At 43.5% G+C, this 144,179-nt stretch overlaps 5 protein-coding genes and 1 pseudogene across 12 annotated transcripts; 3 read left to right on the top strand and 3 right to left on the bottom strand.

Annotated features, from left to right (window-relative positions):
• Positions 1-9,232: 9,232 nt before the first annotated feature.
• On the top strand, positions 9,233-18,874 carry LOC118393642 (oxidoreductase HTATIP2-like). The gene is made up of 6 exons (XM_035786516.2): positions 9,233-9,425; positions 9,939-10,128; positions 12,368-12,475; positions 16,957-17,094; positions 17,186-17,247; positions 17,542-18,874. Exons 1-6 carry the CDS (start codon positions 9,310-9,312, stop codon positions 17,756-17,758), a joined length of 831 nt encoding a protein of 276 aa, XP_035642409.1. The 5' UTR covers positions 9,233-9,309; the 3' UTR covers positions 17,759-18,874.
• A 6,457-nt stretch (positions 18,875-25,331) lies between these two features.
• LOC118394295 (transmembrane protein 208-like) lies at positions 25,332-28,810 on the top strand. Its single transcript, XM_035787496.2, has 6 exons — positions 25,332-25,499; positions 25,825-25,920; positions 26,005-26,064; positions 26,254-26,390; positions 26,595-26,679; positions 27,875-28,810. The coding sequence occupies exons 1-6, from the start codon at positions 25,494-25,496 to the stop codon at positions 28,013-28,015; spliced, it is 525 nt and encodes a 174-aa protein (XP_035643389.1). The 5' UTR covers positions 25,332-25,493; the 3' UTR covers positions 28,016-28,810.
• Positions 28,811-34,098: 5,288 nt separating this feature from the next.
• LOC118393641 (katanin p80 WD40 repeat-containing subunit B1-like) lies at positions 34,099-43,922 on the top strand. 2 transcript variants are annotated; one of them, XM_035786515.2, is made up of 20 exons: positions 34,099-34,372; positions 34,887-35,023; positions 35,142-35,272; positions 35,704-35,821; positions 36,037-36,137; positions 36,568-36,609; positions 36,966-37,049; positions 37,682-37,797; positions 37,943-38,014; positions 38,150-38,300; positions 38,749-38,933; positions 39,294-39,436; positions 39,587-39,634; positions 39,953-40,020; positions 40,169-40,417; positions 42,093-42,242; positions 42,422-42,498; positions 42,616-42,690; positions 42,774-42,890; positions 43,149-43,922. In XM_035786515.2, exons 2-20 carry the CDS (start codon positions 34,984-34,986, stop codon positions 43,282-43,284), a joined length of 2,103 nt encoding a protein of 700 aa, XP_035642408.2. In that variant the 5' UTR covers positions 34,099-34,372; positions 34,887-34,983; the 3' UTR covers positions 43,285-43,922. The 2 variants fall into 2 exon arrangements, with proteins under 2 accessions (XP_035642408.2, XP_052317903.1); XM_052461943.1 differs by having other exon boundaries at positions 34,100-35,023.
• A 907-nt stretch (positions 43,923-44,829) lies between these two features.
• LOC118393640 (kinesin-like protein KIFC3) lies at positions 44,830-109,176 on the bottom strand. 7 transcript variants are annotated; one of them, XM_052461942.1, is made up of 21 exons: positions 108,686-109,176; positions 70,231-70,323; positions 68,883-69,003; positions 66,983-67,134; positions 58,040-58,205; positions 57,521-57,690; positions 56,926-57,069; positions 56,465-56,746; positions 55,996-56,169; positions 54,801-54,948; positions 54,343-54,585; positions 51,757-51,932; positions 51,382-51,486; positions 51,122-51,252; positions 50,223-50,346; positions 49,574-49,703; positions 49,251-49,480; positions 48,963-49,109; positions 47,338-47,464; positions 47,021-47,067; positions 44,830-46,500 (listed from the first exon to the last, which is right to left on the bottom strand). In XM_052461942.1, the coding sequence occupies exons 3-21, from the start codon at positions 68,962-68,964 to the stop codon at positions 46,492-46,494; spliced, it is 2,787 nt and encodes a 928-aa protein (XP_052317902.1). In that variant the 5' UTR covers positions 68,965-69,003; positions 70,231-70,323; positions 108,686-109,176; the 3' UTR covers positions 44,830-46,491. The 7 variants fall into 7 exon arrangements, with proteins under 7 accessions (XP_052317902.1, XP_035642404.1, XP_035642401.2 ...); XM_035786511.2 differs by lacking the exon at positions 70,231-70,323; XM_035786508.2 differs by lacking the exons at positions 70,231-70,323; positions 108,686-109,176 and adding an exon at positions 88,578-88,982.
• A 2,939-nt stretch (positions 109,177-112,115) lies between these two features.
• LOC127906046 (cyclic nucleotide-gated cation channel beta-3-like) lies at positions 112,116-114,472 on the bottom strand. Its single transcript, XM_052461941.1, has 4 exons — positions 114,396-114,472; positions 114,110-114,228; positions 113,311-113,494; positions 112,116-113,072 (listed from the first exon to the last, which is right to left on the bottom strand). Exons 1-4 carry the CDS (start codon positions 114,462-114,464, stop codon positions 112,899-112,901), a joined length of 546 nt encoding a protein of 181 aa, XP_052317901.1. The 5' UTR covers positions 114,465-114,472; the 3' UTR covers positions 112,116-112,898.
• Positions 114,473-114,646: 174 nt separating this feature from the next.
• Positions 114,647-125,083, bottom strand: LOC118394123 (cyclic nucleotide-gated cation channel beta-1-like; annotated as a pseudogene).
• Between the last annotated feature and the right edge of the window lie 19,096 nt (positions 125,084-144,179).

Here is a 144,179-nt window from a genome sequence, read left to right as displayed (position 1 = left end):
TACCGTGGTTAACATCAAACCCTGTCAGCGATATAAATTCAAGAACCAATCAATTATTTGGCCCCTGAGACATGTTACAGGCATCGCTGTTGATTGACAGTCAAAAACATTTTATTTTATTTATATTCAAAATGTCAACCTATGCATTAGCCATACGACTTACCCAACGGAAATAATCCACAAAGTCCTCTTAGGCAACCTAGTCGATGGTCAAAATCACTGACCACTGGCATTGACCATCATGGGCACTTCCAGTTCCAATATCCATCCGCGGGCCTCTGAAAAGGAAATGGATCCACGCTGCTGCCATACATCCACTGTGGCATAAGCCACTGCTTCCTTCATTCGACTTCCTGTCTGATCAATGCAGGGGACAATGTCTCAACAGGTGTGACAGACAGGGGCCCAGCGGCAGCCCTCCACCCCACCGCTAGCTCCAATTAGCACCCACTGCTAAAGAACAAAGAGGAGATATTTCACTTTCATTTCATTTCAGCAGAGTGCCAGTTAAAGGCCTATTCTATCAACCTCTCTCTTTCTCTTTCTGTCACGTTCTGTCTCTTTCTGCTGGCATCTCTCAAAGATCATTTCTCTCTTCCATGTTTTGTATGGCTGTGGCCAGTGTGGAGTCGATGCCTTGTGTTTTAAGTGGTAGGGGTGTTGAAATCATGGGGTGTTGATTAATTCATAGTAGACTGACTTGCTTTTTGTGTTTTAGTGGGGTTGAGTTCATGAAAACTCCTGGAGGTCTGTGGAAAGGAACAGCGTGTCTTGAAAGGTTGCATATTGCTCACAGAGGAAGTGACCACACTCAATTGCCATGTTTTCAGTACTTTCACATACCGTATCTAAATATAGAGTGTCTAACACATTCATATTTTGCAACACTTTTATAACACTATAAAAGCATACCTTAATATTAGTAATTGTTGTCATACCATAACATATCGGGATTTCTGGTGCATTGCTGAGTGAATTCAAACTATTGATGGGTTCAATATGGAGCTCATTTGACATGATGTTCAGTTTATACATTAAAATCCTAAAATGTAAAATGTAAATGTAAATGTAAAATCCCATTCTAGAGGGCGAAAATGATTTCATTATAATGTGATGACATCACAAACAAATGTGTTGATTTGAAATAGTTAACATACATTTCTGTTTCACTTCCATGGTGATTGTAAATCATAAGAATACAATTACATTTGAATCTGACCACATCACAATTAAATGTAGAGCAGCTTCAGTAGAATGTTTGAATTTAGAATGTTTGGTTGATAGGCGGCAACTCAGTTTTGGTGGCAACAATCAACAAGACAACAAGTGCGACTAGAATCTGCTATCTAAGTTCACAAGAATGAGCTTCTGGCACCAAATGAAATCTATGAAAATGTATTTATATAGCTCTTTTTACGTCAGCAGATGTAAACCCAACCTAAAACCCCCAAACAGCAAACAATGCAGATGTAGAAGCACGGTGGCTAGGGAAAACTCCTTCGAAAGGCAGGAACCTAAAAATGACTTAAATGTAAAAAGAAACCTAGACAGGAACCAGGCTCTGAGGGGTGGCTAGTCTTCTTCTGTCTGTGCCAGGTAGAGATTATAAGAGTACATGGCCATCAAGGCCAGATTGTTCTTCAAGATGTTCAAAAGTTCATAGAAGACCAGCAGGGTCAAATAATAATCACAGTTTTTGTAGAGGGTGCAACAGGTCAGTACCTTAAGGAGTAAATGTCAGTTGGCTTTTCATAGCCGAGCATTCAAAGGTCGTGACAGCAGGTGCGGTAGAGAGAGAGAGAGAGAGAGAGAGAGAGAGAGAGAGAGAGAGAGAGAGAGAGAGAGAGAGAGAGAGAGAGAGTTGAAAACAGCAGGTCCGGGACTAGGTAGCACGTACGGTAAACTGGTCAGGTTTCGATAGCCGCAGGTAGAACAGTTGAAACTGGAGCAGCAGCACGGCCAGGTAGACTGGGAACAGCCAGGAGTCATCAGGTCAGGTAGTCCTAACATGCTGACTACACCACTCACGTCGCGTTGCAAAATATATTTAGACATACATGTTCTTCAATTATTGCACCCACACTGCTCGCGCGCGCCAACGAGCACCTGAATTGCCAAGAAAAGGCCTGGAAGGAGGAGAGATGACTAGAAACGATTCGGTTGACCATTTTATGTGTGGATTAATTGTCGGAGTAGAGGACCTTGTGCATTTCAGGTAAAATAACAACTCAACATTTATATCACAGGACAAATTAGCAAGCAACAGCAAGCTAGCTAAACAGGACAAATTAGCTAGCAACTGCAAGCTAGCTAGCTAAATTGCCATAAATGTTTAATGCTTTTCGACCTGTCCCCAAATTAATATAATTGGTTCAGAGTTTGTTTTGATATTGTAACCTGCGTGTCGTGATCACGTTTGATCAATTTGTGCACGACGGTGCACGATGGCGCATGCACACGGTCGGTTTGGGCACAGTGTAAGGCATGGTCCTGGGGCTCACGTCCTCCAGGTGGGGAGGGTGAAAGGGAGAGAAAGAGAATTAAAGGGAGCATACTTAAATTCACACAGGACAACGACACCCCGGACAGGCCCAACCAGGCAGGATATACCTCCACCCACTTTGCCAAAGCACAGCCCCCACACCACTAGAGGGATATCAACAGATCACAAACTTACTACCCTGAGACAAGACTGTGTATGGCCCACAAACATCTCCTCCCTGCACGAGCCCGAGGGGGAGAAAACCAGACAGGAAGATCATGTCAGTGACTCAACCAACTCAAGTGATGCACCCTCATGGGGACGGCGTGGAAGAGCACTAGTAAGCCAGTGACTCCTCCCCGTAATAGGGTCAGAGGCAGGGAATCCAGTGGAGAGAGGGGAGTCGGCCAGGCAGAGACAGCACGGGCGGTTCGTCGCTCCAGTGCCTTGCTGTTCACCTTTGCACCCCTGGGCCAGACTACACTCAATCATAGGACCTACGGAAGAGATGAGTCGTCAGTAAAGACTTAAAGGTCGAGACAGAGTCTGCGTCTTTCACAGGAATAGGCGGACCATTCCATAAACATTGAGCTCTGAAGAAGAAAGCCCTGCCTCCAACTGTTTGCTTAGAAATTCTAGGGACAATAAGGAGGCCTGCGTCTTGTGACCGTAGGATACATGTAGGTATGTACAACAGGACCAAATCAGAGAGATAGGTAGGAGCAAGCCCATCTAATGCTTTCTAGGTAAAAAATAAATAAATTTGCCCTAGCCTTAACAGGACACCAGTAATATGATCAAATTTTTTGGTTCTAGTCAACATTCTAGCAGCCTTGATTAGCACTAACTGAAGTTTATTGAATGCTTTATCCGGGTAGCCGGAGAGTAGAGTATTAAAGTAGTCTAATATAGAAGTGACAAAAGCATGGATAAGCTTTTCTGCATAATTTTGGGACAAAAAGTTTTAGATTTTTGCGATGTTACGAATATTCTTGATATGTTCGTCAAAAGAGAGATCAGTGGGCCTCCCAAGTGGTGCAACGGTCTAAGGCACTTGAGGCGTCACTATGCATGCATTCTGCACTCTGACTTTGGTCACCAGCAGTACAGTGTTTCCTCTAACACATTGGTGAGGCTGCCTGCACGGGTTAAGCGAGCAGTGTGTCAAGAAGCAGTGCGGGTCCAGAGTAACGCCAAGGTCCTTCACGGTTTTATTTGAGACGACTGTCAAGATTAATTGCCAGATCCAACAACAGAATTCTTTATTTATTGGGACCTAGAACTAGCATCTTTGTTTTCTCCAAGTTTAAAAGTAAGGGTTGGACATTTTGGGGATTCACCATGTTTCATCGAAATGTACAGCTGTGTGTCGTCCACATAGCAGTGAAAGTTGACATTGTGTTTCAGAATGACATTACTAAGAGGTAGAATATATAGTGAAAACAATCGTGGTCCTAAAACAGAACCTTGAGGCATACCGAAACTTACAATTGATTTGTCAGAGGACAAACTGTCCATAGAGACAAACGGATATCTTTCCAACAGATCAGATCTAAATCAGGCAAGAACTTATCCATATAGACCAATTCGGGTTTCAAATCTCTCCAAAAGAATGTGGTGATCAATGGTGTCAAAAGCCACAATAAGGTCTAAGAGCACGAGGACAGATACAGAGCCTTGGTCTAACACCATTAAAAGGTAATTTACCACCTTCACGGGTGCAGTCTCAGTGCTATGATGGGGTCTAAAACCACACTGAAGCGTTTTATATACATAATTTGTCATTTCTGTTAATTACTGACATTTTTTGTGAGTTTGGTGGATAGGGAGCCATTTATTATGTTCAACATAGGAAGGTCAAGTACAGGAAGTAGCTCTTTCAGTAGTTTAGTTGGAATAGGGTCCAGTATGCAAGCTTGAAGGTTTAGAGGCCATGACTATTTTCATTAATATTTATAATTAGCTTTTTAATGATCATCATCTTTTCGTCGAAGAAGTTAATGAATTTATAACTGCTAAAGTGAAAGCCATCCTTTCTTGGGGAATTATTATTTTTAGTTAGTTTTGCGACAGTATAAAACATTTACTTTGGATTGTTCTTATTTTCCTCAATTAGGTTTGAAAAATAGGATGATCGAGCAGCAGTGAGGGCTCTTCGATATTGCACGGTACTGTCTTTGCAAGCTAGTCAGAAGACTTCAAGTTTGGTGGAGTGTATACCAGAGAGCTACATCCTTGTGACAAATGTTTTTTATTTTAGGGGTGCGACTGCATCTAGGGTATTACGCAAGGTTGCATTTAAATCCTCAGTAAGGTAGTTAACCAATGTTTTTGTACTTCGATGTCCTTGGGTAGGTGGAGGGAGTCTAGAAGGGCATCTAGGAATGTTGGGTTGTCCGGGAATTTATAGCACGGCTTTTGATGATCCTTGGTTGGAGTCTGGGCAGATTATTTGGTGTGATTGCAAACATAATAAGATGGTGGTCTGATAGTCCAGGATTATGAGGAAAAACATTTAAATCCACAATATTTATTCCACTGGACAAAACTAGATTCAGGTTATGACTGTGGCAATGAGTAGGTCCGGAGACATGTTGGACAAAACCCACTGAGTCGATGATGGCCCCGAAAGCCTTTTGGAGTGGGTCTGTGGACATTTCCATGTGAATATTGAGTCACCAAAATGACTACAAAGTCCGATAGGAATTCAGGGAACAGTAGCTATAAAAAGTGATTGAGTAGGCTGCATAGGTTTCATGACTAGAAGCTCAAAAGATGAAAATGCAGTAATTGTTGTTTGTAAATTAACCCGTCTGTACCATGGATGACAGAGGAACATCAATATCTTCCTTGGTACACTTCTCACACAGTAAGTACCACTACCTACCATACTATCTACACTGGTTTTCTTTTTAAATCAATACATTTGTATTTCCAATGTACTTTTTCATGACTTTATTTACAGTTTACTCCACCCCAGCTTGTGCAGGCAGACAGCCCGAGTTTCTGGGAGCCAAGAAGTACTGGAGGTACGAGCTCAGAAACAAAGCCCATGATCCTCTGTCACAAACAGCACTTGCCTGAGCTGGACCAACTCTGCCTGGCCGACTGGCACATGGGAGGGAGGTGGAGCGCAGGGTTCACTTTTATAGTGTGGGAGTGAGAGAGACACTGGGCAGACTGATCCAAGACATCAGAGAGTGAGCAGGAGCAGAGGGGAAAGGCTTGGGTGTGGAAAGACTGAATGGACCGTGCCTGATGTGTTGAAAATATAGAAAAATATATATTTTGTAGTAGTTGTAGTAGTATGATAATGTAAGGTAAGATCCGTATATGATTAATAAATAAATAATCATTGAATAATTGTGTCTTTTTTTTGTTGAAATTTTACTCCATGGGAAATGGATGAAATGAATGAAAATGGAATTGAGCCGGATGGGATGGATGCCGTTTTATGGGCTCCTAATCAATTGTGCTATTTTGTGTGTTTGTTTTTACTTTAGTTGATTTAGTAAATATTTTCATAACTCTTATTTTCTTAAAACTGCATTGTTGGTTAAGGTCTTGTAAGTAAGCATTTCACGGTAAGGTCTACTACACCTGTTGTATCGGCGCATGAGACAAATAGCATTATATTTTATATTAATCAAACAAACTTGATTAAAGGTTGAAAAACCATTCTGTTTGTGTTTGTGTGTGTGTGTGCATGTACATGTGTGTGTGTGTGTGGCAATGGTTTATGTGACTACATTTGTTTTCTTCTGTTTCATCCTTTAATCAGTACAGGCCACTCTGATTTATCATTGAAGTCAATATAGTGTGAAAGCTACAGTGGGGAAAAAAAAGTATTTAGTCAGCCACCAATTGTGCAAGTTCTCCCACTTAAAAATATGAGAGAGGCCTGTAATTTTCATCATAGGTACACTTCTACTTTTACTATGACAGACAAAATGAGAAAAAAAAATCCAGAAAATCACATTGTAGGATTTTTAAATAATTCATTTGCTAATTATGGTGGAAAATAAGTATTTGGTCAATAACAAAAGTTTATCTCAATACTTTGTTATATACCATTTGTTGACAATGACAGAGGTCAAATGTTTTCTGTAAGTCTTCACAAGATTTTCACACACTGTTGCTGGTATTTTTGTCAGGATTTGGCCAGGGTTGTTCCGGTTTTTGGTCACTAGATGCCCCCATTGTGCCTTTTGACCTTTTGTTTTCCCTTGATCCCCATTATTATTTGCACCTGTGCCTCGTTTCCCCTGATTGTATTTAAACCCTTTGTTTTCCTCAGTCCTTTGCTCTGTGTTTGTATGTTAGCACCCAGCCCTAGTACTCTGTGAACTCTTGTTGATCCCGGTGGTCTCGCTTGTGGAATTCTGTTTTTTGTTCTTGTTTGTTTTTGAGTATTTTTTTAGGCTTTTTGTGCTATACCTTCCACCTTGTGGATTTACCTTTTTGTCTTGGAGGATTACCTTTGTTCTTGTGGAATTCCTTTTGAGGTTGTGGAGTTACATGTTTTCCTGAACTTCACTTTTTACTTCATTAAATACACCGTCTCAAGTACTGCTGTGTCTGCCTCATCTTCTGGGTTCTGCCAACTATTCGTGGCTCAGTTGGTTAAGTGACTGTTTCTCACTCCGGAGACCTGGGTTCGTAACCGGGTCCTGACAATTTTGGCCCATTCCTCCATGCAGCTCTCCTCTAGAGCAGTGATGTTTTGGGGCTGTTGCTGGGCAACACAGACTTTCAACTCCCCCCAAAGATTTTCTATGGGGTTGAGATCTGGAGACTGGCAAGGCCACTCCAGGACCTTGAAATGCTTCTTACGAAGCCACTCCTTCGTTGCCCGGGCGGTGTGTTTGGGATCATTGTCATGCTGAAAGACCCAGCAACGTTTCATCTTCAATGCTCTTGCTGATGGAAGGAGGTTTTCACTCAAAATATCACAATACATGGCCCCATTCATTCTTTCCTTAACACGGATCAGTCATCCTGGTCCCTTTGTAGAAAAACAGTCCCAAAGCATGATGTTTCCACCCCCATGCTTCACAGTAGGTATGGTCTTCTTTGGATGCAACTCAGCATTCCTTGTCCTCCAAACACAATGAGTTGAGTTTTTACCAAAAAGTTATATTTTGGTTTCATCTGACCATATGACAATATGACATTCTCCCAATCTTCTTCTGGATCATCCAAATTCTTTCTAGCAAACTTCAGACGGGCCTTGACATGTACTGGCTTAAGCAAGGGGATATGTCTGGCACTGCAGGATTTTGAGTCCCTGGCAGCGTAGTGTGTTACTGATGGTAAGCTTTGTTACTTTGGTCCCAGCTCTCTGCAGGTCATTCACGAGGTCCCCCCGTGTGGTTCTGGGATTTTTGCTCACCGTTCTTGTGATCATTTTGACCCCACGGGGTGAGATCTTGCGTGGAGCCCCAGATCGAGGAAGATTATCATTGTATGTCTTCCATTTCCTAATAATTGCTCCCACAGTTGATTTCTTCAAACCAAGCTGCTTACCTATTGCAGATTCAGTCTTCCCAGCCTGGTGCAGGTCTACAATTTTGTTTCTGGTGTCCTTTGACAGCTCTTTGGCCTTGGCCATAGTGGAGTTTGGAGTGTGACTGTTTGAGGTTGTGGACAGGTGTCTTTTATACCGATAACAAGTTCAAACAGGTGCCATCAATACAGGTAACGAGTGGAGGACAGAGGAGCCTCTTAGAGGTTACAGGTCTGTGAGAGCCAGAAATCTTGCTTGTTGGTGACCAAATACTTATTTTCCACCATAATTTGCAAATAAATTAATTAAAAATCCTACAATGTGTTTTTCTGGATTTTTTTCTCTAATTTTGTCTGTCATAGTTGCAGTGTACCTATGATAAATTACAGGCCTCTCATCTTTTTAAGTGGGAGAACTTGCACAATTGGTGGCTGACTAAATACGTTTTTGCCCCACTGTATGTTACCAAAACTATTATACAAATTCAACCAAAGCTGCAATTGACAAAATTGCAAATTAAACCAAAATAGTCACTAACACATTTAGCTTCATGACAAAACAATGAGTGGTTTGCTTGTGTGTTTGTGGTTCCATAGAAGGGTGAAATTAAAATGACTTGGTTGGTCTGCCATGAAACTTACCAACAGTGGCTTGAAGTCCTCAATGACACATGTTCTCTTGTGACCAGGAGGAGTCTGAACAGTTGGTCTGAACCACTGGCTGTAAATTAACTATGAAAGGATGATAACAGATGAATGGATTTAAGACAATGCATGTACAAAGATAAAGAAACTACAGATTACTTTTTATTTCATTTCTGAATGTACATTGTGTACATTTATTTGGACAATTAAAGACACTGACCACATTATTACAAAGACTGACAGAAATATAGTGTTACCAAATGCTCTTTGGTACTTCCTGACAAGTAGCCACTGTGACTGTGTGTTTCAATGCCCGTAACTTTACTGCCCTCTGTCTAGCCTATTGTTACGTGCAAAGTAATCATGCGATAACAATGATGATAATGACTTATTTAAAAAAAACTTAACAGCCATCAAATAAACCTGTCAAAGCCAGGCTTCTTATTGAATAGATGTATTTGTGTTTCAATAAAACAATAACTATTCAAAACATTTTTCTGAATGTATTGTCTTCACATAATATGTTTGACAGTGTATCAGGCAAGGTTTATCGATTGAAAATCCTCGATAGGTAATTTAATCTGTTCTACTGCGCATGCCTATAGCAAATGACTGCAGAAACCGGATGTGTGTTTCCATGGGCACATCCATTTGTTTAGCTACCTCGCTGATCTGTAATGAAACTACTGGAAATCAGTTGGGGTAAAGCTATTGGCTTCTTCGCTGTTCTGCTCGCTGTCATTGCAGCCGTTTTACAACATCTAGAAAACTGGGAACAGACGATATACACCAGGTGAGAGGCAGATGCTAGCTAGCTACTCGAACTAATTTACACCGACAGATTGGTGACAATTTACCATGTCAGTCTGCGATCAGGTTTGGGAATTCTAGCATGTACTACTAAACAGTATCTAGCTACTGGTATAAGCTACTGGTACAAGCTACTGGTACAAGCTACTGGTACAAGCTACTGGTACTAGCTACAACCTACTGGTCTGTTTTACAGCTAGTTGTAATGCTGTTTGACTGCCTTTGAGGAAGGCTTGCAAGAAAGTTGTTCCTAGGCCGTCATTGTAAATAAGAATGTGTTTTTAACTGACTTGCCTAGTACAATAAAGTTTAAATAAAAAAAGGTCAATTGCCTTATTTGGCTTGCTAGTTAGTTGTAGGGCGTTGACAGTTGTAGGGCGTGACACACACCTGTGTTGGAATAAAACTGCTGTATCATGCTGCTTCTGTCTAATATAGCGATCAAACCATTAGGTCTCTCCTCAGTGGTGAAGCACTGTCTTGTTTTGTCCTTCAGGATGACACACGACCTGAAAACACTGGCAGAGGACTTCAGACAGAAAAATAAAAGTTGTTTTATCCTGGGTGCCTCTGGCGAGACAGGCAAGGAGTTACTGAAAGAGATTGTGGAGAGGAAGCTTTTCTCGAAGATCACTCTCATCGGAAGGAGGCAGCTCACATTTGAAGACAAAGCGTTTGAGAACCTGGTAGGTGTGCGACATGTCTTATTGTCAACGTATTGTTGCCTTTTCAAGCAGGGCTGGTTTCCCAAAAGCATCTTAAGGGTAAGTTCATCGTTAGAACCATAGGATCCTATGGTTCTAAGATGAATTGAGCATTTAGATGCTTTTGGGACACCGGGCTCTGCTCTATTTGGCAAAGTAACACCTAGGGTGTTAAGGGAAAAAAAAAATAGCTTTGGTTCTGGTGTTATACTTTGTATTCTATGTCACAGAGAGGCTTGTCCGGAATACAGAACACTTTATTTAATGAGGAAAGGATTTACCATTGCTGAGAGATCAAATTTTCAAGTTAACGGGAAAGGTCAATAATGGCACCAAATCACCTGTTTTTATATTTAGCACATTTTTTAAGATGTTACTCCTTAGTCCGAGGACCTTATGTGTTCTGTGTAAAGGACGAATTGGCTCTGGAAACCAAAACAGCCCAAAACTCCATCTAAACGTGAATCGATTCTCAGTTGCGGTACAGTTCTAAAAATATAAATCCCTCTACTTTCATATCACATCAAAATAATTTCACAAATGCTAAATACACACCTACTGTACAGTTTTAACACAGTTGCAGCCGACAGTATTTGTCAGTGACAACACGTTTGTGTCGTCTGTCTTCCGTTTACACACGGGATCAGGGACGCAGATGGCTAATTAGCACTGTTTTCCGTAAACAGGCGCTGTCACTTGAAAATATGGCCGTGTGGGAACCTTAACCCTATAAAGGTGTGTATCAATTTAACTTTTTTATTTATTTTTGTATAATTTCTCACAGATATGAAAGATAGGGTCCTTATGCTTCCAAAACTGTACCACAAGCAATTAATGTTAATATTCAGGCCGAGCGTTGCAGCTCTTAACAATACTCCCCCCTAAAGGAGATGCCTTCGTCCAATGACACTTTTATCTAATGTAATGGAACTGAGAGTCATGATCAAGGGCTAGGGCTGATGTAGAACAGAGATTTTTTTTAAATAAATGTACAAATTCTTCAATTAAAGTGCTGTACATAATTACAGTAATTTAAGCCCAATAATGTTTTATTTATTTTATTTTACTAGGCAAGTCAGTTAAGAACAAATTCTTATTTTCAATGACTGCCTAGGAACAGTGGGTTAACTGCCTGTTCAGGGGCAGAACGACAGATTTTGTACCTTGTCAGCTCGGGGATTTGAACTTGCAACCTTTCGGTTACTGGTCCAATGCTCTAACCACTAGGCTACCCTGCCGCCCCTTGAAGGTGGTCATATCATTTACAAATATTAATGCTTTATGAAAAACTAAGATATTAACAATTTATGAAATTACAATACTACTTTATTTTTTAATTAAATACTTAAGAGCGACACCCACGGCCTAACGCAGACACAAACTTCTCAGCATCCCCATACAATCACACAACACACACACACAGCACATCAAGCACAGTCTAACACAGATACACACAGCCTAGCATAGATGCGCACTTCTCACTAAGTCTGAGCTATAACACAGAAGGCTACTGGTTAAATAAGATAGAACTAAGCTAAGGTACGCCTACCATTGAGTTGGGTTACATTGTAATGTTAGTTTTTGTGTTAATGAGTTGCTCTGGTGATGGGAGGATATACTGCAGTAAATAATTAGCCTAGGCACAGACCAATCCCTGACAACCCATACATCAAAACGTAGCTGTGAGGCTTTAGTGTCTTTGAAATCATCTGACAACAGAAGCGAAGGAAAAACGTTATATTTCAGTCAAAAGACGTCCCATGACCGTGAAACACCCTCAGGACTTTCCCATACTTATCGGCAATACAATGTCACATCGATCTTACTCTGATAGGTTGAGGAATACCCATCGCAAAGAGCAAGTAAAAACACACTGATTTCGCGGGTTTCACAAAAAGTTCTGTCCCACAGACTTGAACGTTCGTTGCATGGCACTTGCTTTACGTATGGACTCATATCGTGTAAATATCATAAACTACAGTACTGGGATCTTTAGACATGGGAAACAACTGCCTCATTTTATGTTTTCAAATCATTTTCACAAGTTCTCATATAGCGTCCGATGTTTGTCGCGTCACCGTACACCCTACCATGAGCTTTGAATAAAGTACATTCAATACCATTAAATGTGTGCACAGACTACAACAAAGCCAACAAGAAGCCTACATCCCATTTATTCCATTCTATGATTGGCCTCGTATTGTTCTCTGTCCTCTTTCAGGTGCAGGAGGTGGTGGACTTTGAGAAACTGGATGACTATGCTGCAGTGTTCCAAGGGCATGATGTTGGCTACTGCTGCCTGGGAACGACCAAAGCCAAAGCAGGGACTGTGAGTTCACGTCACTGATTATATAGAGATCCCTGTGTATACTGTATCTGGATGAGTACTCATATGAATATGATGGGGAATTCCTAACAACTATACAGAACTGAACATGTACCATGAGGGTCACTAGAAAAGAAAGAGGATGTCGACACCTGCCATTTTAGATTTTTCTGAAATAATTGTTGTTTTAAGAAAAAGACGAGATGAGCATTCGATTAGCAACGTTATTTTATTGAAATATAATTTATTGCATCCAAATTGGCCATTTTAATTTCTAGGAGTCATATAATATTCAATAAATATAGTACCTAACCTTTGGACCAAACTTTTTTTTCTCGCAATGATTTATCCAATGGTCAAAAGCTACACACGGGCACCCCACGCCAATCCCATCCCAACAAGTATAGAAACGTCCCTTTTTCAAAAGACCCCGTCTTTCAAATATAATTTTAAAAAATCCAAATAGGTTCACAGATCTTCATTGTAAAGGGTTTAAACACTGTTTCCCATGCTTGTTCAATGAGCCATGAACAATTAATGAACATGTACCTGTGGACTGGTTGTTAAGACACTAACAGCTTACAGACGGTTGGCAATTAAGGTCACAGTTATGAAAACTTAGGACCCTAAAGAGGCCTACCTACTGACTCTGGAAAAACACCAAAAGAAAGATGCCCAGGGTCCCTGATCATCTGCGTGAACGTGCCTTAGACGTGCTGCAAGGAGGCATGAGAACTGCAGATGTGGCCAGGGCAATAAATTGCAATGTCCGCACTGTGAGATGCCTAAAACAGAGCTACAGGGAGACAGGATGGACAGCTGATTGTCCTCACAGTGGCAGACCACGTGTAACAACACCTGCACAGGATTGGTACATCATAACATCACACCTGCGGGACGAGGTACAGGATGGCAACAACAGCTGCCAGAGTTACTCCAGGAATGCACAATCCCTCCATCAGTACTCAGACTGTTTGCAATAGGCTGAGAGAGGCTGGACTGAGGGCTTCTAGGCCTGTTGTAAGGCAGGTCCTCACCAGACATCACCGGCAACGACGTTGCCTATGGACACAAACCCACCGTCGCTGGACCAGACAGGACTGGCAAAAAGTGCTCTTCACTGACGAGTCACGGATTGTCTCACCGGGGGTGATGGTCGGATTCACGTTTATCGTCGAAGGAATGAGCGTTACACCGAGGCCTGGACTCTGGAGCGGGATCGATTTGGAGGTGGGAGGGTCCGTCATGGTCTTGGGCGGTGTGTCACAGCATCATCAGACTGAGCTTGTTGTCATTGCAGGCAATCTCAAAGCTGTGCGTTACAGGGAAGACATTCTCCTTCCTCATGTGGTACTCTTCCTGCAGGCTAGTCCTGACATGACCCTCCAGCGTGACAATGGCACCAAGCCATTCTGCTTGTTCTGAAATGTCCAGGAACTTGCAGGTGCCTTGCTGGAAGAGTGTGCTAACATCTCACAGCAAGAACTGGCAAATCTGGTGCAGTCCATGAGAAGGAGATGCACTGCAGTACTTAATGCAGCTAGTATCTGGTGTGGCCACTATTACTTTTGATGTTGACCCCCCCCCCCTGTGTTCAGGGACACATTATTTAATTTCTGTTAGTCACATGTCTGTGGAACTTGTTCAGTTTGTCTCAGTTGTTGAATCTTGTTACGTTCATACAGATATTTACTGATATTTTGTTTAGTATCAGTTCTCTGTGTCTGACAAGTAGTATGTTTATTGTTTCTTCATCCTATGCAGTGTATTCCCAGTGAATTTGGTGATGTTTTCCCCCCCCTATTCAGATACATTATTAATTGACGTTGTTAGTTTTAGTCCCATCCTACATCCTGATATTATCAGGTTCTGACCATGAGATGGTGCTGTTCCTGCTCCTGCTATTAGGTCAAAAAAGTTTGAACCCCCTTCAATGTTAAAGGAATAGTTCACCAATTACATTGGTTCCCTATCTGTCATACCTACTCCATAAAAAGCTTACAGGGTAAGGTGTTTCCTGTCCTCGGGACCCCAAGGGGTGTACGTTTTGGTTTTTGCCTTAACACTACACAGCTGTTTCAAATGATCAAAGTTGATTATTTGAATCAGCTGTGTAGTGCCAGGGCAAAAACCAAAACATGCAATACCTTGGGGTCCCGAAGGCCTATTTTAAGAAGCCCTGGGGTATGGAAACCAAAATCCAATTTTGTAATTTGGATAAACTATCTCTTTAACATTGAGGGGGGTTGGTGTGTGTGTGACTATTAATCACCTAATAGCAGGAACAGCACCATCCAGTGGTCAGCCTGGTAATATCCGGATGTAGGATGGGACATAAATCTAACCATTTCAATTACACATTTCTCAGAACAGGGAAAGAAAATCACCACTAAAATTCACTGAGAATACATTACATAGAATGGAGAAACAATACTCAGAGCCGCTCAATACTACTTCTCAGAACTGATACTTTATAGTCGTTATTGGGATTGGTGTAGGGCACATATGTCAGAGTCAAGGCCCGCGGGCCACATCCGGCCCGCGAGAAGGTTTTTTACGGCCCCTGGGATGATCTTGATTTATTATTAGAACCGGCCCGCAGACCGCAGCAAGCCGGCAGCCCGCAGATCTTTTACACGCACCAATACTACATTTCCCACAATGCAACGGTGACGCACCGAGCAGTAGGCTGCTTCATTTCAATATTTATTGGCACAGCAGTTGTCAGCATCACAGTAAAATTAACTTTCAGATACCCATCAAAAATGGCAAAACGGAAGGTGGACACTGAGAACCGGGGGTTTCAAACAAGGTGGGAGTCGGAGTATTTGTTCACGGAGGTAGCTGGAAAACCTGTGTGTCTTCTGTGTGGAGAAAGTGTGGCGGTACTGAAAGAGTATAATCTGAGACGACATTATGAAACGAAACACGCGGACAAAAACAAGAATATGGACATGGAACAAAGGCTACAAAAGGCAGAGGAATTAAAACGAGGCCTCAAATCTCGACAGGCTCTGTTCAAAAAGCCAAATCACAAGGCCAGGCTGCTGTCAAGGCCAGTTTTATTTTGGCAGAAGAGATCGCTAAATCAGCCCGGCCATTTACGGAGGGGATTTCATCAAAAACTGCATGATTAAAGTTTGTGACGAAGTTTGCCCAGAAAAAGGCAACTCTTTTTAAATGTGAGTCTGAGCAGAAACACCATTGCCGAGAGAGTAGACCAGTTGTCCATCAATCTAAAAGAGCAGCTTGTGAAAAAGGGAAAAGATTTCATTGCATATTCCTTGGCTGTGGATGAGAGCACCGACATTTCTGACATTGCCCAGTTGTCAATTTTCATCCGCGGAGTGGACTCCAGCCTAAGCGTGACAGAGGAGTTTTTGGCTTTACGTCCTATGCATGGCACAACTACGGGGCATGATTTGTATGAAGAGGTGTCAAGATGTGTAAATGAGATGGAGCTGCCTTGGGAAAAACTCGTGGGTTTGACAACCGACGGAGCACCTGCGATGTGTGGACACAGGAGCGGACTGGTGGCGAAGATACGGGAAAAGATGCAAGAGGAAAACGCGACAGGTGAGCTGACAGCTTATCATTGTATCATACACCAGGAAGCGTTGTGCGGTAAAGCCTTGAAAATGGAGCATGTAATGAGCATCATCACGCGCACAGTTAACTTTATCAGAGCCAAAGGTTTGAATCACCGCCAGTTCAAGGCATTTCTGACGGAGTTAGAAACGGAGCATGGTGATTTGCCTTATCACACAGAGGTGCGATGGCTAAGCCAGGGAAAGGTGCTTCAAAGATGTTTCGAGCTTCGAAATATAGGCTACTGATGGTGCCTTGAATACCGGTTTCTTTCATTTAATGTTCATGTTATGGGGATTTTTATATAAAGGAAATTTGTCTTTTGTGTCTGTTGAAAATTAAAGATTACTGACAGAGCCATAAGAAAATATTGCTTTATTTATCTGATCATATTGGAATATATTTGTTAGGTTTTCAGTAGGTTCAATTAGGTTCACTAGACTATATGCGTCATTTAAAATTTTTTCAATGAACATTCGAACAGTCCGGCCCTCGGCTTGTAGCTAAATTTTTTATTTGGCCCTCCGTCCATTTGACTTTGACACCCCTGGTGTAGGGGGTCCGTTGGTGGCTTTTGACTTTCTTTTGGTTCATCATGTCTTACTCATTGTGAGATACTATATTTATTGACTATTATATGAATCCCATAAATTCAAATGGCCAATTTGGGTGCAATCAATCAGCTTAATGTCTCAGAGATCAAAATAATGATGCAGAAATCCTTATCTTATGTTTCTATCTACACGAATGATTTCCGAACAATATGAGATGGTGGGTGTCATGGCTTGCTGAGATGACATTGAACGACCCACCAGACACAACCTGCTTGGATCATGTCGTGGTAAAAGGCAGATTCAATGCACACACATTTTCTCTTTATCTTTCTGTCATTGTAGGATGGATTCATCCGTGTTGACCATGACTATGTCCTGAAGTCAGCGGAGCTCGCCAAGGCAGGAGGCTGCTCACACTTCAACCTAGAGTCTTCTAAAGGGGCTGACAAAACCAGTGGTTTTCTCTATCTCAAAGTGAAGGTAATATACCAAATGTTCACCAGAGTAAAGTCACCTCAATTATAGCCTTTCATAATGAAGGCCTCATAAATGGAAATGTTTGCCTCTCCAGGGACAAGTGGAGGCAGACATTGAACCGTTGGGCTTCGAGAGGTTCTCCGTCTATCGCCCTGCGTAAGTCTCGTTTGCATTAGTTATGTGTAAAAAAGTTTTTTTTTTAAATGTTCCTATGGAGCAATGACTCACGTGTTCATTACCTTATCAGTCATGGCAAAACAAATAGTGACCATAGGTAAATATCTCACACCCATGTCACGATTAGCAATATACACATTTCTCCAGTGATCAGTGTTGTGTTTCATTGCATAAATACACAATGTTTTGATTCTGTGTTTATTGCAGTAACTTATTTCAATCGTAATAACTCACAACTGAATTCTTCCTCTTTTTTTTTGTTTTTCCTCCCAGGGTGCTGATGGTTGACAGGCAGGAGAGCCGGCCTACTGAGTGGTTTTTCAGGAAGGTCCTGGGCCTTTTTTCCTCCATGTTTCCCACGGCAATGTCCATCCCCATCCAATCAGTGACCAGGGCCATGGTGGTAAACACACTGATTCCTGCAGGGGAGAAAGTGGAGATCCTGGAGAATAAAGCCATCTATGACTTGGGGAAGGCCCCAGAGAAATGAGGGAGAGGGATGGTGTCTCTCAATAGCTTAATTTCATCATATCCTTTCCTCCCAATAAATCACTGATGTGGTTGTACCACCACTGGTCTGTCTGGACATGACACGTGAGAGCAATGTGAAGGGAAAACCTATCCAGTCCTTTCACCTGTCAGTGGTAATGAGGGAAAGGTGTTGAGGAAGTTTGAGTATTGGGAAGAGACTGGTGGTGAAGTGTGTTGTGCTACTGCCATTTAATGTGATGGTGCTTTTTCTTCGTGACAATCTATTTTCTACTAACACTTTCCTTTGAAAACACAAAGGAGGGTCAACAATAAGTGTAAAGGTGAATTTCTAGAGCAATGCAGACGCTCTCCGAGCACATGGTCAAGCGTTCAAAGCTTCATTGCCTTCAACTCGAGGTTCCTTGCAACCATGATGGAGTCAACACGGTAGCAAGCTCTCAAGTCCTCTAAATAAACATACTTTCTCTGCTTGAGCAGGTGTTGTTGAGTGTCTGGGTTTCTCTGGGAATGAGTCCAAAGGGGAATATTTCCTTATGAAAAGTGCCATTAAAGCGCTTCAAGGGTAATGCAAATGAGATATCATTGGGAAATTATGTAATTATGAATACTGAAATCTGCCTTCCCTGTAGTCTTTGTATCCCAAGTGCTTTTTCTGATTGCAGACTATTTTTGTGGTCAACAAGGTGTTTGCTGAAGAGAACCGACTGGCAGAAAGGCTAGAATCTGTTTAATATTTTAGGTGAAGAGGGAAATGTATTTGACTGGTTCTTCTGGGTCCATTACCTCAAAACGGTTTAGTTAGTAGAAGCTCTTCCATCCAGCCTACAACGTTCATGCTGTTTTATAAGACCACATCCTTACGCACTTTGAAAAATGATGCACTTACTTGAAGCAAGAGTTTATTTTCCACAATACTGAACCATTGTAGAGGGATTTTTAAGGCAATATATCTGACTTATTTTATTGTCTTTGATTTACTTTTTCCCCCCTTCTGAGCAATGTTTAAGATGTAATTGATTCAGGGGTTATGTTATTCATACTCTGACTTGGCTTTTTAATTGTGGTGTTATGTAAATCCTATTAACTGAATTAAATAGTAATATATGCAAGAACACTATAGTTGAGTTACAGTAATAGGCAATGAAGAAATGCCTGAGAATGGAATTCTAAATACAAGTGTATTGAATTACTTTGTAAATTGAATGGTAACATTTATTAAAGGCATTAAGTTACAAAGCATTAACAAGCATTACAAGGCATTATTTAAAACATGGTCAGAGAGAGAAAGAAATGGCCATGGCCCATATCTCATTGGAGAGCGAAAGAAAAGAGTGTAGGTATCTCACCAGTGCAGGTCAGGAACGTACGAGAAAGAGACCATCAAGGACCCTTTTATAAGTATCTGAGTTGTTGACCAATAGTATTACTGTACATCAGATATCAGACCTACAATTTCTAAAACAACAGAGGACATTCTTGTATACAGTCAATAAAGAAGAGTCACTTTGGGGGCTGCCCTACACAATCCTCTCTTGAACACATCCGATTCTGCATCAGACAGAAGTGTTCAAAACTGGATGGCCAGCACTATAGTCACTGTTGACAATCTTCAGACCAGCAGTTCATGGTCCATGCGTTATCACTTCAGGAGTGTCCTTTTGGTGGGTGGCATTGTCTTCTTTAGACAGGCAAGCTAGAAAGGAGTGCTCTGTTCTACTTTTGTAAGAGCAAACACATAACAGATTAATCCTGATAATCTGATTGGATTGGCCAATAGCAATTTACGATGTGCTTTTATCAAATCTGTCAGATGAATATAAAATATATAATAGATCACTATCATAGAGTATTTTTAAAATAAAACTCAAACTCCTCCCTTTGAGAGAAAATAGATTTGCCTTGAAAATGGCAACGGAAATAAACAAGAACAATTCTTGAAGTTAAAACAACTTTCAAGCAAATGAAAATATAAATCTAACACACGTTTTGTGAGTTTGGTTGTGAGTTTGAATCTCATCACGAACAACTTTAGCATTTTAGCTAACTATCAACTACTTACTACTTTTTAGATAATTTGCAACTACTTAGCATGTTTGCTAACCCTTCCCCTAACTTTAACCTAACTCCTAACCCTAACCCCTAGGCTAGCTAACGTTACCCAGCTAGCTAATGTTAGCATTAGACATCTAGCTAACAATAGCCACAAATAAATATAATTTAACAGCTAATGTTAGCATTAGACATCTAGCTAACATTAGCCACAAATACATAGAATTTATAACATAGTGTATGTTTTGCAAATTTGTAACATATTGTATATTTAGCAACTTTGTAACATATACAAATATCATACGACATGGATGATAGACATCCGCAAATTTATACACAATACGAAATGTAACATATCATACTAAATGGAGTGTCTCAGATTTACATAGAGAGTAATAAGACCAGGTTGTTGCTTTGTTCAGCACTTGTTACCCGTGTAAATTGTCGATGTCCAACAAGGTAAGAATTATGCTCCAAATTCATTACACTCATTCAACAGGTATGAGGCTAGTAGACCAGTCCAACAGAAATACTCAAGTACGCATCTCCCTGCCCAAAGTGATAGCACCGAGTAGTATTAACTTGAGCAATGAGACCAGATGGTGTGCCCAGGTTAGCCTCCTCAAGCATGGTGTAGACAGATCATAAAATGAGTGAGTCCAGTGGCTTCAATTCAAGGAAACCTGGACTAGGACTTAATTAAGAAATAAGGCCTGAGGGTGTGTGGTACCATGCATTGGGAAAGTATTCAGACCCCCTCACGTTTTCCACATTTTGTTACGTTACAGCTTTATTCTAAAATGGATTAACCCCCCCAAAAAATAACCCTCATCAATCCACACACAGTACTTCATAATGACAAACTAAAAACAGTTTTTTATACATTTTAGCAATTTTATTCAAAATAGAAAATGGAATTACGGTTCACGGTTGACAACTCCATTGTGTCCTCCTCCCAGAGCGCTAAGAACCTTGGCGTGATCCTGGACAACACCCTGTCGTTCTCAACTAACATCAAGGCGGTGGCCCGTTCCTGTAGGTTCATGCTCTACAACATCCGCAGAGTACGACCCTGCCTCACACAGGAAGCGGCGCAGGTCCTAATCCAGGCACTTGTCATCTCCCGTCTGGATTACTGCAACTCGCTGTTGGCTGGGCTCCCTGCCTGTGCCATTAAACCCCTACAACTCATCCAGAACGCCGCAGCCCGTCTGGTGTTCAACCTTCCCAAGTTCTCTCACGTCACCCCGCTCCTCCGCTCTCTCCACTGGCTTCCAGTTGAAGCTCGCATCCGCTACAAGACCATGGTGCTTGCTTACGGAGCTGTGAGGGGAACGGCACCTCAGTACCTCCAGGCTCTGATCAGGCCCTACACCCAAACAAGGGCACTGCGTTCATCCACCTCTGGCCTGCTCGCCTCCCTACCACTGAGGAAGTACAGTTCCCGCTCAGCCCAGTCAAAACTGTTCGCTGCTCTGGCTCCCCAATGGTGGGACACACTCCCTCACGACGCCAGGACAGCGGAGTCAATCACCACCTTCCGGAGACACCTGAAACCCCACCTCTTTAAGGAATACCTAGGATAGGATAAAGTAATCCTTCTCACCCCCCTTAAAAGATTTAGATGCACTATTGTAAAGTGGCTGTTCCACTGGATGTCATAAGGTGAATGCACCAATTTGTAAGTCGCTCTGGATAAGAGCGTCTGCTAAATGACTTAAATGTAATGTAAATGAATTATCACATTTACATAAGGATTCAGACCCTTTACTCAGTACTTTGTTGAAGCACCTTTGGCAGGGATTACAGCCTCGGGTTCTCTTGGGTATGATCCTACAAGTTTGTCACACCTGTATTTGGGCAGTTTCTCTCATTCCTCTCTGCAGATCATCTCAAGCTATATCAGGTTGGATGGGGAGCGTCGCTGCACAGCTATTTTCAGGTCTCTCCAGAGATGTTCGATCAGATTCAAGTCCGGGCTCTGGCTGGGCCATTCAAGGACATTCAGAGGCTTGTCCCAAAGCCACTCCTGCATTGTCTTGTCTGTGTACTTAGGGTCGTTGTCTTGTTGGAAGGTGAACCTTGGAAGGTGACACTTGGCATTCAGGCCAAAGAGTTCAATCTTGGTTTCATCAGATCAGAGAATCGTGTTTCTCATGGTCTGAAAGTCCTTTAGGTGCCTTTTTGGAAAACTCCAAGCGGGCTGTCGTGTTCCTTTTACCGAGGAGTGGCTTCCGTCTTGCCACTATACCATAAAGGCCTGATTGGTGGAGTGCTGCAGAGATGGTTGTCCTTCTGGAAGGTTTTCCCATCTCCACAGAGGAACTCTGGAGCTCTGTCAGAGTGACCACCGGGTTCTTGGCCAAGGCCATGACCAAGGCCCTTCTCCCCAGATTGCTCAGTTTGGCCGGACGTTTGGTGGTTCCAAACGTCTTCCATTTAAGAATGATGGGAGCCACGGTGTTCTTACAGACCTTCAATGCTACAGACATTTTTGGGTACCCTTCCCCAAATCTGTGCCTCGAGACAAGGAGAGCCCACAATCCTGTCTCTGGACTCTACAGACAATTCCTTCGACCTCATGGCTTGGTTTTTGCTCTCAGGTCCAATCACAATTGAATTTACCACAGGTGGCCTCCAATCAAGTTGTAGGAACATCTCAAGGATGGTCAATGGAAACAGGATGCACCTGAGCTCAATTTCGAGTTTCATAGCAAAGGGTCTGAATACTTGTGTAAATAAGGTATTTCTGTTTTTAATTCTGAATAAATGTGCACAAACTTCTAAAAACATGTTTTCGCTTTGTCATTATAGGGTATTGTGTGTAGATTGATGAGGTCAAACATGTATTTAATCCATTTTACAATAAGCCTTTAACATTACACAATTTGAAAAGGTGAAGGGGTCTGAATACTTTGAATGCACTGTATATGGCCAGGATATGATGGCTAAGGGCTGTTCTTATGCACAACGCAAAGGTGGAGTGCCTGGATACAGCCCTTAGACATGGTATATTGGCCATATACCACAACCCCCCAAGGTGCCTTATTGCTATTATAAACTGGATACCAACATAATTAGAGCAGTAAAAATACCTGTGGTATACAGTCTGATATACCATGGCTGTCAGCCAATCAGCATTCAGGGCTCGAACCACCCAGTTTATAATTTCAAATAATTTGTAGACTCCAAATTGACTGTAAGAAGCCCAAACAGATATGATGTTTGACTAAAACATAATAATTTCAAAGCTAGCTGACATTAGCATATGATCACTTGTCTCTATTATGCATGGGAATACTTTGGAACAGATTTCTTAAATTAAAATCACCTGGAGCTCATTTCCTGGTGTTTTTACACTTTTATGTTCAAAGAAAAAAAAGCCTGACCAATCTGAAGATGAGAAGTAAGGCCCACATGGTTTCAACCATGCCTTCAGAAGCACTAGTCCCCCAACAACCACATATCCCCCCAGTGGTAACACTTCTCAGAGTGCAACTGCCCGCACCAGAATGACATTTTCGTAATTTATCCAGAACTTACAGTTAGTGCTTTCATCTTAAGATAGCTAGGCGGGATCACCACACATCACAGGCATAGTAAGTAGCCTAGTGATTAGAGCGTTGGGCCAGTAACTGAAAGGTGGCTGGATAGAATTCCAGAGCTAACAAGGTAAAAATCTGTCGTTCTTCTCCTGAACAAGGCAGTTAATCCACCGAAGACGTGGATGTCGATTATGGCGTCGATTACGGAGTCACTTTAAACAGTGCCACTTTATATAATGTTTACATACCCTACATTACTCATCTCATATGTATATACTGTACTCTATACTATCTACTGCATCTTGCCTATGCCGCATCTTACCAATAAATATTTATGTGTACATATTCTTATTCTTTCCTTTACACTTGTGTATAAACTAGTTGTTGTGAAGTTGTTAGTTTACTTGTTAGATATTACTGCACGGTCGGAACGAGATGCACAAGCATTTCACTACATTTGCGTTAACATCTGCTAACCAGCTGTAGGTGACCAATACAATTTGATTTGATTTGATTTGGCAGCCCATCGCACCTTTCTATCAGCAAAGTCAGTGCTGGTATGGGGGGGAGGGGGAGTCAAGTGCAAGTGTTGGTTCAGGACAATTTATCTTCGAGGTGAAGAAGGGGATTATTTAAGATACTCCGAAGAGCTAGGGTTTAAGGTGTTTTCGGAAGATGGGCAGGGACTCTGCTGTCTGTCGTAGCTTCAGGGGGAAGCTGGTTCCATCATTGGGGTACCAGGACAGAGAAGAGCTTGGACTGGGCTGAGCGTTAGCTACCCTCCCTCCAGCCCCTCCTGAGACAGAGGTTACTCCAGCTGCGGTGCCTGTACCATGGGCACCAATGAACCCTGATGAAGGCCACCCTGGAAGGCATAGTGAGGGTGCTGCTATACCACTCCCAGAGCAATCAGACCTCACCCTGGTAACTAATTGCTGGGACTGACCTGGAAGGGAACCCTGAAGAAAATGATGAAAATAGTGATGAATAAATAGTGTGTTGTGATGACCATGAGCCCTTTGAAGCCAGACGTGACACAGGCATCTCAGGATTGGTCCACAGCAGATACGACCCAGTCTGACCAAACTACCGAGGACCCTGGCAAGAGGTACACTAACGGTTTACTGTGTTAAAAGTTCTACCTCACCCTGCATTTAATGTTTTATTGTGTTTTCAGGTCAAAATTTTCCATCAAAATGGATCCTCTATCAGTCCAAGTGATGCAGGTAATGGAGGTGATAAAATACCAGTGGTGAAATTAACTTAAAATTAAGTCGGTCAATTCCTAATGTTAGAGGAGGTTAGACTTTATTGCTCATTATGCATTGTTTTCCAGGTTTCAACCGCTCCTGATATGACTGGCGCCCTGCAATGGTCTGACTTTGACTACATGGTTCAATCCTGAGCCCTTGGGAAATCTTTGATTTCAGGGATTATAGAAATGCAAAAAAATAAATAATAAGTGATCTGAGTAAATACAACATTTATACACTAATTTTAGATGGTCCCATTTATTTTTCTCACTATAGTGACTTCATCAAAATGTGACAATTCAAAGATTGTCTTATGAGTTGGTGACCTCAAGTGGTGAATATATGGAAATACACTTTCGAACAGTAATTACTGAACTCTTCAGGAAAGGAGCCCAGTAAACTGCTCTTCCACTGCACACTGCTGGTATGGTTGGAGCTGATCTCATGATCACCATCTACATGGCCCCATATTTGAAGCAGGTTTATATGGTTGATTTGCTTATGTTTTATTTTTAATCTATATAGTCATCGTCAGGCATGACTGTCAAAATGGTTCTGGTTTAGTCGGCCTATTGTTATATTTGTAAATTACAAAAATTGTGCGACAACTACAACCACTGTAGTTGAATGCATTCACGTTCACGACGCAAGATAGCAACAAAGTCATTTTGCAAAGTTCAAAGACATTTAAATTAGTGACGTCTTACCTGCGCCGGAAGTATAATTCTTACACGCTGATGTGTTACCTTCATTGAGATCAGTTGAACTTCAAGCCGGTGTTTGGTATAACAGTCCATCCAAATTGCTCAATACTGTACAAGTCGATGTCAAAAAAGGACTTACTTCGCGTACGTGAAAAAAGCAGCAGCACAGGGTTGAGGAACTAATGGCGGTAGGTGGATCTTTGATCTGCTTATGTTTCAGGTTGGGCAGACAAGCTGACCGCAGAGGATAACGAGTCTCCTATGCTTTATAACACCACATTAACTAATTCACCTTCAGTTATGTGTACCTATCGATTAATTAATTTATTAGAATGGTAAACGAAAGTGTATCAAAGCCAATTAATTACTTTGAGCCAACGTTAGTTAACAAACCCTACACAGCCTGTCTCATGTCTATTGATGCCAGTAGGTTAATTGCTGGTAAGCTATCTTAATTCTGAAGTCCATGCAATGTTGACTACACTAACAGTCCACCTTTTATAATGCACACAGCCCAAAGGTAAGGTCGGGACTAAAGGCAAGAAGCAAATCTACGAGGAGAATGAGGCGACACTCAAGTTCTACACCAGAGTAATCTTGGGAGCCAACGTAAGACACAATCTTCCTTTTCAATGTTACTTTTTGAATGGAAATTGGGACTAGTACAACACCTGATACTTGTTTCTCTCCTAGGCGATATACACTGCGTTAAACCTCTTGGTCTTCTATAGCTCTTCAACGTTTTGGACATGGGTGAGTGAGTTCACTCTGTATGTTATTGACATTGATAGCTCCTCTACTGTTGAGCAGTAAAACTGAAACGGGGACGATTGGGGATTACTAACGCTCTACTTTATTCTTTCCTCTTCTTGGTTTCTCCCCCGCTCTCATTCCCCCTGTCTCTCTTCTTCCTTCCTCCATCTCCTTCTCCCACCCATGTAGTTTGCGCTGGTGTTTGCCCTGGCAGTGTGTGTGGGCAGTTACCGCGCCATGTCTGCCATGGCCCAAGCAGTGTTTGGTGAGGATGGGAGTCTGCTCGACGGTGGAATAGATCTGAACATGGAGCAGGGGATGGCAGAGTGAGTGCTCACACTGCAGGCGTCTGTTTGTTTCCGTGAACATGAGTGTGCGAACATGCAGTGTGTGTGTGAGAGCGAATTGGTGAGTATTACAGCATGTTCAACATGCATGTAACAATGGTGCCCTTATCTCCCTTCAGAGGTAGATCTCTCAAAGCTATAGTGGCAGTGTGGTGCATTATGATGGATTCTTTGTCATTATAGGCATCTGAAGGATGTTATCCTGCTAACTGCTATATTACAAGTTCTCAGCACCATCTCCTCCTGCTTCTGGTACCTTTGGCTGCTGGTAAGAGTTTGTCCTGTACTTGTTGTACGCTCTCTCTTTGGTTGTTTATTTTCCCTTTCTCATGGCCCTCGTTGATCTTTTAATCTCTGTCTGTCTGTCTGTCTGTCTGTCTGTCTGTCTGTCTGTCTGTCTGTCTGTCTGTCTGTCTGTCTGTCTGTCTGTCTGTCTGTCTGTCTGTCTGTCTGTCTGTCTGTCTGTCTGTCTGTCTGTCTGTCTGTCTGTCTGTCTGTCTGTCTGTCTGTCTGTCTGTCTGTCTGTCTGTCTGTCTGTCTGTCTGTCTGTCTGTCTGTCTGTCTGTCTGTCTGTCTGTCTGTCTGTCTGTCTGTCTGTCTGTCTGTCTGTCTGTCTGTCTGTCTGTCTGTCTGTCTGTCTGTCTGTCTGTCTGTCTGTCTGTCTGTCTGTCTGTCTGTCTGTCTGTCTGTCTGTCTGTCTGTCTGTCTGTCTGTCTGTCTGTCTGTCTGTCTGTCTGTCTGTCTGTCTGTCTGTCTGTCTGTCTGTCTGTCTGTCTGTCTGTCTGTCTGTCTGTCTGTCTGTCTGTCTGTCTGTCTGTCTGTCTGTCTGTCTGTCTGTCTGTCTGTCTGTCTGTCTGTCTGTCTGTCTGTCTGTCTGTCTGTCTGTCTGTCTGTCTGTCTGTCTGTCTGTCTGTCTGTCTGTCTGTCTGTCTGTCTGTCTGTCTGTCTGTCTGTCTGTCTGTCTGTCTGTCTGTCTGTCTGTCTGTCTGTCTGTCTGTCTGTCTGTCTGTCTGTCTGTCTGTCTGTCTGTCTGTCTGTCTGTCTGTCTGTCTGTCTGTCTGTCTGTCTGTCTGTCTGTCTGTCTGTCTGTCTGTCTGTCTGTCTGTCTGTCTGTCTGTCTGTCTGTCTGTCTGTCTGTCTGTCTGTCTGTCTGTCTGTCTGTCTGTCTGTCTGTCTGTCTGTCTGTCTGTCTGTCTGTCTGTCTGTCTGTCTGTCTGTCTGTCTGTCTGTCTGTCTGTCTGTCTGTCTGTCTGTCTGTCTGTCTGTCTGTCTGTCTGTCTGTCTGTCTGTCTGTCTGTCTGTCTGTCTGTCTGTCTGTCTGTCTGTCTGTCTGTCTGTCTGTCTGTCTGTCTGTCTGTCTGTCTGTCTGTCTGTCTGTCTGTCTGTCTGTCTGTCTGTCTGTCTGTCTGTCTGTCTGTCTGTCTGTCTGTCTGTCTGTCTGTCTGTCTGTCTGTCTGTGTCAGGCCCCGGCCCGAGCAATGTTCCTGCTGTGGGTGAACTTCCTAGGCCCCTGGTTTTCGGCCGAGACCCCTGGTGCAGCCCCAGAGGAGGTGAATGAGAAGAAGCAGAGACGACAGGAGCGCAGACAGATGAAGAGATTCTAACTTGGCAGACTGCCATAGTATTTCTATACGCATAATGAATCTAAGTACAGCCAGGAACTCTACAGTTAAGTTATTCAGGAGGAACTTTTGATGTGTACACAAAGACATCCAGGTATGGATAAAGAATTCAACTGAACCCTGTGGGTTATATGGTTTTCCTCTCCCTATCCCTCCATCCTTCCAATTCTTCCTCTCCCCTCTATCATTATCCTTTTTCTTCACATCTGGAGAGGAAATCGTCCTTGTTGGGCTGATGATCTTGTCACCAGTACATGTTGTCATATACCTTGGCCTGTAATTTGTTTACATCCAATTGTTCATAATCTAGGTCTATGTATCACACCAATTTCATCTGAACTAGTGAAAATTATGTGGTGATCTTACCCTATGGCAGACCTTTTATTTTAGACTATGCTCATCAGATCACACGCTCATGCCCAATTCCAAATAGACCACTAGCCACTACCATCTAGGTGCTAATCTAGACCAAGGGGGAACTATAACCTAAATTTCACAGATATTTATTTCAGATCTACATGCGGTGCATAGGGTTAGGTGCTAGGTGTTGGTTTGGAATTGGGCATATGTGACGAAGGTCAAAATTAAATCTGATTGTGCTTTGTCTGCAATGCACAGTTTAAAGGCAATGTTCTCGCGGAGACTACATTCACTGTTAATGCTGCATATGTTGGCTCAATCGGAAAGGACTTTTACACTGAACAAAAATAACAACGCAACATGTAAAGTGTTGGTCTCATGTTTCATGAGGTGAAATAAAAGATCATAGAAATGTTCCATATGCACAAAAAGCTTATTTCTCTCATGTTGTGCACAAATTTGTTTACATCCCTATCAGTCAACATTTGGTTACATAATCCATCCACCTGACAGGTGTGGCATATCAAGATGCTGATTGAACAGCAGGATCATTTCCCCGGTGCACCCTGTGCTGGGGACAATAAAAGGCCACTCTAAAATGTGTAGTTTTGTCACATATGTCTCAAGTTGAGGGAGCATGCCGATTGCAGGAATGTCCACCAGAATTGAATGTTAATTTCTCTACCATAAGAGGCCTCCATCATTTTAGAGAATTTGGCAGTACGTCCAACTGGCCTCACAACCGCAGACCACGTGTATGGCTTCATGTGGGCGAGTGATTTGCTGATGTCAACGTGAACAGAGTGCCCCATGGTGGGGTTATGGTATGGGCAGGCATAAGGTACGGACAACAAACACAATTGCATTTTATCAAGGGCAATTGGAATGCATAGAGATACTGTAACAAGATCCTGAGGCCCATTGTCATGCCATTCATCCACTGCCATCACCTCATGTTTCAGCATGATAATGCACGGCCCCATGTTGCAAGGATCTCTACACAATTTCTGGAAGCTGAAAATGTCCCCGTTCTCCCATGGCCTGCATACTCACCAGACATGTGACCCGTTGAGCATGTCTGGGATGCTCTGGATCGACGTGTACGATGGCGTGTTCCTGTTTCCACCAATATCCAGTAACTTCGCACAGCCATTACAGAGGAGTGGGACAACATTCCACAGGCCACAATCAACAGCCTGATCAACCCTATGCGAAGGAGATGTGCCGCGCTGCATGAGGCAAACGGTGGTCACACTAGATACTGACTGGTTTTCTGATCCACTCCCCTACATTTTTATTTTAAGGCATCTGGGGCCAATAGATGCATATCTGTATTCCCAGGTCATGTGAAATCCTAGGATTGGGGGCCTAATTTATATATTTCAGTTGACTGATTTCCTTATATGAACTGTAACTCAGTAAAATCTTTGAAATGGTTGCATGTTGCGTTTATATTTTTGTTCAGTATAAATGACACATTGTCTAAATCCGCTATCAGGTTGTATCTCGGCCCTAATTGTTATCGCTCCCATCCTTCACAATGCTTAAAAATGATTTAATTACAAACAATAACAATTGTGTACCTACATTTAACATTTCAAGTGCATTTCTTCACAGCATAAATAAGCAATAGGAAATGTAGTGCCTTCAGAAAGTATTCAGACCCTTTGACTTTTTCCACATTTTTGTTGATACAGCCTGAATTTAAAATAGATTTAAATAGAGATTTTGTCACTGGCCTACACATGATACCCCACAATGTCAACATGGAATTAAGTTAATTATTCAACCCCTTTTATGGCAAGCCCAAATATACACTGGAGTTGCTTAACAAGAAGACCGTGAATGTTCCCGAGTGGCCGAGTTAGTTTAGACTTAAATCTACTTGAACATCTATGGCAGTACCTGAAAATGGTTGTCGAATGTCTAGCAATTATCAACAAAAATTTGACAGAGCTTTAAGAATGAAAAAAAGAATAATGGTGGGCAAACGTTGCACGATCCAGGTGTGGAAAGCTCTTAGACTTACCCAGAAATACTCACAGCTGTAATCTCTCCCAAAGGTGCTTCTACGAAGTATTGACCCAGGGGTATGAATATTTAATATTTATATTCCGGCTGTAACACAACAAAATGTGGAATAAGTCAAGGGGTATGAATACTTTCTGAAGGCACTTTAGTATACCTTTTGATAGCCATCAAAGCGTAGCCATCAAAATGCAGATATAACTGTCGTCTCAGATCCTCAAAGGGGCGTGATGGAGGGTAGATTGTAGGAAACAGCTTCCTGTAGCTAATGCTTCCCCAGTGAGTGAGTTATTGCCTGAGTCATTGATGAGCATAAACAAGGTGCTAGGAATGGGACAATGACCTATGACTGCTGTCCTTGCTTTGCCAAAATCATGTTTGAATAATACACAAATGAAATGGAAGTATATATTGAGGCACTGGTAGTTAGTTGGCAGCAACTTGTGTGATTCAATATGCCTATACAATGGAAGCATGTCAAAGCAGGGGTAACATGGTGGCTGATTTCTTCAGAAATGTCTGCCGTATTATAATCAGCCAACACAGTACCAGTCAAAAATTTGGACACGCCTACTCATTCCAGGGTTTTTATTTTTACTGTTTTCTACATTGTAGAATAATAGTGAAGACAAACTATGAAATACACATGGAATCATGTAGTAACCCAAAAAGTGTTAAACGTATTTTATATTCTTCAAAGTAGCCACCCTCTGCCATGACAGCTTTGCACATGTTGGCATTCTCTCAACCAGCTTCATGAGGAAGGTTTTTCCAACAGTCTTGATGGAGTTCCTACATATGTTGAGCACTTTTTGGCTGGTACTGTATGTAAGCCTAGATACTATTGCTACAAAGTCTTAATGTACATATTATTAAATTGATTTCGGTATATAAACAATAACCTGTCATTTGTTTTTTCACAACGATTTAACAAGTCTATGGTTTGTGTTTTCAATAAATGTATATTAAAATAACCTTTTCATGATTTCAAGTCAAACTTATTGTAAAACTTTAACGTTCAAGTTTTAATATTCGGGGGACTTTTATGGTCACGTGATATTAAAGGCAGTTGCTACATCCATTTTCGGACTCTTAAATGAATGATGTGTACCTATTGATTTTTGAAGAATGTAACTTCTAAATGCCTCGAACTTAGTTCAACTGCTGTGTCACATTCGAACCCAAAATATAACTTTGTTTTATGCCAATGTTTGTAAACAAACACTATATAGCCTCAAAGCATGGTTAAAACTATACTTTTGATGTCATGAATGCTCAGTCCTTGCATCCATAGCTCTGTCTATGAATTTGAGAGTGGCTACATTTCTCCAGGCTCATCCCTCAGCTTTTTACCGAAGCAGGTGGGTTGCCCTTCTTATTGTTTCAATGGCAGATTGCCGCTTTAATAGAGCTTTCTTCACAATGCTTCCAATTCAAAAAGAGATTGTAAACATTTTTGAATAATCCCTGTATTTCTATTTCTATGGACCTCTTCCTCTGTTCAGAGTTTGAACAGGAATCTGGTCTGAACTTCGGGGAAACACACTTAACGCCACTTCGATACTGAAGTAGCAGGTTAGGAGGTTAGGGTTTGCGAAAAGGATATCCTAACCTGCTACGAAAATTACTTTGAAAACCATGTAGCGGGTGAAAATGTATTGGTTGCAGGTTTTTGGGCTACTTCTAAATCGCACCAGGGCCGCCATGGCATTTTTCTTAAAAAATGTATATTTCACTGTGACCTGCTGCTGCTGACTATCAGGTAGTGTGGCAGCCTGTTGCTTCTTGAGTGGTGGGGAGGGCCGGAGGGGTGTGTGTATGAGCCTGAGGCTGCAGCTGAGTCACTTGAGGGAGAGAAGACAGTCATGACAACTTTTTACCAGTTGTAGGTAGGCTATTTAGATTTGTCATTATGGAAAAATATATTTCCAACCCTCTTTCCATAAAACATATTAATGCGCTAGAACTGATGCGCATCAAGAAATAAGGTGACAATGGACAGGGAAAGGACTAGGCGTAGAGCGCCTTATACGAATCCTCACTTCTTGGGTCTGGAGTGCTGCGCGGGTGGAAATTGTAAATGGAAGTTATGGAACTCCCTCGTGTGCTTCTGATATGGGGAAAAGGCTACGATGAAACTGACATTATAATAATATATACATTGAATGTGGAGAGTGATACATCCAGGGGTGCAAATTTCACTAGGGATGGGGCCACATTCTGAAATGGCGTTTTTGTCCCTCCCAGTTTTATCATTGGAATGTGATACAAAACGAGGCAAAGGTGTGCTTTAGGGCCATTGCGAAGGCCTCCGAGCAGTCTGACGTGTTTATCCGACTGGATAAAATATGTCCCCCCCACTTCTAAAACCAAAGTTGCTCCCCTGGATACATCTGTTGGCCATTAAGTAACCTATTAATTTCTATGGAGGCTACTGTAGCCTACCATTTGATACAATACATTTGTTGTAGAGTTGTGTTACTATGCAATTATTAATGGCCATGTTTAGTTAATGAAATTGGAAGTTATCAATTGTGATCATGGTCACAGTTCTATCGCATTTGCATCAGCTGTTGTTAGAATGCATTAAATTGAAGGTAACAGTTAGTCAGATTAGGCTACAGGTAAAAAAAATAATAATAACCCTGACTGTTGATGATAAGCATAGGCCTATTCAGGTAATATCCATATAATTCATATATTATTTAAATGATTTGTGATTTAAATTACGACCCCATCCTCAGTGGTCTATTCCAGCAGGCTATTGGGCAACATACAGTGGGGCAAAAAAAGTATTTAGTCAGCCACCAATTGTGCAAGTTCTCCCACTTAATTAAAAAGATGAGAGAGGCCTGTAATTTTCATCATAGGTACACTTCAACTATGACAGACAAAATGAGAAAAAAAATCCAGAAAATCAAATTGTAGGATTTTTTATGAATTTATTGGCAAATTATGGTGGAAAATAAGTATTGGTGGGAAATGAGTCTGTACATTTGAATTGAGCAAACTGCTAAATTGTTCATTTCACATCGTGCCTAGGCTACTGTAGGCTATCAAGGGCTATATGCTTCCTGGATCTAGCAAACCAAACCATGGCAAAATTGAATTACACCCATAAACCCAGATTGTAGTAGGCCTAGCCTATGCCTATTGAAATGACAAATCAATCTAGCTAATTGGCCATTTATAATGGCTTGTAGTCTTAACATCAGCCATACAATAATGGCACAATGGCCAGAAAATAGCCTAACATCCTTTTTAAGGTTATCCGAGTGTTTCTTGCACAGAGAGCTCGAGATCCTTTGTCCAACTTTCATCCCTCAAACTCTCCTGATGGATTTAGCTATAGTTCTGCACATGCGCATAAGGGATTTATTTACAATGAAACGAGTTAAATCGACATCAATTGATGGAAAACGATGTGGCGAGTATAAAATAAGGGCGAATTATATTTTCTATTGCAACATATACAAATTATGTTATTAGTCACCTTAGTTGGCAATAATTATAATTTGGATGGAAAACCGAATTTGTCATCTGTCGTCGTTACAAATTGCGTCGATATTCTTTCTTAATTTGCACGATAACGTTATGGGAAAACTATTCTCTTGCTGGTTCTAGGATTCAGGCTTTGTGTGAGGGTTTTGAGTAGTCATTGGAATGTACATTTTAGTTCGACCTGGCAACCCTGTTCTCTGAACTTCAGACATCCGGAAGTGAATAAGTGATCTCATCGCAAAACCCAGTTGCTAAACTGCAAGTGTGGTTTGAGGTCGGCGTTCCATAGTAAACAGCCGCACAAACATGACATCAACAAGGACTGAAGGAGCCAGACAAAAAGCAATTTCGTAGTTGGCATCAACTAGCTAGTGATACCGGTCTTAAGCGTTCTCTTTTCACCAATCATAGCTAGAGATGTTCTACTAGCAATTAGCTAAAAAAATGCAGGTATGTTCTGTATTATATTTTGCACTGCCCAGGACGAGCAATCTAATTAGGTAGCTACTATACAGTAGTAATTGAGCCGTTAACGTTAGCAGGTTATGCTAATTTAGCTAACTGGCTAGTTAGTTGCTAGCTAATGTTAATCAAGTTCAACGTAACTGTTTAACCATCGAAAAGGCGTTTACTAGTTACGTTAACTAGCTAAAAGTTAGTAGAATTTGCACGACTTTGACATTTGCCCAAATTGCAGCCCGAAATAAATTGTTACTTTGTTTGTTTTGTTTAAGCTAACTAACAATACATAGCCCGCTAGCTAAGTTAACTAAGCCTGCTAACTAGCTAGCGAACCAGCTTGCTAACGCCAACCGCGTATATTCGACTATCTAGCTTGTAATAATCCTCCCTCCGCTTCAAGAGAAGCCGACAGGGGACATGAAGCGGATGAGTTGTGCCACCATCAACAATTTGTCATACAAAATATTTTCCCTTTGCCTCTTGTTCATTTATTGGAGAGAAGCTAAAGGTCTCATCATTACAGTCAACACACATGAACCAGCTAGGTCTGTGTGAATAATAACAACACTCCGTTGAGTGTTGGACGCTAAAGAATCACCATGGCTGTGGCCAACACCACCAAAACATCATGGCGATTACGTGAGTCGAGTCTCCATTTCACTCACCCTTTCAAGACCTTAATTCAGGCCCACAATTTTATTAGTTTCATTGACCCAGCGATTAATCATGGTGTGTTGTGCATCATTTTCTGTTCCAGAGGAGATTGTAGCCCACTCCAGTAATGTGGTGTGTCTGGCACTGGGGAAGAACTCAGGCCGTCTGCTAGCCACTGGGGGAGAGGACTGCCGAGTCAACATCTGGGCAGTCAGCAAACCCAACTGCATCATGGTACAGACTAGTGAGACCATTAGGGAATAAGTGTGTGTGTGTGTGTGTACAGTTTAATCTCTGCTTATTTCTGGTGCCTGTCACTAAAACTCTTATTTCCACCTCTCTTTCCCTCTCTCCCTGTCTCATTCCCTCTCTCCCTGTCTCTTTCCCTCTCCCTGTCTCCTTCCCTCTCCCTGTCTCCTTCCCTCTCTCCCTGTCTCTTTCCCTCTCTCCCTGTCTCTTTCCCTCTCTCCCTGTCTCTTTCCCTCTCTCCCTGTCTCTTTCCCTCTCTCCCTGTCTCTTTCCCTCTCTCCCTGTCTCTTTCCCTCTCTCCCTGTCTCTTTCCCTCTCTCCCTGTCTCTTTCCCTCTCTCCCTGTCTCTTTCCCTCTCTCCCTGTCTCTTTCCCTCTCTCCCTGTCTCTTTCCCTCTCTCCCTGTCTCTTTCTCAGAGTCTGACAGGACATAATAACCCAGTGGAGTGTGTAAAGTTTAATAACTCTGAGGAGCAGGTGGTGGCTGGCTCACAGTCCGGATCACTGCGCGTATGGGACCTGGAGGCTGCAAAGAGTGAGACTGCATTTCACCTATATATATATATTGTGTGTGTGTGTGTGTGTGTGTGTGTGTGTGTGTGTGTGTGTGTGTGTGTGTGTGTGTGTGTGGATGGATATGGAGAGGTTAGGCGTGTGGGATGTGGAGATGTTTCTACTAGAGTCAACTAGACCTAGGCTACCAGTTGTTCTGAGAATGTCATATCAATATTTTTGTTATTTTTATCACAGTCCTAAGAACTCTAATGGGACACAAGGCTAATATCTGCAGCTTGGACTTCCACCCATTTGGGGAATACCTGGCATCTGGTTCCATGGACACCAACATCAAGGTGTGTATGTGTGCTGCGTTAGTGAGTGTTGTTAAGAGCTCTACTATGTAGAGTACCGGTCAAAAGTTTGGACACACCTGCTCATTCCATGGTTTTTCTTTATTTTTACTATTTTCTACATTGAAGAATAATAGTGAAGACATAAACTATGAAATAACACACATGGTATCATGTAGTAACCAAAAAAAGTGTTAAACATATATATTTTATACAAAATACATTTTATATTTGAGATTCTTCAAAGTAGCCACCCTTTGCCTTGAAGACAGCTTTGCACACACATAATTAGTGCTGATTTAAATTCTACAATGTAGAAAATAGTGAAATTAAGTCAAATTTATTGAATGAGTAGTGTCCAAAGTTTTGGACTGGTACTGTATGTGGATTATTATGTGATACCTGTGCTTAAACAGAGTTTTTTTTCTTTCAGCTGTGGGATGTACGGAGAAAGGGCTGTGTGTTCAGGTACAAGGTAAGACTTGCACTTGTGTGTAATTCATGCCCAATTGAAGAGCACCAAGGTTAATTATCGACTAAAGATTTGTTGTTAGGAAGCCCCCCCTCCCCCTTCCTTCACGCTCTGTGAGCGGCCTGCTGGCTGGTCAGTGGCTGATTGTTTTGTTAGCCGTGGGAGTGGGTCTGCTAATCAGCACTAATACTGTGTGTCTATGTCTGGCAGCAGGACTAAGCCAGGGATTACAGTGAGACGGCGAACACTGTCTTGTCTGGCCTGGGGGGGAGGGGCTGGGGACTGACCGTCTGGATAGGAGTAGGGGGGCCCATGTGTGTTTATCAATTTCATATGGCATAATGTGTGTGTTTGTGCAGGGTCACACTCAGGCAGTGAGGTGCCTGGCCTTCAGTCCAGATGGGAAATGGTTGGCCTCTGCTAGTGATGACAGCACCATCAAGGCATGAACCCACCTACACATTGTCAGAAGCTTACTTTCACATGTTTCTCATCTCACATGACTGTGGTCAGTTTGTAAACCAGGGCTCTCCAACCCAGATCCTGGAGAGCTACCGTCCTGTAGGTTTTTGCTCCAACCCTAATCTAGCGCAACTGATTCTAATAATTAGCTGGTTGATAAGCTGAGTCAGGTTAGTTACAACTGGGTCTTGAGCAAAAACCTACAGGAGGGTAGCTCTCCAGGAACAGGGTTGCAGAGCCCTATTGTATACTCTCAACTGTATGTTCAGAGGATTAATGAGTTAGACAGCTAACTTGCCTAAGTATTCTGAAATAACTTTTTGGGAAAATAAGCTTGAAATGGGCATGGCCTAATTGACTCAAGAACCAAAAACACAAATCTAAGTGTAACTTTCTTAATGAACCAGAAAACCAATAGTTACTTCTGGTTGTTTATCAAAGTCAGCTGGCTAACTCATCGATCCTGTTTGGTAGTTATACACCTTAGCATATAAGTTCTCCTTCTATAGGCACAGATCTGATATCAGCTTACCTGATTCTTAAGGGCAACGTCACAATATCCCTAGCTATGCCAGTCAGGAACTCATATTGCCCTCTGACCTGTGTGTCCTAGCTGTGGGACCTGACTGCAGGGAAGATGATCACAGAGTTCACAGCACACACTGGAGCCATCAACATCATCCAGTTCCACCCCAACGAGTATCTGCTAGCGTCAGGCAGCTCTGACCGGTATGGTATCCACACACACACACACACACACGGGGGGGGGATGATATGGTAAATAAATACGAATGAGGTAACTGAACATTTGCTTACGATGGCTTCAACTCCATTACTAAAGCGGAATGCCTTTGTGTATGTCTGTTCCCTACAGGACCATCAAACTGTGGGATCTGGAAAAGTTCAAGATGATTGGCTCTTCAGAGGGAGAGATGGGACCAGTCAGGTGAGGGCTACCGTCACTATTAACAAGTGTGGTTGGCGGGACACCACGATATTAGAAGTTCAGATGCAACTAACACACTATACTGTATATAAACTATCCCTACACCAACCCCCCACCCCCCATTTCTTTCTCCAGGTGTCTGGCCTTTAACCTGGATGGCTGCTGTCTGTATAGTGGAGCTGTGGACTCTCTCCGTGTGTATGGCTGGGAGCCCAACCGCTGCTTTGATGTGGTGCCAGTGGGCTGGGGCAAGGTGGCAGACCTGGCTATCTGCAACCACCAGCTGGTGTGTGAGAATGGCATTGCTTTTTACATTTTTTTTTACATTTGAGTAATTTAGCGGACACTTACCCAGAACGACTTAGTCGGTGCATTCATCTTAAGATGGCTCGGCGAGACAACCACATTTCAGTCATTTGTAAGTACATTTTCCCTCCGCAAAGTCAGTGCTAGTAGGAAAAGACAAGTGCGAGAGTTGGTGTTTATTTACAATTAAAAAAAAAAATGGTGGGGGGTTACTCTTTTAATGTTACTATTACTATGTAACTACTGTGTTACTGCAACCGTGCGTGTGTGCCATAGGGATCTTATTAAATGACTATTAGAGATTCTTTATGTGAATCTGTGGTGTCAGCATGACGATTTTACATTTATTACTGTCACTCTACTGTTAGTTTTACCCAACCCCTTGTGTTTTTTGCTCTACTGTTCCCCCTCATCTCTCTCTCTCCAAGATTGGCGTGTCGTACAATCTGACTAATGTTTCGTCCTACGTGGTGGATTTGACGCGGGTGAAGAAGTCTGGCTCTGTGATCCAAGGCGTAATCCAGGACGACCAGCCACTCACAGAGCCCTCCCCGAAAGGATCCACGCTGCGACGCAACTACGACCGACCCCTGACCACCTGCAGCACACAGAGGTACTGCCCACTTCCAAACGCCGCTATTCTACTTTCTATGGAGCGAACTCTACCGTGAGATGGGCACACTAAACTCTGATTTAGTGTTTGTGCTCTATATGCTACGGAATCTGTTTTCATCAAAACCACTTATGAGTTGATTTAAAATCGTTGCGGTTCAAATCATGTGGTCGTCTGTAGCTTAGTTGGTAGGGCATGGTGCTTGCAATGCCAGGTGGCTTCCATGTCCAGGGACCACCCATATATAACATGTATGCACGTTGCTAAATGGCATATGCTATAGCAAATACTGCATCAAAACAGCATCCGTTAGTTTCCGTTGTGGCAATAAGCAGACTAATTGGGGGTGTGCTCTTCCAGGGTAAAGCAGAGTTCTGAGTCAGACCGCCGCAGCCCCGAGGGGGAGAGGAGGAGCCCCAGTAGCGAGGACGAGAAGGAGTCCTCCGCCGAGATCCGTAACCCTGAGGACTACAAAGAGATCTTCCAGCCAAAGAGCGCCATCTGTAGGCTGATAGTACACCTTACGTTTCATTGCTATCTAATTCAGTGTTCACACGAACAGCAGAATGCATGTATTACTACATTAACATCTAGCAGTGTCTTAATCATTCTTGAATTTCATACTAAAAGTCTTCCTTGTTTCCCCCTTCCAGCTCGCACCCCCCCAAAGAGTGAGCCCTTCCCTGCCCCCTTGGAAGATGGTGAGTCCCTTCTACCAAGCCGTTAGTATGAGCAGTATTACATTTGTGTTTGTGGTTAAACTATCACATTGATCTGTTGTGTATAAGATGTGTTGCTGTCCTGAGTTTCATATTCAAGTTGTTTTGTTGCATTTTAATATTTATATATTTATTTAGAAGTAAAGAATGGGAGATGGATAAAGAAGTGAAGGGCGCAGCCGGTCGAGCTGGAGCTGGGGCTCCAAACCCCATCGTCAAGGTGCATGTGGGGTCCGCTTCACCAGACTCCGGCACTCATATATTCAAGTTCTCTCTCTCCCTCTTTTCTCTTTTTGTCAGAGAGTTTTGTGGTGAGGGCTAACCAGGGGCTGGTGGAGTTCATGACTCCTATGACTGACAGACAGCAGGTTTGTACTCTACACCTGTACTGTTGTATGTGTGACTGATTTGTGTTTTTTTTTTTTGTCATGCTTGTGTGTATGTGGGATTGTCTGTCAGTGAGTTTCTCTGTAAATAAGTTAGATTTGTTTCTAGTATGTGTCTGTGTCACTGCAGCCCGGCCTGTTGTTAAACCTTCCTGTGGCATCGTCCACTCCGGTCCTGAGGGTGGAGCCTACCATGGTCGCCACGGCGCCCCGTCCCATCCCCGTGGTAACCACACGACCTCCGACCTCTAACCACCCCCCCGCACCCCACCCAGCCCCCCCACTGGTCATTGCTATGGCGAAGGCCAAACCCCAGCCCAGCGTCATCCTCTCCACCAGGAATGAACCGATAGGACTCAACGTGGGAGATTTCCTGCCTGTGAGTGTGTATACACATGCATAACACACACGTTTGTTTAATTTACCATGGAGAAATTTCACTCAAAGACACATCACAATTTGTATGGTTAAATTCTAATGTATTTATGAATAATTTAAAAATCTCATCACATCTTTTCTTATCTTAGTTCTAAGTCATTTATTATTTCAACAATCCATTCACAGTAGAGGCCCTCATTCTTCACTCACCCAAGTCTTTCTCCTCTGATCAGTGACATCAGAGAGCCAGCAGGAGCAGTCTGCCTTGCGTCTCTCTCACACTGTAAAAGTAAACCCTGCGCTCCACCTCTATGTGCCAGTTGGCCAGGCAGAGTTGCTCCACCTCTATGTGCCAGTTGGCCAGGCAGAGTTGCTCCACCTCTATGTGCCAGTTGGCCAGGCAGAGTTGCTCCAGCTCATGCAGTTGCTGGCTGTGTCAGCGGATAATCGCTATGTTTCTGAGCTCATACTGCTCGCGTTCCCAGAGATTCAGGCTTGCCACCTGCACAGTGCTCCTCACACTACTTACTGTGTGAGGTGTGTACCCAGGAAGATAGTGATGCTCCTGTCATCTGGTATAGACTGGTCAAATTGCTGGTGCCAGAAGCTGATTTTTGAGAAAAATCAACCAGTCTTACATAGCAGATGCTGGTTGCACGTGTTGTCTTTTGAATGTATTTATTTAACTATTACTACAAGTCAATTAGGAACAAATTGCCACCAAAACCAAAGATTGCTATACATTCAAATGTATTCTTATGGTTTAGAATCGCCACGGAACGATTTCAAAGCAGCAGATTTGTTTGTGAGGTCATGAAATTACAATATTGTTTGCCATCTAGAATTGTCATGTGATTGGAATTTGGTATACAAGTTAATGTTTTTATTACACTCGTATAGGCTTCAATACAAACCTGAAATTGATAAGCATGCAATGTATTAATACAATACACATACAAGTAGCCAGAATAATTACTGAAGCAAAGTCAGGAAGTCGGCATGGGAACTGAAGCAGCTACTTTTGGTAGCATCGAGTGGCGGGAGGCAGAATCACGGTCACAGGGATGGAGCAGCATGACGGTCACGGCCAGCGGGGGAATAGTGGGTCAGGAGACGGGTCGGGAATGATTCAGGAGAGCACCTTGCCGTCCTCACAGCTATCCTTTTGCTTAGCCACTTGACTTTGTAGGTAGAAAGACTGCGTGCTAGCTACTCCTTCACTGCCAACAAGTAGCACCCGCTTGGATGATGCTGCCGGTGCCAGTAGATTAGTGGAATAGTACAGTTCACCTATTATTAGCCTCTGACATCTCCACTGTCTTTAACTTCAGACTTCGTCTCTACCACAAGCCCCATAAGATAAACTGGGCATAGAATGAAATGGAACACAAATAGTAATTTAATGCATATCAGTCACGGATCAACATGTAAAATCAGCTCAACATTAAACCTACCATAGTGGTACAGTTTTCAAATTCACTCAAATGCTCCAATCGCCTAATTACATTGTGTACGCATAAAACAATTACAAAAACAAGATGTTCAGCTTCTTAAATATGTTTTAAACACATGCACATAGAAATGGAATTGACCCCTAAATGTATGTAGGTTTAGGGTGTGATCGAACAGGTGTGTGTATTTACCAGGTTATATATGTTTGCGTATCTCTGTCCTAGCCTGCTCGCAACAACCGGCCCAGTGCGCTGGGTGATGACGAGGCTCTGGCCCAGATCAGAAAGGGCCATGACACCATGTGTGTGATGCTCACCAGCCGACACAAGAACCTGGACACCATCAGAGCTGTGTGGGGCAGCGGGGACGTTAAGGTATGGCACTTAACAGACCGCACTGACATCACTTGAAATAAATGACTTGACTTTCAATGTTAAACTCTGACAACATCCTGGACTGATTAGCTGTTTGTGGCCATGAAGTATGGAGAGATGTTACTGGCTGCCTCTTAAGTGTTTTTTTTTGTTTTTGTGGTTGCTGCTCTTGTCTTCAGACCTCCTTGGACTCGGCCGTCTCGATGAAGGATCTCTCTATCGTCGTGGACATCCTCAACATCGTTAACCTCAAACCGTGAGTGGATGTTGAAACGCGTGCGCACAACAAGACTGCAGATCTTATTTAGCGAAGGAAGCCACACATACTGGTCACTCTTGGCTTTGGTGTGAGTAATTTGACCTGCCCCCCCAGGTCTCTATGGAAACTGGACTTGTGTACCTCTATCCTGCCCCAGATTGAAGAGCTGCTGCAAAGCAAGTATGAGAGGTGAGACAGCAGAGATGAAAGTGATAACAAATCCATGTTTGGGTATAAAGGTGTTGACCCATCGTCTCTCCCCGTGTGGTCAGTTACGTGCAGACGGGTTGCACCTCTCTGAAGCTGATCCTGAAGCGTTTCTGGCCTCTCATCTCAGACACGCTGACAGCGCCCCCCTCTGTTGGAGTGGATATAACACGGGAGGAACGGTGAGTTTAGGCCCCATTTTGGAAACCTAAACCGGCTTGAACTTTTAACCATCTATCTGAAGTGTGCATTAATGCAATGGTCAGTAATCCTGTTCCTGGAGAGTGACACTATGCAGCCCATCACTAAAGAACCATTGTTCTTAAGGGTTCTAGCTCTGTAATTCATCCAATATTGCTTGCAGAAAGACTCTGATACAGTGAGGCAGGCCATTTCCATTGCATACTGTGAGTTAATGTTTTTTTTTTGTTTGAGCCCAGCCACCAGAAGTGCAAGGCATGCTACAAGCAGCTGAAGAACCTCAGCAACGTGGTGAAGAACAAGGCCGACCAGGTGGGACGCCACGGCAGCGCCTTCAAAGAGCTGCAGCTGCTCCTGGCCCCACTGGACTACTGACAGTTGACTATGCAACTGGAGACGCACAGACCCCAAATGGCTGAGCACTGCTGTGAGGACTCAAGTCTGACTGACAGCTGCATTCTCTCATCCACCCGAGTGGTAAATCCGGGGACAATCACAGATTCACACTGCTTGTGGATGGACTGAAGCAGAGACAGGGTGGGATATGAGTCCTGTGTATCCAGAAGGAGTCCATGTTAGAGATCACTGTGTAGGTGTGTTTTCAGGGCGTAGCTCTATTTAAACACGGGGCACTTATGATTCCTTAATCTGTATTTGTCTGTGTATGAGTAATTATGTCCTCTGTAACCTTGACTGGCCGAGCACACACACTTTAATTCCACAGACCTGACTAGGGCCGGGTTTCAATCCGATCGTAGGTTATAGGCATTGCGGCTTTTAAAGGTAATGTTCAAGGAAATCCTATTCACAGTAAAAGCTGCACATTTTCGGCTCAGAAATCGCCTTTAAAAGCCGTAATGCCTATAACCTACGATCGGATTGAAACCCGGCCGAATTTACTGTGTGATTTAAATTTTCTACATTCTGTCCCTGAGATGTCAACCCTAGATGCACTCTTTGAAAGTAGTTAACACTAAAATAACATGTTTTTCAAATAAAGGAGTCTAGTTGTAGGCATGTTTCTGGAATTGAAAGGAACACTTGTTAAGATGTGTGTAATTCTGCTACAGAGAGCAGCACTGTTCTCTGGTTGGGAAGGTGCTACAGATGTCCAAAATTATAAGGACAAGGCCATGTAAGGTTTCTTGTAGAATCAGTTGCAATTTTGAGCACATGGCCATCTCAATTTTTTTCCAGAATGAGTTAAGATCAGATGCATGTGAATGGTTACCAGTCAGAACCAAAATGCCATTTAAGGTTAGCATTACGAGAAATGTCACGTGTCCTTATCAGTACACAACAACTATTTGATCAAACAAGTCGTTACATCTTTGTTAGCCAAATTGGACTCAAATACAAAGATTCTGCGAGAACTGTCCAGCTTTAAACATGTAATAGAATGCACAAGGTGCCATTTCAAAATTGAAAAGAGGAATGACGCACAGCGTTACCTGACATTTCTGAATAGCTCTAAAGTAACTTTATTTAGGTTAAGCCCAGAGATTGTTGTAATTTTGTCATGAATACACAGACAATACACTTTAAAACCAACATTTTTTTTGCACCCCATGACTATGTAGCAATGCACGAAAGAAGCTTTAAACCTGCAAAATTCTCAAAGCCAACAAGAGGGTTGTGAAGTGCTTGTGCCCATAGAAAGACATGGTGATTGCTTGGGATGTTCCCCAATGCTGGGAGGGGGAGGGGCCCTAGTGGAGAAGTTCAGGAACTCCTGCTATGGCTGCAACCATCCTGAACCAGTTGGTCAAAGAGCATTGTCTCCGAGTAGGTGTAGTACAACCTACCGTTTAGTAAATGGTGATGAGATATGCAGCTTTCTAGTGGTTATATATTTCAACAAACATCTGTTAGAGTCCTGTGCTCTCAGAGCTCTATAGAAACAGCATAAGAAGACTTGAGTTCCATTTGGTATCGAGTGTTTATTAAAAAGGGTGTACAAAAACAAGACTGTAGAAACCTACGGCAGCTACAACGAAGACAAAAGCAAGCAAAGATACCCATCAACAACCAACATGATGCAGCGTGTCCTCAATGTTCCTTGGAGACCCCTGGACATGAAGGGAACATTGGTTTAACATTGAAGAAGCACAGCTGATATGTATTGATCGATCAGCTGATCAAATGTACTAAGCATTCCTATTTACACTGGATGCATTTTGAAAAACAGTTCACAAGCTTAATCACTCCCGCAGGGGCAGCAATTTCTGTAGCTACATATGTGTCTGCTCCGTGAGGCGATCCGTTGTCATTTGCTGCTTGTGGTCAGCCATAGGGAGTAGGATAAAGCTGTCCTGGATGCAGATCTCGGGTCAGTTTTGTGTTGTGTCCCTATTGAATAATCTGATCCTAGAAATGTGCCTCTGGGCAACTCCAACCGGCAGCATCCAATAACAGGAATGGCGTTTGAGTCGGTCTCGCTTTATTCGCTCGGTACAAGAAACACGATAACATGAACATTTCCATGCAGTGCTGAGGCAGCTATGTATTGCCCTCTAAAACACAAACGGCTACACAGGAAGTTAACCTCTCTCTGCACTCACATCTCTATTGCTTGCGTCTTATTGGGTACTCAGGGTACTCCACAGTAACATATGTGGAGTACCCTGATTGGATGAGGGGGAGAAAGTGTAGAAGGAGACCAGGATGGAATCCTCGTCAAAAAAACAACCAAAGGAGATTTAAGGGATTAAAAACATCTCAAAACACACATATATACTGTATATGCATATTATCATAATCCGTAACTGGAGCATTGTTATAAAACACATCAAGAAGGTAACAGCCTTGTTTAAAGTGCATTTTTACCCAGAAATACTGTGATTAGAAGGGCTATACTGTTAGTGGATGATGGGACTAGTTAGCACTAGGGGTGTGGCATTATTTTGAGGAAGTCCATTGGCCAATGGGAGAATAGATCACAGGCTCAGTATAACGGTCAAAGGGGAAGGAGTGAAAGGTGGGGTGGAGTTGTTCTGGGCTGTGAGGGGTAAAGGGTTTCTTTATGAGAGAGTTGTTTTTTGGACACGGGCCTGTGTTACTCTCAGGTGCTCCTCCCATTTGGCCCCTAGTCAGGTGTGGAAGTCTGGTGTGTTGTGTTCCTTCAGGGGTATAGACGAGGGCACGTAGTTAAGATATGGGGGGGCTGTACAACAGTCCTGGCTAAAATGAACACCTATCGATTCCTTTCAGCTATCAGTGGAAATGAAGAAATTGAGAACTGGAGAGCATTGGGACTGAGTCTCGGTATGCAGCATGAGGCGGCCATCCATGAGGGTCAAAGTTCATATCCCCCTCTTTGTCCCTCTGCTCTTCAAATTAAAATGTCACCGTTCGATCGGTCAGATCTGATAATTTGCCTCGTCCAGTTGCTCTCACCCATTGGCTGAGTGAGATCAGCAGAAGGAGACAGGGCTGATAGTGGATAGGTTGTTCCCAAAGCAGAGACTTTCTATTGGTGGGTCAAGGTGCTGGTTAACACCCTCCTGTTCAGATGGCCCAATGGCTGACTGGATCAGGGTCCGGTTTCATTCTGAATCCATTGGAGCCTTCAGACAGACAGTTTCAGTCGTCCTGTAGGGGCAGAGTAATAGGTTTAGGAAACTGAATAGTGGGGAGTGGTGTCCCTGTGTTAATAATGGCTCACTACAACCCAGCCAGAGAGCAGCACAGATGGGGGAAAGGAAGAGGATGTATCCACAGATTCCACACACACTAAATTCATATAGACAAGACACGAAAACATATAAACACCCTCACATCATACAATATACAGATCACATAGATAAGAATTGCATTCAGACAGTCAGACAGACCGTCAGTCACAGACAGCCAGAAGTCAGAGTCACAGACGTGTACGGACACCTTCACCCACACACACATGGATCTGCAGATAGAGAAACAAAGCTTGCAGTCTCTCACATAGACAGAGGGGCAAGAGTCAAGATCCACACAAACAGTTTCCTGGGGTTAGAGGTGGGGTGTGTTAGATAGGTGGGCATTAACCAGGTGACATGGGTGGGCACTTGGCACCATGCCATGCTGAGCATTTACTTTTCATGCCAAGCGACCAATCAGCATAAACCCCACCTACCTGCCCACCGTCCCCCACCAATGGGATGGCTCTGCCTAACAGCCTGTCTGCAAACCAACCAATCAGACCAGAGGATCAGGACACAGGAGTGAACGGATTCACACCTCACTTTGTTTGTGTATATTTTGTATCATCCCAATAATGGTGGCATATGGTGGTGTGTGTGTACATGTTAGTGTTGTATATTGATGGGTCCCAGAGTTCTTGGTGACATAGGACATTTCAAGAGAGGCATGTGTACCTGTTGGGACTAAGGGAGGGATGTGTGTGTGTGTGTGTGTGTGTGTGTGTGTATATAGGTGTGTGTGTACATTTACCTGTAGAGAGCTGGGACTGAGACCTCCGTCGTGTGGTGGGGGTTTTGGAGGAGGCAGAGAGGGTGGAGCCGGCACTGCTGGCCCGAGAGATAGGGAGGGGCACGGGAGTCACCGGGGGAGAGTCCAGCTGCAGAAAGGGCAAAGTTCAATTATAGAAATATCAATATCAAAGTTCAAGATCCCCATTCAACCCCATTCCGCTAAGGATCCTGTCTGTCTAACTGGATTACGATTGTTTCTCTGCTTCGGTTTCGCTCTCATCAGACTGAAACTTAAGTCGATCTTAGATTGATTGTCTGGGGCCAAGTTAACCTCCCATTTCATGTAAGAAAGTCATGACTATGATGCTTTTAGGGAAAGAGGATCATTTACATGTGAGCTTGACCAGTTCCAGTCCCTTTGCTTAGTGGGTTCGGGGTACTCCCTGGGATAATTTGTATGTAGTAGGACTGAAGCTCAGTTCTGGTGACATTTTAATTAAAATAAAATTATGCCGACACCTGACATTACCATGTTTTGACCACTAGATGGTGTCAGAACAATCTGAGATGGTGGGTGTCATGGCTTGCTGAAATGAAAGGACCCTGCTGCAAGCTTGCGAGTTCCACTTTCTACTCAGGTGTAAACACCTCTCGAACCCAGACTGGATGCATCTATTATGCATTTGAGTGCAGGCTCTGTCTGGCATTAACTCGGGGAGTTTTCATCTGATGAAAGCAGTGTGTTTGAATGGTAATCTGTTGAAAGTGTCTCCTAAATTAACAAAGTGCATAACTAATCATAACTAAGTGGTCATCAGGAATGGTCCATTAATAGAGACCATTTTCATCACCTTTCCTGAATGTGTAAAATCTCTGCACCATTTAGTGGTTAGAACCTGGTAATATGAAGATGTAGAATGGGACATAAACCTAAAAACTTAAATGACTAATTTCTCTGAACCGGGGGGTCACCAAATTCACTGAGAATAAATGACATAGGATGAATAAACAATACACGAGCCACAGCTCAATACTACTTGTCAAACAAAGACTTGATACTGTATACTCATTGTTGGGTTGGGATTGGGCGTTGGGTGGCTTCTGGCCATTTCTTTGGATTCCTCATACTCATTGTTAGAAAAAGAGTTTGGTCTAAATCGGATGTTAGGTACTATATTTATTGAATATTATAAGAATCCTAAAAATGTATACAGCCAATTTGGGTGCAATCAATGACCTTAATTTTTCACATTTCAATTGATATTTCAACAAAATAATGTTGCAGAAATGCTACTCTTATCCGTTTCTAACAGAAACAATTTCAGAACAATCAGGTGGTGGGTGTCATGACTTGATCAAATGAAATCAAACTACCCAGAGGCCTTTTGGAGATAACCTTTTCAAACATCCTGAGCCTACTAGATCTTCTGTGCAAGACAGTGAGTTTCCTGACCTGGATCATTAAGGGCAGAGGGACAGAATGAAACCTGATGCCCCAGATTTGGCTCAGTGATCTGGGGAAGGTTTGACGTAAGGCCTGGGCTGACCTAGCACGTGTGTGAGATTTCATGTGTGAGTGCGTCCCTCACTCTCTCCAGGGTGTGTGTGTGTGTGTGTGTGTGTGTGTGTGTGTGTGTAGGTTACCTCCACACTGTCGTGGGTGGGCGAGGAGGAGGTGGAGGAATTCTCCCACTGTCTCCTGGTGGCATTGCCCAGCTCGATGGTCCGTACCCGCTGGGCAAACTTCAGAGAGCACACAGACTCACTCATGTTACTGACCAGGGGAGACACCTAGAGAAAATACCTTCTGATATTAGCCTGAAGTCCAACATTGACAGCTTCAAGCATTGATCGTTTTATCATAGGCTAATATCCAATTTAATTTGAAACCCCTTTACACCCACCCCTCTCCCTCCTCTATCCCTCTCTCACCTGCACCATCATCAGGGTCTTGCTGTCCCCGCTCAGTGAGTCAGACAGCAGGTAGGTGAGCCGGGAGTTCCTAAAGGGCACGTGGGAGTGTCGGCTCCGTAGCGCATTGATGACGTCACCAAGGGCCGACAGGGACTTGTTGATGCACTGGGCCTCTCGCAGACGGCTGCCCTCTGCCCCAGATTTAGCAATCCGCTCTGAGCCAGCCAGGTCAACCAGGTTCAGCTTACCTAGTAGAGGGTGTACAGAGATAAAATCCTGAATTAGTGTGTGTCTGTCTGCCTGCCTGTGTACCTTGTCCGGTACAGGAATTGTGTGTGTACCTTGCGTGCGGTGCCCGGTGGAGGTGTTGACGCCTGCTACGGTGATGATGAGGAGGGCGTGAGAGCGGGAGCTGTGTTCGTTCAGATTGGTGCAGGCTGTGGCCCTGTTCATGTGACCCAGCTCAAACACCTACACAGAGGGCCCAGGCCAGGGGTTAGAGGTCAAAGGTCATTGGAAGTGAATAACTGCTCCTTCATCCGCACAGGCACATGGCAGAACACACACAGGACCAGATTTAAATCATTAACACACAAACTAATCTGTAGACTACAGACAAATCCAGGCTTTGGCACATTCCACTTGTTCAGGGAACACAAGAGCTCTGACAGACATTTCAGGATGAGAAAACAAGAGCTCAGTCTCAGGCCTGAAGAACCGTGGGAGCCGTCTTATTAACTGACACATGATTGTAAACAACGCCCAAGTTCATCTTACTCGAAACCTCTATTTAATTGGAAAACGGTACTGAAGGAAATGTATTGCTTTAGGGTTTCGTTAAGGAATACCATTTGGCACATTGTGATTGGTAAGTAACATATAAACAAAATGTGATTCATTGATTGCAGATCAGAGCACAAAGCTACCTCACTAGCCCAACGTCCTGTGGCAGGCATAGTATTAGTGGCAGTAGTAGAATGGTGGCCTCACCCTGTTGATGTCCTCAGGGCTCTGGACAGTGAACTCCGTGAGGCCTGGCACATAGAGCTGACCGCTACCGTCCGGGTTCATCTTGATGTCCAGCTTCTCACCCTGGATGTCCCCCAAAAGGTTCCTACAGGAAACAGTAACACACGGTCACAAAGATGGTTCCCACTCAAATAAAAAAAAAACGGTCTTAAAATGATACCCATACGGCACTACTTCAGGTGTATGGTGTCATTTCCTATGATATCCCCCAACAACATTCGGCAGACAGAGAGATAGATGGATAACTAGATAGCTCAAATTAACAAAAGCGATCTATGCATCTATCAAGATAATCTGTAGCCAACTCTCCAACTATAAGTGGGGCCAAAACGGCTTCTCTCATGTGTTGTGACATTCCGCCCCTCCAATTCTCTTCTCGTGGCGAGTTCTTGCTGTCACGCTTTGGCAGAAAGGACACACAGATGTTCAGAGATGACAAAATAGAGAGACGGTGAGATAGACGGAGGAAGGAGATAGAGGGAGAAAAAGAGGGAGGAAGGGAATAGAGGGAGGGTGGAGAGGAGCTTGTGTTCAACAGATGAACCAAGGACGTTAAATATAATCCACTCTTATATAACTGCTGGCCCCATGCACCCAAATTGCTTACACAGATGCACACAGCAACTGTGTCAAAGACAGCTTAGGTCTAAATCACAATGAAATAACGCTTCAGCCTTGATCAACAAAAAAAAAAGAAGCCTTCTCATAAAGGTACGTAATTGTAACTACGTGACCCCTTTGCTTCCCCTCTGTCATTGTGTAACCCCTGAGGCAAGGCCGCCCCTGCACTCAAATCCAAACCTACTCACCCTGTCTGACCTTATACTGATGCGTGTGTGTGCGTGTGTGTGTCCTCTCACCGTAGGGTCTCGTTGTAGATCTCCACCATGCTAACAGTGATCTTGAAGTCCCAGTCGGGCGCTTTCTCAGTCACCTCAGAGAACAGCAGTCTGAGAGCCCTTTGGTTAATGCCCGGGTCCTTGGCCACACCCTAAAGAAAAAAGGACAGACAAGACATTTGCTATTAACAACCACTACAACACATCTCTTCATTTATCTCCTGTGGTATGAGAGAGAAGGAGAGAGTGAAAGTAAGTGTGTGTGTATTAGCAGCGAATACCTCCATGGTGTAGGTCTTTCCTGAGCCCGTCTGTCCGTAGGCGAAGATGCACACGTTAAAGCCATCAATACAGGACGTCACCAGGGACTGGACCTCCTGGAACACCTGGTTAGCCAATCAGAGAGGGACCGTTAGGACGACAGGCGTTGTGATTGGTGACAGTAAACCATTAGAATATATAGAGACAGCAACATCCTTTTGGTATATCTCAACTTAAAAAAAGGGGCTTCCTCATGTCATTTCCTTCATCCGTGCTGATGAGAAACGTCTTATGTTGCTTTTACCTGTGGTTACGTTTTCAGATGAGTAAAGACGAAGGCAAGGAAGCCACTTCAGACTATTGAGATGTACTCCAAGTCATGATCTTTTACTGACCTCTTCCTGTGTGGCCTGAGGGTGGAACACCTTGTCCAGTTCAAAGGTCATCAGTTTGACCTTGTTGGAAAGATAGAGAAGGGCATCGTCGTCTGGGTCAAAGCTGACCATGTTTTCGGCAGAATCATGCTCCCCCTGGCACACCGGCCGCACCCGACAGAACACCCTGATGTTACCTGGGAAGTGAAGGCAGAGGAGAGAGGCATTACAATACTGTTTAGGGACAACACATTAAAAGATCCACTGCTTTTGAACAGAATTGATCTGTTATATACTCAGATGCACCTGTGGAATCAAATCAAGCTTTGTCACATGCACCGAATACAACCTCACTATGAAATGCTTACTTACAAGCCCTTAACCAACAGTGCAGATCAAGAAGTTTTTTACCAAATAAACTAAAGTAAAAAATTAAATAAAAAGTAACACTAAAATAACAATAACGAGACTATATACAGGGGGTACCGGTACCGAGTCAATGTGCTGGGGTACAGTCTGGGGTTAGTCGAGGTCATTTGTACATGTAGGTAGGGGTAAACTGCCTATGCATAGATAATAAACAGTGAGTAGCACCAGTGTAAAATCAAATGGGTGGGGGTGTCAATGTAAATAGTCCGGGTGGCCATTTGATTAATTGTTCAGCAGTCTTATGGCTTGGGGGTAGAAGCTGTTAAGCCTTTTGGTCCGAGACTTGGCGCTCCCAGTACCGCTTGCCGTGCGGTAGAGAGAACAGTCTATGACTTGGGTGATGGGAGTCTAACAATTTTTTGGTCTTTCCTCTGACACTGCCTAGTATATATGTCCTGGTTGGCAGGAAGTATGGCCCCAGTGATGTACTGGGCCTACCCACTACCTTCTGTAGAGCCTTACGGTCAGATGCCGAGCAGTTGCCATGCCAGGCAGTGATGCAACCGGTCAGGATGCTCTCGATGGTGCAGCTGTAGAACCTTTTGAGGATCTGAGTACCCATGTCACATCTTTTCAGTCTCCTGAGGGGGAATAGGTTTTGTCGTGTTCTCTTCACGACTGTCTTGGTGTGCTTGGACCATGTTAGTTTGTTGGTGATGTGGATGCCAAGGAACTTGAATCTCTCGACCGCTCCACTACAGCCCTGTCGATGAGAATTGGGGGGGAGTGCTCGGTGCTCCTTTTCCTGTAGTCCACAATCATCTCCTTTGTCTTGATCACGTTGAGGGAGAGGTTGTTGTCCTTACACCACATGGCCAGGTCTCTGACCTCCTCCCTATAGGCTGTATCGTCGTTGTCAGTGATCAGGCCTACCACTGTTGTGTCATCGGCAAACTTAATGATGGTGTTTGAGTCATGGCCGCGCAGTCATGAGCGAACAGGGGAGTACAGGACGGGACTGAGCACGCACCCGAGTGACCCCCGTGTTGAGGATCAGCGTGGAGGATGTGTTGTTACCTACCTTTACCACCTGGGGGCGGGCCCGTCAGGAATTCCAGGATACAGTTGCAGAGGGAGGCGTTTAGTCCCAGGGTCCTTAGCACAGTGATGAGCTTTGAGGGCACTATGGTGATGAACGCTGAACTGTAGTCAATGAATAGCATTCTCACATAGGTGTATCTTTTGTCCAGGTGTGAAAGTGCCATGTGGAGTGCAATAGAGATTGCATCATCTGTGGATCTGTTGGGGCGGTATGCGCAAATTGGTGTGGGTCTAGGGTTTCTGGGATAATGGTGTTGATGTGAGCCATGACCAGCCTTTCAAAGCACTTCATGGCTACAGATATGAGTACTACGGGTCAGTAGCCATTTAGGCAGGTTACCTTAAGTGTTCTTGGGCACAGGGACTATGGTGGTTTGCCTGAAACATGTAGGTATTACAGACTCAGTCAAGAAGAGGTTGAAAATGTCAGTGAACACACTTGCCAGTTGGTCAGCGCATGCTCGGAGTACCCGTCATGGTAATCCATCTGGCCCAGCAGCTTTGTGAATGTTGACCTGTTTAAAGGTCTTGCTCACATCGGCTACGGAGAGCGTGATCACAGTCGTCCAGAACAGCTGGTGCTCTCATGTATGCTTCAGTGTTGCTTTCCTTGAAGCGAGCATGAAAAGGCATTTAGCTCGTCTGGTAGGCTCGCGTCACTGGGCAGCTCGTGGCTGAGTTTCCCTTTGTAGTCCGCAGTCTTCAAGCCTTGCCATATCCGAGGAGCCTCACAACCGATGTAGTAGCATTCAATCTTCATCCTGTATTGACGCTTTGCCTATTTGATGGTTCGTCTGAGGGCGTAGCGGGATTTCTAATAAGTGTCCGGATTGGTGTCCCGCTAATTGAAAGCGGCAGCTCGAGCGTTTAGCTCGATGTGGATGTTGCCTGTAATCCATGGCTTCTGGTTGGGATATGTACGTACGGTCACTGTGGGGAGCGTCAATGCACTTACTGATAAAGCCGATGACTGAGATGGTATACACCTCAAAGCCATTGGATGAATCTCGGAACACATTCCAGTCTGTGCTAGCAAAACTAGCAAATCTACTGGATGTACACACTATACACTAGCTAGTATGAACGGCTGATATCACACGCGCACACCTCTCAGAATGCACGGTCAAGGGCTCGTACCTTTGATGCGCACCAACTCGTTGTGACACTTCTTCCTCAGGTTCATCTCTCTCTTGTACTTCCTCAGCAGCTCTTGGTTGGCACTGCTCACCTCGCCTATCACCTGGCAGATCTCCTGCTTGGCCTCGGTGATGGCCTTCTCCAGCATGAAGGGGAAGTCCTGAACCTGTCTCTTCAGACAGTTGTAGTCACAAGTGAGAGTACGCAGGGCTGGCTGCAGGGTCAACAGGTTCATACGCACCCCTGGGGACAGGGAGGGACACGCACGCATTTTGTTACATCAGTGAACAACGACAAAAAACAGAGCACACAAACATTCCTGGGTAATATTCATTAGGAAGGACAGCAAAATTGAATAAAACCTGAATTGAATGAATGAATACTGCCCGAGACTACAATGTGCATACGCACAAATGCAAAAAGTACATAAACATAAAAGTCCTAAACTTTCGGCTTACCTGCCAGGTTCTCATGCACGGCCTTCATCTCGCTTTCGGCCCTGATGAAGGCCTCCTCTATCACCCTGTTCTTCTCCTCCTCCAGGTTCTGCATTTCAGCCTCCAACTGGCCCTGGGCCCGCTCCATCTCCCCCTCGTACACCAGGATCTACAGGGGACAAAGAGAGAGAGGTTAGAGAGGGTTGGACATGGGGATTGGAGTAGGTCTTGGGACAGTACCAGCACACCATACTGGTCTAGGCGGGGGACTGGAGCGTGTTTGGTGGTCTACCTGGAGTTAAGAGCTAAAAATCTAGCATAAAAGCTAACACAGCACTGGAACTCAGATCTAATAGCTACCAGGGCATTTGAACTAAAGGCTTCAAATGCCCCTTTAACATCTTTGTTAAGATCTGAAGCCTATAACTAACCCATGGAGGTAATTAAAAGTTAGCTCCCAGCAAAACTATCGGGTTTGCTTCTTCTCAGCTACAGGATATATTAATGGGTTCACAATGGGTTGTGAACCATCATTACAGCTAAAAGCTAATCCAAAACCACACACTGCACCCCCAATACAAGAATGGAGGACCCTCAGAGATTTAGGGTACAGTTTATGCATGTCACTACAGCACATGGGTTTTTGGTAGGGGTTGAAACCACACAGATGGGCAGAGTTTGGGAAGCAGGGTACCTGAGACACAGGAAGTGATGTAGTGAGAAAACAGGAAGCACTATGAGGGGCCTAATGTGCCTATCAAAGGGGGCCAACCTTAGACAACCTGCAAATGACCGCGCCATTGCCCCTTCCGACGGCCTTGGAGAGCAGGCCGCAGATACGGCCACGGTCCGCACGCAGCTGGAACCAAACGTAAGCCAAGAGAGAGGGGTTAACACGGCCCATGCCACTACAGGGGAGGGGAAGGGATTGGACGAGGGTTGAACCATTCACCTCTACTGGGAGGGAAGGGTGTTTCTGTGAAGGACCGTACCGCCACAATCTACTATAAGGGGGGTGAGTTGGATTGTACCAACGCTGGTACCAGGGGGAGGAACGAGGAAAACTTCAGAAATAACAAAGACCAACTGGTTAAGGAGCCAATGGGATTAGGAAGGGGCACAGAGGGTTATGCGTGTGTGACAGTAGTATGTGTGTGTTGTTAGATGGTTGTGTGTGTGCGCGCCTGTGTACATGTGCATCTCCTTATGTGTGTACCTGAGCTCGGAGCTGGGTGCTGGTCCTCTGGGAATCGTGCAACTGTGTCTCCAGCTCTCGGAGCAGCTGTCTCTGAAGTGATAGCTGCTCCTGCAGGGCGACGCTCTTGGCCTGGGCCTCGGCTACGGCCTGCTGAGACTCTGACGACTCCACCTCCACTATCTCAGTCACATACTGGACGGAGAGAGAATAGAGAGAGCGAGATAGATAGGGTAGGATAAGAGAGAGAGAAAGGTGGGGAGCAGGAGAGCGAGATTGATATCGTAAGATTCTCAGGGAAAACAATTCAGCAGCAAATGCTCTCGTAACATCCCAGTCATTCACAGAACTCAAAAACATTGGATAGGTGGTAAGCTACCAACATACAACGTACCCATCCTATCATTTCAGATCTACGAGGGACCATTAAGTAACATAGGAGCTAGCAAGGGGTTGTTTTTGAAATGGGACAGTTTTTCCGATTCCTCACCTTGACCTGATGGGGCCGGGTGGCCTGTCTGACCAGCTCCTCCTCACAATCTCTGAGCCGCACACTCAGCTGCTGCTCCACCTCCCCCTGCTGACACTTAGACTCCTCCAGTTGCCTCTGCATCTCCCCCGCGTGGCGCTTGGACTCCTCCAGCTGTCGGCTGAGCGTCTCCACCCTGCTGGCCTTCTCCAGGACCTGCTGCTCTAATTCAGCCAGCCTCTTCTGCCTCGGTCTGGCCTGGTTCTCCCAGCGAGACACCGCTTCACGCAGGGCCTCCGCATCCTATATAACACATAATTCACCACACATGCTTATAACACAGCCTCTTCTCGCTCTTCTAACGAGATACCTTTCCAAACAGGGCTTCTGTATCCTACACACACAGAGCTATAATAGACACATAAAAAACATGTTTTTTACAGCCTCTACCCTCACTTGATTTGCCCATGCCACACCCATACCTGGCTGTGGGGGCAGTCAGTGGTTGTACAGGCCGGTGGAGGAGGCTCCTGGAGCAGTGAGGTCTTGCATGCCTTCAGCTCCTGCTTCAGCCGCTCGTTCTCGACCACCAGCAGCTCCAGGTGCTTCTCCAGGTCGGTCGCCCCCTACAGGACAGAAGGAACAGGCACATGTCAGTATCACACTCACAAAGGCACCACAGAGGGATATCAATATACACAGGAAGGAATTAACACACATTCACATCAATGCCCAAGCACTTTTCCCTCTGACTATTGTTCATTATCTGTCCCCCGGACACAAACATCAGGAGACAGTGAAACAAAAAGAACACATTCACGTACATAACATTGCAATTGCCCCCTCACCTCCCCCTCTTACACACACTCACTCACATGCAACACCTTAGAATGCCTGTGAAGCAGAAGTGTGTCACGGTGCAATCTTACACCTGAAAGTAAAGGTGCCAGTTATCTTGAGCTCGTCTTTCCCAAGCTTCCCAAGAATGTAGGCCAGCTGGGATCTGCCCTCATTCTCCCTTTAGTTTCCTCCTCACCAGTCTTTCTCCTCCCATTTCCCTCTCTCTATTCTACTCACCAGCTCCGAGCGCAGTCTCTCCACCTCCTGGTTCTGGTCTAGTAGCTTCTCCTCCAGCTCCCCCACCTGTGTGCGCAGCGCTGCGATGAGCTGCTCTCCTTCCTGAATGAGACGGTTGCTGTGCTGCTGATGCTCCTGTGGCTCACCCAGCCTCTGCACTGCCCGAACACCTGCAACACACACACAGACAGTGATAACACATTATATACACGCACCCACAGAATTTAAAAACAGACACACACGCCATCCAGCCCCACAGTGTTGGATAATGCGTGTTGACAGTCGGTCACAGCCGTGACACACAGCTCTCTTCTTGCTGACAGGCTGGTTTGTGTCAGCATTGTGAACACCGTCCTGACAAGACACAACCCATTCGGAGTCATTCACTTCACAGTAATTACTGCCGTATCAGTCACGACTCACAGTCCTGTTTTTACATCTGCAGTTCTCCTAAATACTCTATTACGGTTCTCCCTCCCTCCCTCCATCCATCCATCCATCTCCCAGTTCCTCTCTCACCGTTTGGCAGGGCTGTGTGCAGCTCCTCTTGTAGAGTGTGTATGACGTTAGTCTTCTCCTGCGGACTCTGTTCGTGACTCTGCTGCAGTCTCTGCAGCTGCAGACACCGGGAAGCTTCCTCGCGTCGCAGACGCGCCTGGAACTCGCACACTTTCTCCTGCAGTGTCTAGACACATGCACACGGCAAAGGTCACAGGTTAGAAGCTAGACAGGTCGTTAATGGCGTCACATTTCCAAGGGAACAAGGATGTGTCAAGGAGGATTGGTCAGTTTATAACTACATCCACGTTCACAGGTCTGATCAAAACTGAGCCATCCAGTCAGTCTATATGAATATGTAAAATACATTTGAATTCAATCACTTTTTGACCTCATCCATTTTGATTTAAGCAACATTTATTATACATGTTTGCCCGTGGAAGAAGCGGTCAAAAAGGGACTTTTTGGACCTGAATGCCAAAACATTCAGGAGATAAAGGTGCTCTATGTTGACCAATTTTGAATACCCCACCATGAGACATCCATGTCTTCATCACTGGAAAAGTGATTAGTTTTAAATAATTTAAAAGCTTATTAACAGTTGTCAAACTATTATGTCTTGAAAATATATACATTTAAAACATTTTATATTTTAAACCTTTTTAAAAAAAAAAGTTTTTGCATTTTTAGATCATTGACTCGAAATAGTAAAGAAATTACAATTTGTATCAAAAACAAAAAAATATTTTCCCCCCCAGAAATGTTAAGTTTGACAACCCTGTTTGCAAGCTTATAAATTATATAAATCTCAACCGGTTATCTTATTTTCCAGTGATGAAGACATGGATGTCTCATGGTATGGTGGGGTATGCAAAATAGGTCAACTATGAGCACCTTTATCTCTTGAATGTTTTGGCGTTCAGGTCCAAAAAGTCACTTTCTGAGCACTTCTACAACAGTAGATTTCATTCAAATCAAAAGGGGTGCTGTCAAATAGTGATTGAATTCAAATGGATATACTCCTACACCAGTGGTTCAAACATCTCCTCTGGGACCCCAAGATATTTCACATTTTTTTATATAGCCCTGAACTGCACTCACCTGCCAGTTTATTAAGTACACCACCCAGTTTACGAAAATGGATCGCTCCCACAGACAGTGAGTCACGTGGCTGTGACTTGCTATATAAAAGCAGCAAGACAGGCCTCCAGTTACTGCTCGATTGAACATTAGAATGAGAAAAACGAGTGACCTAAGCGACTTGGAGTGTGGTATGATTATCGGTCCCAGGCTCGCCGGATCCAGTATCTCAGAAAAAACGGCCGCCGAAAAACATCCAGTCAGCGACAGTCATGTGGGCGAAAACAGCTCGTTGATGAGAGAAGTCGGAGGACAATGGCAAGAATCGTGCAAGCTAACAGACGGGCCCACAGCCAGACAAATAACTGTGCAGTGCAACTGTGGTGTGCAGAACGGCATCTCGGGAACACACAACTCGTCAATCCTTGTCACGGATGGGCTATTGCAGCAGACGACCACACCGGGTTCCACGACTATCCACTAAAAACAAGAACGGGCTCCAGTGGGCATGTGATCACCAACACTGGACAATTGAGTAGCGGATTCGTTGGACCAGGCTCTGTTTTTCCCAGTTCCTGTTGTGTCATGCTGATGGCAGATTCAAGATTTGGCGTAGGCAGCACGAGTCCATGGACCCATCCTGCCTGGTGGCAGTGGTGTGGTGAATGTCTTCCTGGCACACGTTAGGTCCCTTGATACCAATTGTGCAACAATTGAACGCCACAATTTGAACATTGTTGCTGACCAAACCCAATATAGTATCTTTGGGATGAGATGGCATGGGACGTTCACAGCATGACTGTACCTCTGTCCAATCTGCAGCAGCTGTGTGATGCCATCCCTGTAGAACATTTGACACCTTGTAGAATCCATGCCCTGGAGAATTCAGGCTGTTCTGGAGGCAAAGGTTGGTCTGACACGGTACTAGATGGGTGTACCTAATCAAATGACCGGTGTAATTCACCTAATCAAGGGGTTGATGATTAATTGAAGATTACAATCAGGTGTAGTAGTTCTGGAATAGATCAAATACATGGAACTGCATGGGGTCCCAGAGAAGAGGTTTGAAAACCACTGGTCTATACAACTAGACTCGGATGCAGAGTTTAAACTGCTATTCTACCACCTACAGCCATTCAAATCAGACTTAAGAAACTACTACATACAGAGACTAGAGGTCGACCGATTAATCGGAATGGCCAATTAATTAGGGCCGATTTCAAGTTGTCATAACAATCGGAAATCTGTATTTTTGGGCACCGATTTTATTTAACTAGGCAAGTCAGTTAAAAACACATTCTTATTTTCAATGACAGCCTAGGAACGTTCTGCCTCGTTCAGGGACAGAAAGACAGATTTTTACCTTGTCAGCTCGGGGGTCCAATCTTACAACCTTTCAGTTAACTAGTCCAAAGCTCTAACCACCTGATTACATTGCACTCCACGAGGAGCCTGCCTGTTACGCGGTAAGAATGCAGTAAGCCAAGGTAAATTGCTAGCTAGCATTAAACTTATTTTATAAAAAAAACATTGTTGCACCAATGTGTACTTAACCATAAACATCAATGCCTTTCTTAAAATCAAAACACAAGTATATATTTTTAAACCTGCATATTTAGCTAAAAGAAATCCAGGTTAGCAGGCAATATTAACCAGGTGAAATTGTGTCACCTCTTGCGTTCATTGCAAGCAGAGTCAGGGTAACAGTTTGGGCCACCTGGCTCTTTGCAAACTAATTTGCCAGAATGTTACGTAATTATGACATAACATTGAAGGTCGTGCAATATAACAGGAATATTTAGACTCATGGATGCCACCCTTCAGATAAAATACAGAACGGAATAAACGTTTTGTTTGAGGTGATCGTTTCCAGATTTGACATAAGGCTCGTATTTCTGTGTGTTTATTATAGTTAAGTCTATGATTTGATATTTGATAGAGCAGTCTGACTGAGGGGTGGTAGGCAGCAGCAGGCTCGTAATAGTCAAAGGTATATGGTTTAGAGAGAAATAGTCAACACGTGTGTGTCACTTCCGGGTTGGAGCGAGCGGTCGCATTCGCACTTCGCTCTGCAGGTTGTATAACTTTTTCATTACATTTCATTATAGTACAACGGTTTGATTTGTCTAATCTTAGCAATTCTTCTTAGCTAGCTACATAGCCGTCCTTGTATCAGAGATAATTGCATAATTATCGTATTTCGTCGCCCTAACGTAGCCTTCACTGCTATTCGCCCAGGAGCTAGCAAACGCTAGCTAACGCCCACAGATTAGCATCACTGTAGTGCTATTCACTCAACTGAACGACTTGATTAGTTTAGTGTTAGCTAGCTACACAGCTGTCTTTGTTTCCAAGATAATTGTGTAGTTTAGAGTGTGTAGTCTTGGAGTGATTATCTTAATTCACTGAGGTTCGCTAGCCAGCTATTTGTCGTCCTTAACTTAGGAGACTCTGCTAGCTAGCCAACAGCTAACAGCTAGCCAACGTCACCACACACACGTTACTGAATCGAATTCAACAACCCGGTCAGGTAGTATCACATTTTCATTTCATTACAGTACAACGGTTTGATTTGTTTGATCGTAGCTAGCTACATAGCTAGTTACATAGCCGTCTTTGTTCCAAAGATAATTGTGTAGTCTAGAGCGATTTCCTAGGTTAGCTAGCCAGCTATTGTCGTTCTTTTAACGCAACGTAACGTAAACAACACTGCTAGCTTGCCAGCTAGCCCCCGAATAGTAGCACTGTAGAAACTATTACACTCAACGGAACGACTTGATTAGTGTAGTGTCAACAACGCAGCTACTGCCAGCTAGCCTACTTCAGCAGTACTGTATCATTTTAATCATTTTAGTCAATAAGATTCTTGCTATGTAAGCTTAACTTTCTGAACATTCGAGACGTGTAGTCCACTTGTCATTCCAATCTCCTTGCATTAGCGTAGCCTTTTCTGTAGCCTGTCAACTATGTGTCTGTCTATCCCTGTTCTCTCCTCTCTGCACAGATCATACAAACGCTCCACACCGCGTGGCCGCGGCCACCCTAATCTGGTGGTCCCAGCGCGTACGACCCACGTGGAGTTCCAGGTCTCCGGTAGCCTCTGGAACTGCCGATCTGCGGCCAACAAGGCAGAGCTCATCTCAGCCTATGCCTCCCTCCAGTCCCTCGACTTCTTGGCACTGACGGAAACATGGATCACCACAGATAACACTGCTACTCCTACTGCTCTCTCCTCGTCCGCCCACGTGTTCTCGCACACCCCGAGAGCTTCTGGTCAGCGGGGTGGTGGCACCGGGATCCTCATCTCTCCCAAGTGGTCTTTCTCTCATTCTCCCCTTACCCATCTGTCTATCGCCTCCTTTGAATTCCATGCTGTCACAGTTACCAGCCCTTTCAAGCTTAACATCCTTATCATTTATCGCCCTCCAGGTTCCCTTGGAGAGTTCATCAATGAGCTTGATGCCTTGATAAGCTCCTTTCCTGAGGACGGCTCACCTCTCACAGTTCTGGGCGACTTTAACCTCCCCACGTCTACCTTTGACTCATTCCTCTCTGCCTCCTTCTTTCCACTCCTCTCCTCTTTTGACCTCACCCTCTCACCTTCCCCCTACTCACAAGGCAGGCAATACGCTTGACCTCATCTTTACTAGATGCTGCTCTTCTACTAACCTCATTGCAACTCCCCTCCAAGTCTCCGACCACTACCTTGTATCCTTTTCCCTCTCGCTCTCATCGAACACTTCCCACACTGCCCCTACTCGGATGGTATCGCGCCGTCCCAACCTTCGCTCTCTCTCCCCCGCTACTCTCTCCTCTTCCATCCTATCATCTCTTCCCTCTGCTCAAACTTTCTCCAACCTATCTCCTGATTCTGCCTCCTCAACCCTCCTCTCCTCCCTTTCTGCATCCTTTGACTCTCCATGTCCCCTATCCTCCAGGCCAGCTCGGTCCTCCCCTCCCGCTCCGTGGCTCGACGACTCATTGAGAGCTCACAGAACAGGGCTCCGGGCAGCCGAGCGGAAATGGAGGAAAACTCGCCTCCCTGCGGACCTGGCATCCTTTCACTCCCTCCTCTCTACATTTTCCTCCTCTGTCTCTGCTGCTAAAGCCACTTTCTACCATTCTAAATTCCAAGCATTTGCCTCTAACCCTAGGAAGCTCTTTGCCACCTTCTCCTCCCTCCTGAATCCCCCCCTCCTCCCTCTCTGCAGATGACTTCGTCAACCATTTTGAAAAGAAGGTCGACGACATCCGATCCTCGTTTGCTAAGTCAAACGACACCGCTGGTTCTGCTCACACTGCCCTACCCTATGCTCTGACCTCTCTCTCCCCTCTCTCTCCAGATGAAATCTTGCGTCTTGTGACGGCCGGCCGCCCAACAACCTGCCCGCTTGACCCTATCCCCTCCTCTCCAGACCATTTCCGGAGACCTTCTCCCTTACCTCACCTCGCTCATCAACTCATCCCTGACCGCTGGCTACGTCCCTCCCGTCTTCAAGAGAGCGAGAGTTGCACCCCTTCTGAAAAAACCTACACACTCGATCCCTCCGATGTCAACAACTACAGACCAGTATCCCTTCTCTCTTTTCTCTCCAAAACTCTTGAGCGTGCCGTCCTTGGCCAGCTCTCCCGCTATCTCTCTCAGAATGACCTTCTTGATCCAAATCAGTCAGGTTTCAAGACTAGTCATTCAACTGAGACTGCTCTTCTCTGTATCACGGAGGCGCTCCGCACTGCTAAAGCTAACTCTCTCTCCTCTGCTCTCATCCTTCTAGACCTATCGGCTGCCTTCGATACTGTGAACCATCAGATCCTCCTCTCCACCCTCTCCGAGTTGGGCATCTCCGGCGCGGCCCACGCTTGGATTGCGTCCTACCTGACAGGTCGCGTGGCGAGAATCTGTCTCCTCACCACGCGCTCTCACCACTGGTGTCCCCCAGGGCTCGGTTCTAGGCCCTCTCCTATTCTCGCTATACACCAAGTCACTTGGCTCTGTCATAACCTCACATGGTCTCTCCTATCATTGCTATGCAGACGACACACAATTAATCTTCTCCTTTCCCCTTCTGATGACCAGGTGGCGAATCGCATCTCTGCATGTCTGGCAGACATATCAGTGTGGATGACGGATCACCACCTCAAGCTGAACCTCAGCAAGACGGAGCTCCTCTTCCTCCCGGGGAAGGACTGCCCGTTCCATGATCTCGCCATCACGGTTGACAACTCCATTGTGTCCTCCTCCCAGAGCGCTAAGAACCTTGGCGTGATCCTGGACAACACCCTGTCGTTCTCAACTAACATCAAGGCGGTGTCCCGTTCCTGTAGGTTCATGCTCTACAACATCCGCAGAGTACGACCCTGCCTCACACAGGAAGCGGCGCAGGTCCTAATCCAGGCACTTGTCATCTCCCGTCTTGATTACTGCAACTCGCTGTTGGCTGGGCTCCCTCCCTGTGCCATTAAACCCCTACAACTCATCCAGAAGGCCGCAGCCCGTCTGGTGTTCAACCTTCCCAAGTTCTCTCACGTCACCCCGCTCCTCCGCTCTCTCCACTGGCTTCCAGTTGAAGCTCGCATCCGCTACAAGACCATGGTGCTTGCCTACGGAGCTGTGAGGGGAACGGCACCTCAGTACCTCCAGGCTCTGATCAGGCCCTACACCCAAACAAGGGCACTGCGTTCATCCACCTCTGGCCTGCTCGCCTCCCTACCACTGAGGAAGTACAGTTCCCGCTCAGCCCAGTCAAAACTGTTCGCTGCTCTGGCCCCCAATGGTGGAACAAACTCCCTCACGACGCCAGGACAGCGGAGTCAATCACCACCTTCCGGAGACACCTGAAACCCCACCTCTTCAAGGAATACCTAGGATAGGGTAAGTAATCCTTCTCACCCCCCCTAAAAGATTTAGATGCACTATTGTAAGTGGCTGTTCCACTGGATGTCATAAGGTCTATGCACCAATTTGTAAGTCGCTCTGGATAAGAGCGTCTGCTAAATGACTTAAATGTAAATGTAAATGTTAAAATTCCTGTAATAACTTGCAGCTGAACTTGAAAGGGGTTCCTTCGTTATTTTACTGTTCATGTCTTCCATAGAGAATGTCTTGATCTACTTTAAGGTCTGTGTTTCGTGCTTAAACCGCCTCTGCGTTTTGATACCCGTGTAAATCTCACTAGGATAAGGTCATATTTTCATAAATCCACTCTACATATGATCTTCGCTTATATTTAGCCAATATTGATCCGAGTTACTTTGTCCTATGGATATCTACACAGTTATAAAATTGGCAAGGTGGTGTAAGCCTACACGAAACACAGACCTTATTTTAAGTTAAGTGAATCTAAAAATATCCTATGGAATAAATGATTTTGCTAGAAGGTGTCATAGCAATTATGACTCGCACTTTGGTAGTCAATTATTACCATGCCCATTATTAAAATAGGATTTCCTGCATATAGAAATTACAGTTTTTGTTTTCAACATTCATCATTCATGTTATTTGAGACTAAATATCTATATATAATATCTATATATATTGTTTTAATATATATTTTTTAAATTTTTATTTTAAAATCGGCCAATTAATCAGTATCGGCTTTTTTTTCGGTCCTCCAATAATCGGTATCGGTGTTGAAAAATCATAATCTGTCGACCTCTAACAGAGACACGCAGAGACAGAAAGAGCGACAGAGAGCGAGACAGATCTAACTAGACTGTAGAGAGAGCGAATGAGGACATTACATAGGCAGATGTCCAGGAACAGGTGACCTTCTGTGGATGAAAGCGGGATGTGGGAGAGGAGAGAGGGATGGGAAGATGTACAACAATGAAAGGTGTAGAGGAGTGGAGGAAGACAAAAGCGAAATGGCCGATGAGGTGAAGGAGAAACAGCACAATGAATGGAATATGGAAGAAATGCAATGATTTGTTGAAGAGACAGACTGCTTTTTGCATAAGTTCCGCGCGTGTCCAGTTAAAAGCCACGCGTCAAAAGGCAACGGACAGCACAGTCATCTTTAATCTGCAAGACCTGTCGCTATGAGGCGCCAATGTAATTTTATGAGGTGCTGATGTGAGCTTTATGACTCAGCACTGGGGCTGTCAACTGTCATAGGGGCAGATTAGGATGCTTGTCATGAGGCGTTGGGTAGAACAGTGCAGAATACCCACACCTGAGGGATCTACTACAAAGCAAGATCAATGACTTAGCCAGCTAACTTGGCTAAATATTCTGAGTTAACTTTTTATCGTACAGAAAAATAAGCTTGAAGTAGGCATGTCTGATTGACCCAACAGCCAAAAACATATTAGTTTATCTTTCCTAATGAACCAGAAAATCAGTACTTATTGTTGTTTATCTTTATCTTGTTTGTTTATCCAAGTTAGCTGGCTAACTCATTGATCCTGCTTTGTAGTAGACCCCTCTGTGCACAACATTGTGGAACGTTCTGATGGAAATATACTTTGTAGAACAGACAACAGGTGTGTTGTTGTAACAGTGTGTGCTCTACCCTGTGTTTTTCCAAAGGCAGACAAAGTAACACAATCCCAAACACACATGAAATGAAAATACAAGAGGGATACTATGCAGACACAGGATTCTCTGTTCTGCAGAGTACATACAGAGTAACAGGATAACGGGATAACGACAGCTAGGCTGTGTGTGTGTGTGTGTATTAGGCTGGTGTGTGTTAGAAGCCCATTAAAACCTGATCGATATCGACTGAGTCTCACTCCCCAGGGCTCTTACTGACCTGAACCCCCCACCAGTTTAGCCAGTGAAACCAGGACAAACAAGTGCCATGTTGGAAAAAGAACCACTAAAATGAACGATATGCTAGCCACATTGACCTAGTTAGTGTGTGTGTGTGCGCGCCATCTCACCTGTATGAGTAGCTGTTGGTCGTGGTTGTGCTGGCTGGTTTCTAATTGGTCAGTAGTGGTCAGAGCGGTGTGTTGTGGGAAAGCGGCTGCGGGTAGAGACAGGAAGGAGCAGTCCTCCTCACCATCACTCATCAAAAAGTCCACAGAGCTCGCTACGGACACACGGGAGGGACAAACAAAGTTTGGAAACACAAACACATACACTGTAGACTCACAGTTAAACACAGTACACAAACAAGCAACAAACAAGCCTGAGCCTAATGGGTTGATTATGTTCTTATCCACTGTGGCAGAGCTGATCCTGTATTCACTTGAGTCAGAAAACAGTCTATACATCTTTGTCCCTCTACCCTTTTCCATCTTATCCCAATCTCTCATTCCCCCTCTCTACCTCCATTTATACATGTGAGAGGTCATTTTCTATGGCCTGCTTTTCTCCCCACTTACCTTTCTCCCCCCTCTCCTTCCACTAACCATTATCATCTCCTCTACCCTCCCCTCACTTCAGCAAAGAGCGATTCTAGGCCTCTCTCCCCTATTTTCCCTCCACGACCTTCCAAGGTTCGCACAGACAGTACCATGGAAACAAGCACAGCTAGATAAGCAGTGTGATAACACAGGCCCCAGCAGGTGATACATTAACTCCATACAGGCCTGTTCACCTGTGTGTGTGTGTGTGTGTGTGTGTGTGTGTGTGTGTGTGTGTGTGTGTGTGTGTGTGTGTGTGTGCGTATGGGGGCCCAGTCTTATCAACCTGAGGACAATCACTGTACTACCGCACTGGGTCTATTCTACACACAATCAACCCTACAGTATGAACCTGTATTGACACACACACACACACACACACACACACACACACACACACACACACACAGTTTATTTCCAAATACACACGTAAGAGCAATTTAACTGAACAAAGCGCCTCATACATACAATGGATCACAGACTAAGGCAAACACACACCAAGAAAAATACACTTATTCAGCGAAGTAGTGCTTAAAGTATCCCCCACACAGTCCACAAATACATTGTGTGTACACGCTGCGCAAATCAGTTTAACACACAGGTTTACTCGTACCTCTGTAAGGCTGGGAAAAAAACAGCATGCATTCAGTAACTGATGACACAGCAGATTTACGTCCCAACATCGGAGTCACACACGTACAGACAAACGTACGATACATACACACAACCTCACACACACCATTAGGACACACATTGTTAAGTATTATACAACGGGACACGTTAACGCTACCATCCTCTCATTCTCTACCTTCTGCCCTCCGCTAGCAACATTGTCCCTTTCTCTCTGCCTCTTTCTTTCTCAGTCACTCTCTTGCTTGCTTTTCTGCACTAGCACAGTCACAGCTCTGCGGCTCCATCGTCACCTTGAGCAGTCCTGCAAGAGCATTAACGCAGAGAAACGCACACCCACAGACCGCTGGACACACACATGGACACATACAATAGGTCCAGTGTTTGCACTCCTGGCCCCTGAACTGTGGCTGTAAGGGGATCAGCTTTAAGATCTGTACCTGCTAGACGCACTCCTTCAGCTGAGAGTAGAGAAAGAAGCACACACTCACTCCTCACCGCTTTCTCAGATAGCTGGCATACACTCCTCCTTTCCCCTCTCCAGTCAGATACAATAATTCCTTCTCTTCTCCAGTATTTCCTGTTCCTCCCAGTTTCACTGAGAGGCACAGCTCATGGTAATCTGTCACACGCTCCTCTCCTCTTAGTAAGAGTCCTGTCAGACAGGCAGCACACACCTCTCCCATTCCCTCCCTCCCGCTCTTTGTCATCCCAAAAATGCAGCCACACTGGTTTAGTCCCACCCCTGTGTCAGAGGGACTTCCTTGCTGCCCAATGGGGTGGGCCTACAGAATCCACTTACCATCCAATGAGACGTCTTTCTTCCAGAGCTCCTGCAGACAGGGGGTGTGGCCAAGGTCCCAGGTCTTTCTTGTTCCGAACATGACCGCAGGGCTGAGCAGAGCACTGGGTCTCTGGACCGGCTAGAGAGAGACAGAATGAGATAGAGAGAAAACAGCGAGAGAGAGAGAAAAAGACAGCTTGAGATGTAAATATATCTTTCTATTTTTGTCACTTAGCAGACGCTCTTATCCAAAGCGACTTACACTAGTGAGTGCATACATTTTTCATACTGATCCCAGGTGGGAATCGAACCCACAACCCCGGTGTTGCAAGCGTCATACATGGGATTACATACACAGAGTGAGAGAGAGACAAGGGCGATAGCTTGTGGTCAATATTCCCTTTGTTGTAATTTCATTGCCATTATTGAGTTAATAGGTTCTTCTTTGGCAATATAAGATAACTTGTCATGCCAATAAAGCTCATTGAAAGTTCAGCAGTAGTGTCTGAAAGAGGAAAAAAAGACAGACAGTACGGTATTTGAGAGTGATTAGAGATAGGAGAAAGAGAGCGTTTGTGTGTGCATCTGTTTACACAGCGGGCGGTGGGAACAGCCTTCAGAGTTCATGGTGAAACAGGAGAAATGAGAAAGAGATGGACAACATTCCTGCATGAGTGATAACCACATTCACAGCCAATACTGGCTTGTATTCATTAGTCAGACACCATTTACTCCAAACAGAACAAACATTCTGCAACTATTAGCCAATTTCAGGTAGGTCCCTCCCTATGTCATTTTGTTTGCTTCAGCTTGGTTCCTAGTGAATACATCCCTGGTAACCAGTTACCGGTTTACTACAGCCACATGAATACTGACCAGGGACCGGTTCCCTGATAGCGATGGAACTTAAGCTTTTTTTTCATCGCGTGTAGTCTTTTAACGATGTATCGTTCCTAGAAAATGGCCAAACAGCTCACATACGTTTCCCAAAACACCACGTAGGGAAAACTTTCAGTGTGTCGATACTGATAGGATTGAGAAGGGGAAAAAAAAATGCAGCACTGCTCTCAGATCAGCTTTCTCCATTCAAATCTTACCTTAACATTGGGTATTATTCCACAATACTGACAATGGAACAGCTCCTAGAGAGATCACCTACAGTGCCTTCAGAAATTATTCACACCCCTTGACCCCTCAACATTTTGTTGTGTTATAGCCTGAATTTAAAATGGATTCAAATGTACTGTTTTGTCACTAGCCTACTTCATAAAGTCAAAGTGGAATTATGTTTAGATATTTTTTACAAATTAGTAAAGATTTTCTTAACAAGTCAAACTCACTGTGTGCAATACTTTTGAATGACTACCTGATCTCTGTACCCCACACATCCAAGGTCCCTCAGTTGAGCAGTGAATTTCAAAAAGATTCAACCACGAAGACCAGGGAGGTTTTCCAATGCCTTGCAAAGAAGGGAATCGATAGGTAGAGGAGTAAACATCTTAAAAGCAGACATTGAGTAAGTTTACATACACACTAATAATTCGATATTAAACTGCATGGCAGTAGGCAAATTATGCAATATTCATATAAACAACTTACTCTGCTGATCTTAAAATTGACGTGAGGTCAAAATCGAAGTAAGCATACGGCGATTACAATACCCGAGCAATCTTTCGAATTATTAGGACATGTAAACACCTTAATTGGCTTTCCAGCAGTGTATTTGATCTGCCAAGTGAGCCTCCCTCTTCAGTGTGACCGAAGTGTCTTCAGAACAACTGAATGTATGCGTTTTAAAAGTAGTTTTCACATATAACATTTGTAGGTCCGAACTCCGAATCAAATATGCTTCCTGATTTCTGATGTGTCAATGTAAACAGGATTATTAGGGAAATCTTTCTGGGAAATCATGTACACGTTTTATTTATACTATTATATTATCTGACAATCTAATTATTGTGTGCATATAACCACACTCATTGAATATCTCTGAGCATGGTGAAGTTATTACACTATGGTGTATCAATTCACCCAGTCACGACAAAAACAGGCGTCCTTCCCAATCTGTTGCCGGAGAGGAAGGAAACCACTCAGGGATTTCACCATGAGGCCAATGGTGACTTTAAAAATGAGCGTTTAATGGCTGTGATCGAAAACTGAGGACGGATCAACAACATTCAGTGGTGGAAAAAGTACCCAATTGTCATACTTGAGTAAAAGTAAAGATACCTTAATAGAAAATGGCAAGTAAAAGTGAGTCACCCAGTAAAATACTGAAGTAGTATTTGGTTTTAAATATGCTTAAGTATCAAAAGTAAACATAATTGCTAAACTATACTTAAGTATTCAAATTCAAACTCCAGATGAACTCCAGATGAAATCTCGCGTCTTGTGACGGCCGGCCGCCCAACAACCTGCCCGCTTGACCCTATCCCCTCCTCTCTTCTCCAGACCATTTCCGGAGACCTTCTCCCTTACCTCACCTCGCTCATCAACTCATCCCTGACCGCTGGCTACGTCCCTTCAGTCTTCAAGAGAGCGAGAGTTGCACCCCTTCTGAAAAAACCTACACTCGATCCCTCCGATGTCAACAACTACAGACCAGTATCCCTTCTTTCTTTTCACTCTTGAACGTGCCGTCCTTGGCCAGCTCTCCCGCTATCTCTCTCAGAATGACCTTCTTGATCCAAATCAGTCAGGTTTCAAGACTAGTCATTCAACTGAGACTGCTCTTCTCTGTATCACGGAGGCGCTCCGCACTGCTAAAGCTAACTCTCTCTCCTCTGCTCTCATCCTTCTAGACCTATCGGCTGCCTTCGATACTGTGAACCATCAGATCCTCCTCTCCACCCTCTCCGAGTTGGGCATCTCCGGCGCGGCCCACGCTTGGATTGCGTCCTACCTGACAGGTCGCTCCTACCAGGTGGCATGGCGAGAATCTGTCTCCTCACCACGCGCTCTCACCACTGGTGTCCCCCAGGGCTCTGTTCTAGGCCCTCTCCTATTCTCGCTATACACCAAGTCACTTGGCTCTGTCATAACCTCACATGGTCTCTCCTATCATTGCTATGCAGACGACACACAATTAATCTTCTCCTTTCCCCCTTCTGATGACCAGGTGGCGAATCGCATCTCTGCATGTCTGGCAGACATATCAGTGTGGATGACGGATCACCACCTCAAGCTGAACCTCGGCAAGACGGAGCTGCTCTTCCTCCCGGGAAGGACTGCCCATTCCATGATCTCGCCATCACGGTTGACAACTCCATTGTGTCCTCCTCCCAGAGCGCTAAGAACCTTGGCGTGATCCTGGACAACACCCTGTCGTTCTCAACTAACATCAAGGCGGTGGCCCGTTCCTGTAGGTTCATGCTCTACAACATCCGCAGAGTACGACCCTGCCTCACACAGGAAGCGGCGCAGGTCCTAATCCAGGCACTTGTCATCTCCCGTCTGGATTACTGCAACTCGCTGTTGGCTGGGCTCCCTGCCTGTGCCATTAAACCCCTACAACTCATCCAGAACGCCGCAGCCCGTCTGGTGTTCAACCTTCCCAAGTTCTCTCACGTCACCCCGCTCCTCCGCTCTCTCCACTGGCTTCCAGTTGAAGCTCGCATCCGCTACAAGACCACGGTGCTTGCCTACGGAGCTGTGAGGGAACGGCACCTCAGTACCTCCAGGCTCTGATCAGGCCCTACACCCAAACAAGGGCACTGCGTTCATCCACCTCTGGCCTGCTCGCCTCCCTACCATTGAGGAAGTACAGTTCCCGCTCAGCCCAGTCAAAACTGTTCGCTGCTCTGGCCCCCCAATGGTGGAACAAACTCCCTCACGACGCCAGGACAGCGGAGTCAATCACCACCTTCCGGAGACACCTGAAACCCCACCTCTTTAAGGAATACCTAGGATAGGATAAAGTAATCCTTCTCACCAGTTTAAATAATTGAAAGAAAAATGGGAAATTGTGGTACAATCCAGGTGTGGAAAGCTCTTTACATTTAATTATATAAATGTAACCTTTATTTAACTAGCCAGGCGCACCAGTTTGAGTGTGTCAAGAACTGCAAACGCGGCTAGGTTTTTCCACACGCAACAGTTTCCCATGTGTATCAAGAACGATTCACCACCCAAAGGTCATCCAGCAAACTTGGAAGTGGGAAGCATCGGCGTCACATGGGCCGGAATCCCAACGTGACACCGAAGGGCAAAAGAAAAGCATCCAACAACGTTTTATCTGTTCTACGAGTGGGCTGAGGCAGTTCTAAATAAACTTTAGAAACAATTGTTTTGAGAAATAGCACAGATTTAACGATGCTCCTATGAAGGCTGTAACGATGAACTTAGCCTTATGATGCTTGGAAAACTTGGTCCTGGTTGGCTAAATTCATCGTTAGAATCTTCGTAGGAGCATCGTTAAATCTCTAAGCTGTTTCCCCAAAACCATCGTTAATGTTGCACTTGAAAATAATCGTAATCTAAACGCCTGCCTCAGGCAGACCACTCGTAGAAAAGCTAAGAGTGTCATTAAGATGCGTTTTGCTCTCCCGCTTTACTTTGTACACTGATGATCTCCGCTAACCATCGAATCACAAGGTTTATCCATCTTTGTGACGACCGATAACGTGAGACAAAAGTTGACTACAAATACAAAGTTTCCAATGTTGTTGCAATTGATACAAAACAAGTGATGCATAAAAATATGCTTCAAATGAAAATCGAAATTACCGCATTAAAAAAATAAAATCGGCAGGCTATAGGCTTATTTCAGTCATATTGAAATATATTTAATGTTCAATTGATTTAATTATATTTTGCTACTTGTAGGCTACTGTCTGTAATGCGTCTCAATCCATTTCATCACTAGTAGTCTAACACGTGCGCTCAATGATGTGCCAAATCTGTGATTTTGTGCATTTTTATAGGCTAAGCATTAGAATAAGCCACACCAATATTTGCAGTCGTAGGTGGTGATATCGCTCTAGTAGCTGATCCGTTATCAGTATTGTGAAATAATTATAATGTTAAAGGTAAGATTTTAATGGAGAAAGCTGATCCGAGAGCAGCGCTCCCTTCATTTCGATCCTATCCAGTGGCGGTTCTAGCTTGTATGGCTCCCTGGGCGAACCCCCCCTTCAGCGCCCCCCCACCCAGAAAAAAAAGCACCATTCTGCACAAACTAATTTTTATTCAGACATTCAAAACACAAATAAATAATCATAACATTAAAAACTACACAAATATAAAAATATATACAAAAATAAGTAACAAAAGACAAATAGAAACCAATTGTAGTATATAAATACAAATAAAAAAAGAGAATACAATTATTCCACTATTACCCTATTGCTAACAAAAAACAGTAAATCGCACAAATACACAAATAGAATAACTTAGAAACAAGAGAACCTGATTATTACACCTTTGCACTTCAAACAAGAAACAAACTAAATTGCACAGTTAATTGCATTAGAACTGTACAAAGTTAGAGGTGCGCTATTTGATAGATTCACCCGCTCCCCTTACCTCGGGCTTCCAGTGGAGAGACCGGAGGTCAACCTACCCCTGCCCCTCTCCCCATCTCGTACTTCTGAGTGGGAGACCTTTCCAGCTAACAAACTAGAATCAGGACGCCCACTCCGACAAGGTTAATTGACCCACAGTGAAATATCATTGACGTGACGTGCAAATGAGCGATAGAAAACCGATCATGCAAATGTCACCATTCCGATTTTTGTGGGGGTTTGTGCTGGCGCCCCGTGCTGCCCCCGGCAAGATGCCGCCCATGTCGCCTATACCTAAATCCGCCACTGATCCCATCAGTACCGACACATGCTCCAACAACGCACTTAGAGACCGTTCTCTCTGCGTGATGTTTTGGGAAACTCATGTTACATCTTCAGATGTTGTAGGAAAGATTAATCATTAATAAAAAATAATTTAAAAAACACTCCGGGAAACCAGGCCCTGGACAGTTGGAGGTTAAGTAGCACATTCAGGTATGTACTGTATGTGGTAATGACATCGGGACATTAGTCAATGAAATGCCTGTATATTTTTTATTTAACCTTTGTCAGGCCATTCTGGTGGCTCTTTCCAGACTCTCCCTGGTCTGAGCCGGGGCACGAGGGTCAAGCCAATCAGACTACACAGGACTGACCTCAAACTGGTCAATACTGACCAAATCAGATTATACCGACAGTGATAAGCAGTTTACAGTTCACAGCCCCACACAGACTGCCCTGATATTAACGGAGTCAGTGGAAGAGTAAGGGTCAAGACACACACACACACTTCCATGTTGTACTACATCACCACACAACACACACAGCAATACAATACTATTCATATACATAAAACTCTGCACCACACACACGCCATATCAATTCATTACTCAACTCTATTCAATAGCTACACATTACAGAGTGGGATACAAAACATGTGAATGCACCCAGTGAGCAAATATAGCAATGCCTGCACAAAGAACCGGGCAGAAACGTCAAAACTCACACCTGTGTCTTTGGCGAGTCCCATGATTGTGTGAATGTGACCACTGATCGTGTGGTCAGTCTGGTTCAACCCTTGTGTGTATGTAGTTGTACTGACCGTGACCCAGAGTTGACCGTTCTGTCGGAGACATGGTGGGTCAGCAGGTCCAGTCCAGTGCTGCTGTATTAGCTAGGCTAAATCTCTCACAGCGGGAACTTCCCCAAAGTACTGGCCACATAGAACACAAGGAACTGTATTCAGCAAGTGTGTGTGTTCATCAATGTTCTGTATGTTGTACTGTTTCCTACAGCAGAATATCCAGAACAGTGGTTTACTGTAAAAAGGTCCTCAGAGCTCTTCCACAAAGTGCTACAATAGCTACAGTACTATACTAAGTTCGGTCCATACAGGGTCTATCCGGGATCCAGAGCCCATGGATGGATCTCAAGTAAAATGGGTCTTCCTTTCCTTTCCTCTCCTCATCTTATTTCCTTCATGTACACTGATGTGATGAAACTGGACAGCTAAAAGCAAATGCCTAATGTATGGAGTTGCTGTCACCGGTCATTGAGTCGTCACCTGTCTTCAGGTCAGACTATGGCGATGCACCAAATTAACTGGACCATACTCAGGGCCTCCATCTACCCTCCCATAGAGTGTATATCAGACTTCACCCTCAATCTATACATAATATAAGAACCAATCCTGTGTCCCTGAATGAAACCGTACCCTGTGTGCGACTCCGGAGGGAATCCGGTCCTGTGTGGAGTAGTGGTCTTTGTCTCGATCTCGGTCCAGCCAGCGTTTGTTGATCAGAGATCCCATCCAGCCAATCATCCTGCCTGCCCCTTAGCCAGACTTGTGGCAGCCACCCTCCTTCTACAGCCTGAACAACACACACTCTACCATGTGACCACTCTTACACACGCCTATGTATTCCAAATAACTCCAAATGAAATAATTAAACTTGAACACACCTGCAGTCCCTTCCCCAGGCCTGGCGGCCATCATAACATCCTCACTCTACAACCTGACCACACGCTTGGCATCCATAGAAAGACGTCGGTATCCGTAGCGACAGGCCATAGTTTACTAGCGGTATGTACAGGGTTAGGTCCCGCCCACAAACACACAGGAAACACAGAATGGACGTTGCCATTAATCACAGATCTAAGATCGGGTTATTTAACACCCCAACCTAACCTTAACCATTAGGCTGATTAAATAATACCTGACCCTGGACCAGTGGTAAGAGGCAACCTCTACCTTCTCCACTTATTTACCCATAATCCTTTAAACCCCACAACAGATGACCTCCTTCATAAACACCTCATCTTCCTCTGAGGAGAAGGATCAAGGTGTCCCTAACCACAGATCAGATCTATCAACAGGGACCCATCTTCAAATCCTAGCTTTTAATATTAGGGGGGAATCCAAAACTGATGTCATCATACTCTCCGGGGAGACTGGTGTGTTTACTTTAGGGATTTTGTCCTCACTTGTCTCCCCTTGTCCACCCCAACCTGCTGCTTCTCCCTCTGACTGCAGGAGAAAGGTGGGTGGCCTTTTGATCTCTGCTTCCTTCCCTCCCTCTATCACCTCATTTCCTCTCTTTCTACACTCTGAATTCACAGCTCAGAGCAAAGTGTCGGGAATGTTAGAGCCTAAGACGGTTGTGCCAGAAAAATTAAAAGCGTTCTCATTATTACAATGTTCCAGTGAGATCAGGCACCCCCTGTGGCTTTTCCTAAGTAGTAGAAAAGGAGTCGGTAGAGAAAAGTCATGTTTGTGTAGATCTGTGGTTAAAGGCAACTTTTACACTGAGCTTCTGATACATGAGGCGATACAGTATAGAGTTGTTGATGCCTTTGTGGTAAATGCAGTTCTCTGCCAGCCCCATAGAGGGTGTTATGAGCACAAAGGACAAAAAACAAAACAAACAAAAAAAGAGTAAAGTCACATCTTATCTGGTTATTTACTGCTTCCAGGGTATTGTCCTCACAGAAACATACACACACACCTGACAGGTTTCTAGGTTACCACGCTCTCCATGGTCCTTTGAGCACAAGGCATGGTGTGTAGGATAAGGTTACACACTCCTGTCGGCACTCTGCCTTCTATAGTATCACCGGTCCCCTCTATGCACCAGGAATATTGCAAAAAACTATTTAGCTCTAGTACAGTGGGTGATATCAATATGCTTGTGTGGGAGACTACTGTTGTGGAACAGGGGGATGACAGGAGGGGCTGGCTAGCTGTGAGGAGCTAATGTTGCACCCCCACCCCCAGCCAGTACTCTACCTCCTACTTTAACTAGTGTTTAGCTTCACCCTGCCAAAGCATAGCATTCTAATAGTTGATGACAGCACAGAGGAAGGGCTTAACATAAAGCAGAGAGGATAAGATGTGACTCCCCCCATCCCCCTGCCTCTCTCTCTCTCTTACTGTTTGTATATCCCTCCCTCAAGTATTTTCATCCCTCTTATCGCTCTCCTTTCATTTGAGTGTATCCTCTGAGTATCCCTCCCTACTCTCTTCCTCTCCACAGTATGTGAATCTCATTAGCCCAGTTCCAGTTGTCCCTGTTAAGACTGAGCTATATATAAACTAGTGTAAATATAAAATAGTATGTATGTATATATATGTATGCACACACACACACACACACACACACACACACACACACACAAACTACACCAGGAACTTGATAGTGTTATGATAACACTAGAATAATTCCCTGGAGATGCTGGGTTCATGTTTTACTGTTGTGCTCTCGTGGCTCATGAAGCCGGGGTACCTGAGCCAGGGTGTAGTGTGTTTCAATGATAATTCCCTGAGGAACAGTGGCTACCCTGAGAACACCTGTGTGTCCCCGCTAGTTTCTCTGCATATACAGTTGAAGTCGGAAGTTCACATACACCTTAGCCAAATACATTTAAACTTTTTTCACAATTCCTGACATTTAATCCTAGTAAAAATGTCCTGTCTTAGGTCAGTTAGGATCCCCACTTTATTTTAAGAATGTCAAATGTCAGAATAACAGTAGAGAGAATTATTTCAGCTTTTATGTCTTTCATCACATTCCCAGTGGGTCAGATGTTTACATACACTCTATTAGTATTTGGTAGCATTGCTTTTACATTATTTAAACTTGGGTCAAATGTTTTGGGTAGCCTTCCACAAGCTTCCCACAAAATTCCCAGTTAGGAGGAATGGGCCAAAATTCACCCGACAGAGCTGGTGTAACTGAGTCAGGTTTGTCGGCCTCCTTGTTCGCATACGCTTTTTCAGTTCTGCCCACACATTTTCTGTAGGATTGAGGTCAGGTCTTTGTGATGGCCACTCCAATACCTTCACTTTGTTCTCCTTAATCCATTTGGCCACAACTTTGAAAGTATGCTTGGGGTCATTGTCCATTTGGAAGACCCATTTGCAACCAAGCTTCAACTTTCTGACCGTTGTCTTGAGATGTTGCTTCAACATCGATTTTGTGAAGTGCACCAGTCCCTCCTGCAGCAAAGCACCCCCATTTGTTCCATCAGATCAGAAGAAATTTCTCCAAAAAGTATGATCTTTGTTCCCATGTGCAGTTGCAAACCGTAGTCTGGCTTTTTTATGGTGGTTTTGGAGCAGTGGCTTCTTCCTTGCTGAGTGGCCATTCAGGTTATGTCGATATAGGACTTGTTTTACTGTTGATATAGATACTTTTGCAGCTGTTTCCTCCAGCATCTTAAGGTCCTTTGCTGTTGTTCTGGGATTGATTTGCACTTTTCGCACCAAAGTAAGTTAATCTCTAGGAGACTGAACGAGTCTCCTTCCTGAGCGGTATGACAGCTGCCTGGTCCCATGGTGTTTATACTTGCATACTATTGTTTGTACAGATGAACGTAGTGCCTTCAGGCATTTGGAAATTGCTCCCAAGGATGAACCAGACTTGTGGAGGTCTACAATTTTTTTTCTGAAATCGTTGCTGATTTTTTTAAAAGTTAAGTTAAAATAAGTGTTCATTCAGTATTGTTGTAATTGTCATTATTACAATTTTTGCATTTTTTATTATTATTATTTTATATATATATATATATATATTTTTTTTTCATTTAAATTGGAAGATTAATTGGTATCGTTTTTTGGTCCTCCAATAATTGGTATCGGTATCGACGTTGAAAAATCATAATCGGTCAACCTCTAATTTCGACCCCCCTTTGTTCAGAGACACATTTCTGTTAGACATGTCTGTGGAACTTGTTCAGTTTATGTCTCAGTTGTTGAATCTTATGTTGGTACAAATATTTACACATGTTAAGTTCGCTGAAAATAAATGCAGTTGACAGTGAGAGGACAATTATTTTTTTGTTGAGTTTATTCATTCATATATATATTATAATATATATATATATATATATATATATATATATATATATATATATATATATAATTATCTATCTATCTATAAATACACACACACACACACAAATATACACACACATTGCTCAAAAAAATAAAGGGAACACTAAAATAACATCCTAGATCTGAATGAATGAAATATTCTTATTAAATACTTTTTTCTTTACATAGTTGAATGTGCTGACAATAAAATCACACAAATTATCAATTGAAATCAAATTTATCAACTCACGGAGGTCTGGATTTGGAGACACACTCAAAATTAAAAGTGGGAAACCACACTACATGCTGATACAACTTTGATGTAAATGTCCTTAAAACAAGTCAAAATGAGGCTCAGTAGTGTGTGTGGCCTCCACGTGCCTGTATGACCTCCCTACAACACCTGGGCATGCTCCTGATGAGGTGGCGGATGGTCTCCTGAGGGAACTCCTCCCAGACCTGGACTAAAGCATCCGCCAACTCCTGGACAGTCTGTGGTGCAATGTGGCGTTGGTGGATGGAGCGAAACATGATGTCCCAGATGTGCTCAATTGGATTCAGGTCTGGGGAACGGGCGGGCCAGTCCATAGCATCAATGCCTTCCTCTTGCAGGAACTGCTGACATGTTTTGGGGCAGTTGCTCGGCAACACGGACTTTCAACTCCCTCCAAAGATTTTCTATGGGGTTGAGATCTGGAGACTGGCTAGGCCACTCCAGGACCTTGAAATGCTTCTTACGAAGCCACTCCTTCGTTGCCCGGGCAATGTGTTTGGGATCATTGTCATGCTGAAAGACCCAGCCACGTTTCATCTTCAATGCCCTTGCTGATGGAAGGAGGTTTTCACTCAATCTCACGATACATGGCCCCATTTATTCTTTCCTTTACACGGATCAGTCGTCCTGGTCCCTTTGCAGAAAAACAGCCCCAAAGCATGATGTGTCCACCCCCATGCTTCACAGTAGGTATGGTGTTCTTTGGATGCAACTCAGCATTCTTTGTCCTCCAAACATGACGAGTTGAGTTTTTACCAAAAAGTTCTACTTTGGTTTCATATGACATTCTCCCAATCTTCTTCCGGATTATCCAAATACTCTAGGCTTTGTTACTTTGGTCCCAGCTCTCTGCAGGTCATTCACTAGGTCCCCCCGTGTGGTTCTGGGATTTTTGCTCACCGTTCTTGTGATCATTTTGACCCCACGGGGTGAGATCTTGTGTGGAGCCCCAGATCGAGGGAGATTATCAGTGGTCTTGTATGTCTTCCATTTCCTAATAATGGCTCCCAGTTGATTTCTTCAAACCAAGCTGCTTACCTATTGCAGATTCAGTCTTCCCAGCCTGATGCAGGTCTACAAATTTGTTTCTGGTGACAGCTCTCTGGTCTTGGCCATAGTAGAGTTTGGAGTGTGACTGTTTGATGTTGTGGACAGGTGTCTTTTATACTGATAAGTTCAAACAGGTGCCATTAATACAGGTAACAAGTGGAGGACAGAGGAGCCTCTTAAAGAAGAAGTTACAGGTCTGTGAGAGCCAGTTATCTTGCTTGTTTGTAGGTGACCAAATACTTATTTTCCACCATAATTTGCAAATAAATTCATAAAAAATCCTACAATGTGATTTTCTGGATTTTTCTCTCTCATTTTGTCCGTCATAGTTGAAGTGTACCTATGATGAAAATTACAGGCCTCCCATCTTTTTAAGTGGGAGAACTTGCACAATTGGTGGCTGACTAAATACTTTTTTGCCCCACTGTGTGTGTGTGTGTGTGTGTGTGTATACACACACACACATATATATATAGTGAATCGGCCATATTTTTTTTTAAATTGATGATTTTTAGGCCATATCAACAAGCCCTTCTTCAAGGGGGGATTCGGGCCATCTGACTGTACAGTAGGAGCTAGACAGTGACAGACTGCCTGACCACAGGAAGCTTGTGCATGTGTGTCTTTGTCTGTTGGAACTGTCCTGTCAGAGACTTCCTAGTCCCTACAGCCCTGTCTGTTTTAAATAATGTATGTTATAGGCTGGTAAATTAAAGAGCTCTTTGTTAGTGATACAAAGCCTGGGAGTACTATACCTCAGTCCTCATACATTTGTCTGTTAAAGCCCCCCTTAGAGGAGAGTGAGTTCAAAAAAACGTGTTTTGATATTATTAAAACTCAAACTTCATAATTCAAATCCTTACCCCTTGGTCAGTAATGTTCCAATAACCGGCTTTATGGTTCCCAAGTAGGGAACCAGACAGGGCATGGATCTGTAGCTGTGTTACACTGAAAGTCCTCGTCACACGATGAGACTGAGAAAAGGGGCTTGCTGGTCGACTTTCTCTCTTCCATTTTTTTTAGCCATGAATGGTCTTTATTTAATTGCAATATTTTGACTGCATTTCATTCAATGTTTACTGTGCCTGGTGTCTTTCATTCTATGGTCCGCTCCCTGTTGTCGTAGCAGAAGGACGCACATAGCTTTGGTCTCTGTAGCCCGAAATATGGATTCAACACACATACATACCACGCAGATTAGAACATATACACACACATGCATAGATATATGAGTGACATGGTTAATACGCTGCATTTAAAAGTCAGGAATAATCTAATCAGGGTTTGTAAATTTTATACCTAGGCTAAATATAAGCCTTCCACAATCATAAGTAATAATTAAATTATTTTATCAAAATAGTTTAACCTGCTTTTTTGCAATAATCACTGATCCGGCTTTCAAGTCTATGAAAATGACCTTTTTGTTACAGATTTAACCAGAACCATGTGAAATGCACTAATGATGAGCAGGTTGACTTTTGTTATGAGTCTTGTCCTGGAGGCAGAACTGAGTGATTTCCCATTAGATAAGCCAACTGCAGTGTCAAAACTGGCTATATTGTAAAAATTAATGAAAACAAAAATGTGCTTTTCTTAAAGGGATACTTTGTATTTTGGCAATGAAGCCCTTTATCTACTTCCTACGAGTCAGAATAACTCATGGATACCATTTGTACGTCTCTGCATCCAGTATGAAGGAAATTGGAGTTAATTTTGCAAGCCATTGCTAACTAGATTTAGCAATGACTAGAAGTCTACTGTATTTAATAGCATCCTAGCAGTTACCCATAGACATCCAGTCATTGCGTTAACACTAGCTAGCAAATGCGCTAACACTAGTTAGCAACTTCCTTCAAATTGTTCTTAGAGGTACAGCATAAAAATGGCATCCACTGGTTCATCTGACTCTGGGGAAGTAGACAAAGGGCTTCATTGCCAAATTCCAAAAGTATCCCTTTAGTTTAAGGTTAGCGTTAGGCATCGGGGTTGGCAGTGTGGTTAGGGTTAAGGATTGTTTAAAAATCAGATTTTATGACTTTGTGGCAGTGCCAGCTATAGTGACCACTCTGCAAGAGCTGCCTCCAGAACAATATTCACGACAAAAAAAAAAACACTAACCTGCTAATAATGACCAACTTCTTATAGCAGGTACTATAGAAAATGTAAGGAAAACCCCACCCAAAAACTATATTTTGGTATTTATTTCATTAGTCTATTGTTGATATAGTCACAAAATGTTTTGCATGTCAGCAATCAAGTTTGAGAAACCGCATCGTATTGGCTGTAGTCTTGAAAACTTGATTGTTGACATGCCAAACATTTTGGGACTATATCAACAATGGACTAGTGAAATGCATACCAATAGAAAGTTGAGACCTACTGTATGTTAAAGGAAATTCCACCCAAAAACTCTCAAGCACAAGCCCACACATGCTTCCTGTTATAATGAGCACATCACAGAACCCTTACTTACCTCCTCCTCCCACTAAACTGGGTCAAATCATTCAGTGGTAGCTCAGCTCAGCCACCATGCATCAAGTGTCAGAAACTGTCTGCTCAAAATCACACAGCTCTGAGAGGTTCAGGGCTGTTTTTACTGCCAATACACACCACAGACATGAATCTGAATAAAACCCAATGCATCAGAATACGGTTGAGATGAATTCATCAGCACGACATCATATAGACTGGGATTACTAGGTATGGGTAAAACCTTAACAAAAGACAGTGGGAAGAGGAGAGAATCCTCCCATACAGGGACAATCAGTCAACAAAAGAGAAACACTAACTGCCCTTTCTTTCCTTCTCCTGCAGTTATTCTATCGCTTTTTATTTCTCTCCATATAACCCGAGTGGTTACCTCTCATACCTCACTCAACATGTCCCCCTCCTCTCTTCCCCCAGTCTCTCCATTTCTCAACCACCCATTCCTTTTCCTTAAATCGGTAGGATACTCACCTCCCTCCCTGCAGTCTCTGTGTCCTGATCATCCCTGCAACGCTGTAGAGACCATCTTTACACGGCGGAAACACACACACACTCACCAATCAACACACCCCCACGGCTCACTGTCACTAGCCAGCCCCCCGTCTCTAACACACACTCTCGCTGTTCCTTAGTAACAGCAGAATTGGAGCCACCCTCATTCTTCCCCCTCCCTTTAATATATATATATATATATTTTTTTTTTGTTAATCGCTCGCTCTGCAGTGGAGGAATAAATATTTTAGCTACAAATGAATTGTGGCTCTTCTCAGTTCTCTTCCCTCTGCTTGCAATATGTAACTGTGTGTGTGCAAATATGAATTTATGAAACACTGTCTCCACACATCATTTATTACTTAAAAGGCAAATGGCTCTCGTAACATGCCATACACTTGTTCCTAAACCATACAGTATACATAATTGTACACTGCAATATGCACACACAAAGATCATATGGTCTCCTATGGCTGCCACCGCTCAAATGTATATTTACCCAAACAAGTAGTGCTGTATATCACACCGTGTGAGAACTGCTTCACTGACAATTCACTAGCACTCAAGCCAGAGTCCCTCCCCACTCACTAGAAACTGCTGGGTAATGGAGTCCTGGCCAGGTCTGTGTGACTACTCATACTGAGGGAAACTGAGAAAAAGGCTGGTGTGTGTACACAGTTTAAGTCAGAAGTTTACATAAATTAGTTTTAATGACAACCTAAGTGTTTCAACCACTTCACAAATTTCTTGTTAACAAACTATAGTTTTGGCAAGTCGGTTAGGACATCTACTTTGAGAATGACAAGTAATTTTGCCAACAATTGTTTACAGACAGATTATTTCACTGTATCACAATTCCAGTGGGTCAGAAGTTCACATACACTAAGTTGACTGTGCCTTTAAACTGCTTGGAAAATTCCTGAAAATTATGTCATGGCTTTAGAAGCTTCTGACAGACTAATTGACATAATTTGAGTCAATTGGAGGTGTACCTGTGGATGTATTTCAAGGCCTACCTTCAAACTCAGTGCATCTTTACTTGACATCATGGGAAAATTAAAAGAAGTCAGCCAAGACCTCAGATAAAAAATTGTAGACCTCCACAAGTCTGGTTCATCCTTGGGAGCAATTTCCAAACACCTTAAGGTACCACGTTCATCTGTACAAACAATAGTACGCAAGTAAACACCATGGGACCACGGAGCCGCCATACCGCTCAGGAAGGAGACGCGTTCAGTCTCCTAGAGATTAACGTACTTTGGTGCGAAAAGTGCAAATCAATCCCAGAACAGCAAAAGGATCTTGTGAAGATGCTGGAGGAAACAGGTGCAAAAGTATCTATATCCACAGTAAATAGAGTCCTATATCGACATAACCTGAAAGGCCGCTCAGCAAGGAAAAAGCCACTGCTCCAAAACCACCATAAAAAAAAGCCAGACTACGGTTTGCAACTGCACATGGGGACAAAGATCGTAATTTTTTGGAGAAATGTCTTCTGGTCTGATGAAACAAAAATATAACTATTTGGCCATAATGACCATCGTTATGTTTGGAGGAAAAAGGGGGAGGCTTGCAAGCCGAAGAACACCATCCCAACCGTGAAGCACGGGGGTGGCAGCATCATGTTGTGGGGGTGCTTTGCTGCAGGAGGAACTGGTGCACTTCACAAAATAGATGGCATCATGAGGCTGGAAAATGATGTGGATATATTGAAGCAACACCTCAAGACATCAGTCAGGAAGTTAAAGTTTGGTCGCAAATGGGTCTTCCAAATGGACAATGGCTTAAGGATAACAATGTCAAGGTATTGGAGTGGCCATCACAAAGCCCTGACCTCAATCCGATAGACAATTTGTGGGCAGAACTGAAAATGTGTGTGCGTGCAAAGAGACCTACAAACCCGTCTCAGTTACACCACCTCTGACAGGAGGAATGGGCCAAAATTCACCCAACGTATTGTGGGAAGGCTACCCGAAACGTTTGACCCAAGTTAAACAATTTAAAGGCAATGCTACCAAATACTAATTGAGTGTATGTACCACTGGGAATGTGATGAAAGAAATAAAAGCTGAAATAAATCCCTCTCTACTATTATTCTGACATTTCACAATCTTAAAATAAAGTGGTGATCCTAACTGACCCAAGACCGGGAATTTTTTACTAGGATTAAATGTCAAGAATTGTGAAAAACTGAGTTGAAATGTAATTTGGCTCAGGTGCATGTAAACTTCCGACTTCAACTGCATATACAGAGAAACTAGCAGACACACACATAAGGTGTTCTCAGGGTAGTCACTGTTCCTCAGGGAATTCTAGATGAAACACACTACACCCTGGCTCAGGTACCCCGGCTTCATGAGCTACGAGAGCACAACGGTAAGACATGAACACATCTCCAGGGAATTATTCTAGTGTTATCATAACACTATTAAGTTCCTGGTGTAGTTTGTCCTTTACTAATTAATCATGTGGCAGATGTCAAATGTAGAGGACATCAGATGAGTGACCATGAGAGGACAGCACAGTGACCATGCTCCCTCTGATGTTACTTTATAGAAATACCTTAGCGTTCCCTCAGAGTCCTAGTTGTGTAACCAAAGCGTTGTTTAGGGATTTACAGGGACAAATGTCAAAGGAGGGTGATTCAGAGAGAAGGCCCTCCCCTCCCTATGACCAGGAGGAATGGGGTTAGGGTTGAGAGAGAATGGGTGGGGTAAAGGTAGGTCTGGGCAGTATACAGTATTTTACAATATACCAGTATTGTGTTTTTACTTTACCTTCTATAACGTACTTGAATGTTTGGTTTGTTAAAGATGATACGCCATGTGTAACAGTTTATGCCATTTTTACAGTTTACTTTGCTTCTTCATCCCTGTTCGAACTCTCTCTACATGCTGCTTTTCACACAGACCTTACCCTGCCCTGTCACTGAAGGAGCACATCTGTTGTTCCTCGACCACGAGACACTGCAAGGTCAATGCAGAACATCAAATCACATTTTATTGGTCACATATACGTGTTTAGCAGATGGGGGGGGGGTTGAAGTTGAATTGAACAGTATAAAACAATCCGAACGGAGAAAGACCCATTTAAAATCACTTAGAATATATATATATATGTGTTGCCACCCTAGGGTCACACACTATTCATAAAGAAAATACATAATTTATTATGCAAAAACATAAAATACTGTCAACCCCCTTTTTTTTTACCTTGATATGAAATGTGTCATTGGGCCGACAGCCAGAATCACAGCATTGTGAGGGATTAAAGCCCACTTTATCCCAAACACACAGAGCAGAGATAGTGAGGCTGTCCTCAGATTAACAACATGGTTACATAAATGATGATCTGAATCCGTTTCCCCGGAATGCAGGGACACTCCGGCCCACTTTAGCATCAGCACGCATTCTGCCATTACTCATTTCTCATACCACCAATAGATATATAGTCAGCAGGTTAGGAGGGGATTTGACTGGGCATGGGGGAAGATGGGTGAAAATAAGAAAGACAGGAGGGGGGAAAAACTTTTAAAAGAATAAGGGAGGCTGTCCGAGGGAGGGAAAGGAGAGATGGAGAACAGGAAAATCTATTTGGCTATACATTACATTACATTTAAGTCATTTAGCAGACGCTCTTATCCAGAGCGACTTACAAATTACAAACCCAAGTGAGCGGTAGGGAGGTAGGAATGGGCGATGGTCATCACATTACTCACTAATGTGAACCTCAAGGTAATCAATGGTGAACTGCCAAGGTCCATAATCACCCACAAACAACCACACATTCCTTCAATAGCCCAGAAAGGTTAAGACTGCTGGAGCAGCGCTTAGATTATCTCTCCAACTTGGTCACACAAGCACATAATTACTTAAATACTAAACCAACATGGTGCTGCATCTCATTAAAAAGGATTTCAACAATCTTTCAAATTTTTGGCCAATTTCATGATATCCAATTGGTGCTGCAACTCCCGTATGGACTTGGGACAGGCGAAGGTCAAGAGCCATGCTTCCTCTGAAATATGACCCCGCCAAGCCACGCTGCATCTTGACACACTGCTCGCTTAATCCGGAAGCCAGCCACACCAATGTGTTTAAGGAAACACTGTATAACTGGTGACCATGCCCGGCCTGCCATAGGAGTCGCTAGAGAGCGATGGGACAAGGACATCCCAGCCGGCCAAACCCTCCCTTAACCCGGACACCGACTGGGCCAATTGTGCTCAATCTCATGGATCTCCTGGCTGCGGCACAGCCCTGGATCGGACCCGGGTCTGTAGTGACTCCTCAAGCACTACAATGCACTGTCTTAGACCGCTGCACCACTCGGGAGGCCCCAATCCTTGGACTTCTGTACCACAATATTTATGATTGGTACTTCATTAATTAGATTGGTGCCTTATCCATGTCTGTAATCCCATGCCAGTCTCAAACATACCTGTGCCTACATGCTGGTTTGCACATGTAGGTGCTCTCCCCTCCCTCCTGTTCTGTTTAGCATGCCCTCCCTCTATCCCCATCTTCCCCTCCTCTCACCTGCAATCGTTTTCTGCTGTCCGGCACATTCTCCAGGCTGCCTTCTCCGCATCCCAGCCTGCCCTGGCTGCAGCGCAGCTCCCCGTCACCTCTATGTTTGCCTGTGAAGTTGCAGCCTGCAGCCTTACTGTCTACAACAGGAGCCCTCTGCCTCTTATCCTGAGAGAGGGCTACAGTCATCCCGCTCTCCTTCTCCCTTGGCCCCACACCCCCTCCAAGAACTCCAGGCCCGGGGTCCCTTGACCTGCCTCCCTCCCCTAGTGGAGGGGCCTTGTCCCCATGCAGCGTGGCCCCATCTCTAGCCTCTTTATCGCCGGGCTCCAGGGCCTTGTGTCGGCTCTTAAAGAGGCTGTGGATACTCAGTACCACCAGAGTGCACAGCACGTACATGATCCCGTCCGTCCGTGGAGACGGGCAGGTTGGTTCGCTCTGTTCTCACCCAAACAAAGTCCCCCTTGTTTGAATGGGACAGGAACTGTTGAAGTTCCACAGGTTGTTATGATAGCTTATAAGCTGTTATGGAGGGGTTCCATGGTTGAGGTCTAGGTGTGAATGGCAGTCAGAGCTCCAGGCATATCTTCTGTGGTCTGGTCATAGTTGTCATCAGTTGGAGAGCTAAATACTGAGTGCGAGAGATGACAACAAGTGTATCCACAGCGAGAACAGTTCCAAAGTTCTATCCGTGACTGTAGTGTCTGTACTGTGCAATCTGTACTGCAGCCAATTTCAAAGACGAAAAGACTACCAATATCCAGTCTACTCTCCTCTTTTACGGTATTCACCACAATATACAACGCCGGTGCTCTTCAGAGGGCGAGAGAGGTTCCAGTAGGGAGTCTCACTTTCTCTCCTCTGTGTGTGTGTGTGTGTTGATCCCCTGGACAATGGCAGTGCCTTAAATCTCATCAACTGTCTGATAATCCCCAAGTCTGTTCTCTGGTCAGCAGACACAGACGGACGAGAGGTGAGTGAGTGTGATCCTCAGATACACACACGCCTGCTTTTATATCTCACCTGTGTCACCTCTGTCCCTGTGCCTCTACTAATCCCTCCCACAGAACTACACACACACCACCTTTACAGTTCCTCAGAACAATAAGGTTTTGGACTCCGTCCTGTAGTAAAGGCGATTGCTGTTCCTCTGCCAAGCCGGTGGAGCTCATGTAACCCAAACCTCTAGGAGCATACGGCTGGTTAAGTAACTCCAGGTAACTACAGACACACCTTGTCCATCAACCATACACAGAAACTAGTAGATATTAAATCTACACCCAAGCAGATAACTCACTAAACCTTCACACACGCACTTAAACCCTTACAAAACACACACGAACCCTAAACCGTTGCAAACTTCGAACAGTGTAGGAATGTCTCGGATGTTGATTCATCCTCCTCTGCCCTGCTAATTTATGTTTACAGTCCAGTCCAGGATGGTGTAAAGAAGTTTCCAATTAAATGATTAACAGGTCCAAAGTAATGCCTCTCCCCTTTCCCTCTTCCTGCTGCGAACAGCCAGGGGACTGTCCAGTCCTCCCTGAAAAGTCCCTGGACAGAGAGAGGGGCGATATGTACACCCCTTCACTTGTTCAGTCACACTCCATCTCCCGCTCCACTCATGCACAGAGTTTACGGTCCTATCATGTGCGGTTCTGCAACTCTCCAGAAAGAGAGAGAGAGAGAAAGTATCTTCATCCACTCTCGCTCTCACCCTCCCTTCCTGTGTTCTGTCCATCTGTCGCTGCGGGATAAGCACTGGAATGGGACAGAGCCGGCCATGCGCTGGTGATGTAACACATAATACACTATTGATATGGATGTATCTAAAAAAGCAAAACCAACGTGGAGTGCGGAAAGAGTAAAACATTATTATTTTTTTTAAAGCTTCCCACCTTCGTCCGTTAGGAGTTCCACCATATCAATTCAAACTGATCTGTGGGCTCTGAGGGGCGACCTCGTTAGTTGGTGTCCTGTATGCCTGACAGTCTTCCTGGTACGTGACAACCCTGCACGGTAACGCCATGACAACCGTGCAGCTATGGAACCAGGCCACAATGGGAACTGACAGTGTCGATCACGTCGGTTGAATCGTGATGAGAGGTCCACGGCAGTCAGCGAGGTCACTTTGTGCCCAGCGGTCCTGGTCATTCACAGTTCTGGTTCATTGTTCTGTGACATACTGTAAACATGGAGTGATTCTCTAGCCTAACTTGGTCCTATGGGGCCAAAGGTGAAGTCCTCCGCTTGAGTGGTCACTTTTAGGATCCTAACGAAGGGGACGGGAAGGGACCGGGCACACACACACACTTGGGGAGGGGACCCTAGAACGGAGGCTGGCTAGGATGAGCTACTACACACAATGAATAAGACACTATGACTGAATGAATTCCAAACTGCTCAGACCAGTGACCCAAACTAGTTGTGACCTACCAAGTCATCGTGGTCTCAGGGTAAACAATTTTCTGTTTGTAAATCCGTTACACTCCATTTAGTATGATATATTATGTTACGCCACATTATACGTCCTTCTCTGAGACAAGGTTGCTTGTTGGACCATAACAAAGGAGGATTATGGGGAGAATTTATGTTGGTGGTTAGGGGAACTAAAAGGACAAATGTCAGGGAAATTTACATAGCAGGTTAGCTGAATTGGGTTAAGTTAAGAACAAGGGTTAGCTAAAATGTAAGTTGTCCCGGACGCATCCTCACAACTTCTGGCTTGCTAGACCGACCCATTCGCCCCGACCAAATAGGAATTAGACCAAATATTATGCCAAAATGTGTTCCAACAGACCATTTGGGTAACACAATCTACCCACACCCTTTTGGCCCAAATTACCAGCACTATCGTGGGACTCAAAATGGCACTTTCAGCGACCCATGACAATACATGGCACGTGACAGGCCAGCTGAGTAACCACAGGAAGTGACCTGATTAACAAAAACAGAATGGTTAAGAATTTCACCACCACTTTTATTTATTTATCTCACCTTTATTTAACCAGGTAGGCAAGTTGAGAACAAGTTCATTTACAATTGCGACCTGGACAAGATAAAGCAAAGCAGTTCGACACGAACAACAACACAGTAAACAAACAGCCAATAGTACAGTAGAAAAATGAGTCTATATACAATGTGAGCAAATGAGGTGAGATAAGGGAGGTAAAGGCAAAAAAGGACATGGTGGCGAAGTAAATACAATATAGCAAGTAAAAAAATAAAAATAAATTAAACACTGGAATGGTAGATTTGCAGTGGAAGAATGTGCAAAGTAGAGAGAAATAATGGGGGTGCAAAGGAGCAAAATAAATAGATAAATACAGTAGGGGGAGAGGTAGTTGTTTGGGCTAAATTATAGATGGGCTATGTACAGGTGCAGTAAGCTGTGAGCTGCTCTAACAGCTGGTGCTTAAAGATAGTGAGGGGGATAAGTGTTTCCAGTTTCAGAGATTTTTGCAGTTCGTTCCAGTCATTGGCAGCAGAGAACGGCCAAAGTAAGAATTGGTTTTGGGAGTGAGAGAGAGAGAGATACCTGCTGGAGTGCGTGCTACAGGTGGGTGCTGCTATTGTGACCAGCGAGGTGAGATAAGGGGGGACTTTACCTAGCAGGGTCTTGAAGATGACCTGGAGCCAGTGGGTTTGGTGACGAGTATGAAGCGAGGGCGTACAGGTCGCAGTGGTGGGTAGTATATGGGGCTTTGGTGACAAAACGGATGGCACTGTGATAGACTGCATCCAATTTATTGAGTAGGGTATTGGAGGCTATTTTGTAAATGACGTTGCCGAAGTCGAGGATCAGTAGGATCGTCAGTTTTACAAGGGCATGTTTGGCAGCATGAGTGAAGGAGGCTTTGTTACGAAATAGGAAGCCAATTCTAGATTTAACTTTGGATTGGAGATGTTTGATGTGAGTCTGGAAGGAGAGTTTACAGTCTAGCCAGACACTAGGTATTTGTAGTTATTCTAAGACAGAACCGTATTCTAAGACCGAACCGTCCAGAGTAGTGATGTTGGACGGGCGGGCAGGTGCCGGCAGCGATCAGTTGAAGAGCATGCATTTAGATTTACTTGTATTTAAGAGCAATTGGAGGCCACGGAAGGAGAGGTGTATGTCATTGAAGCTCGTCTGGAGGGTTGTTAACACAGAGTCCAAAGAAGGGCCAGAAGTATACAGAATGGTGTCGTCTGCGTAGAGGTGGATCAGAGACTCACCAGCAGCAAGAGCGACATCATTGATGTATACAGAGAAGAGAGACGGTCCAAGAATTGAACCCTGTGGCACCCCCATAGAGACTGCCAGAGGCCCGGACAACAGGCCCTCCGATTTGACACACTGAACTCTATCAGAGAAATAGTTAGTGAACCAGGCGAGGCAATCATTTGAGAAACCAAGGCTATCGAGTCTGCCGATGAGGATGTGGTGATTGGCAGAGTCGAAAGCCTTGGCCAGGTCTATGAATACGGCTGCACAGTATTGGTTCTTATCGATGGCGGTTAAGATATCGTTTAGAACCTTGAGCGTGGCTGAGGCGCACCCATGACTAGCTCCGAAACCAGATTGCATAGCGGAGAAGGTATGGTGGGATTCGAAATGGTCGGTAATCTGTTTGTTGACTTGGCTTTGTAGGTCTGTAGCAGTTTGGGTCAAGAGTGTCACCCCCCTTGAAGAGGGAGATGACCGCAGCTGCTTTCCAATATTTGGGAATCTCAGACGACACGAAAGAGAGGTTGAACAGGCTAGTTAATAGGGGTTGCAACAATTTCGGCAGATCATTTTAGAAAGGGTCCAGATTGTCTAGCCCGGCTGATTTGTAGGGATCCAGATTATGCAGCTCTTTCAGAACATCAGCTGACTGGATTTGGGAGAAGGAGAAATGGGGAAGGCTTGGGCCAGTTGCTGTGGGATGTGCAGTGCTGTTGACCGGGGTAGGAGTAGCCAGGTGGAAAGCATGGCCAGCCGTAGAAAAATGCTTATTGAAATTCTCAATTATAGTGGATTTATCGGTAGTGACAGTGTTTCCTATCCTCAGTGCAGTGGGCAGCTGGGAGGAGGTGTTCTTATTCTCCAAGGATTTTAGTGTCCCAGAACTGAGTTTGTGTTGCAGGAAGCAAATTTCTGCTTGAAAAAGCTAGCCTTGGCTTTTCTAACTGCCTGTGTGTATTGGTTTCTAGCTTCCCTGAAAAGTTGCATATCACAGGGGCTGTTTGATGCTAATGCAGAACGCCATAGGATGTTTTTGTGTTGGTTAAGGGCAGTCAGGTCTGGAGAGAACCCGGGGCTACACCTGTTCCTGGTTTTAAATGTCTTGAATGGAGCATGCTTATTTAAGATGGTGAGGAAGGCATTTCAAAAAAATAACCAGGCATCCTCTACTGACGGGATGAGATCAATGTCCTTCCAGGATACCCCGGCCAGGTCGATTTGAAAGGCCTGCTCGCTGAAGTGTTTCAGGGAGCGTTTGACAGTGATGAGTGGAGGTCATTTGACCACTGACCCATTACAGATGCAGGCAATGAGGCAGTGATCGCTGAGATCTTGGTTGAAAACAGCAGAGGTGTATTTAGAGGGCAAGTTGGTTAGGATGATATCTATGAGGGTGCCCATGTTTACGGCTTTGGGGTGGTACCTGGTAGGTTCATTGATAATTTGTGTGAGATTGAGGGCATCAAGCTTAGATTGTAAAATGGCTGGGGTGTTAAGCATGTTCCAGTTTAGATCGTCTAGCAGCACGAGCTCTGAAGATAGATGGGGGGCAATCAGTTCACATATGGTGTCCAGAGCACAGCCGGGGGCAGAGGGTGGTCTATAGCAGGTGGCAACAGTGAGACTTGTTTTTATTGAGGTGGATTTTTAAAAGTAGAAGTTCAAATTGTTTGGGTACAGACCTGGACAGTAGGACAGAACTCTGCAGGCTCTCTCTGCAGTAGATTGCAACACAGCCCCCTTTGGCCGTTCTATCTTGTCTGAAAATGTTGTAGTTCGGAATGGAGATTTCAGAATTTATGGTGGTCTTCCTAAGCCAGGATTCAGACACGGCTAGAACATCCGGGTTGGCAGAGTGTGCTAAAGCAGTGAATAAAACAAGCTTAGGGAGGAGGCTTCTAATGTTAACATGCATGAAACCAAGGCTATTACGGTTACAGAAGTCATCAAAAGAGAGCGTCTCGGGAATAGGAGTGGAGCTAGGCACTGCAGGGCCTGGATTCACCTCTATATCACCAGAGGAACAGAGGAGGAGTAGGATAAGGGTACTGCTAGAAGCTATGAGAATTGGTCATTTAGAACGTCCGGAACAGAGAGTAAAAGGAGGTTTCTGGGGGCGATGAAATAGCTTCAAGGTATAATGTACAGACAAAAGGTATGGTAGGATGTGAATACAGTGGAGGTAAACCTAGGTATTGAGATGATGAGAGATATTGTCTCGAGAAACATCATTGAAACCTGGTGATGTCATCGCATGTGTGGGTGGTGGAAGTGAAATGTTGGATAAGGTATAAATGTTAGGGCTAGAGGCTCTACAGTGAAATAAACCAATAAACACTAACCAGAACAGCAATGGACAAGGCATATATATATTGACATTATGAGAGGCATGCTTTGTCGAGTGATCATAAGGGTCCAGTTAGTAGTGAGGTTGGTTGGGGTAACGGCGATTCAGACAGCTAGCCGGGCCATCGGTAGCAAGCTAGCGTAGGACGGTTTTCTGTTTTTATCCACTTCGTGCATATCCGTTAGTAGATTAGTGGGGTTCCGTGTGGTAGAGGGGATCAATCCAATTGGCAAAATAGATTTAGTAATAGTGACCCAAGAAAAATTGTCCGAGAGACCTATTCAGATAGCAGCCGATAAGACCGCTAACGATTAGCGGGCCGCAGATGACCGTTCAGGTAACGTCGCGGAGGAGCCAGTTGGATAACTCCCTCGTGCAGATAATGTCGGTAGTACAGTCGTGAAGGCCCGTTGGTAAAACGAGTCCGGATAGGTGATTGTAGCCCAGGAGTGTTGATGGAACTCTTCAGCTGACTAGCTCCGTAATAATTTAAGTTTGCTCTGGGACCGACGTAAGCCAATAGTCACACGGATAGCAGCTAGCTAGCTGCGTGATCCAGGTGTAAATGTTCAGAGCTTTCGGTTGAAATCTGGGGATATGGAGAGAAAAATAGGTCCGGTATATTCTGGTCTGAGTCGCGTTGTACAAAACTGCCGATAGCTTTTCGAGTTAAAGGATAGATGAGCTTTTCGAGTTAAAGGGATTGATGATGACCATCAACCGTGTTTGGCTAAATACTAACGTTAGCCAGTAAACTGGCTAGCTCCTGGCTAGCTTCTATTGTGGATTTCAGATTTGAGGTAAATAATACGTTTTATTTATTGGTGAGGCGGGTTGCAGGAGAGTGTTTTGAATTTGAGTTTTTGGAGAAAAAATATATATAAAAGATATGTTATGCGAAGAGAGATATATATATATATATATATACACACATATACAACCAACAGAGTAAGGAAAGGCCAGAGAGACTAATAAACAAAGTCTGAGGTTCAATAGCAGATTAAGTGGCTGATAAGTTTGAATCAAACCATAAAAGGTGATAAGGCATGGGTGGAGTGATCAGATTTGTTTCCTGTGTATTAGTGGTTTGGTATTAGTGGTTTCCAGTGTTATAGTGGTTGCAGTGGTTTGGGAGGCAGAAAGCCTAGTGGTTAGAGTGTTGGGTCAGTAACCAAAAGGTTGTTCGATTGAATCCCCGAACTGACAAGGTAAACATATGTCCTTCTGCCCCTGAACAAGGCAGTTAACCCACTGTTCCTAGGCCGTCATTGTAAATAAGAATGTTCTTAACTGACTTGCCTAGTTAAATAAAGGTTACATTTTTTAAAAAGTCAACCAAGAAGTCAACAAACATTTCGCTTGGCCTAGAAGTGGGCACTGCGTTCATCCACCTCTGGCCTGCTCGCCTACCTACCACTGAGGAAGTACAGTTCCCGCTCAGCCCAGTCAAAACTGTTCGCTGCTCTGGCCCCCCAATGGTGGAACAAACTCCCTCACGACGCCAGGACAGCGGAGTCAATCACCACCTTCCGGAGACACCTGAAACCCCACCTCTTCAAGGAATACCTAGGATAGGATAAAGTAATCCTTCTCACCCCCCCCCTTAAAAGATTTAGATGCACTATTGTAAAGTGGCTGTTCCACTGGATGTCATAAGGTGAATGCACCAATTTGTAAGTCGCTCTGGATAAGAGCGTCTGCTAAATGACTTAAATGTAAATGTAAATGTAAGTGAGAAAGTGTATGAAAGAGAATGTGCTAAAGTGTGAGAATGTGCAAACCTGTGTGTGTGTGTGTGTGTGTGTGTGTGTGTGTGTGTGTGTGCAGGAGATCTCAGGTGTGTGAGTTGGTCTCACTTTAAGTAGCTTAGACCCCCTGGATTTGTGTTTCAGACTATTTTGTGCCTAATAGAAATTAATAGTAAATGATGTAGTGCCGTTTTGGAATCACTATTATTGTAAATAAGAATAGAATATGTTTCTAAGCCGTTTGTAAATTTGGATGCTACCATGATTACTGTAGTCCTGAATGAATCGTGAATAATGATGAGTGAGAAAGTTAGACGCACAAATATCATTCACACAAATGTGTCACTTCAAGCACAAATGTATCATACTTTGACTAAAACTATGACTTTTTGACTTAAATCATTGTGCAACACGGGTAAGCTCTGGCCGTCATCTTTCAGCTTGAAAAAGTGGATTTCTACTGGTGTGGGCGTTTAAGCAGCTTACAGGAGAAAATGTGCCACACTTCACTTTATGGCTTTAGGTAAAGGCTTTAACTCAGTCACCCCACACCCAAATATGGTATTCGAGGCCGTCTGAATTAGGGATGGGCATATTCGAATATCTGATCGGACGTCAGTATTTGATTACTTGTGAGTATTCATTTAAAAAAATAAGTATATTTTAACAATGAAAAGGCTTTTTCTAAATACAATAAACATATCCATGTGACATTGTTACTTACAAGGATATAACCATGTCATTACAAATACTTAATTTAATAAAACACACTTTTGAATGTAGTTTTTATGACACGCACCCCTTAAAATGACCGGTAGCCTTCTTTCTGTAGCTTGTTTTTGTCAGCCAATCAAAGCAGCACCACAGTCAAAGGCTCAATGTGTAACAAAAAGTGAGAGTTCACTAATGCAATGCAAGATGGAATTACAAGTTAACTGAGTTAAATGAGAAAGAATAGGCTACAACGAGCAACCAACAGGTAGGATGTTGTTTATCAATCTCTGAATGGGGTTGGGGAGAAAGCGCAGCACATAGCCTGCAAATTAGCCTAGGTAGTTAGCTAGTTTCTCTAGGCTACTCCAGTCAAGACAGGCACTGTTATATGGGATGATAAATAACATTGTGGCTGCTACAAGTTAACTAGTCTTGGCTGTAGCCGAGTTGGCTCTCTTCCTCACGTCCTCTCCACTCCCAGCTCCTACACACCAACCCCACCCATTGCTCCAGCAATAGAGCACAGGGTCTCTACCTCACGCAGCAGTGCTCAGGTTAAAAACTGTGCAATAAAATAAACTGGATATCCAAAAACATTTCATGATACTATTTTAATTGTGACATTATGATAACACCGATCCATCCCTAGTCTGAGTCAAAGAGAGGGGAGTCAGGGAGAAAGAAAGAAAGAACGTGGGGGGAGGATGTGAGAGAAACAGGCAGTGCGCAGTCAACAGAAAGCCTCAATCTTAACTCTTGGACTAGCCCACAATGCACTACACACGCCCTTTTCATCTTTCTCAACTGGGCTATTTCAGAGCTAAATTACAGTGACACAGCAGGGAGGGACAGGCACACACACGCACACACTTAATAACAGGTTAGAGGGTGGACCATCCCTGCCAGTGTGGCCCATCCCTGCCAGTGTGGCCAACACACCACTGACGTCACGCCACTAAGGATGAGGTTTGAGAGGAAGACGATGGGTGGAGGGGCAGCTAGACAGCCAGAGGGTGGAGAGAGAGAAAAGGGACAGAGGGAGGCTGTTGAGAAACAGTGAAGGGGGAAAAAGGGCTAGGGAGTGTGACAGAGAGAGGAAAGAAGAGTGCCAAAATCCCACAAGAGAGAACCCTGAGGTTCTGCCTCCTCCCCCTCTTCCGGTCTCTGTGCTCCCTCCCTGGTTGGCCCGTAACATGTTTCACTCTCAACCCGTTACAGCACATGGTTCGACTTTACAGACAAACAGGCCTGTGGAAAACCGACTTGCCCTTGCAGCCTTTTTCGACATATGTGACACACTTGTTCCTTCCTCTCATGGCTGTTCACATGCCAAGACAACTCCCACTCAAACAAACTGGTGATTAACGCACACAGGCCAGACTTAACTGCATATACTGTAGGTCTACACCATGAGCTCATGGCCAGAGGGGACTATATGAACAACAACTGCATAGCAGCACTGAATGGCACACGAAACAGGGAATATATCAATCTCCAAGGTTTGTCAACACTTCTAGGCATCTACCATGGTAACAGTCAGACTCACGAGATACTCACAAACTACATATTTCTGACTGACACACAGACATGGCTTAGTGCTGAGAGGGACCTTGGGCTGTTGGGGCGCTGCTTCAGATATGCAAATACAGACCTGCTAAAAAACCAAATAGGTTAGGCGAGATCGGAGACCTTCACCTCTGACCCGGGGTGCTAGTCACACAGGTAGGGACTGTGTGACTAGCACCCATTGTCTCCCTCTCCTCCCTGCTACTGCGACCACCACAGAACATCATGTGAACAGCCATGAGAGGAAGGAACAAGTGTGTTTATCGAGCCGTCAGTGCTGCTGAAGCTACAACATAATTACAGCCATTTCTGACTGAAAAGTAATGTTACCGAAATCCCTCGTTTGTTAAGGAAAAACATTCCCTATTCCCTCAACAATTGCTCTCTTTACCGTGAAATGTATGTATCAAATGCACGTGACCAATAGGGCCTGACCTGTAGCCTATCATAATCACATCAATAAATAAGTTACAATAAACTCAGAAAATCAAAACACATTGACAGAAAAATGGATGCAGAGGACATGACAAATCAACTCCAAAACAGGGGAATGTTTACTGGTTGCTCAGGAAGTAAATGGGGAAGTCAGATGCGTGGAATAAAATTTGACTAGTTGTAGAAAATACTGGAGATCAAGAAAAAGAAGGTAAGAAGCAAGCGCTGCATGCATATTATGTCTGCCAAACAGGTGCTGTTAGATTACAATCACATTTTGGAACCATGTAAATAGGGTTGCAAAGGGTAAGACTCCATCAAATCATCAGCGCTCCCTCCATTTCAATTCGAGGTGAAAATGATGAATCAGACACCTTATCGATAGCAACAGATCATAGTCCTTCTGGAATCAGAAGGTTTTTTTGACTCAATGGAGGAACATGGTCAAATAAATGCTGATGAATGTCGTGCTCGTGCTGTATATGCAACTAGTTCAACTCTGATGCTCATAGGCAATGAGTATTGGAAGAGATTTCTGAATGTTCTTCGCCCAGCATACACCCCTCCAACCAGACATGATTTATCTACTAAATTTGCTGGATGCAGAGTTCAACATAGTTTAAGTGAAGGTCAAGCAAATCATAGTTAAAGCAGACTATTGCAATCACCTCTGATATGTGATCAAATGTTTGTGGGCAAGGAATAATTAACGACATCTCCACCCCTCAACCAGTGTTCTTCAAGAGCACAGACAAGACACACCGGTCTCTATATTGCAGATGAGCTGAAGGCAGTCAATGACCTTGTACCACAGAAGGTATTTGCACTTGTGACAGACAAAGCCGTGAACATGAAGGCTGCTTGGTCTAAAGTGGAGGAGCCCTACCCACACAGCACACCCATTGGCTGTGCTTCTCATGCATTGGATCTGCTCCTCAAGGACATCATGGCACTGAAAACAATGGATACACTCGACAAGAGAGCCAAGGAAATGGTTGGGTATGTGAAGGTTCATCAAGTTGTAGCAGCAATCTATCTCACCAAGCAAAGTGAGAAGAATATCACATTGAAGCTGCCCAGCAACACCCGTTGGGGGTGGTGTTGTCATCATGTTTGACAGTCTACTGGAGGGGAGGAGTCTCTCCAAGAAATGGCCATATCACAGTCTGCCGATATAAATAGCCCCATCAAGAGGATTCTCCTGGATGATGTATTTTGAGACAGAGTGGTAAAGCAGCCTGAAACCTATAGCAGTAGCCATTGCACGGATTGAGGGAGACAATGCCATCCTGTCTGATGTTCAGACTCTGCTTGCAGATGTAAGAGAAGAAATCCATACTGCCCTGCCCACTCCACTGTTGCTCCAAGCAGAGGAAACCACAGTTCTGAATTACATCTAAAAGCATAAAGACTTCTGCCTGAAGTTCATACACGCCGCAGTGTACGTTGGACCCCAAGTATGCTGGCAAGAGCATCCTGTCTGGTGCAGAGACCAACAAGGCCTATGTGTCTCGCCACTTTGCCCTGGATGAGGGCAAGGTTTTTGGTAGTCTGGCATAGTACACTTCCAAGCAAAGGCTTTGAGATGGAGATGCAATATGGCAGTTGTGCCAAAATATCTCATCAGCCACCTGGTGGAAGGGAATTTGTGGATCCGAGGCGCTTTCCCCAGTCTGAACAAACAGTGAAGAGGAGACTCCGGGATGCTGGCCTTCTAGGCAGAGATGCAAAGAAAAAGCCACATCTCAGACTCGCCAATAAAAAGAAAGATGGGCAAAAGTACACAGACACTGGGCACAGGAACTGTTGACGTTGAGACTGGTGTTTTGCGGGTACTATTTAATGAAGCTGCCTGTTGAGGACTTGTGAGGCTTCTGTTTCTCAAAGTAGACAATGCACTTGTCCTCTTGATCAGTTGTGCACCGGGGCTTCCCACTCCTCTTTCTATTCTGGTTAGAGGCAGTTTGCGCTGTTCTGTGAAGGTAGTACACACCAGTGTAGGAGATTGCACTTCCTAGGGCTTCCACTAGATGTCAACCGTCTTTAGAAACTTTAATGAGACTTCTGTGTTGTGGAGCCGGATGGGAGCTGTTTGAGTCAGTGGTCTGGCAGAGAGCCAGGTCCTGGTCACACGCATTACACATTATAGCGACCTGCCTTCCATGGCTTCTCTACAGACATAGGAATTCTCCGGTTGGAACTTTATTGAAGATTTATGATAACATCCTAAAGATTGATTCTATACTTAGTTTGACAAGTTTCTTCGACCTGCAATATAACTTTTTGAAGTTTTCGTCCGACGTTCGGATGGACCTGCACGAGCGTTTGGATTTGTGTACTAAACGCGCTAACAAAAGTAGCTACTTGGACATAAATAATGGACATTATTGAACAAATCAAGCATTTATTGTGGAACTAGGATTCCTGGGAGTGCATTCTGATGAAGATCATCAAAGGTAAGGGAATATTTATAATGTGATTTCTGATTTCTGTTGACTCCAACATGGCGGATCATTTTATTTATTTTCTGAGCGCCGTCGCAGATTATTACTTGGTTTGCTCTTTCCGTAAAGTTTTTTTGAAATCTGACACAGCGGTTGCATTAAGGAGAGGTATATCTATATTTCCATGTCTAACAATTGTATTTATCGACATTTATAATGAGTATTTCTGTAAAATTATGTGGCTCTCTGCAATATCACCGGATGTTTTTGGAACTAGTGAATGTAACGTGCCAATGTATACTGAGATTTTGACACGTCAAATAGTGTTAAATAATACCTTTTTTGACACGCAAAGACCCAAACGGCGTTCCATAGAAATCCTTGTTGAGAATGAAATGACTGAACAAATGAACAACGAAACAGCACAGCAAGTAAGTGAATAGGTTTTGATTATGTTCTACTGGTAATTGGGATATACGTAAAAGCCAACAAAATAATGTTTTGGTCAGTGTGGTGTGTGTGTGTAACCTTTATTTAACTAGTAAAGTCAGTTAAGAATAAATTCCCCGGCCAAACCCGGTCGACGCTGGGCCGCCCTATGTGACTCCTAATCACGGCCAGATGTGATACAGCCTGGATTTGAACCAGGGACTGTAGTGATGCCTCTTGCACTTAGATGCAGTGCCTTAACACACACATGGACACAGCAAGGAAAATCAGCAAGGAAAATCAGATATCGGTATCGGCCAAAAATGTAATATCGGTGCATCACTAGTTTACTATGTTACTATGTTGCGATTATATTTTTGTTGAGTATAATAAAAAAGAAAAATACTAACAAGAGAATTCAAATAGGCATCACAATATATAATATATAATAAGAGTCAGAGTAGTAAGAATAAGAGTAGCAGCAGCATATGATGAGTGTAAAAGTGTATGTGTGTGGGTTTTGTTTCAGTGTAATTGAGCATGTATATAGTGCAGGGGTCTAGGACTCATTTTGCATGGGGATCGCACTTGGTCTTCAACAAGGTCCGGAGGGCAGCAATGAAAATGGGTTACATTTGCTTGTTGTCAAAATGTACAAAAGAATTGTCCTCTAGCTATCGTTTTTGGAATTTGAGACACTCACTGTCATTTTAAAAGTATATTGAGTTTGTTCCACCCCCAAAACAAACTTTAATTTATTTACTCAAACCACCCGCAGGCCGTATGTTTGACACCCCTGATATAGTGTAATGTTCTAACCCATGCTCACACTTAAAATAGCCTAGTCATTTTCTTACTGTGTCTTTTAGCCATTAACATGCAGAATGAAGTTAGGCAGTAATCCGCTGTAGCCAACATGGCATGAACATTTCCTCATATAAAATCTACCCCTCTTTCATACACAGTTTAATTGGACCAGATTAGCTACAGCTGAACTGAGGCTCTGCTGTCGTTTCCACATCTTCTCTTGTTCAGAATCTAATCCGATTTAACAGTTGTGTTGAAATGACCATGAGACTAAGTAGGATGAAGTTGTCAGTTTCCCTAGCTCAGGTGTGTCAAACTAATTTTGACACAGGGGCCGCATTCAGTCTTCAATGAGGTCCGGAGGGCCGCATTGAAAATTGGTTGCATTTCCTCACCATCAAAATGTGCAACAAATAAAATAGTACTTAATCCATCGTTTTTGAATTGCAGATGCTCCCTGAAAAAGTATATTTCACAAAAAAAAAAAAACACCCAGGGGCCAGATTGGACCCCCTCGTGGTCAGTTGTGATTCACCTCATAACGAATTGTGGGAAGATAAACTGATCCTAGATCTGTGCCAAAGGGTAACTTCTAACCTGAGAATGGCATCCATGTAGGCTAACCAACATCAGTGCCAAGAGTCCATCTATGTGACAGACACTGCAGCAAACAGCACCACCTACTGGTTATCTGGTAATGTTCACATTCTATAATAATATGCTTCCAATCAGATCAGTTACATAATGCCTGAATGCATGGAGAAGTCACAACATGCCATCCTTTATATGATGAAAGGGAAAAAGTGGTTCACACGCCCCACTCCCTAACCTCATCTCCACTACCGCAGCAAAACAAGTCAAACTGTCCGGGACTTATTTAACAAACAGCCTACAATAGAGCACCAAACCAGAGACTGACTGTGATCCAAACAAACACTATCCTCATGTGTGAGCTCACGCACTTTTGTGCAAACACAGACATGGCACGTTTCGGAACAGATTTCCCTATACAGTGTCTTGGGCAAATATTTTATGGAATACATTGTCTGATGTGTAGCTAGTAGCTACACACACACACACACACACACACCATGTAATTTCCACGAGTAGTCTCTTATTCTCTTTACAGCCTGTGACTCAACCAGCCCATCGTCCGGAAACCACAGACTGTGTGTGTGTCTGCTCTCTGTCTCCACACCCTCCCAGCCTACACTGGTGTCTTGTCCATCTATACCTTGCTTGGGGGACCAGGATTATTATATATCTTTTTAATTATTAACTAGGCAAGTCAGTTAAGAACTAATTCTTATTTACAATGACGGCCTAGGAAGAGGCAAAAGGCCTCCTGCGGGGACGGACAAGAGAGACATCACGACAAGAGAGACAACACAACATAAAGAGAGACCTAAGACAACAACATAGGTACAAACATTATTCGGCACAGACAACAGCAAAGAGTAAAGACAACAAAACATTACACAAAGCAGCCACAACTGTCAGTAAGAGTGTCTATGATTGAGTCTTTGAAAGAAGAGATGGAGATAAAACTGTCCAGTTTGAGTGTTTGTTGCAGCTCATTCCAGTCGCTAGCTGCAGCGAACTGAAAAGAAGAGCGACCCAGGGATGCGTGCACTTTGGGGACCTTTGACAGAATGTGACTGGCAGAACAGGTGTTGTATGTGGAGGATGAGGGCAGCAGTAGATATCTCAGATAGGGGGGAGTGAGGCCTAAGTTCTAGAGGGGGGCAGAATTGTGTCTCCATCTATGGGAGTACAACATAACATATGAACTGTCTAAGCAGTTCCCACAATAACTGTCCGAACAGCTAGAGACTTAGCCGACATGCCCGGACCATCTTCCCTCACATCAACATGAAATTGAATTAAAGCTGCATAATTTCTCAGCTATGCAGGTCTAACAGAGAGGGGTAGGGTCAATTTGTTCAGCTCATGACTCCTGCCTCTGGAATGCCATGCCAGTGATGACACGAGGAGTGGTACTGTCCCTGTACTCCCTGTGCTCTAGTGTTATGTATTTTACAAACACAGCCCCCTCTGGTGCAGTAACAACTGGGAGGGCTTTTAAAAACAGTGGTCTGTCAAAATAAGTCCGCCCCACATTGAGCTATTACATTTTCTAACAGTAAGAGGGGAAGGATGTTACACATACTTAGTTATTCCTGAAGCAAGATTTGTAACAATCAACAGGCTCTCCATTACCCAGCGTGTAGAAAATCTGCTCCGATGTCAAATCAAAATCGCTATCCCTGACACTTGTCTGTATTTTTTTTAAGGATAACTCATAAATTATCTAAAAATATAAGTTTATACATTCATTCATTCATTGGCACGGTCTGTAAAGACGACGAGACACACCCTGGTCTCCCTCAACAAACAGAAATAACTAAATTACATACGTACTAGCTCAGGTGCATCCTGTTTCCGTTGGTCATCCTTGAGATGTTTCTACAACTTCTTTGGAGTCCACCTGTGACAAATTCAATTGATTGGACTTGATTTGGAAAGGCACACACCTGTCTATATAAAGGTCCCACAGTTGACTGTGCATATCAGAGCAAAAACCAAGCAATGAGGTTAAAGGAATTGTCAGTCAAGCTCCGACGAGACAGGATTGTGTCGAGGCACAAATCTGGGGAAGGATACCAAACCATTTCTGCAGCATTGAAGGTACCATACTGGAAGAAGTTTGGAACCACCAAGACTCTTCCTAGAGCTGGCTGTCTGGCCAAGCTGCACAATTGGGGGAGAAGGTCCTTGGTCAGGGAGGTGACTAAGAACCCAGTGGTCACTCTGACAAACCTCCAGATTTCCTTTATTGACATGGGAGAAACTTCCAGAAGGACAACCATCTCGGCAGCACTCCACCAATCAGGCCTTTATGGTAGAGTGGCCAGACTCAAGTCACTCCTCAGTAAAAGGCACGACAGTCTGCGTGGAGTTTGCCAAAAGGCACGTAAAGGACTGACTGAGAAACAAGATTCTCTGGAGGAAACCTGGGACCATCCCTACGGTGAAGCATGTCGGTGGCAGCATCATGCTTTGGGGATGTTTTTCAGCTGCAGGGACTGAGAGACTAGTCAGGATCGAGGCAAAGATGAACAGAGTAAAGTAATATATAATAATAATATAATAATAATATATGCCATTTAGCAGACGCTTTTATCCAAAGCGACTTACAGTCATGTGTGCATACATTCTACGTATGGGTGGTCCCGGGAATCGAACCCACTACCCTGGCGTTACAAGCGCCATGCTCTACCAACTGAGCTACAGAAGGACCATTTTAGATATATCCTTGATGAAAACCAGATACCCGAGAACCACTCCAATTTGCATACCGTCCCAACAGATCCACAGATGAAGCAATCTCAAACGCACTCCACACTGCCCTTTCCCACCTGGACAAAAGGAACACCTATGTGAGAATGTTGTTCATTGAACACTGAGCTGTAGTCAACACCATAGTGCCCACGAAGCTCATCACTAAGCTAAGGACCCTGGGACTAAACACATCCCTCTGCAACTGGATCCTGGACTTCCTGACAGGCTACCCCTAGGTTAAGGGTAGGCAACAACACATTTCCCACACTAATCCTCAAAACTGGGGCCCCTCAGGGGTGTGTACTTAGTCCCCTCCTGTACTCCCAGTTCTCCCATGACTGTGTGGACACAACAGTGGGAGGCCTGATCACTGACAACGATGAGATTGCCAGTTCTCTGACCTCCCTATAGGCTGTGTGGTGCCAGGACAACAACCTTTCCCTCAAACTGACCAAGACAAAGGAGCTGATTGTAGGCCCCCATGATCATCAACAGGGCTGTAGTGGAGCAGTCGAGATTTTCAAGTTCATTGGTGTCCACATCACCAAAGAAGTATCATGGTCCAAACACACCAAGAGTCGTGAAGAAGGCACGACAAATTTTTCCCCCTCAGGACACTGAAAATATTTGGCATGGGTCCCCAGATGCTCAAAAAGTTCTACAGCTGCACCGTCGAGAGCTGTTGCATTACCGCCTGGAATGGAAACTGCTGGGCATCTGACCATAAGGTGCCACAGAGGGTAGTGCAGCCCAGTACATCACTGGTGCCACGCCTCCTGCCATCCAGGACCAATATAATAGGCAATTTCAGAGTTAAGCCCATTCAATTGTCAGAGACTCCAGTCACCCAAGTCATAGACTGCTTTCTCTGCTACCGCACGGCAAGCGGTTCCAGAGCGCCACATCTAGGACCAAAAGGCTTCTTAAAAGAGCTTCTAACCCCAAGCCATAAAACTGCTGAACAATTAATCAAATGGCCACTGGACTACTTACATTGACATTGTTCATTTTTTTACTTTAGTTTATTTGGTCAATATTTTCTTAACTCTTCTTGAACTGCACTTTTGGTTAAGGGCTTGTAAGTAAGAATTTCACAGTAAGGTCTACACTTGCTGTATTCGGCGCGTGTGACAAATAGTTTGATTTGATTTACTTCAGAGCGCTCAAGACCCCAGACTCTACAAAGCTGTTATAAAGGCAAAGGGTGGCTACTTTGAAGAATCTCAAATATATTTTTGGTTACTACATGTTCCATGTGCCATTTCAGTTTGTCTTCACTATTATTCTACAATGTAGAAAATAGTAAAATAAAGAAAAACCCTTGAATGAGTAGGTGTGTCCCAACATTGACTGGTTACTGTATATAAATGTGATTTCAGTATTTTATAAATTAGAGTAAAAAAATGATATACTGATTTTTTTTGTCATTGTGGGGTATTGTGTATAGATCGATAAGGGACAAATACTACTGAATCATTTATAGAAGTAGGCTGTAACAAAATGTGGAAAATGTCAAGGGGTCTGAATACTTTCTGAAGACACCGTGTGTGTAATGTGTGATATATATTTTATACGAGTGGGCGCGAACACACACACACACACACTAATCCCGTGCACTGTCCCACAGCTCAGCACTGAAATGAAAACGCTGGGAACATTTTTGTTTGACAGAAGAGGGAGGCTTTTTGACAAGCGTGGAAACGGCTGGAATGGTGTGAACCACGGCTGTTTCCAGTGAATTGGATGTGCTCCGTTGCCATTTTCTGTAAACACCGAAAACAAAACGAGGCAATTTGATAATGTGGCTTTGGGCTGTAGTCTAGGGCGCCTTGCCAAGTAGCCTAATATTGATAGTCAATATCACTAATTAAACAGCAAGACCACATCAGTGTGCAACTCGCGGTTTGAAAAAATTGTTAATACAAACCAACATTATTTTGACAAGGCAACTACAACTTATTGTGTAAACAAAAACGTGTGTGCAAATTTGACAAACAATTTACTATAAATTGCGAAATGGAAAGCAAACAATGTGCTAGAGGAATGGAAAATAGTGCAAAGTTTGTAACTCTTACCTCTCGGTCCAACACGCGAAACCTCGCCTTGTTATTTTATCCGTAAATTTCCCGAATTGACCAAATAAATCAACATCAAGAGTCTCAATCAAAAAGCGGTTGGACTGTGTTGTGGAGTCCAAAACCCCGAAGTAGCCTATCCAGAGTTCAGTGGAGCAAATATTTCCGTTAAGTTTTTTTTTTTTTTTTTCGGCTACGGCCCAAAGTCAAGTCTCCTCGCGATTTGGAGTGGAATTCACCAGCTGACAGCGCTTCAGAGACTGTGACGTAGGTCAGACATTGTCGCGTTCAAACCAACTCGGAAATCTCAGACTTCTGACTTAAGTGCGTTCAAGAATTCCAAGTCGGGAACTCGGACATCTTTCGAAAGAGCTTCAACTTTCCCAATGACCGAGGTCATGATTTGACCAATGATATTTTCTAGGTCGCAGACGGTTATCTTCTGCCTTGTTCCACCAATCCAGTAAATGTGGATGCGGAGTTAAACTGGAGTAACGCCTTGCTAACGTTCAAAAGCGGAAGTCGTGTCACAGGCTCTCGTTCCATTTAACCTGAAAACCGGAAAATTCGGTTGTTGTGGACTCGCAAATGATATTTGTCAACAGAATATATTTTCCCTCAACTTGTTCCCTCATTGGTCCAAAAAACTACAGCACAATGAATGCATTTTTTTTTTTACTGATCTGTGCTGTGGTTGACTCACGCGAATGTCCTGTTTAGCAGACCAGTCAAAAGCTCAAAACTTAAGCAAAACAGTTGTCACTATGCTCTGAAACGTCTTAATGACCAACCAGTGGTCTTAATGCAAAACATGAGAGCATTAAAGATGTATATCAAATAATCACTTTGTCGCCTTTAGTTTACCACAGCTCTGATCTATAGCGGCTGGCACACTGGCAGTAGGATGCAGGAGGACAATCTCTTTCTCTCTCTTTACCCAATCTTCACTAAGCCAATATTTATTTATTTATTTACAAGCTACTTACATATAATGCATTCACCCGCATACCTATAACAATATTAGGCAAATCATCATCTATAAAACATTCCTCTTCTTCATTGTCAAAAATCAATCTGAATCTAACAAGGGAGCTTACGTATCCAGTTGTATTCAGCATATATTTTAACCAATATATATATATACATATATACAGTTGAAGTCGGAAGTTTACATACACTTAGGTTGTAGTCATTAAAACTTGTTTTTCAACAAGTCGGTTAGGATATCTACTTTGTGCATGACACAAGTGATTATTCCAACAATTATTTACAGACAGATTATTTCACTTATAATTCACTGTATCACAATCCAGTGGGTCAGAAGTTCACATACACTAAATTGACTGTGCCTTTAAACAGCTTGGAAAATTCCAGAAAATGATGTCATGGCTTTAGAAGCTTCTGATAGGCTAATTGACATAATTTCAGTCAATTGGAACTGTACCTGTGGATGTATTTCAAGGCCTACCTTCAAACTTAGTGTCTCTTTGCTTGACATCATGGGAAAATCAAAAGAAATCAGCAAAGACCTCAGAAAAAAAATTGTGGACCTCCACAAGTCTGGTTCATCCTTGGGAGCAATTTCCAAATGCCCAAAGGTACCACGTTCATCTGTACAAACAATAGTACGCAAGTATAAACACCATGGGACAACGCAGCCATCATACCGCTCAGGAAGGAGACACGTTCTGTCTCCTCGAGATGAACGTACTTTGGTGCGATAAGTGCAAATCAATCCCAGAACAACAGCAAAGGACCTTGAGAAGATGCTGGAGGAAACAGGTACAACAGTATCTATATCCACAGTAAAACGAGGTCGATATCGACATAACCTGAAAAGCTGCTCAGCTAGGAAGAAGCCTCTGCTCCAAAACCTCCATAAAAAAGCCAGACAGCGGTTTGCAACTGCACATGGGGACAAATATCGTACTTTTTGGAGAAATGTCCTCTGGTCTGATGAAACAAAAATAGAACTGTTTGGCCATAATGACCATTGTTATTTTTGGAAGAAAAAGGGGGAGGCTTGCAAGCCGAAGAACACCATCTCAACCATGAAGCATGTGGGTGGCAGCATCATGTTGTAGGGATGCTTTGCTGCAGGAGGGACTGGTGCACTTCACAAAATAGATGGCATCCGGGGGTTTGAAAATTATGTGGATATATTGAAGCAACATCAAGACATCAGTCAGGAAGTTAAAGCTTGGTTGCAAATGTGTCTTCCAAATGGACAATGACCCCAAGCATACTTCCAAAGCTGTGGCAAAATGGCTTAAGGACAACAAGTCAAGGTATTGGAGTGGCCATCACAAAGCCCTGACCTCAATCCTATAGAAAATGTGTGGGCAGAACTGAAAACGTGTGTATGAGCAAGGAGGCCTACAAACCTGACTCAGTTACACCACCTCTGTCAGGAGGAATGGGCCAAAATTCACCAAATTTATTGTGGAAGGCTACCCGACGCGTTTGACCCAAGTTAAACAATTTAAAGGCAATACTACCGAATACTAATAGAGTGTATGTAAACTTCTGACCAACTGGGAATATATATATATATATAGCTTTCATTTCCAAAATGGTTCAGTGTGTCTGATACTTTTTCAGTTGAAAAAGACACCAAAAGCACATCCAGTCGACTGAAACATATCCATGTTAAAAACAGTCTCATAAAAACATGAACTATGGGCATGATCCCTGAGCGTTACACTTAAGGGCTGGATTCAATCCGTATCGCGGAAGTATCTAGTAAGATCTGCATTAAAATGTAAAGGTCATTTTTGATTGAGCCGACATATGCAGCATTTACCGTGAATCTAGTATCCGAGAATGCGGGAACATTGCCTTGAAATTGAAAACAAGCTATAACGCAGATCTTCTGCAATTTCCTACTTCTGCGATAGGGATTTAATCTGGCCTTAAATCTTCTAGTAGCACCTAGGCTTCTATGCCATGGTGTTTAAAAATAACCCACTCTGACAACCCACTGTGTCTATGACCTTAGCTCACTGATAGATATGGGAAGGGGTTGTAAAAGTTAAGTTAAAACGTGACTCCTACCACAAGTATGCACACACACCCACAGCCTAAGATGTAGCACAATGTTGGACAGAGGTTAGTTCTGAGGCTTGCTCAGCATTGTTTTATTCCCGCCTTTTTTTATTCTGCCTTTTCCCGTTTGGTTGAGACGGACACAATGCACACTTCCTCTGGCTTTCTGCACCTCTTCCTGCTCAAACACACTCATTTCCACATCTTACACACACACACACACACACACACACACACACACACACACACACACACACACACACACACACACACACACACACACACACACACACACACACACACACACACACACACACACACACACACACCTCGAAACGTAAAATCATTGAAACCCATTTGTGCTCCTGCTGTGTCAGACTGAATGATATGTACCCATTGATTCTTGAAGAATATAACTTAAAAATGTCTCATGAGTTTAGTTCAACTGTCGTACCATTTCACAACCCCAAATATAAGCTTGTTTTACTTCAATGTTTATCAGCAAAGTAAACGTAAACAAACGCTATATGGCCTCAAAAGAAGCATAGCACTACATTTTGATATCATGGATGGTCATTTTTTGACAGTGGTTACATTTCTTCAGCCCCATGCCTCAGCTTTTTACCGAAACGGGGGCGGAAGTACACTTTCTTATTGTTTCAATTGCTAATTGCCACTTTAAGGCACTAAAACGTATTTAACACACACGACATCAGTGAGACCATGAGGGAGTGAGGGACAGAAGGGGTACACAGAATATCCCAGAATATTAAAGGTTAACTCTGTAAAGGGAACTTTTCCGAGGGGGACATATGTCATGTTCACGTCTTGTCGGAAACTCCAAAATTTCCGACTTGCTTACTCATTATAAAAAAGATGGAACCCGAGTTTCCCACTTGGAAAATCAACCAATAGGAAGCTCTATGCAAATAACTTAAGTTAATTTTGTTTCGGAGGTCCAGTTTCTAACATGAAGTGAACGCGGCAATAGAGAGAGAATGTTTTTTTTTAACCATTTCGGTCTGAAATCTCAATGTCAATATATACCAAGAAGAGCATAGAAAAGTAGTGGAGGACCACAACATTTCTTCCCCTTCTCTTTCTGTCTATTTCCTTTTCAGTCTCCTACTTCTTCTCAATCTCCTCCTCTTCATCTCCAGTTTTCTGCTCAACGGACAGGAGCTCCTCGCTTTTGTGACGGCATGTCATGAGGATGAGCATCATGCTGTCGTTCGTCTCGGGAAGCCGCATCTTCGTCATCCTCGACGCGAGGATGTGTAGGGGGGATGGGGGAGCGACGGTGCACCATCGGGGAGGGAGGAGGTATGTGGAGTCCAGAGGACTGGTGGGAGAGGGGGTTGGGGGTGAGAGAGAGAGAGGAGAGAACGAAAATTGATTTGATGTTTAATCCACCCACAGACAGAGAGAGAGAGAGAGAGAGAGAGAGAGAGAGAGAGAGAGAGAGAGAGAGAGAGAGAGAGAGAGAGGGAGGGTGTGAGAAGGGAGAGAAGGGACAGACACAGAGGCAGCTGTTTATGACACTAGGTGTGTGCATGTAAATGCATGCGTGTACTATTTACCTCAGTCTCAGTAGGTTTGTAGCCCTCTTTCAGCTTGGCAAAGGTGCCCTTAATGCCTGCCTGCTCTGTAACCACCAGGGCTGCTTTCAACAGCTTGGGGGTCTCTGGCCTGTCTGGGATCACCTCGGCAGTCTCCTTCACCTCTGCCTTTTCCTCTGGCTTCTTATTCTTAGTCAGCATTTTCCTAGAAAGGGAGAGAGGTAGGGAAAAGTTGTGGTCAGGTCAGTCAGACTGAAGTGAACTGTTTAGATATTTAGGTCTCACTGTGCATATACACTGTGTACATAGATGCATTTTGTGGGCTTGAAACATTTAGGCACACACACACACACACATATACACACACACATATACACACACACACTGCACCGCCCTGTCCTCACTCATGAGGTAAATTGATGCCACGGATGAGTTAGAGTAGGTCATGAGACTGTCTGTTTATCCGGATGTGATTCCCTCTGAACTTCTGCCTGCCTCTCACTTAAACCAATAATAATTCATCAGGAGCTCAAACTCCTCTTAAACGTTGGCCGTGCGTCTGTTCCCCCCGCCCCCTGCCAGCAAGCTGTCCAATTCAAGGACATATATGGGTTATACGCCAAACAAACACTAAACACATGCTTCATGCTTAGGGACACGCTAGAGGCAAGCTAGAGGTATAGCATGCACATTGTTTCACGCATGAGCGCTGAAACAGGTTCATTGGGATTGTGTACAATGTACAGCCCTTAGATATTCCAAAACATGATACTGTATATGAGGAAAAGATTTGGACCAGGGATTAAGGGGGAGCTCTCACCTGATTTCTCCAAACACAGAGCCGGCCCTGATTGTTACAAACACAGTTTTCAAATCAGGTCGTCCCACCACCTGAACCGCCCCCTGCTTGATGATATACATCTCCCTGCCGATCTCACCCTGCCCACATGGGACACACAGCACATTATAGCAGGTCATAGCAAACACGCACAGGTGCAATTAGAGGTATCGTTTACAAAGGGAGAATGGACCATGTGCAAGTGATTTAGGCTAAGCTTGGGGTAAAGCTGTGATGGGAGGGTGAGGGCATCACTCCACAGGCCTACCTTTTTACAGACAAAGTCCCCAGGCAGGTATACCACAGACTCGAGCCTCATCAACATGTCAAATATCATCTGTCTGTCACAGCGGGGGGCAGATATAGAGGCAGGGAATAGAGAGACATGAAAGAGGGAGTTTAGTACAATTGGAGAAATAAAAAAAACACGAGAGAGAGAGAGAAGAAAGAGTACAGTATGTATTATTGAAGATTTGACAAAGATGAGGGCTGCAATGTCTGAGTGTCTGCATTAGACTCCTAACCTCCCCTTACCTGAAACAGGGCCACTTTATTGACAATGTAGTAGTGAACATCCACAGCCATGTCCACCCTCATCTTATCTGGCAGCTGGATCAACAGCTCCTGCTCCTCTGTAGGGAGAGAGAGAGACAGCGAGAGAGAGATAAAGGTAAGGAGGGAGACAGATGGACAGAGAGAAGGAGAGAGATAGGGGGATGGTGAGTGAGCAGCTAGGCCCATAACAGAAACAGCCTCTTTGTAACGTTTTCACATGCAGCACTTTCACAACATTTAGCCAATGTTCCTCACCCAGCATGCCCTGTATCTTCCAGGTGTAGTCGTGCCAGGTCTTCACTCGGTTCTGGACCTCTTTGGGGATGTGGTAGGAGGTCATGTACTTGATGATGTTGTCCATGCAGGCCCGGTAGTAGTTCTGTCCTGCTGTGGCAGCCCCCGCCACATCTCTCATCTGGTACAACAGCAGAACAACAGGCCTTATGTTCAGTAGGCATGAAACGGAAGAAAATGCTCAGAAACAAGAACATACCAGCCATCAAGAAACGCCTTTTTTTTTTCATTTTCTGTTGAAAAAAGTTTTGCTACAGCGTGCCTTAATGAACCTACCTGACCCATCCTGATGGAGAAAGCAAAGACACCAACAAAGTAGTTGACGAGCTGGAATGTGATCTCGAACACGGTGGTGGGGTCCGGGAGACCACCGATTGTGATCACGGTCTTTACAGCAAAGTAGTAACACCGGATATAACTGGGCACACAGACAGACAGAGGTAGAGTATACACACAGATGTCAGACAAATACATGCACACACACATCTGGGATAAATACACATTTTAAAGGAGATAGCAGAAGAGGACTTTGAAAAAGCTGTTTTGTATTGTGGTAATGTGGTTGGAATGAGGTTTTTGGCTGTTTAGTGACTGTGTAGCGGTATTCTCCTCACCTGTTCCCTCTGCCGTCGTAGACCCACTTAGTGGACCCCAGCCCCTCATAGTCAGAACCCCAATAGAACAGACAGGTGTTGAGGTGGAGAGAATACAACAATTAGGAAGTGGTCAGGATCCCTCTGAGAGGGGGAGAGAGCGAGAGGAGGGGGAATGAGAAAAAGTTATTTGAGCTCAGTAAGGGCTACAGCACCCTCTGCTGGCTAAATATGCATATTGTGTTTTGAGTGTGTTGGCTTAGTTTTCTCTGCTGAGTGTTTACGTGCTGAGAGAATGTCCTGTGTAGAGTATGTATGTGTGGTTGATGATCAAAATGTGTTCTATGTGTCCCTCTCTGGTACCTGTAGATGTAGGCTTTCTTCATGACTGCTTCCAAACGGTCGCTGAACTCAAAGAAAGCCATGTACTGAAACAGAGAGAGAGAGACAACAGAGAGGCATCAATAATCAAACACTAATCACTAAGATCTAAGCACTACAAAGAATGTATGTGTATGTGTGTGTACCTTCAGTAGGCGGGGGAATCTGAGGAGGGAGTTAACTCCAGTAAAGTTGTAAAATATCTCCATGGGGAACATACTGATTACAATCCATCTGAAAGACAAATAATTCTATAACAAACCAACACTCCTCACGTCCATCTTAGAAATATAGAGTTACTTATCTACTAGCCTAGTCAACAAGGAGAAACAGTGGAGCTTCAGCCTCACCTTGAATTCGCTCTGTTGTCATGTAGCTGTCTCTCGTGTCCTTTTTGTCACTCTGTAGGAAAATAGAAGAAATTAGAACATAATTGTGTTCCTTGTATTTATAAATATGTACATGTATGTGTGTTTTAGATTTTTTTGGGGGACTCTGTGTGTATGACTGTCTGTGTTGGCATACGTTTTCTAGTAATACTTGCCATAGAGGGCCTGTTTGTGTGAGGGCCTGTTTGTGTATATGTGAATCTCTGCATACGCATGTGCATATGTGGTTGCCTACAGGATACACAAGTATCCAGATCCCCTTACCACAATATCTCCTCTGCGTACAAACTCCAGGCGGGGCTGAAAGACCAGGATGTCGTTGATGTAAACAAGGTCACAGGTGTAGTCCATTAACAGCCACCAGTAGATGTTGTCTGCAGTCTGGTAGAGGAAGACCCGGCGCACAGGGATCAGCCACACGTTCCAGTTCCACGCCATCATCACAAAGAACAGCCACACCACGTAGACCAGGTCTACAGGGAGACAATAGGCACAAACAGAGCAGAGCAGAGTCAACTACAACGTGAATATAAAAACTCAGAGGGGGATAAAAGGCATATTATGATTTCATTACATTAGTATCAGGGCCGAAGATCAGGTTGGTAAAGATAGTTCATATTTTATTGTCAAGATCCAGTTGTGATATGAGACTGTAACAGGCGCACTCATTCGCCAGTTGGTCATGTCGGGAAAAGTATTGTGTTGTATAGGAATGTATAATGGTACAGGGGTATATGGTAGTCAAGGTCACAGGTGTAGTCCATTAACAGTATCCTGGATACTGATTGGCTGAAAGCCGTGCTATATTATATTGTATTCCACGGGTATGACGGCAAATTATTTGTTTACCGTTCTAATTATGTTCATAATTGCGAAAAGGCACTTCTTGGGTTTGTAGCATATGGCTAATATACCACGGCTAAGGGCTGTATGCAGGCAATCTGCGTTGCGTCGTGCCTAAGAACAGTCCTTAAATGTGGTATATTGGCAATACACCACACCCCCTAGTGCCTCATTGCTTAAATAAAAAAATACTTGTTCATTGTATAATTACAGTGCCTTGCGAAAGTATTCTGCCCCCTTGGCATTTTTCCTATTTTGTTTCCTTTCAAACTGGAATTAAAATAGATTTTGTGGGGGTTTGTATCATTTGATTTACACAACATGCCTACCACTTTGAAGATGCAAAACATATTTTTTATTGTGAAACAAACAAGAAATAAGACAAAAAAATCGAAAACTTGAGCATGCATAACTATTCACCCCCCAAAAGTCAATACTTTGTAGAGACACAATTTGCAGCAATAACAGCTACAAGTCTCTTGGGATATGTCTCTATAAGCTTGGCACATGTAGCCACTGGGATTTTTGCCCATTCTTCAAGGCAAAACTCCCAGTCCCTGCCGATGAAAAACATCTCCACACCACCATGCTTCACTGTGGGGATGCTGTTCTCGGGGTGATGAGAGGTGTTGGGTTTGTGCCAGACATAGTGCTTGCCTTGATGGCCAAAAAGCTCAATTTCAGTCTCATCTGACCAGAGTACCTTCTTCCATATGTTTGGGGAGTCTCCCACATGCCTTTTGGCGAACACAAAACATGTTTGTTATTTTTGTCTTTAAGCTATGGCTTTTTTTCTGCCCACCTCCATAAAGCCCAGCTCTGTAGAGTGTACGGCTTAATGTGGTCCGATAGACAGATACTCCTATCTCCCCTGTGGAGCTTTGCAGCTCCTTCAGGGTTATCTTTGGTCTCTTTGTTGCCTCTCTGATTAATGCCCTCCTTGCCTGGTCCGTGAGTTTTGGTGGGCGGCTCTCTCTTGGCAGGTTTGTTGTGGTGCCATATTCTTAAATTTTTTTAATGATGGATTTAATGGTGCTCAGTAGGATGTTAAATGTTTCTGATATTTTTCATAACCCATCCCTGATCTGTACTTCTCCACAACTTTGTCCCTGTCCTGTTTAGAGAGCTCCTTGGTCGTCATGGTGCCGCTGGCTGGGTTAGTGGTGTTGCAGACGCTGGGGCCTTCCAGAACAGGTGTATATATACTGAGATCATGTGACCGTTCATGTGACACTTAGATTGCACACAGGTGAACTTTATTTAATGAATTATGTGACTTCTGAAGGTAATTGGTTGCAGCAGATCTTATTTAGGGGCTTCGTAGCAAAGGGGGTGAATACATATGCATGCACCACTTTCCTTTGTAATTCTATTTTTATTTTTTTTAACAAGTTATTTTTTTCATTTCACTACACCATTCTGGACTATTTTGTGAATGTCCATTACATGACATTTAAATTACAGGTTGTAATGCAACAAAATATGAAAAATGGCAAGGGGGGTGAATACTTTTGCAAGGCACTGCAACTTTAAACATCAAATCAAATCAAATTTATTTATATAGCCCTTCGTACATCCGCTGATATCTCAAAGTGCTGTACAGAAACCCAGCCTAAAACCCCAAACAGCAAGCAATGCAGGCGTAGAAGCACGGTGGCTAGGAAAAACTCCCTAGAAAGGCCAAAACCTAGGAAGAAACCTAGAGAGGAACCAGGCTGTGTGGGGTGGCCAGTCCTCTTCTGGCTGTGCCGGGTGGAGATTATAACAGAACATGGCCAAGATGTTCAAATGTTCATAAATGACCAGCATGGTCGAATAATAATAAGGCAGAACAGTTGAAACTGGAGCAGCAGCACAGTCAGGTGGACTGGGGACAGCAAGGAGTCATCATGTCAGGTAGTCCTGGGAGCACGGTCCTAGGGCTCAGGTCCTCCGAGAGAGAGAAAGAAAGAGAGAATTAGAGAGAGCATATGTGGGGTGGCCAGTCCTCTTCTGGCTGTGCCGGGTGGAGATTATAACAGAACATGGCCAAGATGTTCAAATGTTCATAAATGACCAGCATGGTCGAATAATAGTAAGGCAGAACAGTTGAAACAGAACAGTTGAAACATCTGCTATCTGAGCAGCTAACCGATCGCTGCAGCTGTACATAGTCCATTGGTGTATATAGCCCACCCAATTTACCTACCTCATCCCCATACTGTTTTTATTTATTTACTTTTCTGCTCTTTTGCACACCAGTATCTCTACCTGCACATGCCCATTTGATCATGTATCACTCCAGTGTTAATCTGCTAAATTGTAGTTATTCACCTACCTCCTCATGCCTTTTGCACACAATGTATATAGACTCTTTAAAAAAAAATTATACTGTGATATTGACTTGTTAATTGTTTACTCCATGTGTAACTCTGTGTTGTTGTCTGTTCACACTGCTATGCTTTATCTTGGCCAGGTCGCAGTTGTAAATGAGAACTTGTTCTCAACTAGCCTACCTGCTTAAATAAAGGTGAAATAAAAAATAAAAAAATAAAATAAATAAATGTTGATAACCAGTTTATAATAGCAGTAATGCACCTCAGTCATTTGTGGTATATGGCCAATATACCACGGCTAAGGGGTGTACCAAGGCACTCATTGCGATGAGCATAAGAACAGCCCTTTGCCGTGGAATATTGGCCATACACAGTAACACACCTCCTCGGGCCTGAGTGCTTAAGTATAATATGTTATAACTCACCAGTATAGATGCTGGATGGGAAACGATAGTCCACTATGGGTTGAAGCCAACTAGGAAGTGGGAGCATTTTGTGAAGTTTGAGGATTTTGATACAAGTCCCAGTACTCCTCCGCCTCTTCCTCCTCCACCGGGCCTGGGATGTCCTTCATATCCTGTTCTGGGGGCAGGGGAGGAGGGGGTGCCTTGGCTGGGGCTGGGAGTCAAAAGTTATAGGTTATGTGAAAAAGGATGTGGGTCAGGCTTGCATTTGTGTATTTTAGAAAATCGTATGGCAATTGTCTATTTTGCTTGTTTTAAGGTCAAGGGTCAGGGTCACAAGTTAAAGGTCATGTTTAGTGGTAACCTACAGGCTTGGGGGCTGTCTTCCTCAGAGTCATCAGGGTCCATCAGTTTTTCCTTCTTGTGGACCGTCCTCGCCTTAAACAACTTGACCAATGTAGTCACTCCCTCTTGGATATTCACACTGCCATAGCTGGCCACTGATGCTGGACGATCCCTGCAGTATATGCCATCATCAGTGAGTGAGCGAGTGTGTGTGTGTGCAAGTGTAAATGCGTGTTTGCATCACAGGAGTTTGGTGGCACCTTAATTGGGGAGGACGGGGCTCATAGTAATGGTATCAAATACATCAAATGCGTGGCTTCCATAACGAGGGGTGGCAGGTAGCCTAGTGGTTAGAGTGTTGGTCCAGTGAACTGCAAGATTGGTGGATTGAATCCCTGAGCTGACAAGGTAAAAATTGTTCTGCCCCTGAACAAGGTAATTAACCCACTGTTCCTAGGCTGTCATTGTAAATAATAATTTGTTCTTAACTGACTTGCCTAGTTAAATAAAGATGCAAATATATATGATTGATTCCAGCCATTGTTAAGAGCTGTCCTCTGCTCAGCAGCCTCCACTGGTTTTGCATGCATGTTGTGCATTTGCCTGTGTGGCATCACTCACTCATCTTCCACAGTCAGGAGGCCGGTCTGCATCTCCAAATCATCAACAACACAAACATCATCCTCTTCAGCACTTCTCTCTTCTACCAGGAGGAGCAAAGCCCCTGAGGGGAAGGCGAAACAAGGTTAGGCAATAGGAGACAAAGACAAAAGGGCAGAATAGCTGCACAAACAAAGCTGCCATAACTTACTCTGTAGCCACAGCTTTGCTGAATGTGTGAGAAAAAGAAAGAGAGTAATATTAGGGTCATCCTAGGAAAATCACTACAGAGCAAGTCTGTGCAGCTAGACTCAGCAAAAAAAGAAACGTCCCTTTTTCAGGACACTGTCTTTCAAATATAATTTGTAAAAATCAAAATAACTTCACAGATCTTCATTGTAAAGGGTTTAAACACGGTTTCCTATGCTTGCTCAATGAACTATAAACAATTAATGAACAAGCACCTGTGGAACGGTCGTCACGACACTAACAGCTTACAGACGGTATGCAATTAAGGTCACAGTTATGAAAATGTAGGACACTAAAAGAGGCCTTTCTACTGACTCTGGAAAACACACAAAAGAAACATTCCAGAACTCTCTGAGGAATCCCTGACAGATTATTCTAGAACTGTAGAAAAGTCACTCAAGAGCGTTCTGTTGATACACACCAACAACCCAGAACTATCAGATTACAAATTCTAGAAACAACACTTGAAAGTGTTCTAGAACTTTTGTAGGAAGACGAAGACATTATAGAAACCAAGGGGTTTTCTTAGCCCAGGGATAACTTGGGTACAACAGTAACGAGGCTATTATCAATTAACAGGTGACTTCTTCATGAGGCTGGTTGGGAGATCGCCATGGGTGTCCAGAGCGGGGGGGACGACGACGACTGTGTTTTGATTTGTTTGGCACTTTTTTGGTTGCTACATGATTCCATATTTGTTATTTCATAGTTTTGATGTCTTCCCTATTATTCTATAATGTAGAAAACGTTAAAAAAAAATAAAGAGGCTATTGTCATTGATGTGGCACAACACGACACAGCATTGCACGACCCAGAACAGAACAGCACGGCACAGGACATTTCGCCCTTTAGAGGGTTCGGTTCACCTTAGCAGTGGGTGGATGGCTGCTGCTCTTCCCGATGAAGCAGGGGGGAATGTAGAGAGCATGATGGGAGAGATGTGGAGGTCGGGGGTCAAGGGGTGAGGATGGGGTCTGGATGGGGTCGGGAAGTCTCAGGATAGGTGAAACTTGATTTGGTGCTCTGAGGAGAAGGGTGATCTAATTTGACACTCATTTTATGAATCTAACTCCAGGTCTGCAGGGAGGGGAAGGCGTTGGAACAGAGGAAGGGAGTGCTACTCCTTGGAGGCATCCGCCTGGGGTTGGGGTTGGGACACTGTGTTTGGGTTAAGTCTGTTGAGGATAATTTGGCAGTACTGTTGTGCCTGCTTGGGTAGCTTGGATATGTCATGTTTTAGCAGGGTTAGCTTTTCTGTCAGGGCGAGCATGGATAGTTTTGGAGGGGTCAGGTTGTCATAGCATAGCAACTGGGTGAGACTGTCGAGGCACTGGCAGACGTGGGGTATATGCACAAGCAGGCTCTTGATTGGAGAGCAACTGGAGGGCACTGGGTGGAGACACCGTCAGACAGCCAATCAGATCAAAACAATCGAGCAAAACTGGAAGTCATGATAAGATCGAAAATGTTAGAGTAGTAGTTATTAGTAGTAGTTTTAATGTCTGGTAGTTGTGCCGTTATATAAACTATAAATACAAAAGTATGTGGCCACCCTTTCAAATTATTCGATTCGGCTCTTTCAGCCATACCCGTTGTTGACAGGTGTATAAAATCAAGCACACAGCCATGTCATTTTAAGATTCATAGACAAACATTGGCATTAGAATGGCCTTAATAAAGAGCTTAGTGACCTTCAACGTGGCACCATCATACAGTAGGATGTCACCTTTCCAACAATTCAGTTCGTCAGATTTCTGCCCTGCTCGAGCTGCCCCGGTCAACTGTCAACTATTATGAAATGGAAATGTCTAGGAGCAATAACAGCTCAACCGCAAAGTTTTAGGCAACACAAGCTCTGTGAGCTTCGGTTGCAACACTCACTACCGAGTTCCAAACGGCCTCTGGAAGCAACGTCAGCACAGGAGAACTGTTCGTCGGGAGCTTAATGAATTGGGTTTCCATGGCCGAGCAGCCTCACACAAGCCTAATATCACCATGTGCAATGCCAAGCATCGCCTGGAGTGGTGTAAAGCTCACCGCCATTGGACTCCGTAGCAGTGGAAATGCGTTCTCTGGAGTGATGTATCACGCTTCACCATCTGGCATGCCAGGAGAACGCTACCTGCCCCAATGCATAGTGCCAACTGTAAAGTTTGGTGGAGGAGGAATAATGGTTTGGGCTGTTTTTCATTGTTCGAGCTTAGTTCCGGTGAAGACAATTTTTTGCGCTACAGCATACAATGACATTCTATACGATTCTTTGCTTCCAACAATGTGGCAACATTTTTGGGAAGGCTTTTTCCTGTTTCAGCATGACATTGCCCCCGTGCACAAAGCGAAGTCAATACAGAAATTATTTGTTGAGATTGGTGTGGAAGAACTTGACAGGCATGTACAGAGTCCTGACCTCAACCCCATCGAATACCTTTGGAATAAATTACAACGCAGACTGTGAGCCAGACCTAATCGCCCAACATCAGTGCCCGACCTCACTAATGCTCTTGTGGCTAAATGGAAGCAAGTCCCTGCAGCAATGTTCCAACATCTAGTGGAAATCTGGGGTTGAGGTCAAGCCCCATATACTAGTCACTACTGCGACCTGTATGCTCTCGTTGGCTGGCCCTCGATACATATTTGTTGTCAGACCCACTGGCTCCAGGTCATCTATAAGTCTTTTCTAGGTAAAGCCCTGCCTTATCTCAGCTCACTGGTCACCATAGCAACACCCACCCATAGCACAGACTCGAGCAGGTATATTTCACTGCTCATCCACAAAGCCAACACCCCATTTGGCTGCCTTTCCTTCCAGTTCTCTGCTGCCAATGACTGGAAAGAATTGCAAAAATCACTGAAGCTGGAGACTTCTATCTCCCTCTCTAACTTTAAGCATCAGCTGTCAGAGCAGCTTACCAATCACTGTACCTGTACACAGCCCATCTGTAAATAGTACACCCAACTACGTCATCCCCATATTGTTATTTTTTTGGTTGTTGCTCTTTTGCACCCCAGTATCTCTTCTTGCACATCATCATCTGCACATCTATCACTCCAGTGTTAATGCTAAATTGTAATTATTTTGCCACTATGGCCTATTTATTGCCTTACCTCCATAATCGTACTACATCATACTACAATTGTACACACTGAACATAGATTTTTCTATTGTGTTATTGACTGTACGTTTGTTTAGCCCATGTGTAACTCTGTGTTGTTGTTTTTGTCGCACTGCTTTGCTTTATCTTGGCCAGGTAGCAGTTGTAAATGAGAACTTGTTCTCAACTGGCCTACCTGGATAAATAAAGGTGAAATAAAATAAATAAATAACAAGCCTTCCCAGAAGAGTCGAGACTTATAGCAGCAAAGGGGAGACCAACTCCATATTAGTGGCCATGATTTTTGGAATGAGATGTTCGATGAGCAGGTGTCCATAAACGTTTGTCCATGTAGCATATGTGCACTACTGTTCAGCATTGATGAATATTCTCATATTACATGAAGCAGGAAGACTCACCTTCACACCCTCCTTCGTTGACACCTTCCTCTTCCTGTAATGAGAGCAGTGAACAGATAAAAACTATTCTCCAAAGTAATAGCATTGGTAACACACATGTAACTACAGTGTAATAACAAGGTTACCTGTTGACAGTTAAAATGTTCCCTACCTGAGGAGTGGCAGTAGGCGGAGCCTTCTGGGTGGCTGGTTCTGGCTGGTCGGTCAATGCTGGGGCCTATGTCGCTGGGGGAGACTGTTTCTTTGTCGGTTCTGGCTCTGGTTCTGGCTCTGGTTCAGGGGAAGACTCTCTGGGGGTAGACACTGGGAGGCTTGGATCGACTGGCTCTGCCTCTGCCTTAACCTCGGGCAACACCTCAGCTGGACATACATCCACCAGGCACCTGGAGAGGGAGTGTGGTCCAATCAGTGCAGCTTTACTGTGTGAGATAGCCAATAGGAGTAGCGTTAAAACACTGAGAGAACCTATCAATACAGTCTTAGTGCTGGAAGTGAAGCAGAGAAAATAATCAGGACAAACACATCCACCTAGCTCTGGTTCAGGGCGTTAGAGCTGCTTGCTAGAAGGATCAGCGTTAACATAGGCATATGCACTCTGGGCATCCAGAGTAAGAAAATGTCTCACAATTGCAGATAATTAATTCTCCACTGGTAAGGAAATGATTTATATCTGTCACTGAAACAGATACAGCCATAACTCAACAACAATGTCGACAGATTGTTCCCTGTTACACAACTCACTCTGAACCCATTGGAAAATCTCTCTGAAGTTCTCTAAAGCCTATGTGGTCTCCTTCTTCAGTGACGGTTTGCCACTTAATTGTAAATTAAGTGTAATATACAGTGCGCGGTCTCACCTTCACAACAAATAATCCTCAACTCTAAATCCTGGAGATTAACGGTTGGTTTGGAGGAAAAACGTCTGAGTTTGATATGAACTATGACTGCCAAGACAATCATAAACTCAGGATAAATTGTCAAGACAACCATCGACAACAAGATGAGACAGATACGAATGGAAGGATTTAGAACAATGTTGCCATAGCAGCATTGAATTATCAAGATAATATTTGTCAATCGGGAGTGTGAGGATGGATACTGGGGAGAGCATTATACTTCCGTGTTGTTTTTGAATTGGTCTGTTTGACATTGGGTTAGATCTCAACTATGTTTACATGAATGAAACAATTGTTTTGTGTAGAAAAAAAGGACAAAATTAAACATATCCCAGACTAGTCATCCTTAGCCTCGCTGTCGACCCTCCAATGAGAATCCAGTATCTGGCTCGCGAGACTAAGTCATTCTTAATGGTCTAAATTTGATTTTAGAACCTACCTTTTCAGGTTCGCTCTGATTCAATGAGGGATTGGTGGCACAAGACAATACAAGAGACATGTCCGACTGAAGCTGTAATAGTGTAAACAATATTGTACATACAGTGCCTTCAGAAAGTATTCACACCCCTTGACTTTTTCAATTTATTTTGTGTTACAGCCTGAATTCAAAATATATTAAATGAGATTTTGTGTCACTGGCCTAAACACAATACCCCATAATGTCAAAGTGGAATTATGTTTTAAATTTTTTTTTATTTTTTACAAATTAATAAAAAATGAAAAGCTGAAATGTCTAGCGACAATAACAGTATAACCTGTTTGTTAACTAATTTCAGGAGTAAAACATTTCTACTAAGCTAACATATGGAATATATTTTGAATCTTAGGACCCCTTCATATAAATATATATATTTTATTACAAATTATTTGAAAAAATATTGAATTTGGCCTTTACTACTATAGCTCATAGAAAAGCATTGAATACACATTCATAAATGGCAAAAAAGATAGTAATTTTTTTATGATAATGGATAAGGTTTTGAAGTGTCTGTCCTACATCTAGGAGATATAAGAAAGCTCAGGAAATATTTAATATTTTTGGGATACATATACTGTATAACAGCTTATTTTGGTTGGCACAAAGCTACCTTCCATTCCTTTGTTTGTGTTACCTTCATTCGAGTCCTGAGACACTTGTGGGCATCATAGAGCATAAACGGAGCATCGTGTTCATGAGAGTTTCCCCTTTCCACAGTGGTGTCATATTAGTTTGTAGCCCAAACGGTTCAGATTTGGCACATCACCATAACAGACTTCAAATGTGTCCCTTCATATTTCCAAGCATGGTGGTGGCTGCATCATGTTATGGGTATGATTGTCATCGGCAAGGACTAGGGATTTTTTTTGTGAAAAGAAACAGAATAGAGCTAAGCACAGGCACAATCCTAGAGGAAAACCATGTTAAGTCTGCTTTCCAACAGACATTGGGAGACAAAGTCTCCTTTCAGCAGGACAATAAACTAAAACACAAGGCCAAATATACACTAAAGTTGCTTACCAAGACGACATTGAATGTTCCTGAGTGGCCTAGTTACGGTTTTGACTTAAATCGACTTGAAAATGGCTGTCTAGCAATGATCAACAACCAACTTGACAGAGCTTGAAGAATTTTAAAAAGAATAATGTGCTTCAACGTATGAATGGTGCCAGGTTTCCTCCAGACGTGAGGCCAAAGAGTTCAATCTTGGTTTCATCAGACCAGAGAATCTTGTTTCTCATGGTTTGAGAGTCCTTCAGGTGCCTTTTGGCAAGCTCCAAGCGGACCATCATGTGCCTTTTACTGAGGAGTGGCTTCCGCCTGGCCACTCTACCATAAAGACCTGATTGGTGGAGTGCTGCAGAGATGGTTGTCCTTCTGGAAGGTTCTCCCATCTCCACAGGGGAACTCTGGAGCTATGTCAGAATGACCATAGGGTTCTTGATCATCTCCCTGACCAAGGCCCTTCTCCCCCGATTGATCAGTTTCTAGGAAGAGCTCTAGGAAGAGTCTTGGTGGTTCCAAACTTCTTCCATTTAAGAATGATGGAGGCCACTGTGTTCTTGGGGACCTACAATGCTGCAGAAATGTTTTGGTACCCTTCCCCAGATCTGTGCCTCGACACAATCCTGTCTCAGTGCTCAACAGACAATTCCTTCGACCACATGGTTTGGTTTTTGCTCTGACATTCACTGTCAACTGTGGTCCTTATATAGACAAGTCTGTGCCTTTCCAAATCATGTCCAATTAATTGAATTTAGCACAGGTAGACTCTAATAAAGTTGTAGAAAAATCTCAAGGATGATCAATGGAAAGAGGATGCACCTGAGCTTAATTTCTAGTCTCTTAGCTAACGGTCTGAATACTTACGTAAATAAGGTATTTCTGGTTTTATTTTTAATAAATGAGCAAAGTCGTCAAAACAACTGTTTTCTCTTCGTCATTATGGGGCATTATGTGTAGATTGATGAGGAAAAAATGTATTTAATCAAATTTAGAAGATAATAAAATGTGGAAAAGGGGAAGGGGTCTGAATACTTTCCGAATGCACTGTACATGCAGGCAGGGTAAAGTGGTAGAAAATAATGTGTGTTTGAGTGTGCGTGTGTGTGTGTGTGTGTATTGTTTAAATGTGTGAGGGATTTGTGTGGGAGTGGCAGTGTAGTGTGTGTGAGTGAGTGTGCATATAAAGTCTAGGTTGCGAAGGGTCCGCGCAAGATAGTTTGGGTACCATGAGTTGACTATTTAGCAGTCTGGCTATTTAGCAGTCTTATGGCTTGGGGGTAGAAGTTGTCTCGGAGCCTGTTTGTCCGAGAGCCGATGCTCTGGTAGTATTTGCCGGACGGTAGCAGGGTGAACAGTCTATGAATTGGATGGCTGGAGTCCTTGGCAATTTTTCAGGTGTTCCTCTGACACCGCCTGATATAGAGGTCCTGGATAGCAGGGAGCTCAGCCCCAGTGATGTACCGGGCTGTCCGCATCACCCTATGTAGAGCTTTACGGTCAAGGTGGTGCAATTGCCATACCAAGCGGTTATGTAGCCAGTCAAGATGTTCTCGATGGTGCAGCTGTAGAACTTTTTGGTGTAGCCTAATCACGAGGCATGCCTACAGTTGGGGTCACTCTGCAAATCTGTCAGTGAACATCATACAACGAAAACAGGTATTTCGCAGTATTTAAAATTACAATCCTGGGAAAACACAGATTGGAAAGCAAATGACTCCTGCTGAAAAGAGAAGACGAATCTGCCTGTAGGCTACTAAATATGTCATCAACTTCCAACCAGGCCCATTGAGCGACCAGTATTGTTTTACAAAGTAAAACCAGATAGATGTTTTTGACATGGGCATCAGCCATCACCGGTGAGTGAGCTGCGGGTGAGTCAGTGAAACTGGAAAGCTTTTTTAGGACTATAATTTCTCCTAATATTGTACAATATTTATATCTCCACTCACCTAGGCTATTGATCGATTCAAGACACGGCCTAAATGTTTCATCTCAGATTCTCTGTTTGCCAGTGTCAAAGTAGTCATTTAGATCATCCGCTATATAGAATCCATCCCAGGACCTCCACATCCGGCTTCCTCACTAATTTGCACGTGCGCACGTGCGCACACGCACACACACACACACACACACACACACACACACACACACACACACACACACACACACACACACACACACACACACACACACACACACACACACACACACACACACACACACACACACACACACACACACACACACACACACACACACACACACACACACAGTGGTTCTGTACCTGTACCTGTTTGGTGGCGGGGGGAAGGATAAGGATGAACAGAGAACAGAGTCACAAACGGCACTGTGAGATTGAACTTAACACGATCTTGCAGTAACTTTCACACAAATCTGTAGTGGATCTTACCTCAGTGTTGGCTCTGCCTAGCCGGCGTGTCCCAGCAGGCTGGGGAAGAGAATTAGCAGAACCATGGGTGATCCATGTCAACACTCCAGCCTCACCACTACACAGAGACGGAGAGAGGGGGTTGGTAAAACAGTTGAAGACAACACAAAACATGAAATTACATAGACTGACCAAGTGAATCGAGGTGAAAGCTATGATTCCTTATTGACGTCACTTGTTAAATCCAGTGTAGATTAAGGGGAGGAGAGATTATTACAGAAGGATTGAGCCTTGAGACAATTGAGACATGGATTGTTTATGTGTGCCATTCAGAGGGTGAATTGGCGAGACGAAATATTTATGTGCCTTTGAACGGGGTATGGTAGTAGTTGCCACCAGTTTGTTTCAAGAACTGCAACGCTGCTGCGTTTTTCACGCTCAACAGATTCCCGTGTGTATCAAGAATGGTCCACCACCCAATGGACATCCAGCCAACTTGACACAACTGTGGGAAGCTTTGGAGTCAACATGGGTCCGCATCCCTATGGAAAGCTTTCTACACCTTGTAGAATCCATGCTCTGACAAGTTGAGGCTACTCTGAGGCTAAAAGGGAGGGGTGCTGACATTATGTGGCATTTGTGTTTGTGCACCCCTGAAAATTCATATCTTGAAATTCATAACATTGTCATGACTGACCACGAGTATCCTAATAAGACAGAGCAGGTTTGCAACGAATAACTTCAATCGGACCCCCTTTCCCCCCGTAGAGGGGGGAGGAAAGAACTAGTGGGGATTGACACTCACATCCTGTTGTAAATCAAGGGAGGAGATCCAGGCCCGTGCTTGCCAAATTCACCAAAGGAATGTGTTTTGTCTCAACAGACCTTTTCCCGCTGAAACTCTAACATGTTAGAAAGCGAATACCGGAACAATATTTTGAACATAGGACTTGGGGAATGGTCAGAGGCGGTACATAGAACACTAATGTAATTTAGCTTGTTATCATAAAGCCTCGGCACCTACATACAGCTGAGTGACTCACTCATTCATGGCTTTGGATCAAAATATACAAGTACCAACATTCTTTCTGATAGTCTATAAGTGAAAAATAGAAAATAGAAGTGATTATAAAAAGTCAAGACTCTACAAGTGGTCGCTAGTTTTGGTCTCAAATAAGCACGGTCTGTGAAGAGCGTTTAAAACCTCTTGTCCCAACCTCAGGACGGTTGAGCTAAGGTGCGCTAATGTGATTAGCATGATGTTGTACGTAACAAGAACATTTCCCAGGTCATAGACATATTCGATATTGGCAGAAAGCTTACATTCTTGCTCTACTTTCCGGCTACCCGGATAAAGCACTAAATAAACTTCAGTTAGTGCTAAATACGGCTGCTAGAATCCTGACTAGAACCCAAAAATGTGATCATATTACTCCAGTGCTATCCTCCCTACACTGGCTTCCTGTCAAAGCAAGGGCTGATTTCAATGTTTTACTGCTAACCTACAAAGCATTACATGGGCTTGCTCCTACCTATGTCTCTGATTTGGTCCTGCCGTACATACCTACACGTACGCTGCCGTCACAAGACGCAGGCCTCCTAATTGTTCCTAGAATTTCTAAGCAAACAGCTGGAGGCAGGGCGTTCTCCTATAGAGCTCAATTTTTATGGAATGGTCTGCCTACCCATGTCAGAGACGCAAACTCGGTCTCAACCTTTAAGTCTTTACTGAAGACTCATCTCTTCAGTGGGTCATAGGATTGAGTGTAGTCTAGCCCAGGAGTGGGAAGGTGAACGGAAAGGCTCTGGAGCCCCCCCGCCACCCCCCCTTGGGTTGTGCCGTGGCGGAAATCTTTGTGGGCTATACTCAGCCTTGTCTCAGGATGGTAAGTTGGTGGTTGAAGCTATCCCTCTAGTGGTGTGGGGGCTGTGCTTTGGCAAAGTGGGTGGGGTTATATCCTTCCTGTTTGGCCCTGTCCGGGGGTGTCCTCGGATGGGGCCACAGTGTCTCCTGACCCCTCCTGTCTCAGCCTCCAGTATTTAAGCTGCAGTAGTTTATGTGTCTGGGGGCTAGGGTCAGTTTCTTATATCTTGAGTACTTCTCCTGTCCTATTCGGTTTCCTGTATGAATTTAAGTGTGCTCTCTCTAATTCTCTCTTTCTCTTTTTCTTTCTCTCTCTCGGAGGACCTGAGCCCTAGGACCATGCCTCAGGACTACCTGACATGATGACTCCTTGCTGTCCCCAGTCCACCTGGCTGTGCTGCTGCTCCAGTTTCAACTGTTCTGCCTTATTATTATTGGACCATGCTGGTCATTTATCAACATTTGAACATCTTGGCCATGTTCTGTTATAATCTCCACCCGGCACAGCCAGAAGAGGACTGTCCACCCCTCATAGCCTGGTTCCTCTCTAGGTTTCTTCCTAGGTTTAGGCCTTTCTAGGGAGTTTTTCCTAGCCACCGTGCTTCTTCACCTGCATTGCTTGCTATTTGGGGTTTTAGGCTGGATTTCTGTACAGCACTTTGAGATATCAGCTGATGTACGAAGGGCTATATAAATAAATGTGATTTGAGTTGATTTGATTTGTTATTCTAACTGCACTGTAAAATTTACAGTAGCTATTACAGTGAAATAATACCATGCTATTGTTTGTGGAGAATGCACAGTTATGAACTTGAAAATATATTAATAAACCAATTAGGCACAATTGGGCCGTCTTGATACAACATTTTGAACAGAAATGCAATGGTTCATTGGATCAGTCTAAAACTTTTTACATACAGTGCTGCCATCTAGTGGCCAACATCTAAATTGTGCCTGGGCTGGAATAATACATTATGCTCTTTCTCTTGCATTTCAAAGATGATTGTACAAAGAAAAATACAAAACAAATGTTGTTTTTCTTTGATATTTTACCAGATATAACGTGTTATATTCTCCCGCATTCATCTCACATTCCCACGAACTTCAAAGTGTTTCCTTTCAAATGGTATCAATAATATGCATATCCTTGCTTCAGGTCCTGAGCTACAGGCAGTTCAAATTGGGTGTGTCATTTTAGGTGAAAATTGTGATCTTTTTAACTAAAATAAGGAACGTTTGCTAAAAAAAAAACACCAGGAATATATAGACCTAGAACTATGAACACTTAAAAAACGAGAGTCAGGATTAGTGCTTTGTGTATATTATTGGTTATCCTGACCTGGATGCATGTATTATTGTCTCTAAAAGGATTTTTTTCAATATATTTTATATTTTTTATTTCACCTTTATTTAACCAGGTAGGCATATGACCATCTTTTCTTGCGCATGTCATTTTCCTTTCATAATGCATCCTTTTAGAGAGAAAATGTAAACAGCAACAGTTTAAACAGTTTAAATTATATGAGCAAAAAATATTCAATTTTAGTTGGAATGGCAAGCCAGAGAAAATGAAAATGGCCTATTGTCTCACCCCATGTTCAAGAATGGCCTTTTTCCCCCTTGATTCAGATTACAAACGCTCACTTTCTGATATTTGAAAACGAAATCATCTCCAAAATATCATTATTTTTTAAACAAGGACTTGAAAATGAGATTGTGAACTCTGCAAACAATGTTTCCAGTCCGAGAATGAGAATGGTAAATTACTCTAATTAATACATTCATTCAATACATCGGAATACAAAATAAGCCATCCAGCACCCCTTGTGGGCTATTAGCAGGACAATGGAGTCTTGCAAAGAAGGAGGGTAGGGGGGGAATTGCATCGTCAATTTCTCAAGACAAAACATCTTGATGGCCGTCACCAGTTCATCTTTGCATGTATTGTAGGCTTGGCAGAGTTAGGGATAAATGTTTTCAGTTGATGCCAAACAAGTTCGATCGGGTTTAAATCAGGAGATCTACGAGTAGAGATAACTTTTTTTTTAATTTTTTTATATATATTTTTTATATATACTGTAGGTGTTGTAGGTCTTTTCTTTATTTTATTTAACCTTTATTTTACTAAATAAAGGACTACTTACTCTGCTGGAGTCTTGACCCAGTTTATGCCCTCATTTGCAATGAGGACCCTTATTTAGGCCCTTTTCTGGCATACAGACATCATTTTCATCAAGCCAGCTTCTTTCTATGGTGCTACCCGTTCCAAGGTTAGGACTGTAACCACCAGAGGACTTGAAAATTAGCCTGAGCTTATTTTCCACCATAATTAGCAAATAAATTCATTAAAAATCATACAATGTGATTTCAAATTTTCTAATTTTGTCTGTCATAGTTACAGTGTACCTATGATGAAAGTTACAGGCCTTTCTCATCTTTTTAAGCGGGAGAACTTGCACAATTGGTGGCTGACTAAATATTTTTTTGCCCCACTGTATGTGAGAATGCTGTTCATTGACTACAGCTCAACGTTCAACACCAAGCTAAGGATCCTGGGACTAAACACCTCCCTCTGCAACTGGATCCTGGACTTCCTGACAGGCTGCCCCCAGGTGGTGAAGGTAGGTAGCAACACATCTGCCACGCTGATCCTCAACACTGGAGCTCCCCAGGGGTGTGTGTGCAGTCCCCTCCTGTACTCCCTGTTCACCCACGACTGCATGGCCAGGCACGACTCCAATACCATCATTAAGTTTGCTGACGACACAACAGTGGTAGGCCTGATCACCGACAACGACGAGACAGCCTATAGGGGGAAGGTCAGAGACCTGGCTGGGTGGTGCCAGAATAACAACCTATCCCTCAACGTAACCAAGACTAAGGAGATGATTGTGGACTACAGGAAATGGAACACCGAGCATGTCCCCATTCTCATCGACTGGGCTGTAGTGGAGCAGGTTGAGAGCTTCTTATTCCTTGGTGTCCACATCAACAACAAACTAGATTGGTCCAAACACACCAAGACAGTCGTGAAGAGGGCACGGCAAAGCCTATTCCCCCTCAAGAAACTAAAAAGATTTGGCATGGGTCCTGAGATCCTTAAAAGGTTCTACAGCTGCAACATCGAGAGCATCCTGACCGGTTGCATCACTGCCTGGTACGGCATTTGCTCGGCCTCCGACCGCATGGCACTCCAGAGGGTAGTGCGTACAGCCTAGTACATCACTGGGGCAAAGCTGCCTGCCATCCAGGACCTCTACACCAGGCAGTGTCAGAGGAAGTCCCTAGAAATTGTCAAAGACCCCAGCCACCCCAGTCATAGACTGTTCTCTCTACTACCGCATGGCAAGCGATACCGGAGTGCCAAGTCTAGGACCAAAAGGCTTCTCAACAGTTTTTACCTCCAAGCCATAAGACTCTTGAACAGGTAACCAAATGGCTACCCGGACTATTTGCATTGTGTGCCCCCACCCAACCCCTCTTTTACACTACTCTTTGTTTATCTTATATGCATAGTCACTTTAACTATACATTCATATACATACTACCTAAATTGGCCCGACCAACCAGTGCTCCCACACATTGGCTAACCGGGCTATCTGCATTGTGTCCAGCCACCCGCCAACCCCTCTTTTTACGCTTCTGCTACTCTCTGTTCATCATATATGCATTGTCACTTTAATGATACCTACATGTACATACTACCTCAATAAGCCTGACTAACAGGTGTCTGTATATAGCCTTGCTACTCTTTTTTCAAATGCCTTTTTACTGTTGCTTTATTTCTACACAGACACACACACACATAAATACCTTTCTTTCCTTTTTTTCTCCGCACTATTGGTTAGAGCCTGTATGTAAGCATTTCACTGTAAGGTCTACTACACCTGTTGTATTCGGCGCACGTTACAAATAAACTTTGATTTGATTTGAAATATTGGAATAAAGTAGGCTAATGAAGGTAAACTAATTGTTGCTTACTGGAACACCCAAAGTCATCCAATCTGAACTGGTTCTCTAGCAAATGAGTAAGAATGTCTCACCCCATGTTCAAGAATGGCCTTTTTCCCTTTATTCAGATTACAACCGCTCCTTTCGGTTATTTGAAAACGAAATCATCTCGGAAATATCATTATTTTTTAAGCTATGTTTTGGGTCCCAAACTGGGCCTGAGCATGTGAAAGGTGGGTAATGAGATATCAGTAAACTTTTGTAATCACATACTATTTCTTCTTAATTATGGTCATTCGAGGACAGCACAATTTTCATTTGGGTCTCGAGATGAATAAACTCAAGAACCTCTGACATGGATTCTTAAACAACGACTTTGGACCCAAAGCGGTTATTGACATGTGAAAGGTGGGTCGCAAGATATCAGTAAACATTCAGAATCATACATTATTTCTATATTATTTTGGTTGTTCGAGGACACTACAATTCACATTTGGGTGTCGAGCTTGAAAATGGTAATATCCTCTAACACAGGAGATAATGTAATAATGTAAGTAATTAACCTACCATGATATGGGGTCTTGGTCAAATAGCACAGTTGTTGAGTTTCTTCGCTTACACAGTAAGTTTGATCTCATTCAAAATACAACCCTTTTGAAATGACATTGCAGTGCGGTGACCCGGATTTGGACCTGGGTTGCTGAGGCCACAACTCAGAGTACTAACCGCTTTACGATCACTGCTGGCTTCAAGAGCTGGCGTGTAGAGCCTACTCATCCTTTGAAAGTGACGTGTACAAGCTTGCTGAACTCTTTTAATTTGGGCCTCTGTAATGAATAAACTGAAGACCCAGTTGCGCTTTCCACAGTCAGTATGTTTAACTCATTCAAAAAGAGTCCTTTCTCCGTAACATTGGAAAATCTCAATTGCATACTCCTCACATCTTCTCTCCTCTCCACTTGCCTAATTCTCTAAACCCATTGGTGAGAAAACCAGAGTGCCCTCCCCTCTGACCTTCTTCACCAATGTGTACAATCAAATGCTTGAAAAGGTACTGCTGAGAGTTGAACTCAGGAATTCCTGTTTACTAGACAGGCGCTTTAACCAACTAAGCCACAGCACCCATTTATATGACAACTGTTGCAGCTAAGAACTCCCACACCTATTTGAATCAAACCAGTCTCATTCATTTAACCCATATCTCTGTCTAGCAAAAACACGTCAGAAAACAAATGTAATTTACTAATATTGGAATCGATACGGACACCTTCAATTGTCAAGCAACAGGGTTTCTTAAGCTATGTTTTGGGCCCTCCCCTCTGACCTTCTTCAACAATGTGTACAATAAAATGCTTGAAAAGGTTCCGCTGAGAGTTGAACTCAGGATCTCCTGTTTACTAGACAGGCGCTTCAACCAACTAAGCCAAAGCACCCATATATATGAATTCTATTGCATGAATTCTATTGCAGCTAAGAACTCCCACACCTATTTGAATCAAACCATTCTCTTTAATTAAACCCATATCTCTGTCTAGCAAAAACACGTCACAAAACAAACGGAATTTACTAATATTGGAATCGATACGGACACCTTCAATTGTCAAGCAACAGGGTTTCTTAACAAGCCATAAATTGTTGGTTGCAATTTCAGTTTAATCTACCAGAAAAGACCAGAAAAGACAACACAAATAACACAACAAATATTGTGGTTAAACTCAAATATACTAATTGATAAAACAACTTATTTTTTTTGTAAAAAAAAAAAAAAGGTATAATCTTTGTAAATGATATCATAAATACGACTGGTGGAGTTATGTCACACATGCAGCTAACACAACTAAATGGAAATGTCTGCTTTACCCAAAATGGAAGAAGCAAGTGGAAGGGGGAAAAAGTTTTCAAACACTTATTTTTCGCAAGGGCTATTAGCAGGACAATAGACAGACGTGGTCCCTAAAACATCTCTCTGACGTAGGGTCCAGCATATCTCTTGATGACATCATTGAATGTCTCGCCAGCTTTGATCCATGCCTAGGCCTGCAGAATGTGAAGTTCTTATTGAATAATACAATGTGTGTTGCAAGCTTTATTTTGCCTTATTTTATGGCTGACAAATTCTGGCATTCTGATGAATAGGGGCTCTATGACATCAGCTTCTATATTGTTAGCTCTATGTGTGTAACAACTGGATGGTTTGCATGATCTGAATTGTGACCTAAATATTGGAATAAAGTAGGTTAATGAAAGCAACTAATTGTTGCTTACGGAAACTCCCAAAGTCATACAATTGTTAAAATAGGATTTGAAGCAATAGCCTACCCACGTGTGGTCAACTATTTCAGTACCGTTTTGTGCTGCTCTGAGACAAACATGGGGACTGGTCTTGATAAATCAATGACATTTTTACTTTCAATTCATCTCCATTTGGGTATTGGTTAGCCTATAATTAAGGTGTGGAAATGTTAGGATTATTTTGCTCTTCGCTCGTCAGTAGCCCCAAGGCTCTCATTCCGATGCACTTCCTATATGATCAGCCATACATACAAATACTGTACATGCGTTTGTCCCCAGAGAATCTAGAACAGCCCCACTCTGTTTTACCATGGGATTTCATGAGCTATGTGAATTGTAGACAACAGTCAGCAATGACTAAAATGGTTGCATGTTGATAGTCATAGTCATATGTATAACATATTTATGCAGTGTTTGGTGACATGCATCTCCGACATCTAATAAAGATTCATTCCTCAACTGAATAATGAGGAATTGAGCAAATGGTGCACTGCATTATTATTTAATGTTAAAGACATGGCAGCTTATTGTAATGGAGTGAATGTATTGTAATATGGTGAATTACAATACAATGGTCATGTTGTACAGCGCCATATTTTCCTAATGGAAAACCAGTTTTTTCTTTTTGGAATAAAACCCCCATAATATTAATCAAATTAATTAAGCAACATTTCTTAAAATCAATCCCATATACTATGTTCTTACAATAATTTTTTTTTTAAATTCTCTAGTACAGCCTGTATTAAAGACTGTCAAATGCTTCTCAAAGATGCCCTCTGATGGTCAAACTCGTGCTAACTAGCATTAATGACAACAATGGCTGACACGTAAATAACATGCCATATAATTCTGCGGCAGCCCGCAAGGTGTGCTGCAGTATGACACAACTTTTAAAGGAAGAACCACTGTACACACTACATAGATGAAGTTTCCATACATACGGATTGTGCATGTAATATGGAAAATGATGAAAGTGTTTTTGTTAAGAGAAGGGTGTGATTTGAGAAGTTATAAGAGATACATGTTTTCCATAACTTTGCACAGTGAGTAATCCCCTCAGGGAGCATGCCAGCCTGCCGGGACCGCCCCTTTCGAGCAAAAGGTATAAATGATGGGTTAAGAAATTAACACATGGGACCAGAAAAAGCGTGAAGTTCTCTTCAGGACTACACTACAAGTCACCAGACAACTAAGAAGAAGGACATCAGGAGAAGGGTTGTTGGAACCATTTCAGACAATCAGAGCCTTATAAGCGTGCCGCGAAAAGGTCCAACCCCCTTTCCAAGGCTGCCCTGTTCACCGAGAGGTCCCCGGCGGAACCAGGCATTTCACATAAATACATTCATGATTTCTTGCTCAAAGCAGCCGCGGTTCGTGTGCAAAGTATTTGGTTATTGTAGGTGAGAGTAGTTTCTGAATGTGGCAATGTTAAGTGTCTCTGTCCCTCTTTCTCCCTCTCTTCTTTAACAAATATCCATGTTGTTGTCATTCCGCTATGGATCTGTTTTCAGCGTCTCCAGTCAATAACAGGTGTAGTGTGTTTATCCTGTTTTCCCATTTAATTAACTAGTAAATAAATAATGAAACCAATTTCTGTAGTACTGAATCATAAGTAAGGCTCTGGTCTTTGCAGATGCAATGAGGTTACGACTGTTCAGAATGGTGATATGATACGTGGTTATGATTAATAGGGTGACTGTTTATAGATGTAATAGGAGAAGACCTTTTAGATTTTCATATGAAAGATGGTAACTCTTTAAAGAACCTCTCTTGTGGTGCTCCAATTCCTAATGAGTTAGTTGTTACATGATTGATTTAATTGGGTAACAATTAAACATAGTTTGTTAATTAGATAACTAACAGTCTTCAGATTAATGTTAAAGTCCAGTCAGACAACATACTAGCTGCCTTTAAAACTGGCTGCAATCCCACTAACGGGATAAGTGTCATCAACAACCGCTGAATAGCATACAGCTACATACAATAAATATGACTAAAAATATTTATATTCATGAAATCACAAGTGCAATATAGGAAACACAGTCTAGCCTTTTGTTAATCCAACTGTCGTGTCAGATTTTGAAATTATGCTTTACAGCGAAAGCAATTCAAGCGTTTGTGTAAGTTTATCGATCGCACGACAAAACATTAAGTACACTTAGCATCAGGTAGCTTGGTCATGAAAATCAGAAAAGCAATCAAATTAATCGTTTACCTTTGATGATCTTTGGATGTTTTCACTCACGAGGTTCCCAGTTACACAAGAAATGTTCCTTTTGTTCCATAAAGATTATTTTTATATCCAAAATACCTCCGTTTGTTTGGCGCGTTATGTTCAGAAATCCACAGGAAAGAGCGGTCATGACAACGCAGATGAAAATTCCAAATAGTTTCCATAATGTCCACAGAAACATGTCAAACGTTTTTTATAATCAATCCTCAGGTTGTTTTTAAAATATATAATCGATAATATGTCAACCGCAAATGTCTATCACAGTAGGAGAGGGAAAAGAAATACCTATCCAAACTCTGTTGCACGAGCAAAACTCATGTGACCACTTGACGCGATGTTATCGTTCTGGCTAATTTTTCAAAATAAAAGCCTGAAACTATGTCTGAAGACTGTTGACACCTTGAGGAAGCGATAGGAAAAGGAATCTGGTTAATATCCCTTTAAATCCAGCAAAGGGAGGCTATGGAACAAAGGGAGGCTATGAAGTTTTCAAAATAGAAGCCACTTTCTGTTTTGATTTTCCTCAGGAATATTTTCTATTTTTCACAGACAATATTTTGAGGTTTGTAAACTTTAGAGTGTTTTCTATCCAATACTAATAATAATATGCATACATTAGCAACTGAGACTGGGGAGCTGGCCGTTTACAATGGGCACATTTTCATCCAAGCTACTCAATACTGCCCCTGCAGCCATAAAAAGTTAAAGGGAAATTTAAAAAATGTTAAACTTCATATTCATGTTCTCCAGTACCACCCCAACATCAATGTACCGTATGTGAAAATGGCATGTTTCTATGTTTTGTAGGAAAAAAGTTAGAGGAAGAAAAGTCTTTCCAATTGCATAATCAGTGTGCATCATGTGATTTTAACCAATTATGAGATGGCATTGCGTACTAATGGTCTACTGATTGGTTGATAATGTCATTAGAAACACTTATCTTCCTCTATCTTTTTTTAACTACAAACATAGAAACGCGCCATTTTCAGATACAGTATGTTGATGTTTATGCTGGAGATGATGAATATGAAGTTGAAAAATTGTGACATTTCCCTTAAAATGTTTGAGCATAGGCATATTTATTTCTACAACAACACACTAACTCATCACAAATTGTAAACAAGGAATACTGAAAAAAATACAAACCAACATGTAAAGTGTTGGTCCCATGTTTCATGAGCTGAAATAAAAGATCCCAGGAATGTTCCATTTGCACAAAAAGCGTATTTCTTTCAAACTGTATGCACAAATGTGTTTACATCCCTGTTACTGAGCATTTCACCTTTGACAAGATAACTCATCCAGAGCTCATGTGCACCTTGTGCTGGGAAAAATAAAAGCCACTCTAAAATGTGCAGTTTTGTCACACAACACAATACCACACATGTCTCAAGTTTTGAGGGAGCAGGGGCAATGATCACAATACAGTGATAACGTGGCTAATAAGCGAGCATATCTATTTATGTAGCTATTTATTTAGCAAGCTAAAAACACAGAGCCTAACGTTAGCTAGCTAGCTAGCTGCTTGGAAGATGTCATGTCATTGGACGAGTGGGTGAGTGGCCGACTTTATCTCCTCGTATCGTCTTTTGTTGGCTACAGCTAGAGAATGCAGGTGTCATTTGGTTAGCTAGCAAGAAGTGTGAATTGCTTTGCGAGCTAGTTAAATATGCTGAACTTTAATAACTGTTAAACACAGTTAGCATACATATGTCTTAGTTGTCAATCCAATCCGTGACGCGGTTAGCCATTGTGGCTGGGACTGCGGATTGTCCCGGGTTTGTGGCTGTCTAGATCCCTGCTGTTTGTTGTTTTCAATCTTCCCTGTGACCTGCCCTGTCTGGATCTTCGAGGACTGGAATAACAGCGTAACCGACATTGCTAGCTACCATGACAAAGACCAAAGCTGGAGGGAGTACCATTGAGGACAGTGATGTCGCTCTATCACAGGTGAAGGATCGTTTTTAATAAACAAACAAAAATAGTTCTACAAGCATTTGTTTAACCTTTATTTAACTAGGCAAGTCAGTTAAGAAAACACTTCTTATTTTCAATGATGGCCAAAAACTTATCCCAGCAATGAAAGCTGCCAGAGCACGTGAGGACATTGATTGCATCCGCTATAGCAGGCTCATTGTCCACCCCCCCTCCCAGAAGCTTGGAAGGGATAAGAGAGCCAAGCCTATGGGTTCGTAGCTTCAACCCCGCAGCACACACACACACTAATTGATTAATGGACTGCTGAATGCATATTTATTTGTTTGCTCTTTTCCATATTATGTCTATCTCTGATAAGCTACCTAGTAAAGGGCTGAAAATAGTCCATATTAATATATGTAACCTTAGAAATAAGGTTCATAAAATCAAGAACTTGCTAACATCAGAAAACCTTTACTGTTCCCCGGGCACTGATAACGTGGATGTCAATTAAGGCATCCTCCCGCAACTCTCTGATTCCGAGGGTTAAATACACATTTCAGTTGAATGCATTCAGTTGTACAACTGACTAGGAATCCCCCTTTCACTTTCCCTTTTATATATTAGCCATTTCTGAGACTCACTAAGATAATTCAGTTGATGATACAGCAGTAGCAATACAAGGATATAACATGTATAGAAGAGACAGAAATGCTTATGGGGAGGTGTTGCTGTATATATTCAGAGCCATATATATCCCTGTAATGCTTAGAGAAGATCTTGTGTCAAGTGTTATTGAAGTGTTAAACCTGGATTTAGGGGGCGATATTTTAATTTGTGGATGAAAAACGTTCCTGTTTTAAACAAGATATTTTGTAACAAAAAGATGCTCGACTATGCATATAATTGACCGCTTTGGAAAGAAGACACTCTGACGTTTCCAAAACTGCAAAGATATTGTCTGTGAGTGCCACAGAACTGATGTTCCAGGCGAAACCCAGATAAAAATCCAACCAGGAAGTGCCGCATTTTTTGAAACCGCCTCATGCCAATGAGGACTCCTTATATGGCTGTGAATGAGCTACGAATGAGCTTACGTCTTCCACGTTTTCCCCAAGGTATCTACAGCATTGTGACGTCTTTTTAGGCATTTCCCTTGAAGAATGGCTGTAAGGGACCATCTATGGCATGTGGTCACATGGTGTCTCCCACAGAAAACCTTGCGTAAAATACTGAGGTAGCCATTTTTCCAATTGCTTCTTATGAGAAACCAACTGCCTCGACGGATATATTATCGAATATTTGTTAAAAACACCTTGAGGATTGATCCTAAACAATGTTTGCCGTGTTTCTGTCGATATTATGTAGCTAATTTTGAAAAAAGTTTGGCGTTATAGTTGTAGCATTTTTCGGTCGATTTCTCAATGCTATTTCTCTGTAAACAAATGAACAACAGAGTTTCTGGTCATGCTTCGTAAACGGGCACATCGCTCACTGCTCCCGAATATACTACTCGCCAATGTCCAGTCTCTTGACAAGGTAGACTAAATTCGGGCAAGGGTTGCCCATTCTCTGTGTCACGGAAACATGGCTCTGGATATGTTGTCAGAATCGGGCTTCTCAATGCATTGCGCCGACAGAGATAAACACCTCTCTGGGAAGAGGAAGGGCGATGGTATATGTTTTATGATTAAAAACTCATGGTGTGATCATAACAACACACATGAACTCAAGTCCTTCTGCTCACCCAAACTACAATTCCTTACAGTCAAATGCCAGCCATTCTACATAAGAAAGAGAATTCTCGTCAGTTATAGTCACAGCTGTCTACATCCCCCCTCAAGCAAACACCAAGACGGCCCTCAAGGAACTTCACCGGACTCTATGTAAACCGGAAACTATATACTCTACCTGGAGGCTGCATTCATTGTAGCTGGGGATTTTAACAAAGCAAATTTGAGATCAATGTCACCTAAATTTTATCAGCATATTGATTGCACGACACGTAGGGCTAATACTCTCGACCACTACTACTCTAACTTCCGCGATGCATACAAAGTCCTCCCCTGTGTTCCCTTCAGCAAATCTGAACGCGATGCCATCTTGCTCGTGTCATGTCTTTGGCATCATTAAAGTGAAGACTGTTATTTTATCAAATCAATTCTATGTAATTATTATTACGTGATTAAACTAATCATGTAAATGTAATTAACTATGAAGTTGGGGAACCAAGGAAAATCTTCAGATTACAAAGTTGTAATTTTCCTCATATAACTCTTCAGATATTTTAATATCTGATCAATTAGTCTTCTTATTAATGAATTATTCTTTACCTCACGTTAGTCTCATTCCAAACGTCGTAAATTTGGTTATGGTTATCTGGACAAACCCAGCCTTTACTATGAATCCTCCATACACCAATTGTCTTAATCGTTTATTTACTAACTAACTAATAATCACAAAAATGTATCAACAAACAACACAGTGGATATGGTTACAAGGAAATGATAGGGGAGGTTCCACAGTGGGCTAAGCCGATATGACGGTT

The sequence above is a fragment of the Oncorhynchus keta genome, chromosome 14, assembly GCF_023373465.1.
Source record: "Oncorhynchus keta strain PuntledgeMale-10-30-2019 chromosome 14, Oket_V2, whole genome shotgun sequence".
Classification (NCBI taxonomy): Eukaryota; Metazoa; Chordata; class Actinopteri; order Salmoniformes; family Salmonidae; genus Oncorhynchus; species Oncorhynchus keta.
The sequence above is the reverse complement of the archived record's forward strand: the minus strand, read 5'-3'. Positions and strand labels throughout refer to the sequence as shown.

Bases quoted from the DNA above. Each gene is read 5' to 3' on its own strand.
- LOC118393642 (XM_035786516.2), top strand. From the start codon at position 9,310: ATGAAACTACTGGAAATCAGTTGGGGTAAAGCTATTGGCTTCTTCGCT. The intron at 17,095-17,185 runs GTAATATACCAA...TTGCCTCTCCAG, and splicing joins TTCTCTATCTCAAAGTGAAG to GGACAAGTGGAGGCAGACAT. The intron at 17,248-17,541 runs GTAAGTCTCGTT...TTTTCCTCCCAG, and splicing joins TTCTCCGTCTATCGCCCTGC to GGTGCTGATGGTTGACAGGC.
- LOC118394295 (XM_035787496.2), top strand. The intron at 25,921-26,004 runs GTAAGACACAAT...TTTCTCTCCTAG, and splicing joins GAGTAATCTTGGGAGCCAAC to GCGATATACACTGCGTTAAA. The intron at 26,391-26,594 runs GTGAGTGCTCAC...TTGTCATTATAG, and splicing joins ATGGAGCAGGGGATGGCAGA to GCATCTGAAGGATGTTATCC.
- LOC118393641 (XM_035786515.2), top strand. From the start codon at position 34,984: ATGGCTGTGGCCAACACCACCAAAACATCATGGCGATTAC. The intron at 38,301-38,748 runs GTGTGTGAGAAT...TCTCTCTCCAAG, and splicing joins CTATCTGCAACCACCAGCTG to ATTGGCGTGTCGTACAATCT. The intron at 42,891-43,148 runs GTGAGTTTAGGC...GTTTGAGCCCAG, and splicing joins GATATAACACGGGAGGAACG to CCACCAGAAGTGCAAGGCAT.
- LOC118393640 (XM_035786508.2), bottom strand. From the start codon at position 88,967: ATGTACGTGCTGTGCACTCTGGTGGTACTGAGTATCCACAGCCTCTTT. The intron at 67,135-68,882 runs GTAAGTGGATTC...GTGTGTCCGTAG, and splicing joins GAAAGACGTCTCATTGGATG to CGAGCTCTGTGGACTTTTTG. The intron at 47,465-48,962 runs GTAACCTACACA...CCCTTTCTGCAG, and splicing joins CCACCCACGACAGTGTGGAG to CTGGACTCTCCCCCGGTGAC.
- LOC127906046 (XM_052461941.1), bottom strand. From the start codon at position 114,464: ATGATATTTGACATGTTGATGAGGCTCGAGTCTGTGGTATACCTGCCT. The intron at 114,229-114,395 runs GTAGGCCTGTGG...CCATGTGGGCAG, and splicing joins GGGACTTTGTCTGTAAAAAG to GGTGAGATCGGCAGGGAGAT. The intron at 113,073-113,310 runs GTAAATAGTACA...CTCTCCCACCAG, and splicing joins ACAAACCTACTGAGACTGAG to TCCTCTGGACTCCACATACC.